The 144,179-nt window shown below is 44.8% G+C and overlaps 2 protein-coding genes across 2 annotated transcripts in view; one reads left to right on the forward strand and one right to left on the reverse strand.

Annotated features, from left to right (window-relative positions):
* The first annotated feature begins 10,386 nt into the window (after positions 1-10,386).
* On the forward strand, positions 10,387-79,961 carry TMEM92 (transmembrane protein 92). The gene is made up of 5 exons (XM_068264573.1): positions 10,387-10,797; positions 25,599-25,618; positions 26,336-26,407; positions 73,762-73,915; positions 78,671-79,961. The coding sequence occupies exons 1-5, from the start codon at positions 10,723-10,725 to the stop codon at positions 78,776-78,778; spliced, it is 429 nt and encodes a 142-aa protein (XP_068120674.1). The 5' UTR covers positions 10,387-10,722; the 3' UTR covers positions 78,779-79,961.
* Positions 79,962-97,092: 17,131 nt separating this feature from the next.
* LOC137542549 (all-trans-retinol 13,14-reductase-like) overlaps positions 97,093-144,179 on the reverse strand; it is a 56,945-nt gene continuing 9,858 nt past the window's right edge. The window contains exons 3-11 of the mRNA XM_068264557.1: positions 141,081-141,310; positions 137,300-137,495; positions 127,024-127,218; positions 120,997-121,116; positions 113,910-114,048; positions 111,834-111,940; positions 102,192-102,358; positions 98,233-98,392; positions 97,093-97,374 (exon numbers count right to left, since the gene is read on the reverse strand). Coding sequence (XP_068120658.1) covers positions 97,229-97,374; positions 98,233-98,392; positions 102,192-102,358; positions 111,834-111,940; positions 113,910-114,048; positions 120,997-121,116; positions 127,024-127,218; positions 137,300-137,495; positions 141,081-141,310 — 1,460 coding nt within the window. The 3' untranslated portion in view covers positions 97,093-97,228. The remainder of the gene's footprint in view (positions 97,375-98,232; positions 98,393-102,191; positions 102,359-111,833; positions 111,941-113,909; positions 114,049-120,996; positions 121,117-127,023; positions 127,219-137,299; positions 137,496-141,080; positions 141,311-144,179) is intronic.

The raw sequence follows: 144,179 nt of genomic DNA on the forward strand, positions 1-144,179 counted from the left end.
ATGGTAGCGCCGGCCCTGAGCCTCCGCATCCTATTGAGGCTTCCCCGTCCTCCTCGGTCCCACGGCGGTGGCGATAAAGCTCCCCGAACAGCGGGGATGTAAATATTTACCTTTCCGACTCCGGCGCAGGCGCAGTATCGGCTCTCCGCTCGGAGATAGGCTATTTTCGCCTATCTCCATGCTGAGTGCCTCAACAGCGCCCCCGCTGGAGCCAGGGAAGGTAAATAAATCAGCGTTTATCAGCACTTGTCAGGCTTGTCGAGGGAGGATTGCGGGACACTTCGGAGGAGCCAGCGCTGGATTGCCTGCAGCTACTGGGATGGGGGAAGCCTCATTGGGACCCTGAGGCTTCCCTCTCCCAAGGTGAGTCCTTTTTTTGTTACAGGTTCTGTTTAAAGGTAAACTAAAACTTTTTGTCACTGATGCCATAAATTAGAGAGCAAAGAAGGCTACAATGGATTGAAATTCTGATAGTGACAACTGAAACCCAGATAAGCAGTGAGGCCTTTTATGGCCTATTCATTGCAGAATGTTGGTGGCGGTTGGGGCAGAGGCATGGTGCTTCCAGGTGTTCAAGGTCTGACCTATAATGGCTGAACCTGCTGCAATAGCTCTCTCTGACACTGCTGTGGCGGCCTTGTTTCTCTATTTGAAACGATGTTGTTCCTCAGATGTGAGATTGCTACCTTTTTTTAAAGATAATAGGCTGACAATAGGGGTAAAAGTCAACACACAGCAGACAATAAGCAATAAGGTACATGATGCCAGATTATACACTGGAGTAATAGTCTCAGTAATTCAGGTTCAGGGGAAGGCCCTGTCAAAGGCCTGAAAGGAGGGAGTGTTAACATGATAGGAGGAGCCTGAGTGGAAATTACCTTGGTGTGATGTCAGATTATGTAGAATTGCTGGTTAATTCTGGTAAATTTAATTAGATTGTGTCACCCTTATAACCACCGGCGTAACTACCGGGGATGCGACCCCCTCAGCCGCAGGGGGGCCATGTGCGGGGAGAGCGATGCCGCCGCCCGTTTCTGGACCCCCCAGCCAGGTGTTCAACTGGCCACGGCGTCTAATAGATGCCGCGCCAGTTCATTCCCGGCAGCCCGCAGTCTCCCGGGAGGCAGAGCAGGGCTACGGAAAGATGGTTGCCGAAGCCCTGCACTGGAGACTATTTGTGTCTCCAGTACAGGGCTTCAGGCGCCATCTTGCCATAGCCCTGCTCTTTGCCTGTCAGAGCGGGAGATGTGCTGCAGGAGGATCGTCGGGGGATCTGCGCACAAGAGGCCGGGAGAGGAGACTTCTGCCAGGTGAGTGAATTTTTTTTTTTTTTTTTTTTTTTTTACAGGTGCATTTTTTTTCTGGTGACTGCTGCCCACATTACGATTTTTTGGTGATTGTTGCCCAGATAACGATATTCTGGTGAACGTTGCCCACATTTCGATTTTCTGGTGAACGCTGCCCACATTACGATTTTTTGGTGATTGTTGCCCACATAACGATATTCTGGTGAACGCTGCCCATATTACGATTTTCTGGTGAACGTTGCCAACATTACGATTTTCTGGTGAACGCTGTCCACATTACATTTTCTGGTGACTGCTGCCCAAATTACGTTTTTTTGGTGATTGTTGCCCACATTACGATTTTCTTGTGAACGCTGCCCACATTATGATTTTCTGGTGAACGCTGCCCACGTTACGATTTTCTGATGACTGCTGCCCACGTTACAATTTTCTGGTGACTGCTGCCCACATTACAATTTTCTTGTAAATGCTGGCCACGTTACGATTTTCTGGTGACTGCTGCCCACGTTACGATTTTCTGGTGAACGCTGCCCAAGTTACGATTTTCTGGTGAACGCTGCCCACATTACGATTTTCTGGTGACTGCTGCCCACAATACGATTTTTTGGTGATTGTTGCCCACATTACGATTTTCTGGTGAATGCTGCCCACGCTACGATTTTTTGGTGTACGCTGCCCACATTACATTTTCTGGTGACTGCTGCCCACAATACGATTTTTTGGTGATTGTTTCCCACATTACGATTTTCTGGTGAATGCTGCCCACGTTACGATTTTCTGGTGAATGCTGCCCACGTTACGATTTTCTGGTGACTGCTGCCCACGTTACAATTTTCTGGTGACTGCTGCCCACGTTACCATTTTCGGGTGAATGCTGCCCACGTTACCATTTTCTGGTGAATGCTGCCCACGTTACCATTTTCTGGTGACTGCTGCCCACGTTACGATTTTCTGGTGAACGCTGCCCCCATTACGATATTCTGGTGAACTCTGCCCACATTACATTTTCTGGTGAACTCTGCCCACGCTACGATTTTCTGGCCCACATTACGATTTTCTGGTGAATGCTGCCCACCCTACGATTTTCTGGTGACTGCTACCCAGATAACGATATTCTGGTGAACGTTGCCCACATTTCGATTTTCAGGTGAACGCTGCCCACACTACGATTTTTTGGTGATTGTTGCCCACATAACGATATTCTGGTGAACGCTGCCCATATTACGATTTTCTGGTGAACGCTGCCCACATTACGATTTTCTGGTGACTGCTGCCCACAATACGATTTTTTGGTGATTGTTGCCCACATTACGATTTTCTGGTGAATGCTACCCAGGTTACGATTTTCTGGTGAATGCTACCCAGGTTACGATTTTCTGGTGAATGCTGCCCACGTTACGATTTTCTGGTGAATGCTGCCCACGTTATGATTTTCTGGTCACTGCTGCCCATGTTACGATCTTCTGGTGACTGTTACGATTTTCTGGTGAATGCTGCCCACGTTACGATTTTCTGGTGACTACTGCCCATATTATAATTTTCTGGTAACTGTTGCCCAGGTTACGATTTTCTGGTGACTGCTGCCCACGTTACGATTTTCTGGTGAATACTGCCCACATTAGGATTTTCTGATGAAATGCTGCCTACTTTACGATTAATTTACAGTGAAACGCTGCGTCATTACGATTATTTGGCACCTATGGGGGGGGGGGGGGGGCATCCAAATATTCGCAGAAGGGCCCAGTTATTTCTAGTTATGCCCCTGCTTATAACGCTATCCTTTGAACGCAAACTGACGTCAACCGTGAACTGACTAGAGGTCTTGCATGTATAGACAGCCTGAGCTAATGTAATCATGATGGCCTGCTCTGAGTGAATTAGCATATCATAGGGTGACATAGGGTGACCAGGCATCCTCTTTTGCCCGGACAGGTCCACTTTTTCCGACCGGTCCGGGGCTTCCTGGCGGGTTTTTGAAATGTCCGGGTAGTGAAGAGCCGTTTGGGAGCTGAACACGAGCCGGCTCTTTAAAAGGAACCGAGTGGCCAAGCCAGAAGAGCCGATGCTTTTTAAAGAGCTGGAATTCCCATCACTAGACTGCGACTCAGTCTAGTGATGGGAATTCCGGCTCTGTAAGCATCGGCTCTTCTGGCTCGGCTGCTCAGCTCCCAAAGAGCCGGCTCGTTCGGCTCCCAAAGCTTCTGTGTTACCTGACAACACCACTCGCATCCCCCTATTGATTGTCCCGGAGCCCTGCGTGCGTGCCGCTGGGGCTGATGGGAGAGGAGAGGATGTATGTGTGTAGCTGGAGCTGCTATGCGGTGAGTGACACACACCGAGCAGACATGAGTGGGAGCAACTGTGCTGAGGGCAGCAGGAAGAGTATTTTGTGGGGAAATGTGCTGCCAATCTCATTGCATTCGTCGGGAATATGCTGCCAATCTCATTGCATTTGTGGGGAAATCTGCTGCCAATAAGATTCCATTTGTGAGGAAATCTGCTGCCAATAAGATTGCATTTGTGGGGAAATGTGCTGCCAATCTCATAGCATTTGTGGAGAAATGTGCTGCCAATCTCATTGCATTTGTGGGGAAATCTACTGCCAATCTCATTGCATTTGTAGGGAAATCTACTGCCAATCTCATTGCATTTGTGGGGAAATCTACTGCCAATCTCATTGCATTTGTGGGGAAATCTGCTGCCAATCTCATTGCATTTGTGGGGAAATGTGCTGCCAATCTCATTGCATTCATCAGGAATATGCTGCCAATCTCATTGCATTTGTGGGGAAATCTGCTGCCAATAAGATTCCATTTGTGAGGAAATCTGCTGCCAATAAGATTGCATTTGTGGGGAAATGTGCTGCCAATCTCATAGCATTTGTGGGGAAATGTGCTGCCAATCTCATTGCATTTGTGGGGAAATCTACTGCCAATCTCATTGCATTTGTAGGGAAATCTACTGCTAATCTCATTGCATTTGTAGGGAAATCTACTGCCAATCTCATTGCATTTGTGGGGAAATCTGCTGCCAATCTCATTGCATTTGTGGGGAAATGTGCTGCCAATCTCATTGCTTTCATCGGGAATATGCTGCCAATCTCATTACATTTGTGGGGAAATCTGCTGCCAATAAGATTACATTTGTGAGGAAATCTGCTGCCAATAAGATTGCATTTGTGGGGAAATGTGCTGCCAATCTCATAGCATTTGTGGGGAAATGTGCTGCCAATCTCATTGCATTTGTGGGGAAATCTACTGCCAATCTCATTGCATTTGTAGGGAAATCTACTGCCAATCTCATTGCATTTGTAGGGAAATCTACTGCCAATCTCATTGCATTTGTGGGGAAATCTGCTGCCAATCTCATTGCATTTGTGGGGAAATGTGGTGCCAATCTCATTGCATTCGTCGGGAATATGCTGCCAATCTCATTGCATTTGTGGGAAAATCTGCTGCCAATAAGATTCCATTTGTGAGGAAATCTGCTGCCAATAAGATTGCATTTGTGGGGAAATCTGCTGCCAATCTCATAGCATTTGTGGGGAAATCTGCTGCCAATCTCATTGCATTTGTAGGGAAATCTGCTGCCAATCGCATTGCATTTGTGGGGAAATCTGCTGCCAATCTCATTGCATTTGTAGGGAAATCTGCTGCCAATCTCATTGCATTTGTAGGGAAATCTGCTGCCAATCGCATTGCATTTGTGGGGAAATCTGCTGCTAATCTCATTGCATTTGTAGGGTAATCTGCTGCCAATCTCATTGCATTTGTGGGAAAATCTGTTGCCAATCTCATTGCATTTTGGTGGGAAATCTTATGCAAATCTGATTGCATTTTGTGGTCAGCCGGCCCTCCACCGTGTGGTCTGGAAAAAAAACGGCCCTCCATGCCCGCGAAGTTGGACAGCACACTGCTAAGGTCTTGTATATTTGGCCCCACCCATGACCACGCCCACATGCTGTTGTGATCGTCCTCTTTTTTGGAAATCAAAATATGGTCACCCTAGCATATCAGCAGTGGGAGCTAGTCTGTACAAGGATCATGCATATCATGCATATTATAACAAGTATACTGGTGTAACACCAGGTAGGGTACATTCGGATATAATAGAACTTCGGTAAGGCGAGTCGCTAGGGCCTTTGAGCTGGGGCATCAGCCGGGAACCTGTGCCCCGGATCTATTGACTGGCAGGAGGGGGCACTGGGCGGAGTGACGGGGGGGGGGGGAAGCGGGCAGTTAAAAACTCACCTGTCTTCAGATCGCTGCAGGCACAGCTTCCATGTGCTTCCGGCTTCCTCCCCGCGGCATCCGTAGTCTTGGTTACAGCACCCCCTGTGATGACATCACAGGGGGCGCTGTTACCAATGCGAGGGACGCCACAGGGAGGAAGTCGGAAGCACATGGAAGCTGTGCCTGTGGTGATCTGAAGACAGGTGAGTTTTTAACTGCCCCCCCGCCACTCCGCCCAGTGCTCCCTCCTGCACTAGGGGAAGCTACCTATCTAATCTACGCTGGGGGAACCTACCTATCTAATCTATACTGAGGGAAGCTGCCTATCTAACCTATACTGGGGGAAGCTGCCTATCTAACCTACACTGGGGGAAGCTGCCTATCTAACTTATACTGGCAGAAGCTGCCTATCTAACCTACACTGGGGGAACCTACCTATCTAACCTATACTGGCGGAAGCTGCCTATCTAACCTACACTGGGGGAAGCTGCCTATCTAATCTACGCTGGGGGAACCTACCTATCTAACCTATACTGGTGGAAGCTGCCTATCTAACCTACACTGGGGGAAGCAGCCTATCTAATCTACGCTGGGGGAACCTACCTATCTAACCTATACTGGGGGAAGCTACCTATCTAACCTACACTGGGGGAAGCTGCCTATCTAATCTACGCTGGGGGAACCTACCTATCTAACCTATACTGGCGGAAGCTGCCTATCTAACTTATACTGGCAGAAGCTGCCTATCTAACCTACACTGGGGGAACCTACCTATCTAACCTATACTGGCGAAAGCTGCCTATCTAACTTATACTGGCGAAAGCTGCCTATCTAACCTATACTGGCGAAAGCTGCCTATCTAACTTATACTGGCGAAAGCTGCCTATCTAACCTATACTGGCGAAAGCTGCCTATCTAACTTATACTGGCGAAAGCTGCCTATCTAACCTATACTGGCGAAAGCTGCCTATCTAACTTATTCTGGCGAAAGCTGCCTATCTAACCTACACTGGGGGAAGCTGCCTATCTAACCTACACTGGGGGAAGCTGCCTATCTAACCTACACTGGGGGAAGCTGCCTATCTAACTTATACTGGCAGAAGCTGCCTATCTAACCTACACTGGGGGAACCTACCTATCTAACCTATACTGGCGGAAGCTGCCTATCTAACCTACACTGGGGGAAGCTACCTATCTAACCTATACTGGCGGAAGCTGCTTATCTAACCTACACTGGGGGAAGCTACCTATCTAATCTACGCTGGGGGAACCTACCTATCTAACCTATACTGGGGGAAGCTGCCTATCTATCCTACACTGGGGGAAGCTACCTATCTAATCTACGCTGGGGGAACCTACCTATCTAACCTATACTGGCGGAAGCTGCCTATCTAACCTACACTGGGGGAAGCTGCCTATCTAACCTATACTGGCGGAAGCTGCCTATCTAACCTACACTGGGGGAAGCTGCCTATCTAACCTATACTGGCGGAAGCTGCCTATCTAACCTATACTGGCGGAAGCTGCCTATTTAACCTATACTGGTGGAAGCTGCCTATCTAACCTATACTGGCGGAAGCTGCCTATCTAACCTATGCTGGGGGAAGCTACCTATCTACAGCCAAGCAAAGCCCCAGGGCCCCAGCCCAGCAAAGCAGACCCCTTTAGCAAAGTAAACCCCCATCCTAGCAAAGCCTCTTGGTCCCAGCCCAGCAAAGTATACAGCCAAGCAAAGCCTAGTAAAGCCCCCAGCCCAGCAAAGCCCCCCAAAATGCCCCCAGCAAATTGCCCAGCAAAGCCCCAGCAAGTCACCTAGCAAAGCCAGGCCGGCTCAACATCACCGTCAGCCAGGACGGCACAGCATCATCACCAGCCAGGCCAGCACAGCATCACCACCAGCCGAGTACAGCGCACAGGTCAGCCAGCCGAAGGCAAGATAGAAGCCAGGTGAGGGGCTTATATATGTGAAATACTGCCTATTGAATATATTAAAGTTACGCCATTGCTATGTTCAAGTGCATTTGGCCCCACCTATGACCACACCCACTTTACATGGCATGGTCACGCCCATTTTTCGATATGCGCGCCACATACTCACTCCCTCTTGGTGCCCAGGGGTGTCCCAGATCTCCCAGGAACCTAGAAACGCCCCTGACTTCGGTTATAGTGAACATGGTTTTTTTGGCCCCTTCGGTACTCTGTATTTGGCTATAGTGGAAGCTGGGAGGGTACATGCCTCTTGCATCCTTGGAAGACCCACAATCCACTGGGATCATGCGCGTTAGTGAGGGGAAAAATGGAGATCGCTGCAGTCTCAAAAATACATAGCATGAAACTTGAGGAAAAGCGGCTAATCTGCCTGATTGAAGGCAAAGCAAAAACACAAGCTGACATTGTGTAGTCCGGGATTAATAAGGCGACTGACAGCTGCAGCTCTGCCTCCATTCGTGCCAATCTGCCCATGAAAATTATAACATAATAATTTTTGATTTTTTTTTATCATGTTAAAAATTAGAACATTATATATTTTGACATTTTTAGTGTTTTGTACGGTATTTACAAATTATTCATTTTTGAAAATTATTTTTTGAAGAGTATATGGATAGGAAGGGGGTTTTAGGGCTAGGTCCTAGGTGTCAGGAAGGGGGGTTTAGGGTTAAGCCTCAGTAAGGAGGGTTTTAGGGTCAGACCTCAGGTAGGGTTAGGCATCAGGAAGGGGGGGGGGATCTAGGGTTTGGCCTCAGTACGGGGGGGTTTAGGGTTGGGCGTCAGGAAGGGGGGTTTTAGGGTTAGGTGTCAGGAAGGAGGGTTTTAGGATTAGACATCAGGAAGGGGGAGGGGGGTTAGGGTGAGGCCTCAGGAAGGGGGGTTTTAGGGTTAGGCCTCAGGAAGGGAGGCTTTAGGGTTAGGTGTCAGGAAGGGGGGGTTTAGGGTTAGGCATTAGGAAGGGGGTTTTAGGGTTAGGTTTCAGGAGGGGGGTTTAGGGTTAGGCGCCAGGGGCGGGGGGTTTAGGGTTAGGCGTCAGGAAGAGGGGTTTAGGGTTAGGTGTCAGGAGGGGGTTTTTAGGGTTAGGCGTCAGGAAGGGGGGTTTTAAGGTTAGGCATCAGGAAGGGAGGTTTTAGGGTTAGGTGTCAGGAAGAGGGGGGTTTAGGGTTAGGCATTAGGAAGGGGGGGTTTAGGGTTAGGCATTAGGAAGGGGGTTTTAGGGTTAGGTTTCAGGAGGGGGGGGGTTAGGGTTAGGCGTCAGGGGCGGGGGGTTTAGGGTTAGGCGTCAGGAAGGGGGGTTTTAAGGTTAGACATCAGGGGCGGGGGATTTAGGGTTAGATGTCAGGTGTGTTTGAAAAAGGGGTGCGAGGAAAAAAAGAGCACAGGGTTTCATTAATAAAAATATTGTTAATATCCATTTTGTTATTAAAAATGTTAACATATACTGATACCGAAAGTGTAGATGGTACTTATTACTGTAATAATATTGCGGAATGAAAATTGTTAATAACAATAATAAAACAGTAGAAAATCTTACCGATATTTTTACTACAGCTTAAGCTAACCCCATTCTCACACAGAACCCTCCTCTACCAATGCCTAATCCTAACATCCCCCCCCCCCGGTGGTGCCTAAACCTAAGACCCCTCTCAAGTGGTGCCTTACCCTAAGACCGCCTCAGTGGTGCCTAACCCTAAGACCCGCCCTGGTGCTGCCTTACTCTAAAGGCTCCCCTGGTGGTGCCTAACCCTAAGACCCGCCCTGGTGGTGCCTTACTCTAAAGCCTCCCCTGGTGGTGCCTAACCCTAAGACCCCCCCTGGTGGTGCCTTACTCTAAAGCCTCCCCTGGTGGTGCCTAACCCTAACGCCCCCTCCAATGGTGACTAACCCTAAGATCCCCTATGGTGGTGCCTCCTAACCCCCCCCCCCCAGTGGTGCCACTGCCTAACCATAACCCCCCCCCCCCCCCCCCTCCCCGCACAAACACCCTTCCTGACACCTACCCCTAATCATTTCCCTTCCACAAACACCTTTACAAATGTAAAATTTGTACATACAAACAATAAAATATTTTATAACGTAAAACTTATACATACAAACAAAATATTATAAGTTTTAAAACGATAACATATTTCAAAAACTTTATAATGTTCTAATGTTGAAAACAATATTTATTGGCCACCCAAATTCATGCTTTGGGCCCCACATTAACGATATTCGCATTAGCGTCTATGGGGTGGAGTGCCCAAATCATCCATTAGCCATGGGCGTCCAAACTTCCTGCTACCGGCGTCAGGAAGGGGGTTTTAGGGTTAGGCATCGAAAGGGGGTTGGTGGTTAATATATACCGATATTTGTATTACAACACTTTACAGATATTCTTCATTCTTAAAGCGTAAATAGTGTAGATAGTAACGATAATTTTACTAACGAAAACAGGTGCCCATTTTTCCTCGCGCCCCTATTCCATGCATGCCTTTATTGGAGTTGGGGCTCCCTTACAGTTCTGGGTCTCCCTGGGGTCGCAGAGGCTGCTCTCCTGTAGCTATCCCTCTGAAAGGGATTCTACTGTACCTTCCATTCTCCATAGACTGAGCCTGCAATCTTATTTTTAGTCAGAAATGCGGAGGTTCCCCTTAAATCGTACATAAGGGATCCACGCTGCTGGGCAGTTGACTCCCTGTCAAGTGACAGACTCTTTGTGCTGCAGCATATGTGTGAATGGGATGCTCTGGGTGTGAACAGAGGTCTCCCAGGAAACTCTGTGCTGAGGACAAAGACAAGAGAGAGCAGGAGGTGGAGTAACTGGGGATAAAGGCCATATAGGTAGAGCAAGAGAAGTAGAATGACAAAGAAGAGGGAGGGAAGGAGGTGTAGCAGGAGACTGGGAGGTAAGGCAGAGCTGGGGAAGAGAACACAGGTGTAGGTGTGAACCAGGAAAAGAAACAGACAAGGGCGAAGGGGGGCAGAATGAGGACGTGACTGAGAATAAGAAGTTCAGTGAGAGAAGAAGAACCAAAAGCAGAGGGTGGAGTTCAGAGAGGAAGAGAGGCAGACGAAACATACAAATAACAGAGGATGTGAGCAAGACAGGTCAGAAGTGACAGAGCAGGGACTACATTACTCTGACAAGAGCAGAGAAGTGACCAGAGGAGTGTGTACCACCAGCCCTGGCAGCGGACTGCTCACTGTCACACATGGCACTGCGTAACTTCCAGCGGGGAACCTATGCCAAGCTGCTAGCCAGCTGCCTGCTACCAGTCACTGCCACGGTAAGACTTACAGCCCTGACACAAGATCACTATGTCACACATCACAAAGGGAGCAATAACCATGGCAACAGAAGCACCAGAAGCTAGAGAAGTGCTGTCGTATTTACCCATAGCGACAGCTTCCATAGCAACAGCTTCCTTTTAAAGTGGTATAAAACCCTGACATAATATTCAATAAAAACATGTTTTCCTACTTTTTATATGCCATACGGTTATCATATTTGCTTTTGTGCATAAGTATTATTATTCATTTAGAAATTATACGATCCCAAAGTACACTTTTTTTTTGCTCTGAGAGCTGACTTTGCATTTTATTTATAACTGCTTTATACATCTTCTAACTTAAGCAGAAATACTTTATGACTGTCTGTCTTTGGTCAACTGAGTCTGCAGTGTCAGAGAAGTGTTTATTTACATTCCTCACTTGATACAATTAAATACAAGATAGCATTATCTGCACTTTCGAATGCGTCCAGCTTTGCTGGCAGGGAACTTCGAAGTCCTGTGTGTAACCCTTTGAATGCTGTTCTAGTAAAAAAAATGCTGGTTGTATATGATATGCTGTAAATAATCTATTAGAGCAAAGAATAAATGCTGGGTTTCCTTTCGCTTTAATGCCTTAGGGATGAAATTGTATTGGGTGTGAGTAGAGTCAAATTCGAGGATGATTGTGAGAATTTGATTATCCAGGAAGCAATACCCATGGCAACTGAAGCACTAGAAGCTAGAGAACAGCTGTTGTGTTTACCCATAGCAACAGCTTCCATAGCAACAGCTTCCTGTTAATATCTGAGGGATGAAATTGGATTGGGTGTGAGTACAGTCAAATTCGAGGATGATTGTGAGAATTTGATTATCCAGGAAGCAATACCCATGGCAACTGAAGCACTAGAAGCTAGAGAACAGCTGTTGTGTTTACCCATAGCAACAGCTTCCATAGCAACAGCTTCCTGTTAATATCTGAGGGATGAAATTGGATTGGGTGTGAGTACAGTCAAATTCTAGGATGATTGTGAGAATTTGATTACGCAGGTAAGGAGAGGAGTAGCTGTTCCCTATATTGATAAGGAGGATAAACAGAAGTCTTAAAGTGGACCCAAATTAAAAATACAAGATTTCAGAAATAAAATCTATTTTCTAAATTATAATGATAAATAGCAGCCTTTTTTCAGCTGCATGACGACAAATATAAAATATTTTACATTTATTGGAGGAACCCCGCCCTTCCTTTCATATTCCCGGGATTTTTCCGGCAAACTGGTGGAGGAGATAAAAAACAAAAACAAAGCACAGTCTGCTACTAATGATGTCACAGGGGAGGTGATCTCAGCTTGTGTGAGATTTCACATAGACGACGCCCCTGTGAGGGAGGGTAGCTGATGACAAACACACCCATGATCTAAAACCTCCTACTAAGCTCAGAAGTAATGGCTGCCACCTGTATAACCCTAGTTATGGAAAGAGAAGGGTGAAAAGCATGCACTGAAATGCTCATAGGCTTGAAGGAATCAGGAATTAGGAATAGTTTATTTCGCCAAGCATGCCCGGAATTGGGTTTGGCACAGTACATTTGGCACAGAAGAGACGGCTCAATCGATAGCATAGAGCAACAGGAGCAGAAATTTACAATTACACATGTCAGTAGCAGACGGTTACATTTGCATTTCAATTGAAGGAGTGTTTATTGATCTTTGTATGTGTCAGAGTGGTGCAACTAAATATTTTGAATAAAAAAAATGTTTGGTTTGGGTCCGCTTTAAGTGATGCTGTCATACAGCCACCTTGCTCAACAACAACTCCCTGAACTCACTGAATCAGGCTATACACATTCTAAACAATCGTTTTTAAGTTGTTGTTGTTTGTTTGTTTTTGCAGTTTTGACTGGCCTGATCTCTGGGAGATACAAACACTTGGCTTTGTCAGGACAATAGAACCTCAAACTGAAGTTCCACTGTGACATTATTGGTCACAGGCAAGATTTGGTCAACTTTGTCATCCATCTTGGCCATCTTATACCCAAGTGACTGTCCAGCTGTCAACACACCTTCAAACCCGATTGTACAATTTTCATGCCACCATACCTATGAGTCTCCCAGAACAATGTGTTTAATCAGTCTTTTCAAAATTCTACTCATCATAACACAGTCTTTGGTAAAGCCTGGTATACATATCTGATTTTGATTGGCCAATTTATCCACGCCCATGTCATATGAGAGCTTACCCACACATCTGTTCATAGTATTCAAGATATGTTGGCCCTCATATTATATGCTGATGGTAAAATTGGGCAATTAAAATTGGTTGGGTATACCAGGATTAAAGGTGGCCAAATACGTTCCTTTTTTAAATTTTTGTTTTGATTCGACCAATCGAATGCAATTTTTTGGTTAAGTGGAAATTTTGACATTGCCGCAATTTCGGGGGAAAAAGATCACAAACGGTAAAAAAGTTGGTTAGATTAAAAAAAACATTTCCTTCAATACTCAACTTTGACCTTTTTGCTTTTTTTTTTATAGGATTACCTTTTCCACTGTTACACCTTTGTATTTCAAATCAATCTCTCATGCCATCTTCATTCTCTGTTTAGCATTAAATTAACACTTAACACCACATTGCTCCTTAAAACTTAATTCAACACACTTTTTTTGTTACTGAAAACACCCATTGATTTATGTTTATTAACTAAATAAATGAACCAAGTACAATATAGTTATATATTTTATTATAGTCCTATCTACCACTCCATATATATTATTTTCACATTACACACCATACTATTTCTTTCCAAAAAAGAAAAATGTATGTACAGGTAGTCCCCGAGTTACGAACGCCCGACTTACGAACGACCCGCCGAAACAGACGGCATGGATTCTGTGTTTCCATGGGAACAAGTAAAAAAAAAATTCAAATTGGCCTTATAGTTTAAAAACTATATTAAAAAAATAATCAAAGAAAAAATGGCTTTTAAACTTGTATAAACAGGTACAAAGGGCAGAGGGGAAACAGAGGGGGACACTGGAGGCACAGGGGCGCACAGAGGTGACACAGAGGGCAGAGATGGCACAATGTTCCGACTTAAGAACAGATTCAGGTTAAGAACGAACCTACAGTCCCTATCTTGTTCGTTAACCGGGGACTACCTGTACTGTATAATTATATACAATTTATTCTGGTTGAATACAATTTGACAATCCATCACACACACCATTACATTTTTTGGTAAGGCTGGTCTGAATGTTTCCAACATGTCCAATCTCAATAAATTGATTAATGGGAAAAGCTTTCAATTTTTCCTTACAACCGATCGTTTTCATCAAATTGTGGTAAAATTAAATAGAAAAATTGTAACGTGTTTAGCCACCTTAGGACTGTGAGATTGAGGCCTGGAACCCACTACGAAACGCTATCGCTAATCGCAATCATTATCGTTTTGTATGAGAAGTTTGTAAGTGATTTTATGAACATTTTAGGGAGCGATTTTAAAAAGTGTAATCAATTTGCTAGCGGTTGTGTAGCGATTAGCAATTAGCGTTTTAAAGTCTGATTGATCCTTTCAATTAATTTTAATTTTGTTACAGTGTGCAGTAACTTTAAAACGCTAGCAAAATCGCTCCGTGCAGGTTTTGATAAGCGATTACGCCAGCGATTATATACTTTACATTGAAGCGCAAATGCTAACAAAATGCTGCATGTCCTGCATTTGCAATTTTGCTAATCGCAATCGCTTCTGTTTAATAAGCACCATCCAGTTACATTTGTAGAGCGTTTAGGGAAATCGCTAGAGATTTCTCACGCTCCCTAAATGCTCAAAAACATCTCTCTAGTGGGTTCCAGCCCTGACAGTTATGTGGTGAGGTTTCTGGTGCTCATAGTCAAGTTGTCTAACCAATCGGTGTTCAGCCAGATCAGGTGACTGGGGTGATGGCTGTGGATTACCAGGCATGTTACCTTAGAAGTGTGATGTTCTCCTGATGTGCAGTTGAAGGAATCCATTCCAGCTGTTCATGAACTTGGCTGAGAAACCTCCTTCTAAAAATTGGCCAATCAAAATTGAATGTGTGTACATGCTCTTACACGATATATAGATTATACAGTGATTTATAATCACAACTCAAAACATAAACCTGGGCCTCAAGTGAAGACTCCACTGTGGGTATCATTCACAAAATACCCGAGGTGACATGTGACATGATGAGATAGACATGTTTATGTACAGTGCCTAGCACACAAATAACTAGGCTGTGTTCCTTTTTTTTTCTTTTTCTGCCTGAAAGAGTTAAATATCAGGTATGTAAGTGGCTGACTCAGTCCTGACTCAGACAGGAAGTGACTACAGTGTGACCCTCACTGATAAGAAATTCCTCTTTGTATCTCTTTCTTACTCTCAGAAGCCATTTTATGCTAGGAAAGTGTTTTATAGTTGGAATGTGTTATCAGTGAGGGTCACACTGTAGTCACTTCCTGTCTGAGTCAGGACTGAGTCAGCCACTTACATACTTGATATTTAACTCTTTCAGGCAGAGAAAGAAAAAAAAAGGAACACAGCCTAGTTATTTGTGTGCTTGACACTGTACATAAACATGTCTATCTCATCATGTCACACGTCACCTCGGGTATCCTTTAATATAGAGTAGAAAATCATGACTGTGAGATGAGACTCTCTAGTAGTTTATTATAACAGTTTTATGGGGGAAGATTCTGTCCATTTTGTTTTTATAAAGATTAACCACTTCCCAACTGAGGGGTTTTACCCCTTCAGCATCCGAGCAATTTTCTCCTTTCAGCGCTCCTTACATTCATTCGCCTATAACTTTAGCATTACTTATCGCAGTGAAATGAACTATAACTTGTTTTTTTTTCGCCATCAATTAGGCTTTCTTTAGGTGGGACATTATGCCAAGAATAATTTTATTCTAAATGTGTTTTAATGGGAAAATAGGAAAACATTTGGAAAAAAAAACATTATTTTTCAGTTTTCCGCCATTATAGTTTTTAAATAATGCATGCTACTGTAATTAAAATTCATGAAATGTATTTGCCCATTTGGACCGGTTATAAAACCATTTAAATTATGTCCCTATCACAATGTTTGGCGACAATATTTTATTTGGAAATAAAGGTGCATTTTTTTCAGTTTTGCGTCCATCACTATTTACAAGCCCATAGTTTATAAAGTAACAGTGTTGTACCCTCCTAACATAAATATTTAAAAAGTCCAGTCCCTAAGGTAACTATTTATGTATTTTTTTTTATTGTACATTTTTTTATTTTTTTTTAATTACAAAAAAAAAAAATTGGGGAGTGTGGGAGGTAATGAGTTAATTTTTTGTGTAAAAGTAGTCTATTTGTATGTGAAAAATGCTTTAGGGTGTAGTTTTACTATTTGGCCACAAGATGGCAACAGTAACTTTTTGTTTAATGCGACCTCCAATCGTCCTTCCGGACGCTTGGAGGAAGTACTAGGAGGCTGAAAGAGTTTTCTTTTTTTCACAATGATCGCGCTGCTTAGAGGAAAAGCAGCGGATCATTGCGGGGCTTAGATCAACGAACAGGAATGGATTTTCCCGTTCATTGATCTCCGGGTGAGCGGCCAGCAGCGTGATTACGAGCGGGAGTGCGAGCGGGATCGCGGACAGCGGCGGCAGCGGCGGGGGGTGCGTATATCTACGCTCTGGGCGGGGAACTGAAGTCCAAAGGAGTGTAGATATACTGTACCCGGGCGGCGAAGTGGTTAAAGATTATTTTTACATTTCAGTGTTGGACTCCTGCCTTGTAAAAGAGTAACATTTTTTTTTATAAATAGTGATCTGATCTATGCTGACAGCTGTGACTGAATAAAAGGGAACCTGAGATGGGGATTTAAACATAAAAACAAAAAACGGTAGCCACAATCCCTGCCGCTCTCTGCCGCACCTGTGGCCAGCAATGGCTTACTTTTGATTCTGTGACCTCTGGGGTCACGAACGCTGGAAGAGCTGCTCTGTGTGTCTCACACACAAAGCAGCATGCAAGGAGGCGGGGGAGAGGTAGGAGGAGTGGCCTGGGAGAGGCAGAGCTGCCCAATGGCAGCTGGGGCAGTCCTACAGGAACGCTCCCAGTGGGCGTTTAAGGAGGCAATACCTCTCCTTTGTCCCCCCTTGAGATTGTTGACAAACTGCGTGTCACCAAATTCGAGGGCGATAGCGTGGTGGTGGTGGTGGGGGGCAGAGATCAGCGCGGGGGGACACAGACACACGGCATAGAGCAGGGAGCATGCCTCTGTGTGCTATCTGCACCCCTCCCGATCCGCTTCGAGTACACTTTAAGTTCGGCATAGATATTAAACTCCACTGCCAAACCTATTGGTCGTCGGCTATCAGTCTGCTGTCTGTGGCCAAAAAAATAGCTGTGTTGGAATTGTTCCACTGATTTCCCCCGTAGGACAGTGTGTACCATGCATGTGCTGTCCAATCAATTTTCCAATCACTTCTGCAGGAAATCAATTGGAAAATCGATCGAAAATCTGATTGGACCTGTTGGAACTTATCGATTCAACCTGTCGCTCTGATGGGGATCCTTTGGACATGTGCTCTTCTTTGCAGTAGTTCTGCTTACACTGATTCTTATAACTCTGCTCCACCATTTCAACAGCTGTCAGCAGAATTTGTAAAACTGACTAAAAGCGCCCACACACTACTCAATGTTTCTCATTGATTTCCGGCAGAGTCTATTACTCAAATCTGCTAGAAATCGATGCACCAATGTGCTGGCCTGATCGATAATTTGATCGATGACAGTCGATTGAATCCGCCAACCCGACAGAAAGGTCTCAATCGGGGGTGCCTGAGAAAAGCCGGTAGACTGACAGTGCATAGCGTTGCAGTGCATCGAGCAGTGCAGTGCTTTGATAGATACTCAATAGATTTCATGCTGAAATCGATTGGATATGTTCCCGGGAGTGTGTGGAGGGAATTGATCCATCTCTGATCAGACAGGGATCTTTTGGGAAAGTCGGATAGGCATCTGCCAGTGTATGGCCTCCTTAAAGCAGGCCTCAACTCAGAACTTCCTTTTTGCTCTAAAAAGATAAGCAACAGCATAATAACATTTAAAATAAAACATTTGTTTGTTACAGCTTACAGAACTTTTGCAATAAATCTGCAGTGTGTCTACTTCCTGCTTTCATGGAAGCAGACATAGGGCTTCATTCACTAAATAGTGATAACTCAAATATCACACCTTATGAAAAGATATCACACCTTATGAAAAGATATCACACCTTATCAAAGTTATCACACCTTATCAAAGCTATCACACCTTATCAGAGCCGGGACAAGGTCCTACAGCACCCAAGGCTGAGACACCAAAGTGCGCCCCTCCATTCCTCCACCCCAGCCGTCACACACTGATTGCTCTTAGACTAAGAGGCACCCCAGGGCCCTCAACACCTTAATTTCTAATTATCTGGCTTGCAGTCACTGCCATGTATCTCCTTTTCTTATTTCTTTCTGCTTCAAACACAATTAGGAATGACAGCTGAATTAATTGTGCGCCCCCTCCTACAATGCGCCCTGAGGCTGGAGCCTCTCCAGCCTATGCCTCGGCCCAGTCCTGCACCTTATCAAAGTTAACACGCCTTATCAGAGTAGCATAGTGAGCGCTACGAACCCGCAGGGGCTAAGGGCAGGACGAGTGCCATTGCAAATTAGCAGGCATAAGTTCGTAGCGCTCGCTATGCTACTCTGATAAGGCATGTTAACTTTAATAAGGTGTGATATCTTTTCATAAGGTGTGATCTTTGATAAGGTGTGATATTTGAGTTATCTAGGTTAAGTGGATCAAACCCATAGGGTTAACATCCTGTGTTTACATATTAGCTGTATCTGCCAAGGACTGCTGAATTTCTGGGCTGACACAGCTGAGAGATCAAATTACACTTGCAATTACTTCAGGTCCACGCTATTGTAACTAGTGCCAACCTGCTGTAGACTTCTGGGTCATTGTCAAGGTTTGCACTGTGCTCGATAGAATGAAACAAAGGAACAAAAGAGCCTTCAGAACTGCTGTCAACATTAGGAGGCTATGGTAAACATGAGAAAGATATAGTAAACACTGCAAAGTTATAGTAAACATTAGCTCAGATTAATCTTTGACACACAGTCTGCCTCAGTGGAACACTTCAGCCCTTGGCAGAGCATATGTTACATTGCCATACTACACAAAGCATTAAACGTATTACTTATGATGTGTAAACATGCTATACTAAACTCGGCAGAGGTGACCGGATGGGGCTGGCTCTGCTGAGAATCTGTTGCGTCTGTAGCTGTCCCCATCCAGAGCACTGGAACATGCTGCTGGCACAACAATTGGGGAATTGGGGAAATTCGAAGTCTCCGGCAATCCAGGCTCGACAAGCTACATTTATTTACCTTCCCTGGCTCCAGCGGGGGGCGCTGTTGCGGCTCTCAGCACGGAGATAGGCGAACATAGCCGATCTCAGTGGGGTCCGCTCTACTACGCAGGCACAGGAGACTTGCAGGAGACTTGTGCCTGCGCAGTAGAGCGGACCGGCAGCGATCGGCTATTTCCGCCTATCTCCGAGCGTAGAGCCGATACTGCGCCTGCACAATATTTACATCCCCGCTGTTCGGAGGGCCAGAGCGAGACCCCCGTGGGACACAGGAGGACGGGGGAAGTCTCGATAGGATCCGAAGGCTTCCCCCACCCGAGGTGAGTAACCCCCCCCCCATGGGAGCTTTTTCTCGTTACAGGTTTTCTTTAAACAGAAACTATAACTGAATAAATAATTATAAAACTCAGATAACAATATAAAATAAACAATAAACATATTTTTCCTCCCAGTTCAAGCTGAATGCTATGCTATTAGTGATACTATCAGGTTAATGTGTAGGTGGAAGGTTATCATTTGTAATTAGATCACTATTGAGGTAAGCTAGTATTGACAGTAATAACAGTAATTATGGTATTTATAATTCAAGGCATGACATAGTAAGTAAACATAGGCTTCTGAAATTAGCTTTTTGCTGTGCTTAGATGCACTGCCCACATCCAAGCATTCTTCTCCTGCCTAGATACAGGGACTTGTAGATTAGAAGTCAGCAGGGACTTTTTAGCCAAAGGCATTGCAGGCCATTGCCTGGAGTGCCATTGGTCCTCGAGGCGCCATTCTCTTGGATTAAGCTCCATGCCCAAACGAAGCCGTGACCCTGGACACAGCCCTAAAACCCTGACATAATATTCAACAAAAACATGTTTTCCTACAGTACTTTTTAAATGCCATACGGTTATCATATTTGCTTTTGTGCATATGTATTATTATTCATTTAGAAATTACAAGTTCCCAAAGTACATTTTTTTTTGCTCTGAGAGCTGACTTTGCATTTTATACATAACTGTTTTTATTCATCTTGTATTGAAGGCAGAAATGCTTTCTGAGTGTCTGTCTGTGACCAGGAGCTTCTGCACAGTCAGAGAATGTGTCACCTTCCTCACTTGATACAATTAAAGCGGAACTGTAAAGTGTTTTTAAACACATTGTTTCACTTACCTGGGGCTTCCCCAAACCCCCAGCAGCCGTCCTGTCCCACGCCGGTCCTGCCCGAGCCTCCGTTCTCCTGCCATCGTGCCGTCGACTTCTAAGTCGACGCCAGCGCAGCCCTGCCAAGCGTATCTTTTCATCGCGTTCCCCTCTGCAATAGCAGGGGACGCATAGAAAGGATACACGTGGCCCGGCTGCGAAACTGTAAGTAGATGGCGGTGGGAGAACGGTGGCTCGGGCAGGACCGGCGCGGGACAGGACGGCTGCTGGGGGCTTGGGGAAGCCCCAGGTAAGTAAAACAATGTGTTTAAAAACACTTTACAGTTCCGCTTTAAGTAAACACAAGATAACATTATCTCCAGTTCAGATGCATCCAGCTTTCTCTGCAGGGAACGTATAACTCCTGTGTTTAACTAATTGAATGCTGTTTTAGTAAAAAAAAAAAATGGTAGTAGTATATAATATGCTGTAAATAATATTTTAGAGCAAAGAAGAAATGCTGGGTTTCATTCCACTTTAAAAGAATATACTGTGTATATACAGTATATTTTATATACACACATATACTGTATATTACGCGGCTATAATCCTGTTTTATCTGCTCCCGTACAAGACATACGTTGCCAATAAACTGTAAAATATACATGAGCTTCATTGCTTATTCAAGGTACACATTGTTATCTTTACTGTAAGCAATTTATCTTGAAAACTCGCCAGGCATGCGGCATAGGCAAGCTTTCCATATAGGCTGCGGATTACAACACATTCTCTGCGGCCAGCAGTGCTAGTTACCTATTAATAGAAGGAGAGATTGCTATATGCAAACTAAGAGCTTAACCATTATTGCTCAGTATTGTATGTATGGTGTAACATGCTCCTGTCCCATAACTCCAAATCCTTATATACCTTTTAAAGTGGATCTGAGATAAACTTTTACTCATTGCATAGTTGGGTTCCTTTCATATAGTTTATAGGGCATTCCTCAAGCCAAATACTATTTTTTTAATACTCGAATTCCCTATAAACTAAACAAGCCTCGCCCACAGCTCCTTTTGTGCCTTGGCACTCTTAGAGCCAAGTAGCAAGGGCTTATGGGAGCTCAGTCTGGGCTGGAGGAGGAGGTGTTACTAGCCAGAGATTTCAGAGGCAAAGGGGAGGAGGAAGTGTAATGTGACAAAAGGAACATGGCTGCCCTCATTGTATCACAGGAATAAATAATCATAAACTGTTGAAGCTGTTTGCAGCTAGATTTGCTGTGAAAACTATCAAGATTTTAGATAAAATATATAGACAAGTCACTTGTTATAGTTAGTTTTTCATCTCGGATCCGCTTTAAAAGGGAGTCTGAAACAAGGGAGTCTGAACCCCCCCCCCCCCCCCCCAAAAGAGAAAAAAAAGGAAAAAACTATACTAACCTAAGGAAAGGGAAGGCTCTGGGTCCTATAGAGTCTTCAGGATCTCCTCATGGTCTCACCCCCCCCCCCCTCCGTAGGCCGCAGACTCCCCCATGGGTCGTAAACTGTTCTCTTTTGCTTCTGGGGTGCTTCGGCAGTCTTCAGAAGCACTCGGGCTTCCAAAGACAGGCTCCTCCATACTGCGAGGACACTGTGAGGAGAACAAGAAGGCCCTATAGGACCCAGAGCCTTCTCTCTCCTTAGGTATCTATTTTTTTTTTTATTTCCCTTCAGACTCACTTTAAAGCGGAATAAAACCCAGCATTTCATCTTTGCCCTAAAACATTATTTACAGGATATTTAATGCAACCAGCATTTTTTTTTTACTAGACCAGCATTGGAAGGGTTACACACAGAACTTGAAAGTTCAGTGCAGTGAAATGTGGACGCATCTGAACTTGTAGATAATGTTATCTTGTATTTACTTAAATGTATCAAGTGAGGAATGTGACACATTCTCTGACTGTGTAGAAGCAGCTCAACACAGATAGAGAGTCAAAGCATGTCTGCCTTCACTACATAATGAATAAAACCAGTTATTAATACAATGCAAAGTCAGCTCACAAAGCAAAAAACTGTACTTTTGGGAAGCTATAATATCTAAATGAATAATAATACGTATGCACATTGCACAAATGCAAATATGATAACCGTATGGCATAGAAAAAGTAGGAAAACATGTTTTTATTGAATATTATGTCAGGGTTTTAAACCGCTTTAAAGGGACACTATCGATTGTCATGTTGTTGTTTTTATTTCAATTGAGATAGGAAATGTTTGGGAAGTGCTGCTAAGTGTTTGTGTATACATTTGAATCCTTATCTCTCTGTTTACTGTTATCTAATCCCTTTCACACTTTTCTGAGGGCAGTTTGCTGAAATTCTGATGGCAGACTCAGCCATGAGGGGGAGGGGGATTCTCTTCACAGTGCATCTGTTAACTCTGTGTGTGCAGAGAGCTCAGTAAGAGACAGGCAGAGCTTTCTCTCACAGAGAGCAGTGGAAATGTATCCTAATAAGATTTTAAGTGGAAAAGAATCCTTACTACCTTTTCTAAAGCGTGGTACACACTTTCAATTACGATTGGCCAATCACTGGCCAATTTTACCACCTTCATTATGGTGAGCTATGAAAAAATGGCATAATTTCCAGCTTGGCCATGTTATTATCCCAGGGGATTTATGTAACAGTGACGGTCACTTTTGTAATTATATAACATTATGAATATTTTATATGTAGCACCTGCTAGCATATCCATTATTAGCTATAACCTCTGCTAACCTTCGTGACATTGTTGCATTAGTTATATTTCTGGAAGGTCTTGCTTCATATCACAACACATCATTTCAAAGGAATTAAAGTCAGAACTTAAAGAGACTCCGTAACAAAAATTGCATCCTGTTTTTTTATCATCCTACAAGTTCCAAAAGCTATTCTAATGTGTTCTGGCTTACTGCAGCACTTTCTACTATCACCATCTCTGTAATAAATCAACTTATCTCTCTCTTGTCAGACTTGTCAGCCTGTGTCTGGAAGGCTGCCAAGTTCTTCAGTGTTGTGGTTCTGTGATGCATCTCCCCCCTCCTGGCCCCTCTATGCACACTGCCTGTGTATAATGATCTCTTGAGATACAAAAGGAAGGATGTATACAGCCTGCTTGTGTATGAATGTATTTTCTATGTGTGGACATACTGTACATCAACCTACTTCCTGTTTTGGTGGCCATTTTGTTTGTTTATAAACAAACTTTTTAAAACTGTTTTTCACCACTTTTAATGCGGCGAGGAGCGGCGAAATTGTGACAGAGGGTAATAGGAGATGTCCCCTAACGCACTGGTATGTTTACTTTTGTGCGATTTTAACAATACAGATTCTCTTTAAGAAATGTAATTTTCTTTTATAGCCCTTTTGCACTGACAGCGCCCTGGCCTTAAAATCGTATCAGATGCAATTTCTGATGTTAAAGGAATACTGTAGGGGGGTAGGGGTAAAAGGAGTTGAACTTACCCAGGGCTTCTAATGGTCCCCCGCAGACATCCTGTGCCCGCACAGCTGCTCACCGATGCTCCAGGCCCCGCCTCCAGTTCACTTCTGGAATTTCCGACTTTAAAGTCGAAAAACCACTGTGCCTGCATGCTCGTTCCTTGCTCCCGCTGACATCACCAGAAGTGTACTGCGCAGGTGCAGACTGTACTAGGCCTGCGCAATACACTCTAGGTGACGTCAATGGTGGCGAGAACGCGGCCGTGCAGACACAGTGGTTTTCCGTGTTTAAAGTTGGAAATTCCAGAAGTGATCTGGAGGCGGGACTGGAGCATCGGTGAGTGGCTACGCAGGCACAGGATGTCTGTGGGGGGCGGAGCATCAGTGAGCGGCTGTGCGGGCACAGGATGTCTGCGGGGGGGCGGAGCATCGGTGAGTGGCTGCGCGGGCACAGGATGTCTGCAGGGGACCATTAGAGGCCCCGGGTAAGTTCAACTCTTTTTCCCCCAACCCCCCTACAGTATTTCTTTAAGAAAATTGCTGGGCCACCATGATTAATGATGTAATTGTGGTTCTCCGCACCCATTGCTGGGTTCGGACTTGATGCATTTAGGTTGTAGCCTATGGGAGTGCGCAAGCGCAGTGCTATGCAATTAGTGTGTCGCATTCATTGAATTTCTCGATAGAGACAGTCTGCCAGATGTAAAGAATTCCGGCTTGCATGCGCATCATGTGCAGCTTGGAATTCGGCCAATCGAATTCAACAGGAAGTGAATCTGATTGACCCATTTCAAAGCTGCCTAAAATTTGCATGCGAGCTGGAACTATTTGCATCTCATTGACGGTCTCTATATACCTTGAACATCATGGTTGCACAACAGTCACTTTCTTCCATATTCCCACTGCATGTAACAAAAGGGTGAGTGTCTACACTGACTGTGAACGAGCAGGCAGCAGTCAGTTTCTGATGGTCTACGAACTGGTAATATCCTTTGCATGCTCACTGCCCTTCCCTCTCCTCCTCAACTGCAACAGTGACATTTCCCAGACGCCCAACTTCGTATCTGGTCAATGGCATCATCAGGGTACCCACTGCCATCCAAAGCCTTCCTCCTTGGGGACATGGAAGTCTCTCAGCATTGAGGGAAGTGATAATTGGGAGGGTTCCCATGGCAATAGGAATGTGGTCTTGTATAATATGAGGAGGAAACCATCACTGCCTTCCTTTTTCTGGTGGCCCAGGTTGTATTTTTGGACAGTTGGAGTATTATTTTTACCCTTATTTTTATAATGTGTAGTGTAGTTTTAATTTATAATAATTATCTGACTCTGCGATACATTATATGGTAAGTGGCAGGGCCGGGCCGAGGCAGAGGCTGGAGAGGCTCCAGCCTCAGGGCGCAGTGTAGGAGGGGGCGCACAATTCATTCAGCTGTCATTCCCAATTGTGTTTGAAGCAGAAAGTAATAAGAAAAGGGGATACATGACAGTGACTGCAAGTCAGATAACTAGATATTAAGGTGTTGGGGAGGTTGGGGGCCTTGGGGCACCTATTAGTCTAATAGCAATCAGTGTGTGACAGTTGAGGTGAGAGGGATGGAGGGGCACACTTTGGTGTCTCAGCCTTGGGTGCTGGAGGGCCTTGTCCCGCCTCTGGTAAGTGGTGAAGTCACATGGAAATAGTTTTTCTTTAATTTTTTTAAACTAAACCACTGATTTTTGTTCAATGATAACTTTTTGGAGGCTTGTAAAAGTGCTTCTTATAAACTGTTTAATTTTTAACTCAAAAAGTTACCTTGAATTTAACACGTTGTCTCTTCTTTGCAGATGCCGTGTCGCGTCACTGAGTAAGTTTCATTTTATACCGCTTTTATCTTGTATTTTATAGATTGGCAGTGTTGTCAACTCATCCCTTTAACTTCCTAATGACCGCGTCACGCCGATGGGCGCGAACGTGGTGGTTCCTAAAAGGACCGCCTAACGCCGATTGGCGTCAGGTCCTGGGGGAGTGTTTTGCCGGAGATCGTCACTAGGAGACTGTTAGAAGGCAAAACCGCAGTCTATTTACATGGTAGAGCACTGCGATCTATGGCAGCGATGTACTGGGGACAGCCGTGTGACATGGCTGTCCCCCTGGCAGGCTTAGGAGTGATCCGCTGTCATAGGCTGAAGCCTATGACAGCCGATCACTGTCATTGGCTAGTGCGGGGAGGGAAGGCGGGGTTAATAGGGGTCGAATCCTGACTCCTGCGGGCAACTTTGTGTGTATGAGATGTAGGTTGGCTAGACTGTTAACTAAGAAAGGTGGATAAGTTGTACATAAAACTGTCTGGGTATCTCCTTCACTTATTTTTTTTTAGAACTGAATATGTTCTTCAAGGGTGATTAAACATCCTCCACTTACAGCTGCCTTGTTTTTTTTCTCCTGTGGCTTTTAATAGAACATTAGAAATGATATAAGCACTTGATTGTGCAACAGCGCACACAGCTGAATCATGATATGACAATCGGGTAGTTTGTTATGTGATTGTCGGTGTTAATGATCACCTCTGTGTCCTGTGTAGGTGTCTGGATGGCTCCTCCTGCTGTGAGTCGCAGAGCGATCACAAGGTCTACCTGGACTACAGCTGGTATGGGTAAGTCTCCTCCAGAGCTCGGACTTCCTGTGTACTCTGGCCTAAGTGGTAATCAAGTGCTGAATCACAGATGACAGCAGTGCAGTCGTCACCCAGGCATGGGGTATCTGGTAATATTAGCCTGCCATTGATAAAGGCAAATTATTCACCATGAACCTGGCACAGGACGAACGCTAAGAACACCACAGACATGTTTAAAAATAGCCCTAACAGCACTTATCTAATAACAGGGGTGTAACTAGAAATCACTGGGCCACTTTGCGAAACTTTGGATGGGGACCCCTCCCTAGTCCCTACCCTACTTCTCCAGCACCACTACAGTACACTACAGTACACAGCACTTGGGGAGGGAAACAGTAAATTCGGGCGCCTGAGGCTAGTGGACAAATCGGGCGCCGCCATTCACTCCTATAATAAATATCGTTTAATGGGCGCCCGATAGGAAAAAAGGGCGCCGGAGAAAACTAACGTTTTAAAAGCGGCGCCCGGAGACTTAATGTTTTATTACTGTTTCTCATGATTACACATTATTTAATGATTTATACATTTTTAAATATTATTTTTAAACGAAAAACAGTACTTTTTTTTTTTTTTTTACATCATTTTTAAACGAAAAAACCAACAGAGGGGTCTTAGGTTTAGGCACCAACAGGGGGGTCTTAGGTTTAGGCACCAACAGGGGGTTTTAGGTTTAGCCACCAACAGGGGGGTCTTAGGTTTAGGCACCAACAGGGGGGTCTTAGGTTTAGGCACCAACAGGGGGGTCTTAGGTTTAGGCACTAACAGGGGGGTCTTAAGGCTCATACACACATCAGACCATGGTCTTTGGAAAATGAAAGATCACAGACCAGTTTTACCCCCTTCCATGTAGTATGAGAGCCATACCTACACAGTCTATTCTATGGAGCTGAACTCCCCATCAGAAAAAAAACTTTGCAAGATGCTGCACACACAGATGCTGTACAGACACAAAAGATCAGTAGCTGCAAAAGATCTGTTCCTGCCAAAAATCCAACCCTGCAAATTGCAATGATAGTCTGTGAGATCTGCAGATCATCATACACACATGATTTAACTGACAGATCTGCAGATCTGAAAATCCAACCTGGTGGATCTAATCTGCAGATGAATGTCAGTTAAATCATGTGTGTACGATGATCTGCAGTTCTCATAGACTATCATTGCAATTTGCAGGGTTGGATTTTTGGCAGGAACAGATCTTTTGCAGCTACAGATCTTTTGTGTCTGTACAGCATCTGTGTGTGCAGCATCTTGCAAAGTTTTTTTTCTGATGGGGAGTTCAGCTCCATAGAATAGACTGTGTAGAGTATGGCTCTCATACTACATGGAAGGGGGTAAAACAGATCTGTGATCTTTCATTTTCAAAAGACTATGGTCTGATGTGTGTATGAGCCTTTAGGTTTAGGCACCAACAGGGGGGTCTTAGGCCCCATACACACATCAGACCATAGTCTTTTGAAAATGAAAGATCACAGACCAATCTTACCACCCTTCATGTAATATGAGAGCCATACTCTACACAGTCTATTCTATGGAGCTGCACTCCCCATCAGAAAAAATCTTTGCAAGATGCTGCACACAAACATGCTGTACAGACACAAAAGATCAGTAGCTGCAAAAGATCTGTTCCTGCTAAAAATCCATTCCTGCAAATTGCAATGATAGTCTATGAGGTCTGCAGATCATCATACACACATGATTTAACTGACATTCATCTGCAGATCAGATCCACCAGGATGGATTTTCAGATCTGCGGATCTGCAGATGAATGTCAGTTAAATCATGTGTGTATGATGATCTGCAGATCTCATAGACTATCATTGCAATTTGCAGGAATGTTTTTTTGGCAGGAACAGATCTTTTGCAGATACTGATCTTTTGTGTCTGTACTGCATCTGTGAGTGCAGCATCTTGCAAAGATTTTTTTCTGATGTGGAGTTCAGCTCCATAGAAAAGACTGTGTAGAGTATGGCTCTCATACTACATGAAGGGTGGTAAGATTGGTCTGTGATCTTTCATTTTCCAAAGACTATAGTCTGATGTGTGTATGAGCCTCTAGGTTTAGGCACTAACAGGGGGGTCTAGGGGTTAGGGGTAGGTACAGGGAGGGTTACTTAGTAAAACATTTTTTAAACGTTATTATACGTTTCACTATTTAAACGAAAGATTAACGTTTTTACAATTGCCGATTTAATGCACATTATTTAATGATTTATAACTTTAAAAAACATTAATTTTAAACGAAATACAGTACAATACAATTTTAAACGTTATCCATGCTTATCGTTAAAAACCCGGCGCCCTTTTTTCCCAGCGCCCCTTTTTAACGTACGCCTTGGGGAGGGGTAGAGAAGTTGGGGGCAGGGCACTGTACATAAGATCCTGCTGCACACTGAATAGGTACCGTCTACAAATCTTTGTCTGCAAAACTTTGTATGATTCCTTCTCAGTGGCTGAGCAGATGCAGTCATTAGAACAATTGTGCAGAGAGCAGAACTTTTTTTTTTTGCTCTCCCTGCCATTAGTTGTCAATCCCTCAGGACAGGGAAAAGAAACTCCCCCCTCCCCAACAGGGCCCCCTGTGGCTTCCGTGGCCCCCTGCAGCTGCATCCCTTGCAGGGTCTATTGTTACGCCCCTGTCTAATAACAAAGAGAGCTATATAATACTTATCCATGTTTGTGTTGGTCATTACTGCTGCTTTATTACTATTGCCTGAAATAAGGAACCACGTAGGGAGGGATTTCATGCTGAAATCGATCGGGGATCGTCCCGTGGTGTATGGCCAGGCAGCAGATCTCTCTCTCCGATCAGATTAGATCAGAGAGAGATCTGTCTCTTGGTTGATCTGCCCATACATCGTCCTCACAATAAACCCCATTGGTCAGTATAAATAATGCATACCAGCTTGAATAACAATAATCCTATTGCCGCATATGGCCTCGATTCATAAAGCAAAATTACCGAGCAGTGAGGTAAATTATCGACTTCAGCGGTGAACTCCTCCAGCACATTTCAGGAAATGTCTTTTCATAAAAGATTAGAGCAGGCGGTATTGACACTGAGAATACTGCCTGCTGTGAGGAGGTGATAACACTGATAAGGCGGTATTGACACTGAGAATACTGCCTGCTGTGAGGAGGTGATAACACTGATAACATTGTGATAAGAGAGCAGGACTGGGTAAAAAGCCAGCAGCAGAGCATCTGAACAAACAAGGCTTAACTGAATACCCCAGACTGTGTTTTTAACCTCTTGGGTACCTGTTTTCAACCTCTTGGGTACCTGTTTTCATATGTTTTTTTACATCAGAAAGCCTGCATGTGTGAAGTTTCTTGAAGTTCTTCTAAGCTGTGGCAATTAAATAGATTGTTTAGAAAGACTAATAGACAGATACAGAGCAGATTCAGAGCAAGCAGTGGCAGTATAACCAAACATGCACATCTAAAGGGAAGTTGGGGATGCCCCTTTTATTGTAATGCTGTCTCTGCACAGAGAACAGGAATGTAACAAATCTGCCAGCTACTCATTAATGTAACAACTCAGCCAGCTTACATTCCTCATACCGACAGCTCAGTTCGGAAAATCCCCGCATTTTTACCGCAAAGCCTTTTATGAATCGAGGCCATAGTCACCCCCCTAACGGGTAGTTAACTTTATGTCCGTCAGTGTGGTTACAAATCATAGCAATGTGGCCAATCATTCAAAATAGTGTATATACATACAGGTGCATGGCCAATTACAAGTCAGTAACGATGTGTAATTGGTAATTACTGACGTGTAATTGGCCTTGCGCTTGTATGTTATATGAGCAGTTCCCCATCAGGTCCTCTAATTTACATGCATGATCCGATTGGTTGATTTGTTGTACTGTATTTACACCTGTGTGTGTGCTGTGAATTTAATTTAAAACTGTGCAACTTGATAAAGGGCAGGAGCCCGAAACAGTGTTTGTCGCCGCCCTGTAATACTTTTTATGTATTTTTAAATTAATTAACCACTTGACCACTGAGGGTTTTTCCCCTTTTAGGACCAGAGCAATTTTCACCTGTCAGCGCTCCTCCCATTCTTTCGGCAATAACTTAATCACTACTAATCACAACGACATGATCTATATATTGTTTTTGTTTTTTTTTACTACCAATTAGGCTTTATTTGGGAGTTACATTATGCTAAGAATTATTTTATTCTAAACACATTTTTATTGGAATAATAAGAAAAAAAATGTAAAAAATTAATTATTTCTTAGTTTTCGGCCATTATAGTGTTAAAAGGAAACGTTCTACTGTGGATAAAACCCGCACATTTTATTTGCCCATTTGTCCTGGTCATTGCAACGTTTAAAAATTTTCCCCAGTACAATGTATGGCACCAATATTTTATTTGGAAATAAAGGTGCAGTTTTTTCAGTTTTGCGTCCATCACTATTTATAAGCCTGCAAATTACAAAATAACAGTTGTATACCCCCTTGACATAGATATAATAAAAAAGTTATTTATATATAGTTATATATATATATATATATATAATGTTTGGGTACTATGGTGGAGTGTGGGAGGGAAAAAGTTAATTTTGAAATGTAAGTGTAGGTGTTTTTATTAAATAAAATGTGTTGTGATGTAGTTTTACTATTTGGCCACAAGATGCCCTCAGTAATTTTTTCCGATTCGCGTCCGTAAGGATGTGAATTGGAAATAATGCGTGGCAGTGTAACAGCCGGAAGATACAATGACGCAGGCATCTAATAGATCGGGGACTAAGATTTATGAATGGGAACTGCGTTGCCATTCATTCATGTCCCCGCTAACTGGCGGTAATGGCTGCATGGGCGGCGGCCGCCCATTCCCATTGACTAACTTTCACGGCCCTGGGACCTCAAATGAAGTTTCCCAGGGTGTGATTATACTGCACCTGGGGCAGTAAGTGGTTAAAAAAAGTAAGATATTTCATTATAAGGTGGTGCGGACTCTTATGATTGCTGAGCTTGAATGTTTCGGTGATACCCAGGAAGTGAGCCCTGCAGACCTAACCACATGGTGGGGTGGCCAGGAGATGGCGTTTCTGCTTTTAAAGTGTCCTTGTTTCTTGACTCAAAAAGTTGGAAGGAGTGCCATAGGCTTCAGTGCTACAGCACCTGTGGCGGAAGCTCTCCAGTAACAAGTGCCTAGGTGCATGTGGTGATGGTGGCAATGCCGGGTGTCTGGTATGCTCAGGCCTCTCCCTGGTGCTTGTAGTGCTGATGCTGGGTGTCAGGATGCTCAGGCCTCTCTCTGGTGCATGTGGTGGCCATAGTGCCGGGTGTGAGGATGCTCAGGCCTCTCCCTGGTGCATGTGGTGGCCATAGTGCCGGGTGTGAGGATGCTCAGGCCTCTCTGGTGCATGTGGTGGCAGTAGTGCTGGGTGGCAGGGTGCTCAGGCCTCTCTGGTGCATGTGGTGGCAGTAGTGCTGGGTGGCAGGGTGCTCAGGCCTCTCTGGTGCATGTGGTGGCAGTAGTGCTGGGTGTGAGGATGCTCAGGCCTCTCCCTGGTGCATGTGGTGGCGGTAGTGCCGGGTGTGAGGATGCTCAGGCCTCTCTGGTGCATGTGGTGGCGGTAGTGCTGGGTGTGAGGATGCTTAGACCTCTCTGGTGCATGTGGTGGTGGTAGTGCTGGGTGTGAGGATGCTCAGGCCTCTCTCTGGTGCATGTGGTGGCGGTAGTGCCGGGTGTGAGGATGCTCAGGCCTCTCTGGTGCATGTGGTGGCGGTAGTGCTGGGTGGTAGGGTGCTCAGGCCTCTCTCTGGTGCATGTGGTGGCGGTAGTGCTGGGTGTGAGGATGCTTAGACCTCTCTGGTGCATGTGGTGGTGGTAGTGCTGGGTGTGAGGATGCTCAGGCCTCTCTCTGGTGCATGTGGTGGCGGTAGTGCCGGGTGTGAGGATGCTCAGGCCTCTCTGGTGCATGTGGTGGCGGTAGTGCTGGGTGGTAGGGTGCTCAGGCCTCTCTCTGGTGCATGTGGTGGCAGGATGCTCAGGCCTCTCTGATGTGTGTAGTTGTGGTAGTGCCGGTTTACAGGATGTGCCATAGTAGCATAGTAGATGTGTAGATGGCACACAGGCCATGGTCTTATGGCCCATACTCACGGGCTACAATTGTCGCTGCAACCACGTGGCACACGCGTGTTGTGGTGACAGGTCGCCCGTGAGTATGGCGCGCGCGCCCCGAACCGTCGCTCGTTGCTGCTGTCGCCAGGCGATTGTCGCGGTCAATCGCCTGCCGACAGTTGCCGCCGCAACTTCGCCACAACTGTCTCTAGTCCGCGTGTGTATGCGGACTAGCGACAGCAACCAATAAGCACTGCATGGAGCTTCTGGCGGGGGGGAGGAAGGTCAGCGACAGCTTCCGTCGCACCACTAATCCCTCTTCCGCAGTGAATATGCGGAGGGACCCGGCGACAAGCCTTTGCCGATCTGTCGCGCACACGCTCCCGTGTGCTAGCGACAAGCTACATTTGTAGCTCATGAGTGTGGGCCATTAGTCATCAGAGGACAAGCGAGTGCTCAGTTTCATAATAATGACAAAGACTTAATGGAAAAATATACAAAAATAACCTATCACTGATGACTTCACAGACTGACTGGAATGACATCTGTGGCATTATTGTCGTTTTGATTATATGTTTTGTATGCAGCACCTTCCTGAGTCACCGTCACTGAGCTGTATCAGCTGAACAGGTTTTACAGAAATACCAACAGGCTAGCGGTTAATTAATACTCAGGAGACTTTCACTAAGTGTCAGGTGGTTACCCAGCCTTGTGTTCTCTGAGCATGACAGTCACATCTGCTGGTGAGACTATAATCACTGCTATTCTGGGAAATACGACTTTCTATTAGGCTGGAGACAGCGGTTTCAGGTGAGATCACAGGAGGTCTTTTGAGGGTGCAGTTTTCTTAAAGGACACCCGAAGTGAAAATAAACTTCTGAAATGAAGGATTGTATCTATCTTTCTTCTCCTAAAAATGACTTTTTAAGAGATTGCACAGTTTTATTTTATGCTTAAATCTACTTTTTAAGTTTTAACTGTTTTATTGTTTTTGCTCAATGACACGTTCATTGACGTATGCCAGAGCTAAAATGTAAGAACTATTGAACCTTTTTATCTCTTTCCTGCTCTCAGAAGCCATTTTCTGCTAGGAAAGTGTTTTATAGTTGGAATTTCTTATCAGCGAGGGTCGCACTGTAGTCACTTCCTGTCCGAGTCAGGATTGAGTCACTTACATACCTGATATTTAACTCTTTCAGGCAGAGAAAGAAAAAAAGGAACACAGCATAGTTATTAGTGTGCTTGGCACTGTACATACCTATGTCTATCTCATTATGTCACACGTCACTTCGGGTATCATTTAACCACTTTAGGATCCTTGCTACGCATATCCACGCCCAGGGCCGGCCCGCCCATGAGGCGGGGTGAAACTTTTGCCTCAGGCGGCACTTCTGGGGGGGCGGCACCCGCCCGTCCATGTGTGTGGGGGGCCGCCCGAGCTGGAGGGGATAGCGGGCAGGAAGGGGGTATTGGGCCTAGCGGCGGGGAGGGGGGTCGGACCCCCCCCTCCCTCGCCTGGGTCCCCCGTCCTCCGCTCCCCTCCAGCTTTAAAAGTGAAGTCGCTGGCTGCAGCTATGTGTAAGAGGCAACGGGCGGGGATTACTCATCTCTTCCTCGTTCCAGGTCAGCGTGCGCTCCACTGACGTCACTTCCTGCTACGCCGCAGGAAGTGACGTCAGTGGAGCGCACGCTGACCTGGAACGAGTAAAAGGTGAGTAGTCCCCGCCCGTTGCCTCTTACACATAGCTGCAGCCACTAGCCAGCGACTTCACTTTTAAAGCTGGAGGGGAGCGGAGGACGGGGGACCCCGCCGCTAGGCCCAATACCCCCTTCCTGCCCGCTATCCCCTCCAGCTCGGGCGGCGCCCCACACCCACGGCTTGGGGGGGGGGGGGGGGGCGGCGGCGGCGATTTCTTTGAAAATTGCCTCAGGCGGCAAAAAGTCTAGGGCCGGGCCTGTCCACGCCCCTTTAAAGTACACATGGGGATCAGGACGGTAGATATGCGTACTGCTGCCTTACCATCACGTTCACGATCCCTGCGCTGTTTACCGTCGATCCACCATCGCAGTCCCCTCTTTCTGTAATCAGGATGTGAGAATCTTTTGATTCTCAATCCCGATCACCGTTCCGTGTCTTCGGAGAGCTTGTAAATGTCATACAAGCTTTCAGACCCGACACTTCCGTGTTCGGCTGTGTTCTATTAATATAAACACGGTCTCAGTAGCACCATCTTGTGGCCAAAAAGTAAAATACACCTATTTATGCCACTATACTGTTTTACGTACAAAGTTTATTTTTTCTTTTTTATTTTATTACTTTTAACCCCTTTCAACCCTGCCCCACAGTTATAGAAATAAAACACTTGTTAAAAAAAAAAATAAAAAAAAATTACATCATTTTTTTTTTTTTTACATAAATAGTTACCTTAGGGACTTTTCTAATACGGATGTCATGAGAGTATATCACTGTTAATTTTGCAAAAAAAAGTTCTTGTAATAAGTGAAAAAGTATTAAAAATCCCTAAATGGAAAAATGCTCCTTCATTTCCAGTTAAAATATTATCACCATACATTGTACTAGGGACACAATTTAAACGTTGTAATAAACCAGACAAATGGGCAAATAAGATGTGTGGGTTTTATGTACCAAAGCACATTTTATTTTACAACTATAATGGCTGAAAACTAAGAATCATTTTTTTCTTTTTTTCCTTATTATTCCTTTTACAATGCATATAAAATAAAATAATTCATAGCAAAAACTACCACCCAAAGAAAGCCTAATTTGTGGCGAAAAAAAACCTATATATTATTATTATTATTATTTATTTATTTATAAAGCGCCAACATATTCCGTGGCGCTGTACAATGTAAGAAAACAAACAAGGGATACATAATGATACAGACAATGATATACATGGAAATATGAACACTGATACAAGATACAGCACTGCTGATTACAATTTGATTTAACAGGATGACTAAAATGTATAAATTTCTAACAGTGTGCAAGCAATTGAATTAATAACATTCCATGACACAAAAGGGTGAGAGCCCTGCCCTTGCGAGCTTACAATCTAAAGGAATGGGGTGGAAACAAGAGGTGGGGGAAGTATACAGTATATGTACAGGCAGTGCGTAATTAGGTTATTTAGTGGGTGCATGGCCTAAGCTAGAGAATATGCTTGTCGGAAAAGGTGGGTTTTGAGGGAGCGTTTAAAGATTTCAAAGGTGGGAGAGTGGCGGATGTGTTGTGGAAGGGCATTCCAGAGGAGGGGTGAGGCACGTGAGAAGTCTTGTACACGTGAATGTGAGGAGGTGATTGTAGAAGAGGATAGAAGAAGCTCATGTGCAGATCTGAGATTGCGGTTGGGTTGGTATCTGGAGACTAGTGAGGAGATGTACAGGGGAGAGAGATTGTGGAGAGCTTTGTAGGTTATGGTTAAGAGTTTGAACTGAATCCTCTCATTAATTGGTAGCCAGTGAAGAGCTTGACAGAGAGGGTCAGCAGAGGAAGAGCGAGAGGAGAGATGAATGAGTCGAGCAGCAGAGTTCAGTACAGAATTGAGCGGTGATAGTCGGTTAGTTGGAAGTCCACCAAGCAATATATTGCAATAGTCCAATCGAGATATAATAAGAGCATGTACTAACATTTTGGTTGTGTCATGGGAGAGAAAAGGTCGGATACGTGCTATGTTTTTCAGTTGGAAATGGCAGGAGCTGGTTAGGGAGTTAATGTGAGGAGTAAATGAGAGAGAAGAATCAAATATTACCCCCAGGCACCGTGCTTTGGGAACTGATGTTATAGACGTGTTGTTAACATTTATTGTAATATCAGGCAAAGGGGTGGACAGGGATGGTGGAAAGAGTATTAGTTCAGTTTTATTCATATTGAGTTTTAAGAAGCGAGAGGACATGAAAGAGGAGATAGCGGACAGGCAGTCGGGAACCCGTGTGAGGAGGGAGTTAAGGTCTGGGGCCGAGAGGTACAGTTGTGTATCGTCTGCATATAGGTGGTATTGGAAACCGAATGAGCTGATTAAGTTACCAAGACCGTGCATGTAGATGGAGAAGAGGAGGGGACCGAGGACAGAGCCTTGAGGTGCCCCTACAGACAGAGGATGTGAAGAGGAGGCCTGATCTGAATAGGAAACAGTGAAAGACCTTCCAGACAGGTAGGAAGATATCCAGGAGAGAGAGAGGTCCTTTATTCCTATAGATGAAAGGATCTGTAGGAGTAGAGTGTGGTCGACAGTGTCGAATGCTGATGACAGATCTAGAAGGATGAGTATGGAATAATAGCCTTTGGATTTAGCTGTGAGGAGATCATTAGCTACTTTGGTGAGTGCTGTTTCTGTGGAGTGGTTTGGCCGGAAGCCAGATTGGAACTGATCGAGCAAGGAATTTGCAGATAAATACTGACTTAGTTCAGCATGGATGTGGCGTTCAAGTAATTTAGATGCAAATGGAAGAAGTGACACTGGGCGGTAGTTAGCAAGTTCGGTGGGGTCTAGAGATGGTTTTTTAAGTAGTGGTGTTACAACAGCCCTCTTGAGTGAGGATGGAAAAATTCCGGAGGAGAGGGATAGGTTAAACAGCGATGTTAGGGCAGGGATGAGGGATGTGGATAGCTGTGGAATGAGATGTGATGGGATAGGATCCAAAGAACAGGTGGTTAGATGGGATTTGGAGATAAGGGAAGAGAGCGAATGTTCAGAGAGTGGAGAGAAACTGGAAAGAGAGCAGTCAACAAGAGGAGTGGAGATGGAGTTTGATGTCTGCGTGGAAAACACACTACGGATTTTTGCAATTTTATCTGTAAAGTATGTTGCAAATTTTTCAGCTGATAAGCATGAAGAAGGAGGAGGAGGGGGTGGACGGAGAAGGGAGTTGAAAGTACTGAACAGGCGCTTTGGATTGTGCAAGTGGGAGGATATGAGGGAGGAGAAGTATGATTGTTTTGCAGAAGAGAGAGCGGTTTTAAACTTGTTCAACTCTTTTTTGTAAGTAATGAAATCCTCATTAGTATTAGTTTTTCTCCAACGGCGTTCAGCTACCCTAGAGCACCCCTTTAGCTGGTTAGTAGCTTTGGTCAGCCAGGGTTGGCGACTGACACGGTGCGGGCGGACATTGGTGAGGGGTGCGATTTCATCCATGACGTGCGTGATTGAGCAATGATAGTGTGCAGCTGCTGAGTCAGGGTCAGTGAATGGTTGTGTGAGGAGAGGTGCCAAGGCATCAGAGACAGATTGCATGTCTATGTTGCGGTAGTTCCTGCGTGTATATGAGCGTGCTTGAGGCAGGGTGGTAGGAAGAGAGGAGGAGAGAGAGAAGTTTAGTAGGTTATGATCAGAGAGCGGGAGAGGAGAATTAGTGAAATCAGTGATAGAACAGAGACGAGTGAATATGAGGTCAAGTGTATGACCATTAGAGTGAGTTGGAGCAGTGGACCACTGAGATAGGCCGTAGGAGGAAGTAAGTGACAGAAGTTTAGTGGCGGCAGAATTGTTGGTGTCAACATGAATGTTAAAGTCGCCCATAATGATGGTAGGGATATCGGAGGACAGGAACTGGAGGAGCCATGCAGAGAAGTGATCTAGGAAGAAGGAAGGAGGGCCAGGAGGGCGGTAGATTATTGCGATCTGGAGGTTAGAGGGAGAGTATAGACGGACTGCATGGACTTCAAAGGAAGGTAGAGAAAGAGAAGGAATGGGGGTGAGTGGCTTGAAGGAGCATCTATCAGAGAAAAGAATGCCCACACCACCGCCATGTTTATTCCCACTTCTAGGCGTGTGACTAAAGTGGAATCCCCCATAAGAGAGGGCGGCAGGTGAGACCGTGTCAGAAGGCGTCAGCCATGTTTCTGTGACCCCAAAGAAGGTGAAGGCGTTGGAATTGAAAAGGTCATGGATGAAAGGAAGTTTGTTGCAGACTGAGCGGGCATTCCAGAGAGCAGCAGAGATAGGTGGGGGAGGAGGGGGGAGAAGAGGAATATTAATAAGGTTGTGGCAGTTTCGGTGTGCATGTGGTTGGCTGTTAGCAGTGCGATTAGTGTGCAAGAGTGAGGAGCGAACCGGCAGAGAGGGTCCGGGGTTTGGTGAAATGTCACCTGCAGCAAGGAGTAATAGGAGGCAGAGAGAGCGAAGGATAGGGTGGGATTTAGATTTATGGGTAGTTGGAGTATGAAATGTATAGCGCGGTTGTATAAATAAGAAAGTTTCGTGGGAAGCAACCTGTGGAGATGATAAAAGAGAGGGAGAAATGTAGAGCGTGTTGCTGACAGCAGGAGGATGCAGTGAGTGTACAGATTTGAGAATAGCAGGGTAAAGCAGGCTAATCATGAAGAGCAGAGACAACATTATTGCACTAACCGTGAATCAGATTGCTAAAGTCTTGTGTCTGTTCCTTCTGGTCTCTTCTGGCTTAATTCTGGTGTAATTCGGTCGTTCTCTTTGTACTTAGAAACCGGTGTACTTTGAAATACCGGTGCATAAATCGACCAAGGTCTAATCGACTGAGAGTTGCATTTATATAGTAAGCCTGATAAGCCTATGCTTAGCAGGCCTGATTGTAGCCTGACTGATGCAGGTGAGGGAATGAGAGCTCAGCCTGTAGCAGATCACAGTAACTCAGGTAATTAAGCAGGAAGCTGCTTGATTGTCTATAGGTGTTGGGGCCAAATTAGCATGCAGCCAGAGGAGAGCAGACTAATTCATGGAATATACAAAGCCAGTCACTTAGCTATAGTAAAATGCAAAGTATTACAGAACTTCAGAATATTCACAGATTGCAGTAAAATCGATAGTTCAAATAAGCGCAGATCATACCATAAGAGTTAGATTGCGTTCACAGAAGGATTGCAGTAAAATCGATAGTTCAAATAAGCGCAGATCATACCATAAGAGTTAGATTGCGTTCACAGAAGGATTGCAGTAAAATCGATAGTTCAAATAAGCGCAGATCATACCATAAGAGTTAGATTGCGTTCACAGAAGGATTGCAGTAAAATCGATAGTTCAAATAAGCGCAGATCATACCATAAGAGTTAGATTGCGTTCACAGAAGGATTGCAGTAAAATCGATAGTTCAAATAAGCGCAGATCATACCTGTAACACAAAAACATGATGTCAGTCCAGAGAAGTAGATTGAGGGTAGAGGTGCATGGTGAATGTCTTAATTCTGGTGTAATTCGGTCGTTCTCTTTGTACTTAGAAACCGGTGTACTTTGAAATACCGGTGCATAAATCGACCAAGGTCTAATCGACTGAGAGTTGCATTTATATAGTAAGCCTGATAAGCCTATGCTTAGCAGGCCTGATTGTAGCCTGACTGATGCAGGTGAGGGAATGAGAGCTCAGCCTGTAGCAGATCACAGTAACTCAGGTAATTAAGCAGGAAGCTGCTTGATTGTCTATAGGTGTTGGGGCCAAATTAGCATGCAGCCAGAGGAGAGCAGACTAATTCATGGAATATACAAAGCCAGTCACTTAGCTATAGTAAAATGCAAAGTATTACAGAACTTCAGAATATTCACAGATTGCAGTAAAATCGATAGTTCAAATAAGCGCAGATCATACCATAAGAGTTAGATTGCGTTCACAGAAGGATTGCAGTAAAATCGATAGTTCAAATAAGCGCAGATCATACCATAAGAGTTAGATTGCGTTCACAGAAGGATTGCAGTAAAATCGATAGTTCAAATAAGCGCAGATCATACCATAAGAGTTAGATTGCGTTCACAGAAGGATTGCAGTAAAATCGATAGTTCAAATAAGCGCAGATCATACCATAAGAGTTAGATTGCGTTCACAGAAGGATTGCAGTAAAATCGATAGTTCAAATAAGCGCAGATCATACCTGTAACACAAAAACATGATGTCAGTCCAGAGAAGTAGATTGAGGGTAGAGGTGCATGGTGAATGTCTTAATTCTGGTGTAATTCGGTCGTTCTCTTTGTACTTAGAAACCGGTGTACTTTGAAATACCGGTGCATAAATCGACCAAGGTCTAATCGACTGAGAGTTGCATTTATATAGTAAGCCTGATAAGCCTATGCTTAGCAGGCCTGATTGTAGCCTGACTGATGCAGGTGAGGGAATGAGAGCTCAGCCTGTAGCAGATCACAGTAACTCAGGTAATTAAGCAGGAAGCTGCTTGATTGTCTATAGGTGTTGGGGCCAAATTAGCATGCAGCCAGAGGAGAGCAGACTAATTCATGGAATATACAAAGCCAGTCACTTAGCTATAGTAAAATGCAAAGTATTACAGAACTTCAGAATATTCACAGATTGCAGTAAAATCGATAGTTCAAATAAGCGCAGATCATACCATAAGAGTTAGATTGCGTTCACAGAAGGATTGCAGTAAAATCGATAGTTCAAATAAGCGCAGATCATACCATAAGAGTTAGATTGCGTTCACAGAAGGATTGCAGTAAAATCGATAGTTCAAATAAGCGCAGATCATACCATAAGAGTTAGATTGCGTTCACAGAAGGATTGCAGTAAAATCGATAGTTCAAATAAGCGCAGATCATACCATAAGAGTTAGATTGCGTTCACAGAAGGATTGCAGTAAAATCGATAGTTCAAATAAGCGCAGATCATACCTGTAACACAAAAACATGATGTCAGTCCAGAGAAGTAGATTGAGGGTAGAGGTGCATGGTGAATGTCTTAATTCTGGTGTAATTCGGTCGTTCTCTTTGTACTTAGAAACCGGTGTACTTTGAAATACCGGTGCATAAATCGACCAAGGTCTAATCGACTGAGAGTTGCATTTATATAGTAAGCCTGATAAGCCTATGCTTAGCAGGCCTGATTGTAGCCTGACTGATGCAGGTGAGGGAATGAGAGCTCAGCCTGTAGCAGATCACAGTAACTCAGGTAATTAAGCAGGAAGCTGCTTGATTGTCTATAGGTGTTGGGGCCAAATTAGCATGCAGCCAGAGGAGAGCAGACTAATTCATGGAATATACAAAGCCAGTCACTTAGCTATAGTAAAATGCAAAGTATTACAGAACTTCAGAATATTCACAGATTGCAGTAAAATCGATAGTTCAAATAAGCGCAGATCATACCATAAGAGTTAGATTGCGTTCACAGAAGGATTGCAGTAAAATCGATAGTTCAAATAAGCGCAGATCATACCATAAGAGTTAGATTGCGTTCACAGAAGGATTGCAGTAAAATCGATAGTTCAAATAAGCGCAGATCATACCATAAGAGTTAGATTGCGTTCACAGAAGGATTGCAGTAAAATCGATAGTTCAAATAAGCGCAGATCATACCATAAGAGTTAGATTGCGTTCACAGAAGGATTGCAGTAAAATCGATAGTTCAAATAAGCGCAGATCATACCTGTAACACAAAAACATGATGTCAGTCCAGAGAAGTAGATTGAGGGTAGAGGTGCATGGTGAATGTCTTAATTCTGGTGTAATTCGGTCGTTCTCTTTGTACTTAGAAACCGGTGTACTTTGAAATACCGGTGCATAAATCGACCAAGGTCTAATCGACTGAGAGTTGCATTTATATAGTAAGCCTGATAAGCCTATGCTTAGCAGGCCTGATTGTAGCCTGACTGATGCAGGTGAGGGAATGAGAGCTCAGCCTGTAGCAGATCACAGTAACTCAGGTAATTAAGCAGGAAGCTGCTTGATTGTCTATAGGTGTTGGGGCCAAATTAGCATGCAGCCAGAGGAGAGCAGACTAATTCATGGAATATACAAAGCCAGTCACTTAGCTATAGTAAAATGCAAAGTATTACAGAACTTCAGAATATTCACAGATTGCAGTAAAATCGATAGTTCAAATAAGCGCAGATCATACCATAAGAGTTAGATTGCGTTCACAGAAGGATTGCAGTAAAATCGATAGTTCAAATAAGCGCAGATCATACCATAAGAGTTAGATTGCGTTCACAGAAGGATTGCAGTAAAATCGATAGTTCAAATAAGCGCAGATCATACCATAAGAGTTAGATTGCGTTCACAGAAGGATTGCAGTAAAATCGATAGTTCAAATAAGCGCAGATCATACCATAAGAGTTAGATTGCGTTCACAGAAGGATTGCAGTAAAATCGATAGTTCAAATAAGCGCAGATCATACCTGTAACACAAAAACATGATGTCAGTCCAGAGAAGTAGATTGAGGGTAGAGGTGCATGGTGAATGTCTTAATTCTGGTGTAATTCGGTCGTTCTCTTTGTACTTAGAAACCGGTGTACTTTGAAATACCGGTGCATAAATCGACCAAGGTCTAATCGACTGAGAGTTGCATTTATATAGTAAGCCTGATAAGCCTATGCTTAGCAGGCCTGATTGTAGCCTGACTGATGCAGGTGAGGGAATGAGAGCTCAGCCTGTAGCAGATCACAGTAACTCAGGTAATTAAGCAGGAAGCTGCTTGATTGTCTATAGGTGTTGGGGCCAAATTAGCATGCAGCCAGAGGAGAGCAGACTAATTCATGGAATATACAAAGCCAGTCACTTAGCTATAGTAAAATGCAAAGTATTACAGAACTTCAGAATATTCACAGATTGCAGTAAAATCGATAGTTCAAATAAGCGCAGATCATACCATAAGAGTTAGATTGCGTTCACAGAAGGATTGCAGTAAAATCGATAGTTCAAATAAGCGCAGATCATACCATAAGAGTTAGATTGCGTTCACAGAAGGATTGCAGTAAAATCGATAGTTCAAATAAGCGCAGATCATACCATAAGAGTTAGATTGCGTTCACAGAAGGATTGCAGTAAAATCGATAGTTCAAATAAGCGCAGATCATACCATAAGAGTTAGATTGCGTTCACAGAAGGATTGCAGTAAAATCGATAGTTCAAATAAGCGCAGATCATACCTGTAACACAAAAACATGATGTCAGTCCAGAGAAGTAGATTGAGGGTAGAGGTGCATGGTGAATGTCTTAATTCTGGTGTAATTCGGTCGTTCTCTTTGTACTTAGAAACCGGTGTACTTTGAAATACCGGTGCATAAATCGACCAAGGTCTAATCGACTGAGAGTTGCATTTATATAGTAAGCCTGATAAGCCTATGCTTAGCAGGCCTGATTGTAGCCTGACTGATGCAGGTGAGGGAATGAGAGCTCAGCCTGTAGCAGATCACAGTAACTCAGGTAATTAAGCAGGAAGCTGCTTGATTGTCTATAGGTGTTGGGGCCAAATTAGCATGCAGCCAGAGGAGAGCAGACTAATTCATGGAATATACAAAGCCAGTCACTTAGCTATAGTAAAATGCAAAGTATTACAGAACTTCAGAATATTCACAGATTGCAGTAAAATCGATAGTTCAAATAAGCGCAGATCATACCATAAGAGTTAGATTGCGTTCACAGAAGGATTGCAGTAAAATCGATAGTTCAAATAAGCGCAGATCATACCATAAGAGTTAGATTGCGTTCACAGAAGGATTGCAGTAAAATCGATAGTTCAAATAAGCGCAGATCATACCATAAGAGTTAGATTGCGTTCACAGAAGGATTGCAGTAAAATCGATAGTTCAAATAAGCGCAGATCATACCATAAGAGTTAGATTGCGTTCACAGAAGGATTGCAGTAAAATCGATAGTTCAAATAAGCGCAGATCATACCATAAGAGTTAGATTGCGTTCACAGAAGGATTGCAGTAAAATCGATAGTTCAAATAAGCGCAGATCATACCTGTAACACAAAAACATGATGTCAGTCCAGAGAAGTAGATTGAGGGTAGAGGTGCATGGTGAATGTCTTAATTCTGGTGTAATTCGGTCGTTCTCTTTGTACTTAGAAACCGGTGTACTTTGAAATACCGGTGCATAAATCGACCAAGGTCTAATCGACTGAGAGTTGCATTTATATAGTAAGCCTGATAAGCCTATGCTTAGCAGGCCTGATTGTAGCCTGACTGATGCAGGTGAGGGAATGAGAGCTCAGCCTGTAGCAGATCACAGTAACTCAGGTAATTAAGCAGGAAGCTGCTTGATTGTCTATAGGTGTTGGGGCCAAATTAGCATGCAGCCAGAGGAGAGCAGACTAATTCATGGAATATACAAAGCCAGTCACTTAGCTATAGTAAAATGCAAAGTATTACAGAACTTCAGAATATTCACAGATTGCAGTAAAATCGATAGTTCAAATAAGCGCAGATCATACCATAAGAGTTAGATTGCGTTCACAGAAGGATTGCAGTAAAATCGATAGTTCAAATAAGCGCAGATCATACCATAAGAGTTAGATTGCGTTCACAGAAGGATTGCAGTAAAATCGATAGTTCAAATAAGCGCAGATCATACCATAAGAGTTAGATTGCGTTCACAGAAGGATTGCAGTAAAATCGATAGTTCAAATAAGCGCAGATCATACCATAAGAGTTAGATTGCGTTCACAGAAGGATTGCAGTAAAATCGATAGTTCAAATAAGCGCAGATCATACCATAAGAGTTAGATTGCGTTCACAGAAGGATTGCAGTAAAATCGATAGTTCAAATAAGCGCAGATCATACCATAAGAGTTAGATTGCGTTCACAGAAGGATTGCAGTAAAATCGATAGTTCAAATAAGCGCAGATCATACCATAAGAGTTAGATTGCGTTCACAGAAGGATTGCAGTAAAATCGATAGTTCAAATAAGCGCAGATCATACCTGTAACACAAAAACATGATGTCAGTCCAGAGAAGTAGATTGAGGGTAGAGGTGCATGGTGAATGTCTTAATTCTGGTGTAATTCGGTCGTTCTCTTTGTACTTAGAAACCGGTGTACTTTGAAATACCGGTGCATAAATCGACCAAGGTCTAATCGACTGAGAGTTGCATTTATATAGTAAGCCTGATAAGCCTATGCTTAGCAGGCCTGATTGTAGCCTGACTGATGCAGGTGAGGGAATGAGAGCTCAGCCTGTAGCAGATCACAGTAACTCAGGTAATTAAGCAGGAAGCTGCTTGATTGTCTATAGGTGTTGGGGCCAAATTAGCATGCAGCCAGAGGAGAGCAGACTAATTCATGGAATATACAAAGCCAGTCACTTAGCTATAGTAAAATGCAAAGTATTACAGAACTTCAGAATATTCACAGATTGCAGTAAAATCGATAGTTCAAATAAGCGCAGATCATACCATAAGAGTTAGATTGCGTTCACAGAAGGATTGCAGTAAAATCGATAGTTCAAATAAGCGCAGATCATACCATAAGAGTTAGATTGCGTTCACAGAAGGATTGCAGTAAAATCGATAGTTCAAATAAGCGCAGATCATACCATAAGAGTTAGATTGCGTTCACAGAAGGATTGCAGTAAAATCGATAGTTCAAATAAGCGCAGATCATACCATAAGAGTTAGATTGCGTTCACAGAAGGATTGCAGTAAAATCGATAGTTCAAATAAGCGCAGATCATACCATAAGAGTTAGATTGCGTTCACAGAAGGATTGCAGTAAAATCGATAGTTCAAATAAGCGCCGATCATACCATAAGAGTTAGATTGCGTTCACAGAAGGATTGCAGTAAAATCGATAGTTCAAATAAGCGCAGATCATACCATAAGAGTTAGATTGCGTTCACAGAAGGATTGCAGTAAAATCGATAGTTCAAATAAGCGCAGATCATACCTGTAACACAAAAACATGATGTCAGTCCAGAGAAGTAGATTGAGGGTAGAGGTGCATGGTGAATGTCTTAATTCTGGTGTAATTCGGTCGTTCTCTTTGTACTTAGAAACCGGTGTACTTTGAAATACCGGTGCATAAATCGACCAAGGTCTAATCGACTGAGAGTTGCATTTATATAGTAAGCCTGATAAGCCGATGCTTAGCAGGCCTGATTGTAGCCTGACTGATGCAGGTGAGGGAATGAGAGCTCAGCCTGTAGCAGATCACAGTAACTCAGGTAATTAAGCAGGAAGCTGCTTGATTGTCTATAGGTGTTGGGGCCAAATTAGCATGCAGCCAGAGGAGAGCAGACTAATTCATGGAATATACAAAGCCAGTCACTTAGCTATAGTAAAATGCAAAGTATTACAGAACTTCAGAATATTCACAGATTGCAGTAAAATCGATAGTTCAAATAAGCGCAGATCATACCATAAGAGTTAGATTGCGTTCACAGAAGGATTGCAGTAAAATCGATAGTTCAAATAAGCGCAGATCATACCATAAGAGTTAGATTGCGTTCACAGAAGGATTGCAGTAAAATCGATAGTTCAAATAAGCGCAGATCATACCATAAGAGTTAGATTGCGTTCACAGAAGGATTGCAGTAAAATCGATAGTTCAAATAAGCGCAGATCATACCATAAGAGTTAGATTGCGTTCACAGAAGGATTGCAGTAAAATCGATAGTTCAAATAAGCGCAGATCATACCTGTAACACAAAAACATGATGTCAGTCCAGAGAAGTAGATTGAGGGTAGAGGTGCATGGTGAATGTCTTAATTCTGGTGTAATTCGGTCGTTCTCTTTGTACTTAGAAACCGGTGTACTTTGAAATACCGGTGCATAAATCGACCAAGGTCTAATCGACTGAGAGTTGCATTTATATAGTAAGCCTGATAAGCCTATGCTTAGCAGGCCTGATTGTAGCCTGACTGATGCAGGTGAGGGAATGAGAGCTCAGCCTGTAGCAGATCACAGTAACTCAGGTAATTAAGCAGGAAGCTGCTTGATTGTCTATAGGTGTTGGGGCCAAATTAGCATGCAGCCAGAGGAGAGCAGACTAATTCATGGAATATACAAAGCCAGTCACTTAGCTATAGTAAAATGCAAAGTATTACAGAACTTCAGAATATTCACAGATTGCAGTAAAATCGATAGTTCAAATAAGCGCAGATCATACCATAAGAGTTAGATTGCGTTCACAGAAGGATTGCAGTAAAATCGATAGTTCAAATAAGCGCAGATCATACCATAAGAGTTAGATTGCGTTCACAGAAGGATTGCAGTAAAGTCGATAGTTCAAATAAGCGCAGATCATACCATAAGAGTTAGATTACGTTCACAGAAGGATTGCAGTAAAATCGATAGTTCAAATAAGCGCAGATCATACCTGTAACACAAAAACATGATGTCAGTCCAGAGAAGTAGATTGAGGGTAGAGGTGCATGGTGAATGTCTTAATTCTGGTGTAATTCGGTCGTTCTCTTTGTACTTAGAAACCGGTGTACTTTGAAATACCGGTGCATAAATCGACCAAGGTCTAATCGACTGAGAGTTGCATTTATATAGTAAGCCTGATAAGCCTATGCTTAGCAGGCCTGATTGTAGCCTGACTGATGCAGGTGAGGGAATGAGAGCTCAGCCTGTAGCAGATCACAGTAACTCAGGTAATTAAGCAGGAAGCTGCTTGATTGTCTATAGGTGTTGGGGCCAAATTAGCATGCAGCCAGAGGAGAGCAGACTAATTCATGGAATATACAAAGCCAGTCACTTAGCTATAGTAAAATGCAAAGTATTACAGAACTTCAGAATATTCACAGATTGCAGTAAAATCGATAGTTCAAATAAGCGCAGATCATACCATAAGAGTTAGATTGCGTTCACAGAAGGATTGCAGTAAAATCGATAGTTCAAATAAGCGCAGATCATACCATAAGAGTTAGATTGCGTTCACAGAAGGATTGCAGTAAAATCGATAGTTCAAATAAGCGCAGATCATACCATAAGAGTTAGATTGCGTTCACAGAAGGATTGCAGTAAAATCGATAGTTCAAATAAGCGCAGATCATACCATAAGAGTTAGATTGCGTTCACAGAAGGATTGCAGTAAAATCGATAGTTCAAATAAGCGCAGATCATACCATAAGAGTTAGATTGCGTTCACAGAAGGATTGCAGTAAAATCGATAGTTCAAATAAGCGCAGATCATACCATAAGAGTTAGATTGCGTTCACAGAAGGATTGCAGTAAAATCGATAGTTCAAATAAGCGCAGATCATACCATAAGAGTTAGATTGCGTTCACAGAAGGATTGCAGTAAAATCGATAGTTCAAATAAGCGCAGATCATACCATAAGAGTTAGATTGCGTTCACAGAAGGATTGCAGTAAAATCGATAGTTCAAATAAGCGCAGATCATACCTGTAACACAAAAACATGATGTCAGTCCAGAGAAGTAGATTGAGGGTAGAGGTGCATGGTGAATGTCTTAATTCTGGTGTAATTCGGTCGTTCTCTTTGTACTTAGAAACCGGTGTACTTTGAAATACCGGTGCATAAATCGACCAAGGTCTAATCGACTGAGAGTTGCATTTATATAGTAAGCCTGATAAGCCTATGCTTAGCAGGCCTGATTGTAGCCTGACTGATGCAGGTGAGGGAATGAGAGCTCAGCCTGTAGCAGATCACAGTAACTCAGGTAATTAAGCAGGAAGCTGCTTGATTGTCTATAGGTGTTGGGGCCAAATTAGCATGCAGCCAGAGGAGAGCAGACTAATTCATGGAATATACAAAGCCAGTCACTTAGCTATAGTAAAATGCAAAGTATTACAGAACTTCAGAATATTCACAGATTGCAGTAAAATCGATAGTTCAAATAAGCGCAGATCATACCATAAGAGTTAGATTGCGTTCACAGAAGGATTGCAGTAAAATCGATAGTTCAAATAAGCGCAGATCATACCATAAGAGTTAGATTGCGTTCACAGAAGGATTGCAGTAAAATCGATAGTTCAAATAAGCGCAGATCATACCATAAGAGTTAGATTGCGTTCACAGAAGGATTGCAGTAAAATCGATAGTTCAAATAAGCGCAGATCATACCATAAGAGTTAGATTGCGTTCACAGAAGGATTGCAGTAAAATCGATAGTTCAAATAAGCGCAGATCATACCATAAGAGTTAGATTGCGTTCACAGAAGGATTGCAGTAAAATCGATAGTTCAAATAAGCGCAGATCATACCATAAGAGTTAGATTGCGTTCACAGAAGGATTGCAGTAAAATCGATAGTTCAAATAAGCGCAGATCATACCATAAGAGTTAGATTGCGTTCACAGAAGGATTGCAGTAAAATCGATAGTTCAAATAAGCGCAGATCATACCTGTAACACAAAAACATGATGTCAGTCCAGAGAAGTAGATTGAGGGTAGAGGTGCATGGTGAATGTCTTAATTCTGGTGTAATTCGGTCGTTCTCTTTGTACTTAGAAACCGGTGTACTTTGAAATACCGGTGCATAAATCGACCAAGGTCTAATCGACTGAGAGTTGCATTTATATAGTAAGCCTGATAAGCCTATGCTTAGCAGGCCTGATTGTAGCCTGACTGATGCAGGTGAGGGAATGAGAGCTCAGCCTGTAGCAGATCACAGTAACTCAGGTAATTAAGCAGGAAGCTGCTTGATTGTCTATAGGTGTTGGGGCCAAATTAGCATGCAGCCAGAGGAGAGCAGACTAATTCATGGAATATACAAAGCCAGTCACTTAGCTATAGTAAAATGCAAAGTATTACAGAACTTCAGAATATTCACAGATTGCAGTAAAATCGATAGTTCAAATAAGCGCAGATCATACCATAAGAGTTAGATTGCGTTCACAGAAGGATTGCAGTAAAATCGATAGTTCAAATAAGCGCAGATCATACCATAAGAGTTAGATTGCGTTCACAGAAGGATTGCAGTAAAATCGATAGTTCAAATAAGCGCAGATCATACCATAAGAGTTAGATTGCGTTCACAGAAGGATTGCAGTAAAATCGATAGTTCAAATAAGCGCAGATCATACCTGTAACACAAAAACATGATGTCAGTCCAGAGAAGTAGATTGAGGGTAGAGGTGCATGGTGAATGTCTTAATTCTGGTGTAATTCGGTCGTTCTCTTTGTACTTAGAAACCGGTGTACTTTGAAATACCGGTGCATAAATCGACCAAGGTCTAATCGACTGAGAGTTGCATTTATATAGTAAGCCTGATAAGCCTATGCTTAGCAGGCCTGATTGTAGCCTGACTGATGCAGGTGAGGGAATGAGAGCTCAGCCTGTAGCAGATCACAGTAACTCAGGTAATTAAGCAGGAAGCTGCTTGATTGTCTATAGGTGTTGGGGCCAAATTAGCATGCAGCCAGAGGAGAGCAGACTAATTCATGGAATATACAAAGCCAGTCACTTAGCTATAGTAAAATGCAAAGTATTACAGAACTTCAGAATATTCACAGATTGCAGTAAAATCGATAGTTCAAATAAGCGCAGATCATACCATAAGAGTTAGATTGCGTTCACAGAAGGATTGCAGTAAAATCGATAGTTCAAATAAGCGCAGATCATACCATAAGAGTTAGATTGCGTTCACAGAAGGATTGCAGTAAAATCGATAGTTCAAATAAGCGCAGATCATACCATAAGAGTTAGATTGCGTTCACAGAAGGATTGCAGTAAAATCGATAGTTCAAATAAGCGCAGATCATACCATAAGAGTTAGATTGCGTTCACAGAAGGATTGCAGTAAAATCGATAGTTCAAATAAGCGCAGATCATACCATAAGAGTTAGATTGCGTTCACAGAAGGATTGCAGTAAAATCGATAGTTCAAATAAGCGCAGATCATACCATAAGAGTTAGATTGCGTTCACAGAAGGATTGCAGTAAAATCGATAGTTCAAATAAGCGCAGATCATACCATAAGAGTTAGATTGCGTTCACAGAAGGATTGCAGTAAAATCGATAGTTCAAATAAGCGCAGATCATACCTGTAACACAAAAACATGATGTCAGTCCAGAGAAGTAGATTGAGGGTAGAGGTGCATGGTGAATGTCTTAATTCTGGTGTAATTCGGTCGTTCTCTTTGTACTTAGAAACCGGTGTACTTTGAAATACCGGTGCATAAATCGACCAAGGTCTAATCGACTGAGAGTTGCATTTATATAGTAAGCCTGATAAGCCGATGCTTAGCAGGCCTGATTGTAGCCTGACTGATGCAGGTGAGGGAATGAGAGCTCAGCCTGTAGCAGATCACAGTAACTCAGGTAATTAAGCAGGAAGCTGCTTGATTGTCTATAGGTGTTGGGGCCAAATTAGCATGCAGCCAGAGGAGAGCAGACTAATTCATGGAATATACAAAGCCAGTCACTTAGCTATAGTAAAATGCAAAGTATTACAGAACTTCAGAATATTCACAGATTGCAGTAAAATCGATAGTTCAAATAAGCGCAGATCATACCATAAGAGTTAGATTGCGTTCACAGAAGGATTGCAGTAAAATCGATAGTTCAAATAAGCGCAGATCATACCATAAGAGTTAGATTGCGTTCACAGAAGGATTGCAGTAAAGTCGATAGTTCAAATAAGCGCAGATCATACCATAAGAGTTAGATTACGTTCACAGAAGGATTGCAGTAAAATCGATAGTTCAAATAAGCGCAGATCATACCTGTAACACAAAAACATGATGTCAGTCCAGAGAAGTAGATTGAGGGTAGAGGTGCATGGTGAATGTCTTAATTCTGGTGTAATTCGGTCGTTCTCTTTGTACTTAGAAACCGGTGTACTTTGAAATACCGGTGCATAAATCGACCAAGGTCTAATCGACTGAGAGTTGCATTTATATAGTAAGCCTGATAAGCCTATGCTTAGCAGGCCTGATTGTAGCCTGACTGATGCAGGTGAGGGAATGAGAGCTCAGCCTGTAGCAGATCACAGTAACTCAGGTAATTAAGCAGGAAGCTGCTTGATTGTCTATAGGTGTTAGGGCCTAATTAGCATGCAGCCAGAGGAGAGCAGACTAATTCATGGAATATACAAAGCCAGTCACTTAGCTATAGTAAAATGCAAAGTATTACAGAACTTCAGAATATTCACAGATTGCAGTAAAATCGATAGTTCAAATAAGCGCAGATCATACCATAAGAGTTAGATTGCGTTCACAGAAGGATTGCAGTAAAATCGATAGTTCAAATAAGCGCAGATCATACCATAAGAGTTAGATTGCGTTCACAGAAGGATTGCAGTAAAATCGATAGTTCAAATAAGCGCAGATCATACCATAAGAGTTAGATTGCGTTCACAGAAGGATTGCAGTAAAATCGATAGTTCAAATAAGCGCAGATCATACCATAAGAGTTAGATTGCGTTCACAGAAGGATTGCAGTAAAATCGATAGTTCAAATAAGCGCAGATCATACCATAAGAGTTAGATTGCGTTCACAGAAGGATTGCAGTAAAATCGATAGTTCAAATAAGCGCAGATCATACCATAAGAGTTAGATTGCGTTCACAGAAGGATTGCAGTAAAATCGATAGTTCAAATAAGCGCAGATCATACCATAAGAGTTAGATTGCGTTCACAGAAGGATTGCAGTAAAATCGATAGTTCAAATAAGCGCAGATCATACCTGTAACACAAAAACATGATGTCAGTCCAGAGAAGTAGATTGAGGGTAGAGGTGCATGGTGAATGTCTTAATTCTGGTGTAATTCGGTCGTTCTCTTTGTACTTAGAAACCGGTGTACTTTGAAATACTGGTGCATAAATCGACCAAGGTCTAATCGACTGAGAGTTGCATTTATATAGTAAGCCTGATAAGCCTATGCTTAGCAGGCCTGATTGTAGCCTGACTGATGCAGGTGAGGGAATGAGAGCTCAGCCTGTAGCAGATCACAGTAACTCAGGTAATTAAGCAGGAAGCTGCTTGATTGTCTATAGGTGTTGGGGCCAAATTAGCATGGAGCCAGAGGAGAGCAGACTAATTCATGGAATATACAAAGCCAGTCACTTAGCTATAGTAAAATGCAAAGTATTACAGAACTTCAGAATATTCACAGATTGCAGTAAAATCGATAGTTCAAATAAGCGCAGATCATACCATAAGAGTTAGATTGCGTTCACAGAAGGATTGCAGTAAAATCGATAGTTCAAATAAGCGCAGATCATACCATAAGAGTTAGATTGCGTTCACAGAAGGATTGCAGTAAAATCGATAGTTCAAATAAGCGCAGATCATACCATAAGAGTTAGATTGCGTTCACAGAAGGATTGCAGTAAAATCGATAGTTCAAATAAGCGCAGATCATACCATAAGAGTTAGATTGCGTTCACAGAAGGATTGCAGTAAAATCGATAGTTCAAATAAGCGCAGATCATACCATAAGAGTTAGATTGCGTTCACAGAAGGATTGCAGTAAAATCGATAGTTCAAATAAGCGCAGATCATACCATAAGAGTTAGATTGCGTTCACAGAAGGATTGCAGTAAAATCGATAGTTCAAATAAGCGCAGATCATACCATAAGAGTTAGATTGCGTTCACAGAAGGATTGCAGTAAAATCGATAGTTCAAATAAGCGCAGATCATACCATAAGAGTTAGATTGCGTTCACAGAAGGATTGCAGTAAAATCGATAGTTCAAATAAGCGCAGATCATACCATAAGAGTTAGATTGCGTTCACAGAAGGATTGCAGTAAAATCGATAGTTCAAATAAGCGCAGATCATACCATAAGAGTTAGATTGCGTTCACAGAAGGATTGCAGTAAAATCGATAGTTCAAATAAGCGCAGATCATACCATAAGAGTTAGATTGCGTTCACAGAAGGATTGCAGTAAAATCGATAGTTCAAATAAGCGCAGATCATACCATAAGAGTTAGGCCTCTTGCACACTGCATGCATTTCAGATTCCGATTCCGCTTTTTAATCTGTTTTTACATCCGATTCCGATTCAGATTTTTAATCTTAACTGCATGCTGCGTTTTTTGATCCGTTTTTCTGTTGAATGTATTCAAGGAAAATCGGAAACGGAATCGGAATCGGAAACGGAATCGGAATCGGAATCGGAAAACGGATTTGCAGTGTGCAGGGAGCCTAAGATTGCGTTCACAGAAGGATTGCAGTAAAATCGATAGTTCAAATAAGCGCAGATCATACCATAAGAGTTAGATTGCGTTCACAGAAGGATTGCAGTAAAATCGATAGTTCAAATAAGCGCAGATCATACCATAAGAGTTAGATTGCGTTCACAGAAGGATTGCAGTAAAATCGATAGTTCAAATAAGCGCAGATCATACCATAAGAGTTAGATTGCGTTCACAGAAGGATTGCAGTAAAATCGATAGTTCAAATAAGCGCAGATCATACCATAAGAGTTAGATTGCGTTCACAGAAGGATTGCAGTAAAATCGATAGTTCAAATAAGCGCAGATCATACCATAAGAGTTAGATTGCGTTCACAGAAGGATTGCAGTAAAATCGATAGTTCAAATAAGCGCAGATCATACCATAAGAGTTAGATTGCGTTCACAGAAGGATTGCAGTAAAATCGATAGTTCAAATAAGCGCAGATCATACCATAAGAGTTAGATTGCGTTCACAGAAGGATTGCAGTAAAATCGATAGTTCAAATAAGCGCAGATCATACCATAAGAGTTAGATTGCGTTCACAGAAGGATTGCAGTAAAATCGATAGTTCAAATAAGCGCAGATCATACCATAAGAGTTAGATTGCGTTCACAGAAGGATTGCAGTAAAATCGATAGTTCAAATAAGCGCAGATCATACCATAAGAGTTAGATTGCGTTCACAGAAGGATTGCAGTAAAATCGATAGTTCAAATAAGCGCAGATCATACCATAAGAGTTAGATTGCGTTCACAGAAGGATTGCAGTAAAATCGATAGTTCAAATAAGCGCAGATCATACCATAAGAGTTAGATTGCGTTCACAGAAGGATTGCAGTAAAATCGATAGTTCAAATAAGCGCAGATCATACCTGTAACACAAAAACATGATGTCAGTCCAGAGAAGTAGATTGAGGGTAGAGGTGCATGGTGAATGTCTTAATTCTGGTGTAATTCGGTCGTTCTCTTTGTACTTAGAAACCGGTGTACTTTGAAATACCGGTGCATAAATCGACCAAGGTCTAATCGACTTAGAGTTGCATTTATATAGTAAGCCTGATAAGCCTATGCTTAGCAGGCCTGATTGTAGCCTGACTGATGCAGGTGAGGGAATGGATCATTTCAGTGTGATAAGTAACAATAAAGTTATCGCTGAATGAAAGGGAGGAGCGCTGAAATGTGAAAGTTGTTTTGGTTTTTAAGGGAAAAAACCTGTGATCCTGAAGTGGTTAAGGAAACTTTCATCATTCTTGGTTGACAAATACAGCTTACTGTAAAGCTTTCAAGAGGACCAGTAATGAAAGGGCTTATGCCACCATTTCAGTGCATTTTACAGCTCTTTGACTGCAAAGAGCCTCCAAACTTGGCTATTGTGTTATGAGGCAGCTCCCTGCCACCGATTCTGGTTGCTTGAGACTTCCGGTTAGCTGAACTCCAGATAACAGGGACTTTGCTGCACTTACTAAAATGTACCCACCAGGTAGAAACAGGACAGCTTGGGATGAAAGATGGACCAGGGAATTTGGGCCCAGAACAGTGGAATGTTTTTGTCTGTTTGTTGTTTGTATAAATGTGACAGCCTAATGTGTATTATGGTTTTTATTATTATGGCTCCATGGTTTGCAAAACAGTGCAAAACGAGTCGATACCTGAAGTGGTTTGTGCCTGTGACAGGCAGGGCCGGCGCTACCATTAAGGCAAAAGAGGCAGCTGCCCCAGGGTCCCAGAGCTTGTAGGGGCCCCCAGTGGCTACAAGAGGAAAAAAATTTTTTTTCAAATCGGCCTTATAGTTTTTGAGAAAATCGATTTTAAAGTTTCAAAGGGAAAAAAAAATAAACATTTAAAAACCTGCCGACTTTAATGGTTAACAGCAAATCCACCTTAAATGCTAGAAACCCTAAATGTGCAGGATGTGTTAAGGAGATCATTAGGAATAAGAAGAAAAAACAATTTTTCAAAAAGACCTTATAGTTTTTGAGAAAATCGTTTTTAAAGTTTAGAAGGAAAAAAGTATACTGCGGTAAATGTCACTTTTAGTAGCAAACCTAACGGTAGTGTAATTTTACATGCATCAAACGAAAGCGCAATATATTTCCTGACGGGGTTTCCAGGGGGTCCATACGCAGCCGCAGTGCTTTGGCCAGGGATCGCTATACAGCCGCAATATGGCTGTATGAAGATCCCTGGCATTTTTTCCTATTTTCCCAATTTTTTTTATGTTTAGAGTGTGAGAATTTAAAAGAAAAAAAAATTATGTGGGGTCCTCCCTCCTGAAACTTTTTAACCCCTTGTCCCCCATGCAGGCTGGGATAGCCAGAATGTGGAGCTCCGACCGATTGGGGCCTCACACCCTGACTATACCAGCTGCAAAAAAGGTCCCCTAATGCCGAATTTTGTTCCGGGGTATATGTTGGGGGGGCCCCCCAGGTTTATTTTGCCCTGGGGCCCCATTGTTGCTTAAACCGGCCCTGGTGACAGGTTCACTTGCAGCACTGTCTGTATTTACTAACACTCAGTGACATAACTGGAGTCTCCCAGGACCATGATTCTCTCTGTCACACAGGCACGCTGTTGTAACATGAGACAAGGCGGTGACATTGCTGTTTCCTGTAAATTCCAGTCCATGATAGCTGTGTAGATGGTGATTACACAGAACTAGCACAGTCCAGATTGGGAAACAGAATGCCAATATAAAAGCACAAATAATGGTTGCAGCAACTTGCAGGGAGCACACTAGATTTAAAGGGGAACTGAAGTAAGAGGTATACGGAGGCTGCCATATTTATTTCCTTTTAATCAATACCAGTTGCCTGGCAGCCCTGCTGGTCTATTTCTCTGCAGTAGTATCTGAATAACACCAGAAACAAGCATGCAGCTAGTCTCGTCAGAGCTGACATTAAAGTCTGAAACACCTGATCTGCTGCATGCTTGTTCAGGGGCTATGGATAATAGTATTAGAGGCAGAGGATCAGCAGGCAGGGTCGGACTGGGACACTGGGGGCCCACCAAAGAAATTTCAACCTGGGGCCCACACATTCCATGATTGCGGTGAAAAAAGGGCGTGACCATGCACCGGAAGGTGGGTGTGGTCATGATGTATTATGGACAGGGCCAAATGTACATGATCTTAGCAGCATTGTAATTCAGAGACACTGTTGCCCAGCAAAACTTTGCATAGAGTCCCCTCCTTCAATATAAAGTAATGTCCTACTTTGCAGAGGTTGCGACCGCATCGGGGCCCTTGGGACAAACGGGCCCCGAAGGGCCCTCCCTCAACTACAGTATTACCTTTCTATTGGTCCTGTGCTCATAATAGTCACTTCTATAGATACTTTGAACAGTGGTGATCATTAACAAGCTATTTCCCATCCCCTTCTTGCATCTCTAACACTGTAGTTGCCATTGGCAGGTTTTGGTGCGTCGTATCAATTGTTATGTATAGAGTGCTTGGGGGGGCCACATTGTAAAATTTGTATCGAGGCCTACAGCTCCTTAGCTACGCCACTGCTCTCAGCATGAATGATTACAGCATTGAGAAGAGAATTTTTGTGCTGCAGGCAGCAATTGGAGCTCTGTCAGACAAGGAGGGGGGCCCACCAGAGACCTGGCGGGGCCCACCGAGGGAAAAAACTGTACTACTGTGGCCCAGTCCGACCCTGTCAGCAGGGCTGCCAGGCAGTGGCGTACCTAGGGCATTTGACACCCGGTGCTGGGTATTATAAGACACCCCCCCCCCCCCCCAAAAAAAAGGTGAAGGGGCAAAAAATGGGTGGCGCTATAACATCGCGCGCCGCGGCAAAAAAATGGGCGTAGACATGATCGGATGAGGGCGGAGCTAACTGTAATTTGACGTGAACCCGGGTGAAAATACACGTAATGTGTGCAGATTTGCCCAGAGAATACGTTCAATCATGTCTGCAGATTTGCCCAGAGAATACGTTCAATCATGTCTGCAGATTTGCCCAGAGAATACGTTCAATCATGTCGGCAGATTTGCCCAGAAAATACATGCAATCATGTCGGCAGATTTGCCCAGAAAATACATGCAATCATGTCGGCAGATTTGCCCAGAGAATACGTTCAATCATGTCGGCAGATTTGCCCAGAGAATACGTTCAATCATGTCTGCAGATTTGCCCAGAAAATACATGCAATCATGTCTGCAGATTTGCCCAGAAAATACATGCAATCATGTCGGCAGATTTGCCCAGAAAATGCATGCAATCATGTCGGCAGATTTGCCCAGAGAATACGTTCAATCATGTCGGCAGATTTGCCCAGAGAATACGTTCAATCATGTCGGCAGATTTGCCCAGAGAATACGTTCAATCATGTCGGCAGATTTTCCCAGAGAATACGTTCAATCATGTCGGCAGATTTTCCCAGAGAATACGTTCAATCATGTCTGCAGATTTGCCCAGAAAATACATGCAATTATGTCTGCAGATTTGCCCAGAAAATACATGCAATCATGTCGGCAGATTTGCCCAGAAAATGCATGCAATCATGTCGGCAGATTTGCCCAGAGAATACGTTCAATCATGTCGGCAGATTTGCCCAGAGAATACGTTCAATCATGTCGGCAGATTTGCCCAGAGAATACGTTCAATCATGTCGGCAGATTTGCCCAGAGAATACGTTCAATCATGTCGGCAGATTTGCCCAGAGAATACGTTCAATCATGTCGGCAGATTTGCCCAGAGAATACGTTCAATCATGTCGGCAGATTTGCCCAGAGAATACGTTCAATCATGTCGGCAGATTTGCCCAGAAAATACATGCAATCATGTCGGCAGATTTGCCCAGAAAATACATGCAATCATGTCGGCAGATTTGCCCAGAGAATACGTTCAATCATGTCGGCAGATTTGCCCAGAGAATACGTTCAATCATGCCGGCAGATTTGCCCAGAGAATACGTTCAATCATGTCGGCAGATTTTCCCAGAGAATACGTTCAATCATGTCGGCAGATTTTCCCAGAGAATACGTTCAATCATGTCGGCAGATTTTCCCAGAGAATACGTTCAATCATGTCTGCAGATTTGCCCAGAAAATACATGCAATCATGTCGGCAGATTTGCCCAGAAAATACATGCAATCATGTCGGCAGATTTGCCCAGAGAATACGTTCAATCATGTCGGCAGATTTGCCCAGAAAATACATGCAATCGTGTGGCAGACCTGTCCAGAAAACACTTCAATCGTGTAGCAGACCTGGCCAGAACATAAATGCTACCCCTGGCTGCTAATATAAATTAAAAAGAAAAAAAAAACATTTACTCACCTGCAGCAGAGCTCCTGTTCCGGCCTCCGTCCAGTGCGCAGCTCCCACGATCCTCTGCAGCCAGCAACTCCCAAAGTCTCCAGAGCAGGGCTTCGGACATTTTACTATAGCCCTGCTCTGCCGCTGCGGTGAACTGATACGGCGTCTATTAGATGCCGAAAGTCAGTTCACGCTGGGGGGTGCTTGGAGAATTTTAAGGGGTGCTTCAGCACCCAAAGCACACACACCCCCCACCCCCCCCCCCGTGCCGCCACTGCCCCCAGTATAGGTAGCTAGCAGTTGCCCCCAGTATAGGTAGCTAGTTGCCCCCAGTGAAGGTAGTATAGTTGCCCCAATATAGCTAGTATAGTTGCCCCCAGGATAGGCAGCATAGCTGCTGCCCCCAATGTAGGTAGTGTTGCTGCCCCCAGTGTAGTTTGTATAGTGGCCCCCGTAGAGCTTCCCTCCAGTATAGCTAGTATAGTGGCCCCCATAGTTGCCCCAGTATAGCTAGTATAGTGGCCCACAGTTTAGATAGTATAGTTGCCTCCATTGTAGCTGGTATGGTGCCCCCCCCCCAGTATAGGTAATATAGTGGCCCCCATAGATGCCCTCAGTGTAGCTAGTATAGTGCCCTGTGCCCCCCCCCCCGTTTAGCTGCCTCCAGTATAGTGGCCCCCAGCTGCCAGCTAGTATAGTGGCCCCCAGTTTAGGTAGTAAACCCCCCCCCCCCCCCCCGTGTAGCTAGAAGGAGGGGTGACAGCAGGGATAGCGGCGGGGAGGGGGAAATATCCCCCCCTCCCTCACCTGGGTCCCCTCCTTCTGCCTCTCTTCTTCCCCAAAAATGCGGGCAGCGGGCCGGTGGCAGTGGGCAGCGAGCAGGCGAGCGCGGAGTATACTCACGTTACTTCCGCGTATCAGCCTGGACTGCTGCGTCGCCGTCACGTGCCTCTACTGCGCCTCCAATGATTGGAGGCGCAGAAGAGGCACGTGACGGTGACGCAGCGTTCCAGGCTGATACGCGGAAGTAACGTGAGTATACTCCGCGCTCGCCTGCTCGCTGCCCACTGCCACCGGCCCGCTGCCCGCATTTTTGGGGGGAGAAGAGAGGCAGAAGGAGGGGACCCAGGTGAGGGAGGGGGGGATATTTCCCCCTCCCCGCCGCTATCCCTGCTGTCACCCCTCCTCCTAGCGCTGCTCTTCCCCTCCTTAGTCAGGTGTAGGGGGGTCGTGGCGACACCCCCCTGGCTGACTGGTACCCGGTGCGCCCCGCCCCCCTGCGCCCTTAGGTAGGAACGCCACTGCTGCCAGGCAACTGGTATTGATTAAAAGGAAATAAATATGGCAGCCTCCGTATACCTCTTACTGCAGTTCCTCTTTAAAGAGTACCTGAAGCAAAAGGGATATGGAGGCTGCCATATTTATTTCCCTTTAAAGGGGCACTATGGCGAAAAATTGTAAAATCTAAAATATATGCAAATAAAAACAAATAAGAAGTATGTTTTTTCCAGAGTAAAATGAGCCATAAATTACCTTTCTCCTATATTGCTGTCACTTACAGTAGGTAGTAGAAATCTGACAGAAGCGACAGGTTTTGGACTAGTCCATCTCTGGGGGATTCTCAGGGATTTATTCATTTTCAAAAGCACTTAGGGCTGGTGCACACCGAGCGGCTTTTTGGGCGTTTTCAGATCCGCTTGCGGCTGCGGATCTGCTTGGTCAATGTATCTCAATGGGGTGGTGCACACCAGAGCGGGGGGCGTTTTGCAGAAACGAAAAATGCCTGGGTGAGGCATTTTTTGGATTGCGGGTGCGTTTCTGCCTCAATGTTAAGTATAGGAAAAACGCAAACCGCTCTGAAAAACGGCACTTCAGAGCGGTTTTGCAGGCGTTTTTGTTACAGAAGCTGTTCAGTAACAGCTTTACTGTAACAATATATGAAATCTACTATACTGAAAACCGCAGCAGCAATCCGCAAAACGCTAGCAAAACGCCTCATAAAAATAAAAAAAAGCGTTTAAAAATCTGCTAGCATTTTGCGGATCTGCTAGCGGGTTTTGGTGTGCACCAGCCCTTAGTGAATGGCAGTTGCTCTGCCCATCTGCCAAAAAACTGTGTAGCGAGCAGGGAAGGCGGCCAGCATCACTGTATAAATCCTTTTTAGGGAATATCTTTATAAAGAATAAAAGCCTTCCTGAGAATCCCCCTATGAAGACATGGACTAGTCCAAAACCTGTCACTTCTGTCAGATTTCTACTACCTACTGTAAGTGACAGCAACATAGGAGAAAAGTAATTTATGGCTCATTTTACTCTGATAAAAACATATTTCTTATTTGTTTATGTTTGCACATTTTAAATTTTACAATTTTTTGAATTGGTATCCCTTTAAACAATCCCAGTTGACTGACAGCCCTGCTGCTCTATTTCCCTTAAAGGGGAACTGAAGTAAGAGGTATACGGAGGCTGCCATATTTATTTCCTTTTAATCAATACCAGTTGCCTGGCAGCCCTGCTGGTCTATTTCTCTGCAGTAGTATCTGAATAACACCAGAAACAAGCATGCAGCTAGTCTTGTCAGATCTGACATTAAAGTCTGAAACACCTGATCTGCTGCATGCTTGTTCAGGGGCTATGGCTAATAATATTAGAGGCAGAGGATCAGCAGGGCTGCCAGGCAACTGGTATTGCTTAGGGCCCTTTTCCACTAGCAATCGCTAGCGTTCACGCTGAACGCTAGCGATTGCTGAATCGCAATTACCGCCGATTCCCCGACGTTCGCGACCGCGATTTTGCTATGCTATGCACTGCATAGCAAAATCGCGGCAAAAGTCGCTCCGTGGCACGATCGCGATCAAGTAAAAAACGAATCGCGGTAGTGGAAATTACCTACCGCGATTCCTATGTTAAAAAGCAAACCGTAGCGATTGTAAAATCGCTAGCGGTTTGAGTTTTTGCGATTCAGCCAGCGCAAACGCGCTGGTGGAAAAGGGCCCTTAAAGGAAATAAACATGGCAGCCTCCATATACCTCTCTCTTCAGTTGGTTGTCCTTTAAGGTGACCACTAACGATTCAATTTCTAGCGAAAAATCGGTCGAGCGATCAGATAATTCTGATTGGAAGAAAAATTGTTCACTACACCATCAACATACTAATCTTTGCTTCCTATCTATCACAACTAACAAGAAAATCCAAATTTTGGTTTGATGAAAATCCAATTGGACGATTTTTATAATCGTTCTTAATCAATCGTGCCCATCAACTGAGATTATTTACAATCAATCCGATCAAAATTTCTGATCACTCCAACGATTGATCGCTAGAAATTGGACCACTAGTGGTGTTGCTATTTGCTGCTGAGCTATTTATTTTGTGTTTGAATAAAACCAGAAACAAGCATGCAGCTAGTCTTGTCAGATCTGATAATAATGTCAGAAACACCTGATCTGCTGCATGCTTGTTCAGTGGATATGGCTAATGTATTAGAGTCAGAGGATCAGCATGATACATGGCAACTTATATTCAGGCCCGGCCCTAGACTTTTTGCCGCCTGAGGCAATTTTGAAAGAAGTCGCCGCCGCCCCCCCCCCAAGCCGTTGTTGTGGGGGGCCACCCGAGCTGGAGGGGATAGCGGGCAGGAAGGTGGTATTGGGCCTAGCGGCGGGGAGGGGGGTCGGACCCCCCCCTCCCTCGCCTGGGTCCCCCGTCCTCCGCTCCCCTCCAGCTTTAAAAAGGTCCGTGCTGTGGCTGCAGCTATTCGTAAGAGGCAACGGGCGGGGATTACTCACCTCTTCCTCGTTCCAGGCCAGCGTGCGCTCCACTGACGTCACTTCCTGCGGTGTAGCAGGAAGTGACGTCAGTGGAGCGCACGCTGGCCTGGAACGAGAAAGAGGTGAGTAATCCCCGCCCGTTGCCTCTTACGAATAGCTGCAGCCACAGCACGGACCTTTTTAAAGCTGGAGGGGAGCGGAGGACGGGGGACCCAGGCGAGGGAGGGGGGGGTCCGACCCCCCTCCCCGCCGCTAGGCCCAATACCCCCTTCCTGCCCGCTATCCCCTCCAGCTCGGGCGGCCCCCCACACACATGGACGGGCGGGTGCCGCCCCCCCAGAAATGCCGCCTGAGGCAAAAGTTTCACCCCGCCTCATGTGCGGGCCGGCCCTGCTTGTATTGCTTAAAAGGAAATAAATATGGCAGCCGCCATATGCCTCTCACTTCAGTTGTCCTTTAACCTCCTTGCCGGTTATCCCGAGCTCAGCTCGGGGTAACCTGCGCAGGAGGATATCTCAGGCCCCGCTGGGCCGATTTGCATAATTTTTTTTTTGTTACAAGCAGCTAGCACTTTGCTAGCTGCTTGTAACTTCCGATCGCCGCCGCTCGCCGCCGATCCGCCGCAATCCGCCGCGCCGAGTCGCTCCCCCCGCCCCAGAGCCCTGCGCTGCCTGGCCAATCAGTGCCAGGCAGCGTTGAGGGGCGGATCGGGATTCCCTATGACGTCCCGATGTACATGACGTCGGTGACGTCATCCCGCCCCGTCGCCATGGCGACTGGGGAAGCCCTGCAGGAAATCCCGTTCTCAACGGGATTCCCTGCATACTCTGATCGCCGAAGGCGATCGGAGTGGGTGGGGGGATGCCGCCGCTTAGCGGCTATCATGTAGCGAGCCCTTGGCTCGCTACATGATTTAAAAATTTTTTTTTAAAAATGTGCGGCGCTGCCTCCTTGCCGGATTTTTTAGACCGGCAAGGAGGTTAAAGAGAACCTGAAGCAAGAGGTACATGGAGGCTGCCATATTTATTTCCTTGTAGACAATACCAATTGGCTGGCATCCTGCTGATCTTTCATGCACCAGTAGTGTCTGAATCACACACCTGGAGCAAGCATGTGGTTTAGGCGTACGTACAAAAAGGGCGCCTGGACAAAAAGGGCGCGGGGTGTAAACTCTAAATAATAATTAATCATTAATAGGGTTTATAAATATAGTGTGCTATATTTCGTTTACAAATAATGTTTAACAAAATTATAAATCATTAAATAATGTCTATGAAATCGGAAATTGTGAAAACGTTAATCTTCCCTGTTTCAAAAGTTAAACTTATAATTACGTTTATAAAAAACCCAATAATATATGTTTAATTGTTATAATTGTATATTATTGTGAATAACCGTCATTTATGGTTTGTTCTTATAATAAAATCTGAAAATATTGTTTATAAAGATGATATAAATATAACTACGTTCGTAATAAGTGTTGTAATACATTAGTAATTATTACTAAAATTTTACTAAAACTATACCTAAGCCTACTCTTACACAGAACCCTACCTGTACCTATCCCTAACCCCTAGACTCCCCTGTTGGTGCCTAAACCTAAGACCCCCCTGTTGGTGCCTAAACCTAAGACCCCCCTGTTGGTGCCTAAACCTAAGACCCCCCTGTTGGTGCCTAAACCTAAGACCCCCCCTGTTGGTGCCTAAACCTAAGACCCCCCTGTTGGTGCCTAAGTAACCCTCCCTGTACCTACCCCTAACCCCTAGACCCCCCTCTTGGTGCCTAAACCTAAGACCCCCCTGTTGGTGCCTAAACCTAAGACCCCCCTGTTGGTGCCTAAACCTAAGACCCCCCTGTTGGTGCCTAAACCTAAGACCCCCCTGTTAATGCCTAAACCTAAGACCCCCCTGTTAATGCCTAAACCTAAGACCCCCCTGTTGGTGCCTAAACCTAAGACCCCCCTGTTAATGCCTAAACCTAAGACCCCCCTGTTAATGCCTAAACCTAAGACCCCCCTGTTGGTGCCTAAACCTAAGACCCCCCTGTTGGTGCCTAAACCTAAGACCCCCCTTTATTATGTGGATAATTATGTTTTACTAATTGTGGATTAAAAAAATATTTTGCAATTTACGTTACGTACTGATCGCTTTATTTTGTGAATAATAATGTTTTACAAACAGTAAGGGATAAAACTTTAAATAATGTTTTAATTATTTAAATAAGATAAATATGTTTAGTATTTTCATAAACGTTATTCGGCACGGGTGCATTTTATAAACGTAAATCACCACAAGTTCAGTTATAAATCATTAAACAGCTCCGGGCGCCGTTTGTAAACTTTATTTAGCTCCTGGCGCCGTTTATAAACTTTATTTAGCTCCGGCGCCCTTTTTTCCTACCCGGCGCCCATTAAACGCTATTTATTATGGGAGTGAATGGCGGCGCCCTTTTTGTCCACTAGCGGCATGCGCCCTTTTTTCCCAGCTCCGTGGTTTAGGCCTCTTTTCCACGAACTGTTTCTAGGCAGTGAAATGCTCTCACTCTCACAACTGCTTGCTGCTGCCTGGTAACTGCTTGCTGCTGCCTGGTAACTGCTTGCTGCTGCCTGGTAACTGCTTGCTGCTGCCTGGTAACTGCTTGCTGCTGCCTGGTAACTGCTTGCTGAGCGCACAGCTCAACAGTCAGTGGAAAAGAGGCCTAAACCATTCAGACTTCATTCAGAAACATCTGATCTGCATGCTTGTGCAATGTTCACGCTGCAGGCCATCAACGTGGGCAGGAGAACGGCTCCTGCACGCGTTGCCTAATGTGAAAGATCCCTTAGAGGCAGAGGATCAGCAGGGCAGCCAAGAAACTGGTATTGTTTAAAAGGTACTAAATATGCAGCCTCAATATCCTTCTCACTTTAGGTTACTTTAAGGTAGCCACATATAATACAAATTTTGAAATTCTTTTTCATTTCAAGAATTATAATTAATTTTTCTGATTAATTGTTACATTTCACAGATCTGGCCAATGTATCGCACACGTTTAGTGATTGAAAACTGTCAATATCTGTCCTACAGCATCATTGTCATAGAAATTAATCAGAGAAATTTGCCACTCACAAACTCCATAAAAGAGAAACTTTAACTAAAGATTGAACTTCATCCCAATCAGTAGCTGATACCCCCTTTTATATGAGAAATCTATTCCTTTTCTCAATTAACTCAATTAAATCATCGGGGGGGGGGGGGGGGGGGGGGGGGATCTGTATGGCTGATATTGTGGTGAAACCCCTCCCATAGTGTGATGTCATGACCCTTGGCCTGACAGTTTGCTGTCTGTGAACCTTGTTGCACTGCGGGAATTAAGGCCTCTTTTCCATGGACTGTTGAGCTGTGTGCTCAGCAAGCAGTTACCAGACAGCAGTGAGCAGTTACCAGGCACCAACCAGCAGTTATCAGTCAGCAGTGAGCAGTTGTGAGATTTTTGAGAGGCATTTCACTGCCTATCAACAGTCCGTGGAAAGGAGGCCTAACTGCAGTTTCCAGCCGCCAAGCAAGCAATATCTGTGCATTGAACTCTCAGTAATGAAAATTCTGTGGAGATCACCTGGCAGCACTACAGATGTTGCCGCCTGTAATAAATTTTAGACTAAATCGGGGAGAGGAGAGATTTTATAATGGGCAAACACTGAGGGCCCGTTCTCACTTGAGCGAGAATCGCGCTGACGTTTTTTTTAAAACCGCTGCAGCATGTAACACATGGCAGTGTTCTCACTGCCGCCTTTGCGGTCAGCGTTTTAACCGCAAACATGTTACATGCAGCGTTTTGCCGGTGATTAGCGTTTAGCGATCACGATTAGCATGCATAGCACCGCTAATCGCGATCGCTCCAAAACCGCCACAGTGTCCAGTGATTTTTCCGCGTTAAGCGCGGGAAAATCACTCCCGATGTGAACGAGCCCTGACTCAGGCCCAGTGCACACCAAAACCTCTAGCAGATCTGCAAAACGCGAGCGGTTTATGAAGCAGATTTCAGAGCGATTCTAGGCATGTGCAGAGAGGTTTTCTAAACATGCCGAGCGGTTTTTGAGCGTGTTTGTGTAGCAGATGTCATATATTGTTACAGTAAAGCTGTTACTGAACAGCTTCTGTAACAAAAACGCCTGGAAAGCCGCTCTGATCTGCCGTTTTTCAGAGCGGTTTTCCACTTTCCTATACTTTACATTGAGGCAGAAACGCTTCTGCAAACCGCAAAAGTGCAGCAGGAGGCACGTTTGCTGTTTGCTAAAAACCTCACACCGCCGGTGGGCACCATCCCATAGAGATACATTAGCCAAGCGTTTTCACAGGTGGAAACTGTTTGCGGAACGCTTCAAAAACCGCTCAGTGTGCACCAGGCCTAAAGGTGGCCATTAACGGTCCAATTTCTAGCGAAACATCATCGAGCAATCAGAAATTCTGATCGGATTGGTTGAAAATAATCTCCGTTGATGGGCACAATCGATTATGAACGATTATAAAAATATCCGATTGGATTTTTGTCAAACCAAAATTTGGATTTTCTTGTTGGTTGTGATAGATAGGAAGCAAAGATTGGTTAGTTGATGGTGTAGTGAACGATTTTTCTTCCGATCAGAATTTCTGATCGCTCGAACGATTCTTCGCTAGAAATTGGACCGTTAGTGGCCACCTTTAGTAATCATTTAAAAATAGTACAATTTATTAATGAATATACGGTAGTAATAAAATATGCAATTTTAGGCCTGGTGCACACCAGAGGAGTTTTTCTGAGCGTTTTGAGTTTTTAAATCTGCTGCTAATGTTATCCTATGTGTCTGTGCACACTGGAGCAATGAGGTTTTGTAAAAAACCCCATAGCATTACATTGGGAAGAGCTTTTAGAGACCTGGCTATGAAATAACTGCTGTGCTTTCCACTACCTGCTCTGCTTGGCTGTACATTTCTGACTGTGTGTAGGGCTGCTTGCCTGGGACTGATCTCTGTACTGACATGTGCACCTCTAAGCTGCCTCTTGCCTCCTGTCTGTTCGAACTGGGGGAGGGTGCTGCACACACTCAGCGGAACTATCCTTTAGCTCCAGTATGCCATGCTCCATCACCCCACGCTGGCATCCGTCCACTTCCCACACCTGCGACCGGGGCTTGCCCACGTCACCCCCCTCCACACGTACGACCTTCACCAGAGAGCAACTACTAGAGTGGGTGCCGCATGGCCCCTCGCCCCCTGAAGACATGCTCCTATCCAACCAGGTCTGGGACCACATCCGGCAAGTCCTGGATCCAGCTCTGAGACCACACGCAGGCCGGCGGCGGAGAGGATGCCGCGCAGGGGCCCGCACGAGGCTGAGAAAGAAGGGAATGCGTTCAGCCATCCCCTCAGTCCTCCTAGGCAATGTCCAATCCCTCCCCAACAAACTGGATGAACTGCGCCTACTCTGCGACAGAAAGGACCTCAGCAGAAGCACTCCAGCCCTCTGCTTCACAGAAACATGGCTACATGAGGACATCCCCGAGAGTGCCCTCCTTCTCCCGGATTACAGCCTCATCCGAGCAGACCGAGACCCTGTCCTCTCCAGGAAGAAAAGAGGGGGGGGGGGCATCTGCTTCTACATCAGCTCCTCATCTTGCCCCACCTCGTCAGTACTCGACAAGAAGTGCTCCCCTGACCTGGAACTCCTACTAATTAATTGTAGGCCGCCATACTCGCTGCGCGAGTTTTCCTCGTATGTCCTTGCTGGTGTATACATCCCTCCTGATGCCGACGTCAAATCTGCCCTGCTGGCCCTCAATGAGACTTTCTCGCAGTGGGAGACATCCCTCCCGGACTCACTGTTCATCATCGTGGGGGACTTCAACAGGGCCAACCTCCGACAGGAGATGCCACGCTACTACCAACATGTTGCCTGCCCCACAAGAGGCCAGAAAACTCTAGACCACTGTTACACAGCCCTGAAGGATGCCTATAAGGCGGTCCCATGGGCAGCCCTCGGCTCCTCGGACCACTGCCTCGTCCACCTTATTCCCACCTACAAGAGGCGCCTGCAATCAGCTAATCCGACAATCAAGTCCGCCAAAGTGTGGTCTGAGGAGGCCAAGCTGAAACTGCAAGCCTGCTTCGATTGCACGGACTGGAAGTCCTTAGAAGCGCCAGACCTGGATGAATGGGCAGATAACGTCGCTTCATACATCAGTTTCTGCGAGGACTCCTGCATACCAACAAAATCCTTCAAGGTGTTCCCGAACAACAAGCCATGGTTCACAAACAAGCTGCGTCGACTGCGGAGAAGCAAGGAAGCCGCTCACAAGTCCGGCAACCGGGAGGACTACAGGAGAGCGAGAAATGACCTAAATCGTGAGCTGAGGGCAGCCAAAAAGGAGTACTCTGCAAAGATGGAACAACACCTGCGATCTATGGACACCAGGGCTGTATGGAAAGGGCTGAAGGCCATCACTAACTACAAGCCCCTACCCAAACATGCAGCACCCAGCCTACAACTCGCTGAAGAACTTAGCAGATTTTATTGTAGGTTCGAGAACCAGGCACGGGAGGGGCGTCTGGTATCGATCACCCCCGCTCCAGGCCCTGCGAGCAACATCCCGAATCCGTTGGCGGTGAGTGAGGCTGATGTCCGGCGCCCCCTATCAACGCTAAGCCCCAGGAAAGCCTCCGGCCCCGACGGCGTATCTCCTGCCTGCCTGAAAACCTGCTGCCATCAACTTGCTCCCATCCTCTGCGACATCTTCACCAAGTCACTGCAGGAAGGCAAGGTTCCCACTTGCTTTAAGATGTCAACCATCATCCCTGTTCCAAAGAAGCAGGGGGTTGTGGACCTTAACAACTTCAGGCCTGTGGCCCTGACATCTGTAATTATGAAAACCCTGGAGCACGTGGTCCTAGCCTACCTCAAGCTCTCCACCTCGCCCCTACTTGACCCCTACCAGTTCGCCTACAGAGCAAACAGGTCTACCGATGATGCAATTAATATCTGCATGGAGCACATCAATGACCACCTCGACAGGCCGAACACTTATGTCAGAATACTTCTCCTTGACTTTAGCTCGGCTTTTAACACCATCTGTCCGCACATACTTCATGAGGACCTAGCTGCACTAGGCGTTCACTCAAGCCTACGCCTATGGATCACGGACTTTCTCACCAACAGGTCCCAAGTCGTCAGGCTGGGCAACATCCGCTCCCAAGCAGTGACAACGAATACAGGGGCCCCTCAAGACTGTGTGCTGTCCCCGATGCTGTTCTCCCTCTACACGAACAATTGCAGATCGGAGGCAGACTCAGTTAAGGTCATCAAGTTCGCCGATGACACCACTATCGTTGGCCTTGTCACTAAGGATAATATCCACGAGTACTGTCAGCACGTGGAGAGAATCTGCAACTGGAGCAAGGAGAACAGGCTGGTGCTTAACACAGCAAAGACTGTCGAGCTAATCATGGACTTCAGGAGGTCTGCTCCCACCCCACCTCCAATCCGTATTGATGGCATCGAGGTGGCCAGAGTGCCCTGCGCCCGCCTTCTTGGGCACTACTATCTCCTGCGATCTCAGCTGGAAGTCCAATATCACTGTCATCCAACGGAAGGCCCAGCAGAGACTCTTCTTCCTACGGCAACTGAGGAAGGCCGGCATGACCCAAGAAATTCTGGTCAGCTTCTACTCCGCCACCATTGAGTCAATCCTCTGCTCTTCCATGTTAGTCTGGTATGCCGGCGCCACTGCCAGCGACAAGCTCAAACTACAGAGGGTCATCAGGTCGGCGGAGAGGGTCACCGGCTGCCCCCTCCCCTCACTTGCTCTATTGCACAACAAGAGACTGAAATCCAGAGCATTGAGGATTGCAAATGATCCCTCGCACCCAGGTCACCGTTACTTCAGTTTGCTCCCTCTGGGCCGGAGTCTTCGTGCCATCCCTGCAAAGACTACTAGACATAGAAACTCCTTCTTTCCATGCCAGCCACTTGAACTCCCTCCACATACTTCCATCAGTACAAGCCCAAACAGGCGGATGGGCGGGTTGCGCCACTCCCGGTCAGGCAACTGTACTAAGCACCCCACAAGGCAAACAGGACTAACCGCTGGTCACCTCTAGGCCTCTAAAATGAACTGTGAAGCATGTATATGTAAACCTTATGCGCTATGTAAATGTAACTTATCTCTGACCCTATGTACTCCTTCTCTGTCTTTCTCTGTCTTCTCTACCCGAGCTATATGTATGTGCCAAAAATAATTCCGGGCATGATCGCTCATGCTTGGCGAAATAAACTTTTCTGATTTCTGATTTCAGATTTAAAAACTCAAAACGCTCAGAAAAACTCCTCTGGTGTGCACCAGGCCTTAGGCCTAGTGCACACCAAGCGGTTTTTGGAGCGATCCGCCAGCCGCATCCACCTGGAAAAACGCTTGGCTAATGTATTGCAATGGGATGGTGCACACCGGCGGTTTGAGGTTTTTGCCAAGCCGCAAACGCGCCTCCTGCTGCACGTTTGTGGTTTTCGGAAGCGTTTCGTCCTCAATGTAAAGTATAGGAAAACGCAAGCCGCTCTGAAAAACGCTACTTCAGAGCGGTTTGCCAGGCATTTTTGTTACAGAAGCTGTTCAGTAACAGCTTTACTGTAACAATATGTGTAATCTGCTACACAAAAACGCACCCAAAACCGCTAGGTATGTTTAGATAACCTCTCTAAACATACCTAGAATCGCTCTGAAATCAGCTCCCAAAACCGCTAGCGTATTGCGGATCTGCTAGCGGTTTTGGTGTGCACTGGGCCTAAATCTTATTTTCATTTCAGTTCCTCTTTAAAGGGAAGGTTCAGGGACTATGAAAAAAAAAATCCTCATCCACTTACCTGGGGCTTTCCTCCAGCCCGTGGCAGGCAGGAGGTGCCCTCGGCGCAGCTCCGCAGGCTCCCGGTGGCCGACCCGACCTGGCCAGGCCGGCTGCCAGGTCAGGCTTCTTCTGCGCTCCTTTTTGCGTTTCACAGCGGCGCGCTGACGTCATCGGACGTCCTCCGGGCTGTACTGCACAGTAGTAGCAGTAGTTCTGAGCCTGCGCAGTACAGCCCGGAGGACATCCGATGATGTCAGCGCGACGACGTGAAACGCACAATGGAGCGCAGAAGAAGCCCGGCCTGGCCAGGTCGGGTCGGCCACCGGAGACCACCGGGAGCCTGCGGAGCTGTGCCGAGGGCACCTCCTGCCTGCCACGGGCTGGAGGAAGCCCCAGGTAAGTGGATGAGGATTTTTTTTTTTTCATAGTCCATGAACCTTCTCTTTAAATTATATACAATGCTTTGTAGCATAGTAAAAGTGGAATTTCTTAGCAGACTATGGACCACTAGATGGAGCTATTGGTAAGGAAATCGGTGAATGTGGTGAAAGTGTCTCCTGCTCTTGATGTAGTGCACACCACTGGCCATACACTTTTCAGCTGCCATTCGATTTTGTTCTTGATTGATATAACGATCGATTATTGTATGACCAACACTGCAGATCAGTCCTTAGATCGATTTAGCCCTTAAAGGGGCACTATGGGCAAAAAAATTTAAAATTTAAAATATATGCAAACAAACAAATAAAATGTACATTTTTTTTCCAGAGTAAAATGAGCCATAAATTACTCTTCTCCTATGTTGCTGTCACTTACAGTAGGTAGTAGAAATCTGACAGAAGCGACAGGTTTTGGACTAGTCCATCTCTTCATGGGAGATTCTCTGGGATTTATTTATTTTCAAAAGCACTTAGTGAATGACAGTTGCTCGGTCCAACTGCCAAAATACTGTGTAGTGAGCAGGGAAGCTGTCCAGCATCATTGTTTAAATCATTTTTAGGGAATATCTTTATAAGGAATAAAAGCCTTGCTGAGAATCTCCTATGAGGAGATGGACTAGTCCAAAACCTGTCGCTTCTGTCAGATTCCTACTACCTACTGTAAGTGACAGCAACATAGGAGAAGAGTAATTTATGGCTCATTTTACAATGAAAAAAAAACGTACTTCTTATTTGTCTATGTTTGCACATATTTTAAGTTTTATAATTTGTCTCCAAAGTGCCCCTTTAATATTGATTGATTGCAAATCCACTTCAATTCACAATTGATTAGATGTTTTGTCTAATGGAAGGTCTCATTGGGCAACAACATTGTACAATGCTGGGCCCATGCTAACAAGAAATATCTGTCTGATAGCAGTCATGTACCCCAGGCCAGTCTGTGCTGGGCTATCTGGTATCTTCCCAAGGTGTTTCATTGAAGCTCGATTTTCTCCCTTGGTGCGATTGCAACCGCTTCAGCTCCTAATGCTATGCCACTGTTTCCACGGTTACACTATATATACATACATTTAGTCAAATGTTTTCATTATATTGATCTCACATACAATTTCTTATTGCAGGCCCTTGTTTATCTGCATGCTGATTGTCTTCTCGGTGCTGTGCCTTTGTGGGATCTGCAATAACGTCTGCCGATTCCGCTCTCGAACGGAGGCACCTTTGTCACCGCGAGAGACCCCACTCATAGACATGGGAGCCCCGCCCCCATATAGCGAGGTACGTAAAACATCTGTAGCTTTTCAGCTTGGCTGTTATTAATATCATTATCATCATAATTAAAGGATAACTTGTGTTGAATGATTTTTTTTTACCGTCTCTGCTGCAAAAAGTATTTGGGACACTTCCTCCAACCCCCTCCCGATTGCTTCAAACTGTGGGGAAAAGTGTCCCCTGGGTTGCGGTCCTTGCAAGGTCAGGTTATGGCGTCTAAGGTCTTATCCCTACTGTTACATAGCCGCATAGTTATTTTGGTTAAAAAAAGACATACGTCCATCGAGTTTAATCAGAGAACAAAGTACAACACCAGCCTGCTCCCTCACATATCCCTGCTGATCCAGAGGAAGGCACAACACCAGCCTGCTCCCTCACATATCCCTGCTGATCCAGAGGAAGGCACAACACCAGCCTGCACCCTCACATATCCCTGCTGATCCAGAGGAAGGCACAACACCAGCCTGCTCCCTCACATATCCCTGCTGATCCAGAGGAAGGCACAACACCAGCCTGCTCCCTCACATATCCCTGCTGATCCAGAGGAAGGCACAACACCAGCCTGCTCCCTCACATATCCCTGCTGATCCAGAGGAAAGCACAACACCAGCCTGCTCCCTCACATATCCCTGCTGATCCAGAGGAAGGCACAACACCAGCCTGCTCCCTCACATATCCCTGCTGATCCAGAGGAAGGCACAACACCAGCCTGCTCCCTCACATATCCCTGCTGATCCAGAGGAAGGCACAACACCAGCCTGCTCCCTCACATATCCCTGCTGATCCAGAGGAAGGCACAACACCAGCCTGCTCCCTCACATATCCCTGTTGATCCAGAGGAAGGCAAAAAAACCCTTACAAGGCATGGTCCAATTAGCCCCAAAAGGGAAAAAAAATCCTTCCCGACTCCAGATGGCAATCAGATAAAATCCCTGGATCAACATCACTGGGCATTACCTAGTAATTGTAGCCATGGATGTCTTTCAACGCAAGGAAAGCATCTAAGCCCCCTTTAAATGCAGGTATCGAGTTTACCATAACTACTTCCTGTGGCAATGCATTCCACATCTTATGTTAGGCCTGGTGCACACCAAAAAACGCTAGCAGATCTGCAAAATGCTAGCATATTTTGAAACGCTTTTTCTTCTTTTTCTGTAGCGTTTCAGCTAGCATTTTGCGGTTTTGGGAAGCGTTTTTGGTGTAGTAGATTTAATGTATTGTTACAGTAAAGCTGTTACTGATCAGCTACTGTAACAAAAAACGCCTGGCAAACCGCTCTGAAGTGCCGTTTTTCAGAGCGGTTTGCGTTTTTTCCTATACTTAACATTGAGGCAGAAACGCCTCCGCAATCCAAAATCTGCAGCAGCCCGGGAGTATGCGTTTCTGCAAAACGCCTCCCGCTCTGGTGTGCACCAGCCCATTGAAATACATTACCCTAGCGGATCCGCACCCGCAAGTGGATCGCAAACCGCAGCAGACCGCTCTGGTGTGCACTAGGCCTTAATACATAATTCGAAAACTCAATCCTCGCATCTAATCCTAGAAATAGGGTGGCGATTTACTGACCCCCCCTTTGTTGCAATCCCCCCTTCTTCACCACCAAGGGTGGCAATTTACTGACCCCCAATTTGTGGCAATCCCCCCTTTTAACCACCTCCGACGGTGAAAATTTACTGAACTCCCCCATGTGGTGACCACCCCCCCCCCCCTGCAGCCATCCCTTGCTCGGTGTAACTATACTTACCGAGCAATCCTGCGGATGTCACCCAAGCTCTGCAGCTCCTTCTTCTCTGTCGGGACACAGACATGCGGCTTAGTGACGTCTGTGTCCTCGGCAGGGAAGATGGAGCTGCAGCGCAGAGCTTGTGTGACATCCAGCCGCAGGATCGAAGGCTCGATATGTATAGTTACACCGAACAGGGGATGTCTGCGGGGGGTTGCCACACGGGGGGTTTAGTAAATCGCCAGGGGGAATGCCGCAGAGCAGCGAGAGATCTCCCTGCTGGTAATGACTAGTCTCACTAAGCCAAATGCACCAACACGTCACGCTCCCGCGCCCGCCTATCAATGCTGCCTACTGCCCATCCAAATTTCGCCGCCTTTTTAAGAATTCAACAAACTGCTCCTGGGGCAAGAGACCTGCCTGCGCACCCCCCCCCCCCCCCCCCCCGATCCGTCCCTGCCTCAGAAGTAGTAGTCCACAATAGCCACCGTGCCTGCACAGTTTGCATGGCTGTGCATGTGTCTGTTCAATTTGGAAGCCCTCTGCCACCTTTTATACACACATGTTGTTCTGAAGATTGCCGGAAGCGTGGACTCATTGGTACAGGACTTTTAAGCTGCGCAGACATGCGAACTGTTATGCGAACTAGACAAGACAAATAACATTTATATCGCGCTTTTCTCCTGGCGGACTCAAAGCGCCAGAGCTGCAGCCACTAGGGCGCGCTCTATAGGCAGTAGCAGTGTTAGGGAGACTTGCCTTAGGTCTCCTACTGAATAGGTGCTGGCTTACTGACCAGGCAGAGCCGAGATTCGAACCCTGGTCTCTCCTGCGTTAGAGGCAGAGCCCTTAACCATTACACCACTCAGCCACTGCTTCTGGGGAAAGGATGGTGACCATGGGGGGGGGGGGGGGGGGGGGTTTGGCCCAGTCTGGACACTTTTTGCCAGAGTTGGAAACAATTGGGGAAGGTAGGGGGGGTAGGAGCAGTCTGTGTCCCAGATACTTTTTGCAGCAAATAAAACTTTTATTCAACACCGAAGCCTCAGTTATCCTTTAAGGCTTCTTGCACACCAAGACGTTGCATTAGGTGGCACATTAAGGTCGCATAACATGCACCTAACACAACGCATGGTGCTGCAAGAGCCGACGGTAGAGTGAGCCGCGTTAGGCGGCTCGAGTCCTATAATGTCTCCCAGAGTGGCGCTGATTGGCCGGCGGGACCACGTGATGCGGAGCGAGACACTCCGCATCACGTGGTCCCGCCGGCCAATCAGCGCCCGCCAGTGCAGTGAATATTAAGTAGCCATGTGTGCGGCTACTGTAGCTGGCTCTCCCCGCCTCCTCTCCGCCCCCCACTGCGCATGTGCAAACAGTCTAACGCGGCTATAGCCGCTCCAACGCCGTAGCATGCTGCACTTTGCACAGAACGTGCAGCGTTACATGTAACGCAACGTGGGCTGTGTGAACAGCCCACTTGTGTTACATTGCTGTGCATTGGGGGAGCGTTACAGGCGCACTAACGTGCGCCTGTAACGTCTTGGTGTGTAAGCAGCCTCATCGTACACAGTGGAATGCAAAAGTTTGGGCAGCCTTGTTAATCGTCATGATTTTCCTTTATAAATCGTTAGTTGTTACGATAAAAAAATGTCAGTTAAATATATCATATAGGAGACACACACAGTGATATTTGAGAAGTGAAATGAAGTTTATTGGATTTACAGAAAGTGTGCAATAATTGTTTAAACAAAATTAGGCAGGCGCATAAATGTGGGCACTTTCGTCATTTTATTGATTCCCAAAACCCTTAAGGTGCGTACACACATGCGACTATAGTCGTTTGTAACGATCGTTCCCCGATCTTTACCAACGACGATCGTTACAAAAAACGAACCACCGACTATTAAGGCAAACGACGAACGAGCCAAATCGCTACAAAAGAAAGTTCTGTCTCGGCGGATTTTAACCAACGACGATCGTTTGCAAAAGTAGTACATCGTTGGAAACGATCGTTCGTACTAGGCTTGACATGCGCATTTCACTATTTCTCCATGGAACTTCTCATTTTTATGCGCAGGCGCAATAGTTGCTTTCTGTGATGTAACGTTCGTTCTAACGATCAGATCGTTACACACATTTTAAAACTATCTTTACTTAGGTCGTTCTTTCATCAATTAAAAGTTCGTTCGTCGTTCTTAACGAACGATCGTTGTCGCATGTGTGTACGTAGCATTAGAACCAATTATTGGAACTCACATTGGCTTGGTAAGCTCAGTGACCCCTGACCTACATACACAGGTGAATCCAATAATGAGAAAGAGTATTTAAGGGGGTCAATTGTAAGTTTCCATCCTCTTTTAATTTTCTCTGAAGAATAGCAACATGGGGGTCTTAAAACAACTCATCTGTAAACTGTAAAATCTGTAACTCAGCAGTAAACTATTTCAGCTAAAATGAAATAAAACCTGCGATAGAAATCTTATTTTATTATTGACAGTACAATCAAATAATGTTTATCTGTTAAAGGATACCCGAGGTGACATGTGACATGATGAGATAGACATGGGTATGTACAGTGCCTAGCACACAAATAACTATGCTGTGTTCCTTTTTTTCTTTCTCTGCCTGAAAGAGTTAAATATTAGGTATGTAAGTGGCTGACCCCTTCCTGACTCAGACAGGAAGTGACTAGAGCGTGACCCTCACTGATAAGAAATTCCCCCTTTTACCTCTTTCTTGCTCTCAGAAGCCATTTTCTGTGAGGAAAGTGTTTTACAGTTGGAATTTCTTATCAGTGAGGGTCACATTGTAGCCACTTCCTGTCTGAGTCAGGACTGAGTCAGCCATTTGCATACCTGATACTTAACTCTTTCAGGCAGAGAAAGAAAAAAAGTAACACAGCATAGTCATTTGTGTGCTAGGCACTGTACATACCCATGTCTATCTCATCATGTCACATGTCACTTCGGGTATCCTTTAATGGTGTGTGGATGCCGAGTGGCTTATCTAACTGGACTCCATGTTGTTCCATTCTACAGGTGGCTGCCAAGCCTTATCTCTACCCTCCCAGTGAAGCCAGCCCTCCTTCCTACAGCAGCGTGGTACAGGCCAGCCCACCACCTCCAGTCTGGGGGCATCAGAGTTGATGATGAACGCATCAGATGAAAATTCAGCTACTGATTGGTCCCTTACAGACATCACGCAGAGCAACAAGAGGAATGTGTGGAGCGGCTATAGGACGCAGTACAAGGCGCTATAGAGAAATGTTCTATGAAGTAATGGGAGGAGCTGTAGGGTAACGGGAGGAGCTATAGTGAAGCATTCCCTTGAGAGATGGGAGGAGCTACATAGGGCTGCTTGGAGTAATGGCAGGATCTATAGAGGACATATACAGAGGGTAGACTGCAGGAAGCAGAAAAAAAGCAAGCGGAACCACGGCAGACCTAAACCAGGGAGAGGCCAATCATTGTAATTTGTATGCAAAAAAGAGGACTAAGAACATTCATAGTTACAAAATCAAGAAGATGTACTTAGGGGGTATTTTCAAGGCCTACCAACACTTTCCCTAAGAAAAAACAATCCTAATCAGGTCATTTCTATATATTTACTGTATCCTCAGAAGCTGCATTATATTGACATACCTATGATTGCCCTGAGGTTCACCTGATAGCCATCTGACCCTCACCATATGTTTCACTGGCAGAGCTGCCTTCCGTGGCTGTCAGCTGTTACTGAGTTGGGAGTGATTACGTGTAATATGCCAACATTCCCACAGATGTGAGCAAAGTTGTAACGGTGTGAAGAGAGCAATACATTTTACTCTGTTTCATGTAGCTTTGTGAACCAATGAGACAAATGGAGGATAATTCTGGCTAGTGAAAAAAAGGTTCTGCCAAATAAAAAAAGATAAATCCGATTTGGAGGGACACAAAAGGATTTAGCTATCCCCGTTAACGTTCCCCGACATTTAGGAATTCTAGTATGAGTTTTTATACCCTAAATTTGACCTCTGAGCCTAAAAAGACTAATGTAGTCTTACCTAGACAAGGGACTACATGCTTCTAATCTAGGCTGGATTCTCTATGTAGTCCTCTTATGGAGCCAGTAGGGGGGAGAATGCAAATTACCTAGTTTAATTTCTGCTGAAATCAAACAGTAGCTTGTAGTACTGTGAGCCCCAAATGCTAAAAAAAAGCTAATCTCAAGTGACCCTGTTGACCGTTCACTACAGGATCCATACATTCATCTAGTGTTATATAGTGTTGGGCGAACAGTGTTCGCCACTGTTCGGGTTCTGCAGAACATCACCCTGTTCGGGTGATGTTCGAGTTCGGCCGAACACCTAATGGTGTTCGGCCAAACTGTTCGGGCTCGCCCGAACTGCTCAATGGCCGGCCGAACAGGGCCCTGTTTGGCCGAATACGGCCCCCCTATGGGGTCGCAGGCATAAGGGGGGAGCATGCCCAGATCGTGGGGGGGGGGCGGAAATTCCCCCCACCCCTCCGCTAGCGCTCCCCCCTCTGCCCGCTTCCCCATAAAAAAAGTTTAATGCAAGTTAAATAGTACCGGTGGCTGGCAGTGGAGTGAGGAGGAGGAGTCCGAGTAGGAGAGTGACGTGTTGAGGCCGGGCAGCGGGCGGTTCAGCGGTAGTACCCTTGTGGCACTTCCGCCCTTTCTCTGACCTCACGTTCTCTACGTGATGACGCGTACCCTCTTATGCAGAGGACGTGAGGTCAGAGAAAGGGCGGAAGTACCACAAGGGTACTACCGCTGAACCGCCCACTGCCCGGCCTCAACGCGTCACTCTCCTACTCGGACTCCTCCTCCTCACTCCACTGCCAGCCACCGGTACTATTTAACTTGCATTAAACTTTTTTTATGGGGAAGCGGGCAGAGGGGGGAGCGCTAGCGGAGGGGGTGGGGGGAATTTCCGACCCCCCCCCCCCCCCCGCGATCGGGGCATGCTCCCCCCTTATGCCTGCAACCCCATAGGGCCCCCAAAATGGGCATGTTCGGGGGTCCCATTGACTTCCATTGAGTTCGGGGTCCGGGCTGAACATGCCGAACATCTGGCCCATGTTCGGCCTGTTCGGCCCGAACCCGAACATCCAGGTGTTCGCCCAACACTAGTGTTATATCCTGAAGTAGAAGTATTTAATAGCACCACCACCACATGCTGTTTCTTAAAGGATACCTTAGTCCATGAAAAAATGAAAAACGCTGAGAGCAGGCATGTGTGGTGGGCTCTCCTCATGTCCACCGCTCCCCCTATACTTCTCTGTCACCCACCATTTTCAAGCACCAACCCTCTGAAGCTACTTCCTGGTCAGGGGGGGTCAGTGAAGACTGCACAGGCACTGCCCGGCAATGCGCATCCTTGATCGCACACACATGGCCAGGAGTGCTCTGTGCATGCGCACTATGTCACAACTACGTTGTGCGCATGCACAGAGTGTTTGCAGCCGTGGGTGTGCGATCAAGGACTTGCGTCACCGGACAGAGCCTGCGCAGACTTCACCGATCCTCCTGACCAGGAAGTAGCTTCAGAGAGTTGGTACATGAAAACAGAGGGTGGCGGAGGAGACCAGGGGAGCGGTGGGCATGAGGAGAGCCCACCACAGGTGACGCAGGGACGGAGCCCGGAGCCAGCAGTGGATATGTACGGGTAAAGTATAGGACGCCGCGGGGGGGGGGGGGGGATGGGTTATATTTGACATTAGGGGGACAGCACCTGGGGTTTTGTCATGTTTGTCGCTTGTCCCGATATCACTCGTCGTTACTGCCAAGCACCCGATCGACCATGACGGCCTGACAATTTGCAGCATGTTCGATGGATATGCTCGCCCCAAAATTGATTGCATCGTCAATCGGGCATGCACTTGGTGGCACCAATTTTCATCCAATTTGATGATAATTATCGAATTGGATGGTTGATCAGCCGCCAAGCCCGTAGATGTATGGCCACCTTCAGTGTCACAGATGAACTTACTGGCACCCATCTTGTCCTTATCCTCTCTGTTCTGATGACTCAGATGGGCCCGTATGCAATTCACTTTCTCTCCAGAGTTTTCACCTAGGTTATATTTTTACAACTTGTCATAAAATGCCTTTCAGCCACCAACAAGCAAGAAAATACTCAAAATACATTCGATAGTACTTTTTCAACAACTTTTGGGTACTTTTTCAATTTTAAAATGCTGAAAAGTTATTTGAAAGAGAAGATGAAAAGTGTCTCCTAGGAGATAATTTCAGTCTAGATAAAAGAGAAGGTGTGTTTAGGATGAGAAAGTATTTTTTACTAAATACTTGTGTTTCAGGATATAACAGCGGTGGGTTCGTATGCATTGGATTCTTTACTGCCTCACTAAAGGTGACCACTAACGGTCCATATTCTAATGATAAATCGTTCGCGCGATGCGAGATTCTGATCGGATTGGTTGAAAATAATCTCAGTTGATCGGCACAATCGATTGGATTTTTGTCAAACCAAAATTTGTATTTTCTTGATTGGTTGTGATAGATAGGAAGCAAAGATTGGTTCGTTGATGGTCTAGTGAACACGTTTTCTTCCGATCAGATTTTATGAAAGCGCAAACAATTTTTTTTCGCTAGAAATTGGACCATTAGTGGCCACCTTTAGGCTGGGTGCATACATGGCTGTGCGGGAAAAGTTGAGTTTTAGGTCGTCTGGGTTTTTTTTGTGTGTGTGCATTTTTAGTGCGTTTCCTTTTTTTTTCCCCGCATATGCATTTTTCAAGCATTTTGCATGCGTTTTTATGCGTTTGCGGTTCGCATATACAAAACACATTCGTTTTGTATGCTTTTCCATGCGTTTTTCAATTGCGTTTTATGCACATCACTAGGAAGACAACAGGAAGCGGAAATACATCACAAACAAACAAAAAAATTGCATGTAAAAAAACGCATACAAAACGTAATACATTGCGTAACCATTGACTTGCATTATGTGCGGTTTTGAAAAGTATGCAACAAAACCAGCGTTTTTAAAAACGCATTGTTTCGAAACGGAGACAAAATGCATATGCAGGCAAAAACGCGGTGTTTTCCGCAACGCTAGCGTTTCTGCTAAGTGTGCTTCCAGCCTCAAACTCTCGAACACGGCAGTATCTATACAGAACTGAACTGTTAACTTGAAGTTAGCTTTATTGCTTTTCAGTTGTGTTTTATTTTAAGTTTTATTGTGTTTAAACAAAATAAAATGTCAGCTTGCTTATAAAAAAAAGTGAATTGTTTGTGTCATTTAAAAAATGAACGAGGTATCTGTACATAGGAATGTCTATAATAGCTGTTGTTAAAGGAAACTTGAAGGGAGTTTAAAAAACACTTCACAACTGAGGGGTTTTACCCCTTCAGCATCCAAGTAATTTTCATCTTTCAGTGCTCCTTCCATTCATTTGCCAATAACTTTATCTCTACTTATCACAATGAAATGAACTACATCTTGTTTTTTTGATCACCAAGTAGGCTTTCTTTGGGTGGTACAATATGCCAAGAATTATTTTATTCTAAATGTTTTCTTAATGGGAAAATAAGAAACAAATTGGAAAAAAATCCTTATTTTTCAGTTTTCGGCCATTATAATTTTTAAATAATGCATGCTACCGTAATTAAAATCCACATAATGTATTTGCCCATTTGTACCGGTTATTACACCATTTAAATGATGTCCCTATCACAATGTCTGGTGCCAATATTTTATTAGGAGATAAAGATGCATTTTTTTTCAGTTTTGCATCCATCACTAATAAAAAGCCCATAATTTATAAAGTAACAGTATTATACTCTCTTGACATACATACGTTAAAAAACAAAATACGTTAAAAAACAAATAAAAAGAAACATGTGAGGTGGCTTACCTCAGAGAAAAAAAATTCTTATGACAAAGAATTTTTAATAACAACAAAGCACAAGCCCATTGAAGGGATATTAGCATTAGCTATGGTGTTTTTACATGAGCCTAGTGCTTCTTTTTATCAAGGAGAGAGACCAGCCGAGGTCCTGACGGACCACCCCGAGTGGAGTCGGGTTCATTGTTGTCTCCACCTGCTGCCAGTAGACGGTTGCCCCTAGCAACCCACCTTTGTGAGTAGACCTTTTGCTTAATTCTTTCCACATATTGTGTTACTTTGACATACTGCACCATTGGGCTCCCGTTTTCTCTCTTGTATCTTTTGCTTCAGGGTTCTCACACACCCCATCCACTTTGTGTCTCCCAGTACTCACTCTGTCCCTTCCTTCCAGTACTGTCCCCCGAAGACGTTCCTTGACCCGCTAGGTCGAATTCCTCTTCAGCTCTCCTCTGGTAGCCTGTAGAAGTACTTGTCTACCCGAGAACTTCCGAAGTCCTGGCTTCCGCTGCGCAGTAAGGATGCACCGTCTTCTCAAGCACTGGGGGATGTGAGTACTTCTGAAGGCTGCTCTAGGCGGGCCAAAGAGGTATTCAATCGCAGAACTTTACCGGAGCATGGCGCTGGAACGATGGGATGGAGCAGAGACCAGGAAGGCTCTACGGCTTCCAGAGCTTTCCCTCTACGTAGGGATGTATCTAGCTTGAAGCAAGTTTCCAGGCTTCAGGTTCCCTTTAAAGGCATATAAAAATGTGTACATTTCTAAACTTTCATAAAAACAATACAACTGAATCATATAGTTTTATTTATTTTTTTGCTAACTTTTGGACAACAAACATTTAAAATTAGAATGGAGGACAGAACATTTTGATCAGAGTTGACAGATCAGTGATCCTTTTTTTTTTTTGCCATTCAGAAACATCTAAAGGTGGCCACAAACCATACAATTTTTTAAAATATCTGTTCAATTTAAGAATTGCAATACATTTTTCTCACTGATTGTAACATTTCAAAAATATGACCAATGTACCACACAGGTATGTTCAATTTTTCCCCTCTCCTCCTTCATCTGAAATCTCTGGCTAGTACCTCCTCCTCCTGCCCAGACTGAGCTCCCATAAGCCCTTGCTACAGTGCCAAGGCATTGTGAAAAGCTGTGGGCGAGGCTTGTTTAATTTATAGGGAATTAGAGTATTAAAACCAAACAAAAAAAGTATAGGGCATTCCTCAAGCCAAACAAACTATATGAAAGGAACACATTTATGCAATGAGTAAAAATTTATCTCAGATCCACTTCTACCCGAACACGTAAACCTTTGGAAACAAACGTTATTAGTGTGAAGACAAATGTGCACTCTCATATAACAGACAAAGAAGGATGGATCTCACCAATCTGGCCACACCTGGTAACGGACCCTCATGGTGGGCTCAGGCAAAGTGCATGGGAAAGAGGAGGCACTAGGGTGATGGTGAATTCAGCATAGCATACAAAGAGTAGTGGAGTTAGAAAGGGTGGGTGTCTGGTGATGATCTGAGGACACGCTATTCTGAAGTTCACCATCATCGCAGTATAAGTCGTATCAGGGCCCCTGGATGAGAGGAGCCTTCCTTCCACTGCTGTATTAGCTATTCCTTGGTTCTATGCTTCTAAATGTGTTGGGAATAATAATTATTAACAAGCTGTTTCGCTCCTCTGCTTGCATCTCTCTGACACTGCAGCTGTCCTTGGTAAGCTTGGTACTCCATATTACTTGTTAGGTATAGACTGCTTGAGGGACCCAATGTAAAACTCACACTGGGGACTACATCTTTTGTGGGTATTGTATGGAGCATAAGAAAGTGTAGAAGTCGGCACTGCCGGTGACTGTATTTATTTTTAAAGGATAGTGGCACATCCAAAAACATATGGAGTAATAAATACACATACCGTGGTGATGGAGGCTGTGAGCTGCTGGTGGGTGCTGGGCACAGATTAGCCTTATGGCCGTTTTGCGCTGTAAATGCGCTTCTACGGAGGCTGACAGCTTTGCCGACTTCTACTTTTTCTTATTCCTCTCCTATCACCTGTACTAACTAATCCAGAGCACGCTGGCTGTGTCAAAGGACAAGAAGGCTGTGTATCCTGCCTATATCCCCCTGTTACACGCAGAGTTAACTGTAGTGCCGACCCCTCTCCTCTCTCTCACTTCACCAATTGTATGGAGTATAGTGCAGGATTAATTAGGCCTATATTTAATAGTAACTCTCAGGCAACCAGAAACTACATTTATCCGGCATATGGTGGCTGGATAGTGTTAAGGGCTCTGCCTTCCCACGCATTTCTCATTCCCATGCACGCTTACAAGACTTTTCAAGCGCTGCCCCCCCACCCTATGGAACTCTCTTTCTTCCCCCTCAGACTTGCTCCTTTCTTCAACACCTTCAAGCAAACCTTCAAAACACATTTCTTCAAAATGGCCTACACCACATCTCACACTCTAACTCTCTCAGTCAACCACCTTTTCCACAGTCCTACCTTATGTGTCCCTCCCCCACCCTTTAGAATGTAAGCCCCCCCCCCCCCCCTTAGTGTGTCCTTCTTAATTTTACTACCCCGGCAATGACACCCTTCTCACGGACTAACTCGGACTTGTTTTGCCGGGTCTCTGTAAAGCGCATTTTATACCCTGATTGCATGTATAACCGTGTGCTGCTATGTTGTATAACGTTTGCTACCTCTCTGTCTGTCACCCCTTGTTGCAATGTATGTATCCCTATTTATTGTCCAGCGCTGCATAATATGTTGGTGCTTTATAAATACAATTAATAATAATAATAGGAGACCTGGGTTCGAGCCTCGGCTCTTCCTATTCAGTAAGCCAGCACCTGTTCAGTATGGAGTTCTTGGGCGAGACTCCCTAACACTGCTACGGCCTACTAAGTGCGCTCTAATGGTTGCCTCGCAAGCGCTTAGAGTCCGACAGGAGAAAAGCGCTATACAAAAAAAGGATTTATTATAATCTATCAATCCTTGTAGATGCAGATAACTGAGATTCTAATGTATTGCAACAGAATACTTACCCAGCCATGCAGGAAGATGGATCACAGCAATGTCCCCCTACAACGAGCATTCTCTGATTCTTATTTCTGCCGGTGGGAGCACGTGACATCATACGACGAGCGCGAATTAGAGGTCAAGCGATCATGGTACGTTGCACAGAAGTCATTGGGGATCTTAAAGATTCAATCCACTGTGATGGACGTTATTGCTGTTCAACGCCAAACATCATACCTACCAACTTTTTGAGATGAGAAAGAGGGACATTTAAGCCACGCCCCTGCCACACCCCTGACCATGCCCATGTTACACCCCTAGCCACGCATACCATAAAGATTTCCTAAGAAAAATATGTTGTTTTATATTTCAAACCACACTGGTCCTTTCCAGGGATGAGCAGAAACTACGCCAGTGTGAATTTACGCATTGTAGTTCGTATCTACACATCGTAGTGCATAAACTACGCTTACGATTTCACGCGTAGCAAAGTGCCGTTACGCGTAGTATACGCCCCTACGCGTAGTTTACATGTGTATTGCAACGTAAACTACGAATACTTTATTCACGTCTATTTTTCCGCGTACGATTGTATGCTTACAAAATTACGCATAGAAGAGTTGCTGGTACACGCATTTCCAGAGGAATTAATGCGTACATTTTTCCGCATAATGGCATTAGTGTCCGCATACACTACGCTTCGCACTATGCGTAATTGCGTATTTTAACGCGTAGACTGCAAAATGCATACGAAGCGAATATTTGATTTCGAAGCCGTAGTTTGGCGAAGCGTAATTGCGTAAAACTGCGCATAGTTCCAGCGTAGCGAAGTTGGCTGACTACGACCATCCCTGGTTCTTTCTATCCTGGTTCATTTTCCTTCATAGTAACATTTTAAAATGAGTAATATATCAATTTAAAGGATGGGAATAAAGTTTAGAGTCAATCAAACACATGTTTTAGTAGAGAAATATATATATTTACATAGAAAGAGGGACAAAGTCCTGAAAGAGGGACAAATGAGGAGGAAAGAGGGACAGTTGGGAGCTATGCCAAACATCGTTCGCTTAATCGATCATTTAATGTAATCACCTGTACCCGCGCCCAAAGATCACTTATCACTCAAAAAACGGGCTTTTAGTGTGACACGAGTAGTTGTCTTTTTATTTCCTGCAGCATTTGGATAGTGGAGGGAATCTCACCGAATCTAACTGCTGGATGTTGCAAAAGTTATACGATTTAATCATAGGTATAACGAAAGCAAAAAGATTCCGGTCACCAGCCAAATCCAAAAGGAAAGTCACCTTTATTTCATCTCCAGCAGAACAGATACAAGTTGCATAATGTATAGCTTGACAGGCTGTTTCGCAGGTTGCCCTGCTTCTTCAGAGGCACAAATTGTTTTGGATTTGTTTCTGGTGCCCGGAATCTTTTTGCTTTTGTTATACAAGTAATGCTGGACTGTCTGTAGGCACAGCCACAGCACCGCTAAACCTTCCGCGGTCTGCTCAGTCTTCTATTGCCGATCCAATTTCTTCACAAAATAAGATTTAACCTATTTTGGTTCCTGGACGTAGTTTCTACGTCCAGGAACCATGCGCGCTACCGCGTGCTCCCGCGGCCGATCGTGCGCGTGCACGCACACTCCCGGCCGCAGATTCGGTAGCCAAGGAATCAATGTATCGGGCTATGGAGCCCGATCATTGATTCCTCTCCCCCGCTTAAAAAGCGACAGCTTCTCTCGGAAGCTGCGCCTTTTCTGGCCGTTCCCTTCCCGATGTGTCACTCTAAGCGCGTGCTACGCTTAGAGTGACGTCATGTAAGCAAACTCATGGCCGCCATCTTGTGGCCAAAAAGTAATACTACACCTGGAAAAAAAAAAAAAAAGAATTAACACACATTTACATTATAAATCTATTGTTTACCTCCCACCCTCCCAAAAGTACCCAAATAAAATGTTTACTATAAAAAAAAATCCATTACAATAAAAAAACAAAAAAAAAACCATGTAAATATTTACCTAAGGGTCTAAACTTTTTAAATATCAATGTAAAGATGAAATATTTCTATATTTTTTTTTTATTTTAAACGTGTAAATAGTGATAGATGCAAAATGGAAAAAATGCACCTTTATTTCCAAATAAAATATTGTCGCCATACATTGTGATAGGGACATAATTTTAACGGTTTAATAACCGGGACATATGGGCAAATACAATACGTGAGTTTTAATTATGGAGGCATGTATTATTTTAAAACTATAATGGCTGAAAACTGAGAAATAATGAATTTTTCCATTTTTTTCTTATTCTTCCTGTTTAAATGCGTTTACAGTAAAGTGGCTCTTAGCAAAATGTACCCCCCAAAGAAAGCCTAATTGGTGGCGGAAAAAACAAGATATAGATCAGTTCATTGTGATAAGTGGTGATAAAGTTATAGGCTAATGAATGGGAGGTGAACATTTCTCACGTGAAAACGACGGAACCTGAATGGGTTAATCATATGACTTTATTTTTTGGCAGCTACTGTATGCAAAATTGAAACATCAGTTTTGGCTAAAATTAACCTGTAAAGAGAAATTCTACTTCTTTTGCGTAAAGCTCTGTATTTTCACTTTGGGTCTGTACACTGTAAACATTAAACATTGTGTCATCTTGCTTTACCTTGCTTATATGTGCATACAAAACACAACCGCCCCACAGTGTCTTACATATTGGAGTGGCAGTGACCAGGTAAGTTTAGGAGTCAAAAAAATGTGCGACAAAGGCTCCTGCTCTGTACAATTAATTATTCTGGCAACAAGGCGGGAGTTTTTGTTCCGTCTCCTGGCAACAGTACTGTAAACAGAGTACTGTTGCCATGTTTGCAAAGAAAAACAATTTGAGCTTCCTATCAGGAAATGGTAAGATATATTTCAATGATTACTGTTCATAGTAATTTTTTAAATCAAACCTTTGAAAAATATTGGGGGGAAAAAAATCTGATACTTACTTCCATAGAGTGAAGCCTCTGGATTCCATGTCCTCCTTCCAACCATCAATCCAGTGATGGGACCCTCGGAGGCTTGCGGTCGCCATCCCATACAAGAACGAGCGTGGCCGGACTGAGCCATAGTGTGGACCCGCTCTGGCTTTTGGCGGAAAGAGCCAAATCCAATGGCATCCGTGCTACTATGCGAGCCGTCGACTAAAGATTGTTGACATTTTTCGGGAGGTCCTAGCACTGAATCGGCCAGGGGGAGGAGGACAGGGAAGACTCTATTGAAGGGAGTACCCATTCAAAGCATTTTTATTGCAACAGGTAGATCTTAAAGGGGCACTATGGGTGAAAAATTGTAAAATTTAAAATATGTGCAAACAGACAAATAAGAAGTACGTTTTTTTTTTCCATAGTAAAATGAGCCATAAATTACTTTTCTCCTATGTTGCTGTCACTTACAGTAAGTAGTAGAAATCTGACAGAAGCGACAGGTTTTGGGCTAGTCCATCTCTTCATAGGGGATTCTCAACAAGGCTTTTATTCTTTATAAAGATTAAATTCAATTCAATTCAATTCACTTTGTCATTGTGTAACACAACGAAATTACTTTTCATGACAACCCCACGGTGCATATAGGGAACATAGTGATAGTAACAAGGAAGAGAAGAAATTATACAAGTATGCCATGTATTACAGATGTTTAAACAATTTGTACACAGTGTTAATTATTTCAGAGAGGATTCAGAGTTCATCAAGTTTATGGCAGATGGGAAAAAGCTGTCTCTCAGTCTGTTTGGCCTGGTGCACACCAAAAAACGCTAGCAGATCCGCAAAATGCTAGCAGATTTTGAAACGCTTTTTCTTATTTTTCTGTAGCATTTCAGCTAGCATTTTGCGGTTTTGGGAAGCGTTTTTGGTGTAGTAGATTTCATATATTTTTACAGTAAGGCCCGGTTCACACTTGCGGTGGCCCTCCGGAATCGCCGTGCCGGAGCCGCACCGCCTGCAGAACGGACGGAACGGACGCACGGCATAGCAATTAAAGCCTATGCGTCCGTTCACATGGGTCCGTTCTGCAGAACCGGAGCCGGACCGGATCCGGGCCGGATCCGGACTCCGGCCTCCGTTCCAACATGCGCTATTTTTTCATCCGGCCCCTCCGGCAGCCGTATCCGGGGCGGAGCCGGACTGCACCATCCGGCCAATACAAACAAATGGGAACCGGAGGCCGCACAACACACTGGCTGAGAAATCCGGATGTTCTACCCCACTTCCTATGCGGATTGTTGCGGCGATATTGGATGGGGACACATGGGCAAGCATTTCGGAGTGGAGCAGCACGAGCTGGAGATGTTGGCAGGATGTTGGCAGCATGTCGGAGGTGGAGGTGAGTGCTAAACAGCAGAGGGCCTGATTCCACAGGTCCCCCTTCTGCTGACCTCCCAGACCCCAACATTTTTTTTTTTTTTTTACGTTACTTTGCCAAACGGATCCGGATCGCATCCTGATGGACACCTGATGCAACCTGACCGGATCCGGATCGGATCCGGATCAGAACCGTACGGTTCCGATCCGGATCCGGTCCGGATCCGGTCAGGTCATCCGGTCCGTTTGGCAAACAACCGCTAATGTGAACCGGGCCTAAAGCTGTTACTGAACAGCTACTGTAACAAAAAATGCCTGCAAAACCGCTCTGAAGTGCCGTTTTTCAGAGCGGTTTGCGTTTTTCCTACCGCAGCCGAACCGCTCTGGTGTGCACTAGGCCTTTGTGTGTGTGTGGATTGATCTAAAACGTTTACCTGATGGAAGGAGCTCAAACAAGGCATTTCCAGGGTGAATGTTGTCCTTGATAATGTTTTTGGCCCTTCTCACGCTGCGAGTATTATACAAAAGTTCCAGTGATGGTAGTTCAGTGCCAATAATGGCTTCTGCTGTTTTAACAACTCGCTGCAGGGCTTCTCTAGTAGCCTTCGTGCAGCTGTTGTACCAGGCCGTCATGCAATTGGTCAGAACGCTTTCTATAGTGCATCTGTAGAAATTAACCAGCAGCTTCTGAGGGAGGTTAGCGCTCCTTAGTTTTCTCAGAAAGTAGAGGCGTTGTTGTGCTTTGCCAGTTAGAGCTAAAGCATTGTCAGCCCAGGACAGGTTCTCTGCGATGGTGACTCCCAAAAATTTGAAGCTGGAAACTCTCTCCACAGCAGGGGAGGACTGGGACCTTTTGGCCTGGGGGGAAAACACAACCTAGAGGCCCTTTCACGGCAGCCCCAGCCCAAATCCATATCTTTTTTGTTAACAAATGTATATAGTGTAACGCAGCATTACATGCAATTACATAGATTACCCCTCCTAGCAACCAAAGCTTGGGGTAAAAAAAAATAATTTATTAGCAGTAATCAAAAGCCTGGGTCAGGGTGACTGCCAAGCAGGTTATGGCACAAAGCACAGCGGGCTCCTGCAGGATACTTCCAGTAGGATAATGCACCACGTCACATAGCTTACACAATTTCAAACTGATTTCTTGTATATGATAATGGTTTAGTGTTCTATGGCCTCCACAGTCAGCAGATCTTAACCAATAGAGTGCCTTTAGGATGCAGTGGAACAAAATTGAGGATGCAGCTGACAAATCTACAGCATCTGCATGATGCTATCCTGTCAATAGGCCCCACAAAGCTTGTCCCCTCTTCCCAGATTGTCCTCCATCTGTACTCTTTCTCCCCATGAAGGAAGAAATTAAATTATATAGGCTGGGGGGATAGTGAGGTTAACAAACTATAAATGAGTAAATAGGGTAACCTTTCTGTTATTAGCACTCCGTAGTACCGCTGAAAGAATCTGCGTTCTTATGAACACAATGTCCCGCTGCTGCAGAAACCTCTTCCCAAGAAACAGGGCCGTGTCTAGCCTTCTTGTCATCCTATGCAGGAAATGTGTGCTACCCCAATTCCATTTAAAAAAAAAAAAAACACACACACACTATAGAATACATCTCATATGATATAAACCACTTGCCATGCAGAACATGCTGCCACCATGCGCCTCAAATAAAAACAGCAGATGTATAATGTTGCCCACAAAACAAGTTCCAGCATCATGTCCCAACAGAACAATTTTATGTATCATATCCTTCACACTGCAGGATCAGATTATCAAGCAATTCCTGACTCTTCATTGCAAAGTACATTTTCGCAAACATTATGGGAATGCAAATATGTGACCGCCTATTAGGATAGATGTGGACTGAAATGAGTATATTCATGACATCGAAGGGCTGACATAGTGAGTTGGTACAATAGTTTGGCGATTCATAACCCATTCTGGACATAAGCACAGTGGCCTGGTGCACACCAAAACCCGCTAGCAGATCCGCAAAATGCTAGCAGATTTTGAAACGCTTTTTCTTATTTTTCTGCAGCGTTTCAGCTAGCGTTTTGTGGTTTTGTGTAGCGGTTTTGTTGTAGTAGATTTCATGTATTGTTACAGTAAAGCTGTTACTGAACAGCTACTGTAACAAAAACCGCCTGGCAAACCGCTCTGAAGTGCCGTTTTCAGAGCGGTTTGCGGTTTTCCTATACTTAACATTGAGGCAGAAACGCATCCGCAATCCAAAATCTGCAGCAGCCCGGGAGTATGCGTTTCTGCAAAACGCCTCCCGCTCTGGTGTGCACCAGCCCATTGAGATACATTGACCAAGCAGATCCGCAGCCGCAAGCGGATCTGAAAACGCTGCTGAACCGCTCTGGTGTGCACTAGGCCAGTGTGTTGGAATTGAGACAAGATAAGAGAAGTAGAATGGAGGGAGGAGGGGTGGTCGGGGGTCAGAATTGATGACATGGATGAGCAGATAGATACAGTATGAGCTGGGCAGAGGCATAGTGGATAACACTTTTGTATTATGGTGTCCTAGCTTTGAATTTTGGTCAGGACAAAATCTCTTTCCACAAGCCTTAGCTAGAGACTTTAGATTCCATGGCATCCCAGAAATACACTAGTAAGTTAGTTGGTTTCCCTTAAAGGGAAGCAGAGAGGTAAGCCTGAAAGATAAATCGAATTTAAACCGAAATCGTGATCACCAAGATCACAATTTCGGAATCGTGAAAGCTGCAATTATCGTGATCACGTCATTTCCACATGGGGGAAGTTTGAAGAAGCTGCTTCAAACTTCCCCCAAAGTCCTGACGTGTGTGGCCCGCAACGTTGGATATACCTGCTGCACAATTCGAAACGCTGTCCGTCCTCTATAGCCGTCTGCCGGCTCTTGTGCTTGGCAAAATTCTGGGTTCCTGTATGTCACATGACATACAGGAAGTATTCCGTGCATTAGAGCCTGCAGGAGGCAAAGTGGATAGACGGGAATCGCTGGACTCGTGCTGGAAGCCATGTCCAGAACGAATGCAGTTTGGGGACAGAGGAAGCACAGAGAGACACAGAGTGGGCACAGAGGCAGACACAGGAGGCACAGAGAGAGAAACAGAGCGGGCACAAAGACACAAAGGGGGCAAGAGAGAGACAGGGGGACAGAGGGAGAACAAACAGGCAAAGAGGGGGAACAAAGCTTGATTTGAAGGAAATCGTGAATCGAATCGAAATTGCAATTTCGGGCAGAAATCGCTGAATTCAATTTTTTCCTAAAATCGTTCAGGCCTACAGAGAGGAATGGTTTCTTAAAATAGAAAAAGATTTCATACATACCTGGGGCTTCTTCCAGCCCCATAAGCCTGGATCGCTCCCACGCCGCCATCCTCCGCTTTCTGGAACCGCCGGTACCGGGCCTGTCACTTCCGGCGGACGTGGCCAATTGTCCGCATCACAGGGGCTCCCTCCATTCCCGTACGCATGCGGCTGCGCAGTAGGCAGCCTCATGCGTACGTCTATGGAGGGAGCTCCTTGTAATGCGGAGAATCGGCCGCGTCTGCCGGCCGACTGGCCGACTCGCAGCAATGACGGGACCCGGTACCGGCGGATCCAGGCAGCAGAGGACGGCGGCGTGGGAGCGATCCGTGCGTATGGGGCTGGAGGAAGCCCCAGGTATGTATAAAACCTTTTCTTGATCCTCTCTGGTTCCCTTTAAAACAGGCCTATAGTAAAAAAAGACTAACTATGGTAGCATTAGATTGTGAGCTCCTCTGAGGACAGTCAGTGACATGACTATGTACTCTGTAATGTGCTGCAGGAGATGTCAGTGCTATAAAAAAACATAATAATAATATGAGAGGACATTAGACTATGACTATGGTAGGATTAGAGTGTGAGCTCCTCTGAGGACTGTGAGTGACATGACTATGTACTCTGTAAAGTGCTGCAGAAGATGTCAGTGCTATATAAATACATAATAATAATAATAATAATAATAATAATATGGTAGGACATTAGACTATGGTAGCATTAGATTGTGAGCTCCTCTGAGGACAGTCAGTGACATGACTATGTACTCGGTAATGTGCTGCAGGAGATGTCAGTGCTATAAAAAAACATAATAATAATATGAGAGGACATTAGACTATGACTATGGTAGGATTAGATTGTGAGCTCCTCTGAGGACAGTCAGTGACACGACGATGTACTCTGTAAAGTGCTGCAGAAGATGTCAGTGCTATATAAATACATAATAATATGGTAGGCCATTAGACTATGGTAGGTTTGGATTGTGAGCTGCTCTGAGGACAGTCAGTGACATGACTATGACATGACTCTGTAAAAGTACTGTAGAAGATGTCAGTGCTATATAAATACATAATAATAATAATATGGTAGGACATTAGACTATGGTAGTATTAGAGTGTGAGTTACTCTGAGGACAGTCAGTGACATGACTGTGCTCTGTAATGTGCTGCAAAAGATGTCAGTGCTATATTAATGCATAATACTAATAAGGTAGGACATTAGACTATGACTATGGCAGGATTAGACTGTGAGCTCCTCTGAGGACAGTCAGTGACATGACTATGTACTCTGTAAAGTGCTGTAGAAGAAGTCAGTGCTATATAAATACATAATAATATGGTAGGACATTAGACTATGGCAGGATTACACTGTTAGCCCTTCTGAGGACAGTCAGTGATATGACTATGTACTCCGTAAAGTGCTGTAGAAGATGCCAGTGCTATATAAATACATAATAATAATCCTATACAATAAAAGATAACTGTCCCTACGTCATCCACTTTCCCTGTCTGTCCGTTAGTGGCTTTTAGTACTGTTGGGACGTTAGGTTGGCCCAGGGAGCAGGGCGGGCGGGTGCGCACGCATGCGCCGGCACTGACTGGTGGCGGTAATTTGACTACCTAGAGCCTGTTTTTAAACGGGCTTAGGCAGACTAGTAATAATAATATTATAGGACATTAGAGTATGGCTATGGTAGGATTAGAGTGTGAGCTCCTCTGAGGACAATCAGTGACATGACTGTGTACTAATCTCTGCAACATGCTGCAGAAGAAGCCAGAAGTCAGGGAGAGAATGACCAAAGAGTAGGAATTTTGTGGGAGAGACAGATGCATAAAAAGGAGACAAGAGGGATATGAGAAGGAGAAACTGAGAACATAAAAAAGAAGGGGAGACATGAGGGGGGGAGGGGGATTAAGGTAGAAGCACAAACCATGGGGAGAGGAGAAACAGCAGAGAGATCCCACCAGGACTGCTGGCTAGCTCTGTCCCATTTAGCAGGGATGAAAGAAGCCATTGCATTTGGGAGAGGAGGGAGTGGGGGAGGAGGGGGCCTGGGAAGAAATGGACACGCTGGAAGAACAAGAGATAAGAGAGCACAAAGCAATCAGGCTAATCTCCATATCTCACAGTCATATCATAGTGAAAGCAGTGTGCACGTCCTTCCTCACCCTTCTCTGTGTCCCAGGGAAAGCTCCCAGGCTGTGCAGCAGTTCTTTCTCTGCTCACGCTGGCTGGATGAGAGTCCAGTCCACACTCAGTCATGCTGGTGCAGCGCAGACTGTCTCTTGACTTTGAAATTACCATGGTCAACCCACAGGGGGCGGAGCCCAACCTCCGTGCAGGAAGCAGAGCATTGCTGTGTGCACAGCCGTCTCTGTCCCCAGGTGTGCATTGCCTGGCTGCATACATACAGTATTTGTCAAGGTAGCTTCTCAGGCTGATCCTCTGCCACACGGTACTGGTGAGACCGACCAGCGCAGCCAGCCACACTGTACCTAGAGGGACACAGGAGGAAGGAAAGAAGTCGGCCCCCTTCCTCTTTTGCCGAGCATGCAGCGGCCCAAAATACAGAGGCAGGAGGCGGCCCGGGGGGAGAATGCCTCCCATCCCCCCAGGCCAGTCCGCCCCTGCTCCACAGCCTCTGCATTGATCATTAGCGGATATTCCCTAAAAAGGATTTAAACAATGATGCTGGCCAGCTTCCCAGCTCGCTACACAGTTTTTTGGCAGTTGTACAGAGCAACTGCCATTCACTAAGTGCTTTTGAAAATAAATAAATCCCTGAGAATCCCCTATGAAGAGATGGACTCGTTTAAAACCTGCCGCTTCTGTCAGATTTTTACTACCTACTGTAAGGGACAGGAACTTAGGAGAAAAGTAATTTATGGCTCATTTTACTCTGAAAAAAACTTACTTCTTATTTGTATATGTTTGCATGTATTTGACATTTTAAAATTTTTCGCCATAGTGCCCCTTTAATGGCAGCTGAATTTCACTTGTAATCATGCTAATAATTGATGCAATCTACGGTGTGGCTTCTGCGTCAGTCTTTATGAAAGCCTCTGTCGCATGCGACGTTTTATCCGCTTCTTCAGCATCAGTAAGTCCATGTGCAAGATGCTGTTCAGCACCGCAGAAGCGCAAAGCAATCCTCCATGTACAGCACCCGCCACTCCGCTGCTAAACACGTCTTGCCCTGTAAGGAAATAATGATGAACATGAACACATTTGGATAGATTTCTCTGCAGTTGATATGACCTCACTGTAGCCATAATGTACTGGCAGAAGCTCTATGGTGTCAATTCATAAAGCATTCCCGCATGCAGTAATGCTCAAAACAGCTGACTTTACCGAGCACTTGTGTCCATTCATAAGAGCTGTTACCGCATGTAAAGCTGAAATTCCTGAGCAGTGAGGTAAATTACCGCCTTGTGCAGTGATTATCTCAACACATGCCACTAAATGTCAATTCATAAAGATTAGATCAGGTGGTATTGGGACGGAGAATACCGCCTGCTTTGAAGAGGCGATAAGGGTGCGGATAACATGAATTTAATGGAGACACATCTCCCAGGCGCAGCGGTGAGAGTAGAATAAAAAAGGCTTCCCAGAATACCCCAGGCTGTGTTTTTTAATCTCTTGGGTACCTCTTTTCATACGTTTTTTTACATCAGAAAGCCTGCATGAGTAATTTCTTGAAGTTCTTCTAAGCTGTGGCAATTAAATAGATTGCTTAGAAAGACTAATAGACAGATTCAGCGCAGATTCAGGGCAAGGAGAGGCAGTTTTTAAAAAAAATACACATCTAAAGGGAAGTTGGGGATGCCTCTTTTATTGTAACACTGTCTCGGCACAGAGAAAATGTATCAACTCGGCAGCTTCTCATGTTACAGACAGCATTAGTTCGGGAAATCCCGACCTTCTATCACAACTGTAAACATTTTTGTGAATTAGCACACAAAAGTCTAAAATACCGAATGGGGTATTTTCCCGACAAGATTTTCTCCCCGCACAGCCTTTTATGAATTGACCCCAATGTGTGTGGGTTACTCACCTGTTAGATAGAGTCCAGGCACTGCCATCTGCACCCTCGTCTTGCTGATAATCTCACACTGGTATCTACTACTATTCTGTTCTGCTCCATACATTGACCCCTGAGGTGCCCGGAGATAATACTCGTTACTCACTGGTGTTGCAGCTTCTACATAAGCAATCTGGGTACAAGACAGACACATGCTATTATTGGTTAGGAGATTGCTCAAAGTAAAAATGAATCGTCATGCTCGTAGAAGTCACTGAATACATCAGATTAGCAAAAGAGCTGACTGTGCTTTTGGCTGTATTCACACTAGAGCATAGTGGTGCATTGGACAATAACACAACATGTCATTATATTGTAACTGTACATCCAGGTGTTAGCAATGCGGTGCAACAGAATCCATTGGTCTGATAGGTGCATGCTGTGCTGTACTAGATAATCAGGGCGTAAGTAGAGGGGAGCAGCCACTGTGATGACAAGAGGGCCTCAAGCTGTAGGGGGCCCAAACTACTAACCTTCCCTTGCTTCAATACAGGATAGACTATACTTTAACCACTTAATGACAAGCTGACTTTTAAAAATGTCCTGCTAGAGCGGCCTCTTAATGGCTCCAGGGCATTTTTATAAGTCAGACAGTGCTGCCGCCGCTGTGCACAAGCACATGCGTTCCCGTGCGCGTTTGCACATGAGATCAGTGAGAAAAAAAACACCATAGACAAAATACACCTTTATTTCCAAATACTATATTGTCACCATACGTTGTAGTAGGGACATAATTAAAATCTTGTGATAACCAGGACAAATAGGCAGATAAAATGTGTGGGTTTTATGTACACCGAAGTTATGTACATAGAAGTTTTTATTTTTTTGTCACAAGTTAGCGGAAATTGATTTTAATTGTTTTTTTTTTCACAAAGTGTCATTTTCCGCTAACTTGTGACAAAAAATAAAATCTTCTATGAACTCACCATACTCCTAACGGAATACCTTGGGGTCTCTTCTTTCTAGAATGGGGTCATTTGTGGGGTTTCTATACTGCCCTGGCATTTTAGGGGCCCTAAACCGTGAGGAGTTGTCTTGAAACCAAATGTCGCAAAATGACCTGTGAAATCCTAAAGGGACTCATTGGACTTTGGGCCCCTTAGCGTACTTAGTGTGTAAAAAAGTGCCACACATGTGGTACCGCCGTACTCAGGAGAAGTAGTATAATGTGTTTTGGGGTGTATTTTTACACATACCCATGCTGGGTGGGAGAAATATCTCTGTAAATGACAATTGTTTGATTTTTTTTACACACAATTGTCCATTTACAGAGATATTTCTATAACCCAGCATGGGTATGTGTATAAATACACCCCAAAACACATTATACTACTTCTCCTGAGTACGGCGATACCACATGTGTGACACTTTTTTGCAGCCTAGGTGCGCTAAGGGGTCCAACGTCCTATTCACAGGTCATTTTGAGGCATTTGTTTTCTAGACTACTCCTCACGGTTTAGGGCCCCTAAAATGCCAGGGCAGTATAGGAACCCCACAAGTGACCCCATTTTAGAAAGAAGACACCCCAAGGTATTCCGTTAGGTGTATGGCGAGTTCATAGAAGATTTTATTTTTTGTCACAAGTTAGTGAAAAATGACACTTTGTGAAAAAAAACCAATAAAAATCAATTTCCGCTAACTTTTGACAAAAAATAAAATCTTCTATGAACTCGTTATACACCTAACAGAATACATTGGGGTGTCTTTTTTCTAAAATGGAGTCACTTGTGGGGTTCCTATACCGCCCTGGCATTTTACGGGCCCAAAACCGTGAGTAGTCTGGAAACCAAATGTCTCAAAATGACTGTTCAGGGGTATAAGCATCTGCAAATTTTGATGACAGGTGGTGTATGAGGGGGCGAATTTTGTGGAACCGGTCATAAGCAGGGTGGCCTTTTAGATGACAGGTTGTATTGGGCCTGATCTGATGGATAGGAGTGCTAGGGGGGTGACAGGAGGTGATTGATGGCTGTCTCAGGGGGTGGTTAGAGGGGAAAATAGATGCAATCAATGCACTGGGGAGGTGATCGGAAGGGGGTCTGAGGGGGATCTGAGGGTTTGGCCGAGTGATCAGGAGCCCACATGGGGCAAATTAGGGCCTGATCTGATGGGTAGGTGTGCTAGGGGGTGACAGGAGGTGATTGATGGGTGTCTCAAGGTGTGATTAGAGGGGGGAATAGATGCAAGCAATGCACTGGCGAGGTGATCAGGGCTGGGGTCTGAGGGCGTTCTGAGGGTGTGGGCGGGTGATTGAGTGCCCTAGGGGCAAATAGGGGTCTAATCTGATGGATAGCAGTGACAGGGGGTGATTGATGGGTAATTAGTGGGTGTTTGGAGGAGAGAACAGATGTAAACAATGCACTTGGGAGGTGATCTGACGTCGGATCTGGGGGCGATCTATTGGTGTGGGTGGGTGATCAGATTGCCCGCAAGGGGCAGGTTAGGGACTGATTAATGGGTGGCAGTGACAGGGGGTGATTGATGGGTGGCAGTGCCAGGGGGTGATTGATGGGTGGCAGTGACAGGGGGTGATTGATGGGTGATTGACAGGTGATTGACAGGTGATCAGTGGGTTATTACAGGGAAGAACAGATGTAACTAATGCACTGGCGAATTGATAAAGGGGGGTCTGAGGGCAATCTGAGCGTGTAGGTGGGTGATTGGGTGCCCGCAAAGGGGCAGATTAGGGTCTGATCTGATGGGTAACAGTGACAGGTGGTGATAGGGGGTGATTGATGGGTAATTAGTGGGTGTTTAGAGGAGAGAAGAGATGTAAACACTGCACTTGGGAGGTGATCTGATGTCGGACCTGCGGGCGATCTATTGGTGTGGGTGGGTGATCATATTGCCCGCAAGGGGCAGGTTAGGGGCTGATTGATGGGTGGCAGTGCCAGGGGGTGATTGATGGGTGGCAGTGACAGGGGGTGATTGATGGGTGATTGACAGGTGATCAGTGGGTTATTACAGGGAAGAACAGATGTAACTAATGCACTGGCGAATTGATAAGGGGGGGTCTGAGGGCAATCTGAGCGTGTAGGCGGGTGATTGGGTGCCCGCAAGAGGCAGATTAGGGTCTGATCTGATGGGTAACAGTGACAGGCGGTGATAGGGGGTGATTGATGGGTAATTAGTGGGTGTTTAGGGAAGAGAACAGATGTAAAGACTGCACTTGGGAGGTGATCTGACGACGGATCTGCGGGCGATCTATTGGTGTGGGTGGGTGATCAGATTGCCCGCAAGGGGCAGGTTAGGGGCTGATTGATGGGTGGCAGTGACAGGGGGTGATTGACAGGTGATCAGGGGGATAGATGCATACAGTACACACGGGGGGAGGGGGTGTCTGGGGGGGGGGGTCTGGGGAGAATCTGAGGGGTGGGAGGTGATCAGGAGGGGGCAGGGGGGGGGGATAAAAAAAAATAGTGTTGACAGATAGTGACAGGGAGTGATTGATGGGTGATTGGGTGCAAACAGGGGTCTGGGGGGGGGGTCTGAGGGGTGCTGTGGGCGATCTGGGGCAGGGGGGGGGTAAAATCAGTGTGCTTGGGTGCGACATAGGGTGGCTGCAGCCTGCCCTGGTGGTCCCTTGGACATTGGGACAACCAGGGCAGGAGGCAGCCTGTATAATACACTTTGTAAACATTACAAAGTATATTATACACTTTGTATGCGGCGATCCGGTGTTTAGTAACCCGCCAGCGCTTCCGAACGGCCGGCGGGTTACAGGCAGCGCGAGGTGGGCGGAGCCAGTCCCCGGCGGCCGAATGACGCGATAGCGCCGCCCATGCCCATTTGTCAATACGGCGGTCCTTGCGGGGTCCACTTCCCGGCCGCCAATTGTCTATACGGCGGTCGGGAAGTATAATAACAGTCGATCTGCTTATTTTGCTTTTTGAATAGCAAATTACACAGAAACATGACAGCTAGGATCTCACCTTACTTTCCAGGTGTGGGAATTCCTGGATGGCTCTGTCAAGCATATACTGTGCCAGCTTCATCTTCTTGCTGTGATACTCCTCACTGCGTTGCCGTGGCGTCTGCCCACTCCACTCTGAAAACCACCTATAGGGCGCCATGGTCAGCAGAGTCATACAGGAGTGACCTACAGCACACATAGTACATGGGTATAAAATGTGGGATAAAGTAGTAAAAACATAATACATAAGGATGAATAAAATGCTGGTACAGCCATCATTTTTACACAGAAACCACACTTGTCTTTCATGTAGCAGGAACAAAACTCACTGCACTGAGTTTAGGGTGAACCTGAACTTCTAAGGCCCGGTTCACATTAGCGTTTTTTTCCGGACCATATACTGTACAAACGTAATGGATTTTAATGTTATCCTATGAATCCATTCACATGCGTCCGTTAGTACGGATACGTTCCGCATGTTCTGGTCCCCGGAACTAAAAATTGCTGCAGGCCCTAATTTTCCAGACCATTCTGCCCAGCGGAACGGATCCGGACAAAAAATGCTGCAGGATTGGGGCAATGGGAAACGGAATGTTTCTTCACACTAGTGTAGAAACGGACCGTTCCGCGGGGGATGGGGGCATGTGCCGACGCGAACCTGAGCGACGGGAGGGTGAGGGGAGGGTGCAGCAGCCGGGCGGGTGGGTAAGGGAGGGTTTATGCATACCTAATCTTCTGTAGCAGCCGGCGGTAGAGGCTTCCGTCTTCTTCCGCGTCATGTGACTACATGACTCATCATGTGACTAGTCACATGACGCATGGTGTAGTCACAGCGGAAGAAGAGGAAGCCTCAACCGCTGGCTGCTACGGAACATTAGGTATGTATTGCTGAGTGAAAACGGATACAATCAATCATTGATCAGATCTGTTTTCACTATGTGAACCGGGCCGCGGTCAGAGCCATCCGGATCCGGTGAAGCGGAGACCGGATCCGCTCACCGGATCCTTTTGGCTCCAAACGCTAATGTGAACTGGGCCTTATTGTAAAGTGCACAGACCCATCCAGTAGAGATATAGAAATGTCCAGTGTAAGCTGTGACAAAAACTCACCCTCTCTACTCCTGATAACTCACCTCACTGACCCCCAACCATGCACTTCTATCCCAATCTGGCACTGCTTGGGTGCAGATATGGGACACTTGGCAGGGTATTTTTAGCATTGCTCACAAAGCAAGAAACTGTGGAGGTCCATGGAGTGGTGGTACCAATTTCCACATGGATGCTGAGTCAGTTTCTGAAACGGATGCAGCACGCACGCTGATGCAAATTTGCATCCGAATTGCTATAGCAGTGTAATGCATGGCTATGGGGGTTCGGATGTACTCTGCAGAAATATGCAGCATGCACCTTTTTTCTGCATGCAGCTAACCAGATGCATACGTATCCGGCATCAGGCAATCCCCGCCAGTGCTGGATACAGGGGACTTTGTTGTATAGGAATAGGTTGCAAATATGTTAACTGAATTATTCTCCATTAGTACAAAAAGATGAATGACGAATTTTCAAAAGTGGCCTTGCAGGTAACCTGACCAGAGCATAAAGTTGCAGCATAAAGTTTCCAAACATAACATGTCTTTGTGGCTGGATAGTGCCAGCAGCTATTCAGTAAGGAGACCTTGTGCAAGATCCCCTAACACTGCTACGGCCTACCAGGGGCGTCGCTAGCCCCAAAGATCAGTGGCCCGTGCCCCGGATCTATTCTGGGATGCCCCGGATGTCCCCCAGGCAGAGTCCGCTGTGGTTCCTCAATGGTGGGCATGCTGGGTGCTGTGGTGCATCAATCAGGATTATGCTGGTTGCAGTGGTGCCTCTATGTGGGCATACTGGGTGCTGTAGTGCTGTGCTAGGCACTGTGATGCCTTTATGAGGGCATGCAGGGAGCTGTGGTTTTCCTATGGGGGCATGCTGGGAGTTGTGGTGCCTCAGCAGTTGGCTGATGGTGTAATGGTTAAGGGCTCTGCCTCTGACACAGGAGACCAGGGTTTGAATCTCGGCTCTGCCTGTTCAGTAAGCCAGCACTAATTCAGTAGGAGACCTTTGGCAAGTCTCCCTTACACTGCTACTGCCAATAGAGCGCGCCCTAGTGGCTGCTGCTCTGCTCTGGCGCTTTGAGTCCGCAAGGAGAAAAGCGCAATATAAATGTTATTTGTCTTGTCTTGTCAATGGAAGGCCCATGGTAGTATGGGAGGGGGTCCACTAGAAAGTCAGGGAATGCTTTCGGGAACTGCCAGATAACCTGGTGGAAGGCCAGACCAGCCTACACAGAAGCTAGGTAACTCTGCCTAGTTATGTTTAAAGAGAACCTGTACTGAGTAAAATTATTTAAAATAAACACATGAGATAACTTCAAATGAACATTACATTGTTACCTTGCCATCAGTTCCTCTCAGAAGCTCACCATTTTCTTCTTACAGTGATCCCTTCCAGTTCTGACAACATTTTGTCAGAATTGAAATATATCAGTTGCTGTCAGTTACAGCTAGAGATGAGCCGAAATTTTCGAAATTTCGAACTGCTTTTATTACGAATGCGAAATTTAACATTACGACCCAAATTCGTAATTAATTTTCAAATCGTAATTTACAATTTCGTAATCGAAATTTCACTCCCGTAATGACGAATTTCGTGTCTCAAACCGAAATTTTACTTTTTCAGGTTTGTAAGGGTTTCTATCCCTCTAGATGCTTAAAATGAATAGCATAGCACAGCCAGCCAGCCAGCCAGCCAGCCAGCCAGGCCTCCTCCTTCTCTCTCTCTCTCTCTCTCTCTCTCTCTCTCTCTCTCTCTCTCTCTCTCCAGAGATCTGTAGTATTTCAAAACCATACTCACATTCATGACATGTCCAGGGATCAAACCCAGGCCAACCACATGGAAGACAGCTATGCTCACCACCATACCACCAAACACACACTAAATAGACTGCTAACCTAAATCTTACTTGTAGACAGTCATATGAGACACATGCTGGGTGCAGGGCTTTGTGATTGGACCATGGACCATGCGATAGAGTGAGGTGCAAAAATGAAATCATGCCTAGCAGAGGATGGTTTCACAATGCTAAATGCTAGGCTGGCTGTGGTGCAATTGGTTAGTGTGTCTGGCTGGTAACAGCAAGGTTACAGGTTCGATTCCATCCAGGCATGTCTTTTCCTTTTGAGTTCAACAGTTGTCCAAACACCGAGCACAAAGTTTTGCATGCGTAAAGTTTTACGCACGCAAAATACCCCATGGGGTTCAATGGCGCAACGCGCGCACGCAAAAGGAAAAGACATGCCTGGATGGAATCAAACCTGTAACCTTGCTGTTACCAGCCAGACACACTAACCAATTGCACCACAGCCAGGCTAGCTGTGACCTAACTCTACATGGCTATCTGGGGCTCTGTTGGCTCTGTTTGGACAACTGTTGAACGCAAAAGGAAAAGACATGCCTGGATGGAATTGAACCTGTAACCTTGCTGTTACCAGCCAGACACACTAACCAATTGCACCACAGCCAGGCTAGCTGTGACCTAACTCTACATGGCTATCTGGGGCTCTGTTGGCTCTGTTTGGACAACTGTTGAACGCAAAAGGAAAAGACATGCCTGGATGGAATTGAACCTGTAACCTTGCTGTTACCAGCCAGACACACTAACCAATTGCACCACAGCCAGGCTAGCTGTGACCTAACTCTACATGGCTATCTGGGGCTCTGTTGGCTCTGTTTGGACAACTGTTGAACGCAAAAGGAAAAGACATGCCTGGATGGAATCGAACCTGTAACCTTGCTGTTACCAGCCAGACACACTAACCAATTGCACCACAGCCAGGCTAGCTGTGACCTAACTCTACATGGCTATCTGGGGCTCTGTTGGCTCTGTTTGGACAACTGTTGAACGCAAAAGGAAAAGACATGCCTGGATGGAATCGAACCTGTAACCTTGCTGTTACCAGCCAGACACACTAACCAATTGCACCACAGCCAGGCTAGCTGTGACCTAACTCTACATGGCTATCTGGGGCTCTGTTGGCTCTGTTTGGACAACTGTTGAACGCAAAAGGAAAAGACATGCCTGGATGGAATTGAACCTGTAACCTTGCTGTTACCAGCCAGACACACTAACCAATTGCACCACAGCCAGCCTAGCATTTAGCACTGTGAAACCATCCTCTGCTAGGCATGATTTCATTTTTGCACCTCACTCTATCGCATGGTCCAATCACAAAGCCCTGCACCCAGCATGTGTCTCATATGACTGTCTACAAGTAAGATTTAGGTTAGCAGTTTATTTAGTGTGTGTTTGGTGGTATGGTGGTGAGCATAGCTGTCTTCCATGTGCTTGGCCTGGGTTTGATCCCTGGACATGTCATGAATGTGAGTATGGTTTTGAAATACTACAAATCTCGAGAGAGAGAGAGAGAGGGAGGAGGAGGAGGAGGAGGAGGAGGTTATTCATTTTAGGCATCTAGAGGGATAGAAACCTTTGCAAACTTTAAAATACTAAATATCGTAATTACGAAAATTTGCGTAATTTGCGAAAATTACGAAATTTCGATTACTGCTAAAATCGTAATTGTAGTAATTTCGCGAAATTTCGGAAATTCGTAATTAGGTCATTACGCTCAGCTGAGAGGAGAACTGATGTGTCCATGTTTCCCTATGGCTCAAGTGGGCGATGTTACAGTTTAACAGTGTTCTGACCAGGAAGCTGTTATGGGTAATGGCCATTTTCAAAATGGAGGACGGAGAATTCCATTGATCACAGTGGACAAACAGGACGCAGGAGAGGAAAAATAGATTGAGGAGTAGACTACACAGGAGGGAAGTATGACTTGTGTATGTTAATTTTGACTTTTAATGTTCAGTTCAGGTTTTCTTTAAGTGGCACTGTCTATTTACATGATATGCTGTATTTTTTTTTTTTTTTTTACTGGAGATGAGGCTTCATCCAAGATTTTGCTGGGCAGGCCTACTTAGACCGATGTTAAAGTGGACCCAAATTAAAAATACAAGATTTCAGAAATAAAATCTATTTTCTAAATTATAATAATAAATAGCAGCCTTTTTCAGCTGCATGATGACAAATCTAAAATATTTTACATTTATTGGAGGAACCCCTCCCTTCCTTTCAAATTGCTGGGACAAAATCCGGCAAACTGGTGGAGTAGTTGTTGTCCGGCAATGGAGGAATTGCTAATAGCTGCCCCCAGTATAACCCTAGTTATGAAAAGAGAAAGGGGAAAAGCATGCACTGAAATGCTCATAGGTTTGAAGAAGAGTTTATTTATCTTTGCATGTGTCAGAGTGGTGCAACTAAATATTTTTAATTAAAAAAATGTTTGGTTTGGGTCCGCTTTAAGTTCATGTAAATTTGGCCCCACCCATGACCACACCTACATTCTGGTGTGTGGCCACACCCATTTTTCAGCTGGAGTGCCCAAAGGTGCCCCGGATCCTAGCAACCTCTTAGGATCCCAGCCACGCCCCTGTGGCCTACAGAGCGCACCCTAGTGGCTGCAGCTCTGGTGCTTTGAGTCTGCCAGGAGAAAGGCGCAATATAAATGTTCGGTGTGTGTCTTGGTTGTATGATTCCCACGGAAGCTGAATGTAGTCTACTGGCAGTTAGGGATGATCGGAAAGAGCAAATTCCGTTCTGCCGGGAATTCGCGGATTCCGCCAGCGCTGAATTCCGTCGCTATCAAAATTCTGCCGGATTTTTGCAAAATTCCGCAGAATTCCGGATTCCGTCGGAAGAATTAAAATAATTGCAAATAAAACCTGGTTTATGCTATATGGTAGCCCATAGACCCTATTGACTGTTCCCCTAATCCTTTTTGTCCTCCCTTCCTCCCGGAGGGACTTGTCTTCCAGGGAATTGTAGGATTTCAAAAGCCAGCTTACACCTTACAGTGTGTGGAGGGAGGAAGGGAGTCTGTTCAGTAGAAATTCTTCTTAGTAGGTAGAAATCAGTTTGGTGGGGAAAAAATTTGAATTCCGTAAAATTCCGCAGAAATTACGCCATAGTGATATAGCAATTCCGTTCCGTTTCCTATCAGTAAGGGTCACAATGTAGTCACTTCCTCTCTGAGTCAGGACTGAGTCAGCCACTTACATACCTGATATTTAACTCTTTCAGACAGAGAAAGAAAAAAAGGAACACAGCCTAGTTATTTGTGTGCTTGGCACTGTACATACCCATGTCTATCTCATCATGTCACACGTCTGGGTATCCTTTAAAAACTGCTTTACTCATTTACTGGCAAGATACTGTTGTATGCCTTTTAGTAACTCTGAGAATTCATTTCCCCACCCCCCGTTGGATAGTCTGGTTGAGTCAGGCAAAAATGGTGCAGGAAAATTGGGCATACCATGTGCTGCCATAGGTCATTTATGGCTATAGCGGCGCTCAGTCAGTAATTTGGGCGTCATTAAAAGACAGAGCCCAAATGACTGTAAAAACAGCGTAATTTGGCCGCCAGCAACAGATGGCAGCGGAATTACGTCTTACCCCAGAGTCCATGGTGGCCTGGAGGGGAAATAGTAATAGGAGCAGGGGGAGCCATTTTTTTGCTTCATCCTGCACCCAAATTACCCAGCGCCTTAATTTCATGTACACAGTCTGGCTCTCTTCTAGTGCTTTTACCCCCACCTTCTGCAGCAACGTGTAGGTGGTGGAGCGACTGCATGGTGTGGGCCTAGGGGAAGTCAGAGGAGCAGGAAAAGAAGAGTGATGGCGGATAGTTCTACATAGATGGACAGGCACTTATGCAGCAGTAGAGAAAAAGAAACACCCAGTTACTGATATCCTTAAAGGGACTCCGAGCTCACCCAAAAAAAGAAAGTTGTACTCACCAGGGGCTTTCTCCAGCCCAGTGCTGGTCGGGAGGTCCCACGATGGCGTCCTGGCTCTTCTCCTTCTCCCCGCTCCGGAATGGCTGACAGGCCGCAGCCCGGGCGACACTCAGTAGAGTGTCGGGCTGCTCCTTCCGCATATGACGCGGATTACGTCACACGCCGGCCGCCTCGCGTCATCACGGCGGCCGGCGTGAAAGTACTGCGCATGCGCGATTAAAGCGCGCATGCGCCGTACTGCCACGCCGGCTGCCGTGATGACGCGAGGCGGCCGGCGTGTGACGTAATCCGCGTCATACGCCGAAGGAGCAGCCCGACACTCGGGCGAGTGTCGCCCGGGCTGCGGCCTGTCAGCCATTCCGGAGCGGGGAGAAGAGCCAGGACGCCGTCGTGGGACCTCCCGACCAGCACTGGGCTGGAGAAAGCCCCTGGTGAGTACAACTTTCTTTTTTTTATGAGCTCGGAGTCACTTTAAAGGGAACCTAAAGTGAGAAGGATATGGATTTTTCCTTTTAAAATAATACCAGTTGCCTGGCTCTCCTGCTGATCCTGTGTCTCCAATACGTTTAGCCACAGCCCCTGAACAAGCATGCAGATCAGGTGATTTGACTGACATCAGACTGGATTAGCTGCATGCTTGTTCCAGGTGCGTGATTCAGCCACTCCTGCGGCCAAAGAGATTAGCAGGACTGCCAGGCAACTGGTATTATTTAAATGGAAACATCCATATCTCTCTCAGTTAAGGTTTCCTTTAATGATTTTTGATCGGTCACTATGAGGACAGTTCAGGGAATGATTGCTGTACAGACCAAGTTGTAAAGTGCTGTACAGACATGCTGTTCGGTAATAGCTGAGCAGCAAAGGGGAGGTAGGACTGGTGGGGAATGAGTGGAAGGAGTCTAGTGGCGCAATGAATGTACTTGTTTGTCATTTACTGATCTGCTATGCTGCATCACTGTTGTGAGGCAGACCCAGTATGCCCGAGATGCTCTGAAAATGATTATTTTGGACGATTATCGAGCATGTGTATGAGGGTTACAGTGAACCAGAGAGGACGCACCCTCATGTATTTTACCATATATATCAGTGGGGACATTAGAGAAAATGCCTACCTTGCTCTCTGTTTCATCCTTCACTGCTCAGCCTGCTTGTTATCAGCCCTGATAAAATCCCCGACTGAGCATTCAGTCTGGCTTTGCTCAGGAAACATTATTGCTGAGTCATTATAGCAGAGCCAGAAGGAAGCAGGCTTGGGCTTGAAAATATATCAGAGAAGACAGACTCAGCTATAATGATTCCTGAGCAAAGCCAGACTGAATGCTCAGTCGGGGATTTTATCAGGGCTGAAAACAAGCAGGCTGAGCAGTGAAGAATGAAACAGAAAGCAGGGTAGGTGTTTTCTATAATGTTCCCACTGATGCATCCATCTGAAAATGGCGCCTGCGAATAATGACGCAGGGTGTTGCCGCTAATCCGTTTGTCGCTTATCGCTATTTAACGTTATAGCCTTATCGTTATTTGACTCTGTTTATTTTATTGAAAATTAGTGATAACACACATAACCCTCTCTGTGCCTTTCCCTAATCCCTAGACCCCCCTGGTGGTGCCTAATCCTAACCCCTTCCCTGGTGGTGACTAACCCTAAGACCCCCCTGGTGGTGCCTAACTCTAACCCCTTCCCTGGTGGTGCCTAACCCTAAGACCCCTTTGGTGGTGCCTAACCCTAACCACCCCCCTGGTGGTGCCAAACCCTAACCATCCCCCTGGTGGTGACTAACCCTAAGACCCCCCCTGGTGGTGCCTAATCCTAACCCCTTCCCTGGTGGTGACTAACCCTAAGACCCCCCTGGTGGTGCCTAACTCTAACCCCTTCCCTGGTGGTGCCTAACCCTAAGACCCCTTTGGTGGTGCCTAACCCTAACCACCCCCCTGGTGGTGCCAAACCCTAACCACCCCCCTGGTGCTGCCTAACCCTAACCATCCCCCTGGTGGTGCCGAACCCTAAGACCCCCCCGGTGGTGCCTAACCTTAACCACTCCCCTGGTGGTGACTAACCCTAAGACCCCCCTGGTGGTTCCTAACCCTAACCCCTTCCCTGGTGGTGCCTAACCCTAAGACCCCCCTGGTGGTGCCTAACCCTAAGACCCCCCTGGTGGTGCCGAACCCTAAGACCCCCCCCGGTGGTGCCTAACCTTAACCACTCCCCTGGAGGTGCCTACCCTAAGCACCCCCCTGGTGGTGCCTAACCCTAAATCTCCCCTGGTGGGGCCTAACCCTAAATCTCCCCTGGTGGGGCCTAACCCTAACCTTGACAGTGTTACATTAAATTCATTCACCGTTTTGCAGTCAAATAACGTCTGCAGTTTGGCTTATGTAGGTTAGCTATTGATAAGTAATGTTACTGTGCGCAATATCGTCTGCCTTTTTGTCATATGAACAGCGCTATTCATAAATAACGTTACTGTGTGCCGTTTTTTTCTTTTTTTCCCTTTGACGCCATTATTATGCAGTACTAACGATAAATAGTGATATGTTTTTAATGCAGCGCCATTTTTATGCATAGGCGCTGTGCGCCATTATTCACTGATCCGCCCACGGATATATTTGGTCAAATACATGAGGGTGCCTCGTCTCTGGTTCACTTTAAGCCTTATCCTCAGCTGCTTAGTCATTCTTCATCATTCATAGATAACAAACAATGCAGTAGGACGTCTCAATGGGGGCACAGAAGGATTATTGGGGCTCATGTTTCAGGGGTGTCTCTCACCTGGGTGGCGCTGTTGGTAAGTTGGATCCTTGGCAGATGGGAAGGTAATAAACATCAAAGGCAGATTCTCACATATTTGCTCTAGCTCCAAATCGTATTTTCCCAACCTGAGTATGAGGGAATAAGCCTTGTAAATAAAAGGACCGATACTAACACAGAACAAATCAAGGAAAACCAGAATTGCTTTTATTACTGACTGTGGGGAACCTGTATGCAAGTCAAACGTTTCTTGAAGATTTCAAATACTCATGTATAGAATTGGCTTCTAAAACAGAGGATATTGTCAGGTTATCACTTGGCAAAACCCATCATGCTTTATCTACAGGCAGTGGGCAAAGCCATATAGAAGAACACTTAAAGGGACTCCGAGCAGTGCAGAAACTATGGAAAGATGCATAAAGCTCTCTTTCTCCTCTTTCCAATGATATATAAACCGCCGCCCTACGCCTTTTAGTTTTCGCTATTTTCGCGAATGAAATTGCCACTGCCGCGATTTCAATCGCGAAAATAGAGGAAACTAAAAGGCGTAGGGCGACTATTTAGGTGTCGTCAGAAAGAGGAGAAAGAGAGCTTTAAAATTATATCCATCTTTCCATAGTTTCTTGTATTACACAGGGCGACTTTTTCCGTGTCTGCTGACACTGGGGAAAGTGTCGTCCTGTGTAATACAAGTAACTATGGAAAGATGGATATCATTTTAAAGCTCTCTTTCTCCTCTTTCTGACGACACCTAAATCGTCGCCCTACGCCTTTTAGTTTTCTCTAAATTCTGAAAACCACTGCGCCTGGGTTGCCATGTCCTCACTCACGCTGATGTCACCAGGAGTGTACTGCGCAGTTCCAGTACGGTCTGCGCCTGTGCAGTACGCTCCTAGCGACGTCAGCGAGGACACGGCAACGCAGGCGTAGTGGTTTTCAGAATTGAAAGTCTGAAATTCCAGAAGTGAACCAGAGGCGGGGCCGGAGCAACGGTGAGTGGCTGCGCGGGCACAGGATGTCTGCGGGGGACCATTAGAAGCCCCGGGTAAGTTCAACTCATTTTCCCCCAACCCCCCCCCCCCCCCCCTCCCTAGAGTATTCCTTTAAGAGGTGGTGGAACACACAAGATACAGCAGGTATGAAAGCTACCATTTTCTGTAGGAAAAAGGAGCTAGAGAGTAGTTCAGGGAGTACAGAAAAATAGGAGTATCAAATTATGAAATCTCTATAAACCAATTTGTTTTAATGTATTGTTTAAACTTAATAAAAGTTGCGTGTGCAGATAGAAGAGGAGGAATGGGAGGACTGCCTACAAACTGTAAAACGTATATCTCCTTGTCTCAGAGACAGATTGACCCAAGTCTATACTCGCCACCAAACTTATGTAATCCCATCTCAATTACTTAATTTTTCCACTACTGCATCCCCCCTGTTGTCCCAAATGTGCCCTTCCTAATCCGACCTTCATGCACTTACTATGGCAATGCCCCTCGGTGGGGGGGCCTTCTGGAGACAAGTGGTTGCCTTTCTGCGTGACACAACCCGTGGTTCTGGATATCAAGATGTGTATCCTAAACCTCACAGAAGAGAGCCTGTCAAACTTTGACAAGGCTTACTGATCCAAACTCTATTTTCAGCCAAACAGTGCATTGCTTTCAGATGACTGTCTTATGTTCCTCTCTGGGCGACTGGAAAACTAAAGTAAAAGGTCTCAACCATGTAGAAAGCTAGTTTTTAATCACAGAAACTGTTCCACTAAATTCTCCCATATCTGGAATAGATGGCTCTCTAGTCCTCACGTGTAGTTTAATATGTGGATCACCTACTGATCTTGTATTTATCTTTTGTTCACAGTTTGAACACTCTTGTATCTGATGCTTTACTGCTCTTGTATTTTACATTGACTTGATTACCTACTGTACCATGTACACTGCTTTTATTTTGTCTCAATAAACAGCCGTTGGTTAAAAAAAAAAGTAGGGGAGTCTTACATTACTAGGAAGATAATTTCACTGATTTGGGACCACTTGAGAAAAGTTTTGTAGTTGTGAGCAGGAGGTAGCCATTGATCAAATACATTATGTGTCCAAGACTCACGCAATGTTGAGGTCACTCTCTTGGTAGATCCAGAGATTGGTGGATTTCAGCCCAAGTTCTTCACTTGTCCCTCGAAGACCAACAAAGACTAAAAAGCACCCCAACCCATATTCCAGCCTAGAAAGTAGTGATGCCACTTCTAGATCGGAAAGAAAGAGCTTTGTCAGGTTACTGTCAGAATATTAAACATTAAAGTATAGTAAAGAAAGGTCGCATGTGTGTGCAATGCATAAAGATGCATAAAGACTAGATATTTATCGGGCCTCCATTAGCAACTGATCCAGGCAAGATGAGAGGTTAAGAGGCACTGCAGTCCCTCACTCCCACTTGCTATCTCTCTTAATTAACCAGTGCAAGCACTCCCACTGTCCACCCAATTCAAACAATCCTTACGCATCCATCTGAAAATGGCGCCTGTGAATAATGGCGCACAGTGTTGCCGCTAATCCGTTTGCTGCTTACCTTATCGCTATTTAACGTTAAAGCCTTATTGTTATTTAGCGTTAAAGCCTTATTGTTATAGAGCATTAAAGCCTTATTGTTATTTAGCGTTAAAGCCTTATTGTTATTTAGCGTTAACACACAGAACCCTCTCTGTACCTATCCCTAACCCCTAAACCCCCCCTAGTGGTTCCTAACCCTAACCACCCCCCTGGTGGTGCCTAACCCTAACCACCCCCCTGGTGGTGCTAACCCTAAGACCCACCCCCAGTGGTGCCTAACCCTAACCACCCCCCTGGTGGTGCCTAACCCTAACCACCCCCCTGGTGGTGCCTAACCCTAAGACCCCCCCCCCCCCCAGTGGTGCCTAACCCTAACCTTGACAGTGTTACATTAAATCCATTCATCGTTTTGCAGTTAAATAACTTCTGCAGTTTGGCTTATGTAGGGCACTATTGATAAATAACGTTAGTGTGTGCCACTATTGATAAATAACGTTACTGTGTGCCACTATTGATAAATAACGTTAGTGTGTGCCGTTTTTGTTCTTTTTTCCCTGTGCGCCATTATTATGCAGTACTAACGATAAATAGCGATAAGCGTATCTTTTTAATGCGGCGGCATTTTTATGCATAGGCGCTGTGCGCCATTATTCACTGATCCCATTCTTACAGTTTTTATATCAGTTTTAATAATTGCAAGTAGTGTTATTTTCCTAAATCTTTTATATTCCCATGATGAAATCTTTGTGGCTGTCTTCCCAAGTCCTAAAACCCCCTTAATAGACAGATGAAGTGAAAGGGATATGGAATCTGACATATTTATTTCCTTTTAAACAATGAACATTGCCTGACTGTCCTGCTGATACTCTGTCTCTATCAAATGTATGTACAGAAAGGGGCTTTCATGACTCTAGCTCTGATGCAAGTCAGAGCAAGGGGAGCAATCTGGATAAAGCTGTGGTGTGAGTTATGACAGGTCAATTTGAATGATAGCCGGTGCTGCTCTATGTGGTCCACTCTTGGTGGCGCTAAAATCTGCAAAGGACAAGGAGTAGGTAAGAGAGCGCACTCAGACAGCTAGAAATAGGAACCGGACCAGCTGGCTGTGAAATGATCTCACCGGGGGCCATATGCAATTCATTTTTTCACCTGAGTTTTCGCCTAGTAGATCATTCTTCATCTTCAATTTAGAATATCTTGTTAGCACATTGCAATGGAAAAAGCACTAAAAGTAGGTGAAAAGTTATTTTGAGTATTTGTTTTGCTCTCGGGTGGTTTAAAGGGCATTTTATTGACAAGTTTGATAATAACACCTATGAGAAAACTCAGGAGTAACAAGTGAATTGCACATGGGCCCTGATGTCTTGGCTGACAAGGGTTTTGACAGCGTGCAGGCTTGTGTCCCTCTCTGAGCGGGGACCGGGTCAATATGCAGGTATTTCTTAAAGGCTGTGGGTTCCAAAGAATTTATAGCTCCCAGGAGCCACTGCTGCAGAAGTTGTAATTTAACCACTTCAGCACGTAGGTGTTTTCACCTTCAGGACGAAGGCAATTTTCTCCTGTCAGCGTTCCTTCCATTCATTTGCCAATCATTTTATCACTACTTATCACACCCTATATGTTCTATATCTTGTTTTTTTGCCACCTATTGGGCTTTCTTTAGGTGGTACATTTTGCTAAGAATTATTTTATTCAAAATGCATTTTAACTGGAATAATAAGGAAAAAAAAAGGGAAAAAAAAGGTAACGATTTATGCATTTTTTTTTAAACTGTAATTTTTTACTTTTATTTTAAACATGTGTTTTTATTTTCTTAGTTAATGGGCAGGGTGAGGAGTCAATCAGTTTTTATTTAGTGTGTATCTTTTTTTCCCCATTTTTAATTTAATTTAAACTTTTTGGCCACTAGGTGGCACTCTCCTGTGAAATAACAGGGAGTGCAAGATCTTTTTTTTTTTTTAAATCTCGGTTCATGAATCAAGATGCCTTGATTCATTCACAGGGAATCGTTTGCCTCAGGGGAACACTGGTTCCTCTTCAGCAATCAATCCCCTGTAATAGCAGCGGGGAACGAGCCGGGGAATGAGCCACCTGCATGCGAATACACATAAACAAGGGCAGCAACAGTGCTGGACGGATATATTCGTCCAGATTGCCTTTGAGTGGCGATTTTTGGACAAATACATCTGTCCAGATTGGCTTAAAGAGACACTGAAGCGAAAACAAAATGATATTATGATTGTATGTGTAGTACAGCTAAGAAATAAAACATTAAGATCAGATACATCAGTGTAATTGTTTCCAGTACAGGAAGAGTTAAGAAACTCCAGTTGTTATCTCTATACAAAAAAGCCATTAAGCTCTACGACTTTCAAAGTCGTGGAGAGGGCTGTTATCTGACTTTTATTATCTCAACTGTTTACTTTTCCTCTGCTAGAGGAGAGGTCATTAGTTCACAGACTGCTCTGAAAGAATCATTTTGAATGCTGAGTGTTGTGTAATCTGCACATATTATAGAATGATGCAATGTTAGAAAACACTATATACCTGAAAATAAAAATATGAGAATATTTTCTTTGCTGCTAATCTTCTAGTAATTATTCATAGTACACAACCAATTCATTATATCATATTTTTTTTTTCGCTTCGGTGTCTCTTTAAGTGGTTAATGTAGCCGTTTATGTAACAGTTCAGACTGGACCGTCATAACTTCATTCACATGTGGGCTGAACGAAGGACTCGATCCAGGGGGGAGAATCCTGCTGCCGTGCTGTCCAGCTGTTATCACAGCAGAGGTGGTTGGGCGGTATGGTGGTGGTATCAGTAATGCAATAAAAAGTGCATGCGGTAAGAAGCCCAGGAGCTTCCCTCAATAGAGTACCTCATCCCACTGTTTTTCAGCGGTTTTGGCTTCTATTTGCTCTTTAGAAACCCTGACTGACATCCACAAGCAATGGATACATTTTTTTGCATAGATAACACAAGTTTTTTTACTGCTTGCTGTACTGGAAAACAGAAAGGTACTTCAGATAATTCCCTAGTAGGGCTAGTGCTATATGTGTATAATTATCTCATCATGTAACTTGTCACTTCAGGTACACTTGAACAGTTTTAATACTACAATTTGTGAGAATTAGTGAGCTCTTGCCCCATATTTCCTCTTCCTCAGGTCTCGTTTCCACTAGTGCGGCGTGCGTCTCGTAGACGCACGCCGGCACTAAGCGGGTGGGCGGGATCGCAGGCGGATCCCATGAGCCGTGCCATGCACGGCTATGGGATTCGCAGCCACCGCCGCAAATTCTGCAGGGGGTTCCGGCCGAATCACTCCCGCAAGCGATTCAGCCGCGGCGCCGGTATCTCCTATGGCAGAGTTTCCCCGTGCGATTCATGTGCGGGGAAACTCTGCGGAATCGCGGCGGAAACCGCGACAGTGGAAACGGGCCCTAAGACTGTGCTCTCAGTGGGTGTAACTATAACACGGCACCCCAGGCTCAGGTCCCAAATGTGTAACCTAATCTCCTGAGTCTTCAGCCGCCTCAATCAAGCAGATTTTTTTTTCTATAGCATTTAATTCAGACATCATCATTCCTTTTATTTTTTTTCCTTACCATCTTAGAAAATTGCTTAGTTTCTAGTCTTTGACACTAGTACCGTGTTTCCTCTAAAGTAAGACATCCCCTGAGCATAAGCCCTAGCAGGAATTCCTGGCATGGTTAAAATATAAGACATCCCCTAAATGTAAGCCCTAGCAGCAGCCCACATGACACCAGCAAGTCACGCTCAATACAAACCCTGGATATAGGAGAGTAATGTGAGTTCTACAGTCCTGTATATGTGTCAGGCAATTTGTGTATTTATTGGAGCCAGTCCTCCTGATCTGTCCTGATAAGCATCAGCAGCACTTCACCTCTTCTCAGGACACACACACAGCTTATCCTATCATAGCTCTGGGGAGCCTAACAGAGTTATCTGCCTGCAAGAAATACATTTTGTATAGGAATACTAGCAGCGTTTCCCCCCAAAATAAGACAGCCTCTGAAAATTAGTATAAGACAGTGTCTTATTTTCGAGGAAACATGGTAGATCTTCTACTTTATATCAGCCAAAGGTCAGTGATAGCTTTAATGAGGATCTGAACTCCGAACTTCCTCTTTGCTCCAAAACATAAGCAACAGCATATTAACCTTTAAATAAAAACATTTATTTGTTACAGCTGATGCAAATCCTGCAATTCATCCACAGTGTGTCTACTTCCTGCTTTAATAGAGGCACACATAGGGTTTACATCCCGTGTTTACAAATTAGCTGCTCTGCCAAAGCATCCAGCTGACACAGCTGAGAGATCAAATCACACTTGTGATTATTCACAGATAAGGAGGAATTAGACAGGCTAAACACTCTATATACATACCCGGTTCATTTTATCACTGTTTTTGTTCTGTTCTGTGCAAGAGTTTAGGTCCCTATGTCTGCTTCCATGAAAGCAGGAAGTCGACACAATTCAGGTTTTTTTTGTGTGCAAGATTTGTATCAGCTGTAACAAAGAAATGTTTTTTCTTTAAGGCCTCTTTCACAGTGGGACGTTAAAGTCGTACGTTAGAAAATGTTTTAACGTGGACACTAACACACAGCTATACTAAGTCTGTGCGACAGTCACAGTGCACACGTTGCGTTTGTGTGTTACGTGTAGCGATATTAGACAGTACTGCATGCTGTGCGTTATACACGTTATTAGCTGCAGTGGACTGTTTGCACATGCTCAGTACTGACCTGGAAGCATACTTCTCATTGCCTGTATGCCTACTGTATGAGAGGATAACAGGGCATAGCGTTGCATTGTGACATTTTTGGGACGTTGCGTTGTTAGTTTGCGTTGCGACTTTAATGTAGTCAAAACTATGCATCAAAACGCAATGTCCCACTGTGAAAGTAGCCTCAAGGTTATTATGCTGTTCAGGGGCGAAGCAATAGCCATAGCAGCAGCTATGGGGCCCTGGAGCATAGAGGGCCCCTGTGGTAGGTGGTAATGTTTTCACCATTAACTTTCTTGTGTTTCTCCAACCTCTGACTTTGTCTCAGTGAACTATGTACAGTGTTTGTTGCATGAGAATGTAAATTGCCCAATTAGCCTACATCCATAGGGTAGGGGCAGGTGGCACTGCATCTTAGGGCCCCATAATCTCTAGCTACGCCACTGATGCTGTTGCTTTTATTTTAGAGCAGAGAGGAAGTTGTGAGTTCAGGTCCGCATTAAAGAGAACCTGTAACAAAAAACAAAAAGTTCCCCTAGGGGGTACTCACCTTGGTAGGGAGAAGCCTCAGGGTCCCAATGAGGCTTCCCCCTCTGCTGTAGCTGCAGGCAGTGCAGGGCTGCCCCCCCCCCCCCCCCCCGAAGTCTTCTGCAACCCTGGCTCGACAAGCTACATTTATGTACCTCTCCTGGCTCCAGCAGGTGGCGCTGTTGCGGCTCCCAGCACGGAGATAGGCGGAAACAGCCGATCTTTGTCGGGTCCGCTCTACTACACAGGAGCAGGAGACTTGCAGGAGACTTGTGCCTGCGCAGTAGAGCGACCCAACAGCGATTGGCTATTTCCACCCATCCCCGAGCGGAGAGCCGATACTGCGCCTGCACTGGAGCCGGGAAGGTAAATATTTACATCCCCGCTGTTCAGAGGGGCACAGCGAGACCGCCGTGGGACACAGGAGGATGGGGGAAGCCTCAATAGGATCCGGAGGCTTCCCCCACCCAAGGTGAGTTTCTTTAACCTATTTTGGTTCCTGGACGTAGAAACTACCGCGGCCGATCGCGCGCGTGCATGTATCGGGCTATGGTGCCCGATCACTGATTCCTCTCCCCCGCTGAAAAAGCGACAGCTTCTCTCGGAAGCTGCGCCTTTTCTGGCCGTTCCCTGCCCGATGCGTCACTCTAAGCGTGTGTTACGCTTAGAGTGACGTCATGTAAACAAACTCATGGCCGCCATCTTGTGGCCAAAAAAGTAATACTACACCTGGAAAAAAAAAAAAAAAGAATTAACACACATTTACATTACAAACCTATTGTTTACCTCCCACCCTCCCAAAACTACCCAAATAAAATGTTTACTATAAAAAAAAAACATTACAATAAAAAAAAAAACATGTAAATATTTACCTAAGGGTCTAAACTTTTAAAATATCAATGTAAAGATGAAATATTTCTATATTTTTTTTATTTTAAACTTGTTAATAGTGATAGATGCAAAATGGAAAAAATGCACCTTTATTTCCAAATAAAATATTGTCGCCATACATTGTGATAGGGACATAATTTTAACGGTGTAATAACCGGGACATATGGGCAAATACAATACATGAGTTTTAATTATGGAGGCATGTATTATTTTAAAACTATAATGGCTGAAAACTGAGAAATAATGAATTTTTCCATTTTTTTCTTATTCTTCCTGTTAAAATGCGTTTACAGTAAAGTGGCTCTTAGCAAAATGTACCCCCCAAAGAAAGCCTAATTGGTGGCGGAAAAAACAAGATATAGATCAGTTCATTGTGATAAGTAGTGATAAAGTTATAGGCTAATAAATGGGAGGTGAACATTTCTCATGTGAAAACCACGGAACCTGAATGGGTTAAAGATTAAGTCCACTTACCTTGAGCAGCTTTGATCTCTGGGGGAAGAAGTCGCTCATAGGTGTTGAAGAGGCCGGCATCAGATATGATGATGGGAGCATGGATAAGTACTTCTTCCTCTTTTCTCTGTACCGCTACTCCTAATGAGGAAGCAGAATTGAATTGTTTATGACGTCTTTATTGGAGGTTGTGTAGTACATATAAGGCCGGAAGGCTCAAATTCGATTTTGTTGTTGCTTTTTATTAATCTGAAAGAAAAGCCAGCTGATCGCCTAAAAAGGAGGGTTGTCTTCTTGGAGTACCAGAAGCATGCAGCCCCTACACTGTACACTCCAGGGGCATATATGAAGGGGGATACCCAAAACCAGCATTTTCTTACGCCTATCAGGTACTGAGCCATTGCCAGTGCAAAGAGAAACATGGCAGGTTTTATGTGTTGAGACTAAATAGTTGGATTTTGGCCTTATGTGACCATAACAACTTCCTTCATCAGCCCTCAGACTTCAAGGTGATTTTTGGCAAAGCTCAATCTAGTCTTAATGTAGCCTTTTCGGTGGAGTGACTTTTTTCTTCCAACCCTCACGTACAAGCCACATTTGTGAAGCACTTGTGATATCATCACATGTACACGATATGCAATTCAATATAGTAACATCTGTAAAGCACTTTTCTTCCATAGGACTCAGAGCACATAGATATGTGTCAGATCAATTCAGGGTTGCAGGCTGGACAGCGTTACAGAGGAAATAGTCAGGTGTTCAGAATGCCAGACTAAACATGGGGCTTTTCAGTTTGGAGTTAAATGCTTCCTGGGATGGAGGAGCTGTCCTTATTGGGTGTGGGAGGGAGTTGCAAAATGTATGATGCCGGTCTCCAAAAGTTTTGAGGTGAACTCTGAGAGTGACCAAGTTATCAGATCCTTTGATCTAAGATTGTGGGGGTGTGATGCAGTTGCAACAAGTCCTTCCGGTATCCAGGGCCCAGACTGTGCAAGGATTGGAATGTCAATAAGCCAATGTTAAATCTCTACCTTGAAGGACAAATATCGAGTAAAATACACTATAAATGACTTTTCTATCTTGCTATCACTAGAACGCTGTAAAAACACTTACCTGGGCTGTAATACGAATTACAGCAATAGTGAGTAATTTGGGCGCTGTCAAAATATGGAGTACAAATTACTATTAAAACATTGCATTCATCCACCAGCAATAGCTAGAAGCCGAATTACATTTTTCCTCCACTATCCACTGCGTCCTAGAGGGGGATTAGTAATTAGCGCCACAGCGACTTTTGCAGGAGCAAGGTGAACAGTTTTTCGGCTTTACCCTGCGCCCAAATCTCCCCGTGGCTTAATTGTATGTCCGCGCTATCACTTGCTGTAGGTAATAAAAAGCTGACAGATTTGACAGAGTTTGGGCTAGTTTATCAACGCATGGGGGATTCTCAGTATTGTAGTACCTTTGGGCCGGGTGCCCACATAACATAACAAGAAAAGCTGGGTTTAATGTCATGTTATATGTTAATGTTGTGTATGTTTTATGTTATCGTTGTGTGCGTTTTTGCTGCGTTTTTGTTGTGTTTGCATCAGCGTTTTTTTACTGCAGATGCGTCTTTCAAGCGTTTTGCGGTTCGCATATAAAAAAACGCATATGCGTTTTGTATGCGTTATTCATGCATTTTTCTTTTACGTTTTATGCAAATCACTAGGAACACAACAGGAAGAGGAAATACATCAGAAAACAATTTTTTTTAACCAAAAAAACATAAAAACACACGGAAAATGCATACCATTGCATTTCCATTGACTTTCATTATATGCGTTTTTGCTGCGTTTTCAAAGATTATGCAACAAAACTAGCGTTTTTGAAAACGTATGTATCAAAACCGCATATGCATTTTTGATATGTGTCTTTTCCAGCGGCCCATAGACTTCCATTAGTGGCAAAAACGCAGTGTTTTCCGCAACGCTAGCGTTTCTGCTATGTGTGCACCTAGTTTAATTCTTTTCAAAAGCAGTACCTGGGAAGAATCTATACAGATAATGCACTACACAATTATTATGAATCTATCTGCAGTTTAGCACCATCTGTTAGCTGCCGTATGGAGCAATAGCTCCAGTGACCGTCTAAGTTTGGTCTGACTCGGCACCAGTAGTTAAGTTTCCTCTTTCCCCACGTAAGCCTGTCATGAAGCGCAGATGCGACCAATTACATGATAGGCTGAATGGGAAGTGTAGGGGCGGCACCAGAGGGCAGAAGTCCGCCGTACGCCGAAGCAGGGGGTATATTTTCCCAGCCAGTGTATCCCCGCCATACAGCCTCCGTAGAATAGTGATGGGAATTCCGGCTCTTCTCAGAGAATCGGCTCTTCTGAATCGGCTCCCATTAAAGAGCCGGCTCTTACGGCTCTGAATCGGCTCCTAATTAAATATCACTAGACACCACTCAGAATCGGATTAAAAGCCCCGCCCCCGTCTCCATGCCAACTCCAGACTACTTCTCTGACTGAGGCAATCCCTCCTGCTACTGCTCTGCTCCGCCCCAAACACTCCAAGAAGTTGCAAGAGGAGGACTACATCTCCCAGAATGCCTCAGCGCCCTTTATTACAGAGCAAAGCAGAGCTAAAAGTGGCGGCTGAGGCATCGGCTCTTCTCAGAGTGAGCATCGGCTCCTCTGATTCACTTCAAAGAGCCAGCTCTTAGAGCCGGCTCGTTCGCGAACGACCCATCACTACCGTAGAAGCGCTCAGATAGCGCGAAACAGCCGTCAGGCTAAGCCTGCACCCAGCGCCCACCACCAGCTCACAACTTCAAGATTTTTACACGGTATGTGTAACCTTTTTTATATACTGTACACCATGTGATGAATCCACCATCTGAAAATAAATGCACATCATGCAGCAGTGCCGACTCTGCACTCTTCATTGTATCCTACTAGAATCTATACAAAGATGCCTGCTGCCTTCTCTACTCATTTGCACTCTACCTTGGCAGTGGGACTAAGCAATTGTCGTTCAGTAAGTCCTTTTGTAAATAAAGAAATACCTGAGAATCCCCTCTGGGAAGATAAACTAGTCCAAAATCTATCAAATCTGTCAGATCTGTGTCATCCATAGTTAGGCCTGGAACCCACTACAAAACGCGATCGCTAATCGCAATTGCTAGCGTTTTGTATCAGCGGTTTGTAAGCGATTTCATGAGTGTTTTTAGGAGCAATTTTAAAAAGTGTATTCTGTTTGTCAGCGGTTGTGTAGCGATTAGCATTTTAATTCTGATTGGTCCTTTCAATTAATTTTAATTTTGTTACAGTGTGCAGTAACTCCAAAACGCTAACAAAATCGCTCTGTGCAGGTTTTGATGAGCGATAACGCCAGAGTTTATATACTTTACATTGCAGAAACGCTAACTCTAATCGCTAATGCTACACACCAAAAATGCTGCATGTCCTGCGTTTTGCGATTTGATAATCGCAAGCGCTCCAGTGGAATTTGGCCCATCCATTAACATTAGCTGAGCGTTTAGGAAAATCGCTAGCGGTTTGAATCGCTCCCTAAACGCTCATAAAATCGCTCTAGTGGGTTCCAGCCCTATATAATTTTCTTTCAGTTGAACTACCAAGCATTGAATGCTCCATTCTTATGCTGGCCACTAACGGTCCAATTTCTAGCAAAAAATCGTTCGAGCGATCAGAAATTCTGATCGGACGAAAAATCGTTCACTACACCATCAACTAACCAATCATTGCTTCCTATCTATCACAAGCAACAAGAAAATCCAAATTTTCGTTCGACGAAAATTCATTCGGGCGACATTTTTTTCACTCGTTCATAATCGATTGTGTCCACCAATGGAGATTATTTACAACCAATCCGATCAGAATTTCTGATCGCTCGAACGATTTTTCGCTAGAAATTGGACCGTTAGTGGCCAGCTTTAGGCTGAAATCATCTAAATGATTACAGCTGATCACGGGTGGAGGCCAATTACTTTACCATGCAAAGAAAGTGACGAGTCGCACCTGAGTGAGTTCACAGGTACCGGATTTTTTTTTGGAAGGGGTGGGGATACTTTATGCATCTCTATGGTTCTGGGTTTTTTTTTTTAATTTTATTTCTCACTTGGCTGTTACGAGTTGTATTGAGTACATTGAGCAGGGCAATTACTTTGTGATATTTTGTGACTGCGAAGCAACAAAAATTTAATATTTTGAAATAGATGATTCTTTTTTTATACCAGGTAACATAGTAACATAGCTAGTTTGGTTTTAAAAAAAATATTGATTTGCAGTTTTTGAATTTGATTAGAACTTAAAGAGAGTCTGAAGCCTAATAAAATAATTATTTGTATCTGCTACATATGTAAAGCAATATTATCTGTGCTGAAATGCTGCACTCCTGCAGCACAACAAGGGCTTTTTACCCCCCAAACCCGAGGGCAAACATCCACCACTTCCAGAGTCGTGGATTGTGCTGCCCGGGGAGGCAGAGCTTAGTGCTGTAGCTCTGCCTCTACTGAAGTCAATCAATTAATTATGGAGGCATGTATTATTTTAAAACTATAATGGCCGAAAACTGAGAAATAATGAATTGTTTCCGTTTTTTTTCTTATTCTTACTGTTAAAATGCATTTACAGTAAGGTAGCTCTTAGCAAAATGTACCCCCTAAAGAAAGCCTTATTGGTGGCGGAAAAAACAAGATATAGTTAATTGTGATGAGTAGTGATAAAGTTATAGGCGAATGAATGGGAGGTGAACATTGCTCGGATGCATAAAGTGAAAACGACTGAGAGCTTAAGTGGTTAAAGAGAACCCGAGGCGGGGTTCTGAGAATAAAATCCCCATACAGAGACTGGGTCTGTCTATAGAGCCCAGCCTTTGTTGCTATCTAGATTGCCCCTAAGCCCGCGCTCTGCAATCCCCCCATAAAACACAGACGCGTTGCTGACACGCAGCTTGTCAGAGCGGGCTGTGTATACCTTTGTAATGTCAGTCTTCACTCTCACCCGCCTCCGGCATCGCTCCGGTCCCAGCCCGCGTCCCTTCCCTCCCCGCTGATTGGAGGGAAGGGACGTGGGCGGGGACCGGAGCGATGTAGGAGGTTGGGGAGAGCGGAGACTGACGTTACAAAGGTAAACACAGCCAGCACAGCGCAGCTGTGATTTATGGGGTCTCGCTGAGCACAGGGGGGATTTAGGGGGGATCTGATTAGCAACAGAGGCTGGGCTCTATAGGCAGACCCAGCCTCTGTATTGGGATTTCGTTGTGAGAACCCCACCTCGGGTTCTCTTTAAAGGAAACCTTAACTGAGAGAGATATGGATGTTTCCTTTTAAACAATACCAGTTGCCTGGCAGCCCTGCTGATCTCTTTGGTTCAGTAGTGGCTGAATCACACACCTGAAACAAGCATGCAGCTAATTCAGTCTGAGGCCCAGTGCACACCAAAACAGCTAGCAGATGCGCAATATGCTAGCGGTTTTGGGAGCTGATTTCAGAGCGATTCTAGGTAGGTTTAGAGAGGTTTTCTAAACATACCTAGCGGTTTTGGGTGTGTTTTTGTGTAGCAGATTACACATATTGTTACAGTAAAGCTGTTACTGAACAGCTTCTGTAACAAAAACGCCTGGCAAACCCCTCTGAAGTAGCGTTTTTCAGAGCGGTTTGTGTTTTTCCTGTACTTTATATTGAGGACGAAACGCTTTAGAAAACCACAAACGTGCAGCAGGAGGCACGTTTGCGGCTGGGCAAAAACCTCAAACCGCCGGTGTGCACCATCCCATTGCAATACATTAGCCAAGCGTTTTTACAGGCGGATGCGGCCGGCGGATTGCTCCAAAAACCGCTCGGTGTGCACTAGGCCTGACTTAAGTCAGAGCACCTGATCTGTATGCTTGTTGAGGGGCTGTGGCTAAAATTATTAGAGACACCGGATCAGCAGGAGAGTCAGGCAACTGGTATTATTTTAAAAGGAAAAATCCATATCCTTCTGAGTTTAGTTCCCTTTAAGAATCTCTTGTCATTTTTCCCATAATCCTTTCTGTTTTTTACCAGTAGCCTTGCCATTGGTCAGCAAGACCCGCGACACTGGGGCTCGCACGAGCACTCTCCCTCCAGCACGCTCGATGATGGGAATCATATGGAAGGCAATTTCACTGCTTCCTCCTCGCGGGTACCAGGCTCCTCTTTTGAAGTGATGCATAAGGACAGCATTGACCATAAAACTGGAATCATTTGGTGGAACACCTGTGAGAGAAAGAGATCATTATACAAAAGACACCAACGTGTACAGCAGCCTTATGGTGGCCATACATGGTACAATTTTTTAATCCAATCTTACCATTTCTATGTAGTATAAGAGTAAATTAAGTGAATATACTGAAAGGATAATTTAGGCAGCTCCCTTATATTACATAGAAATGGTAAGATTGGATGAAAAAATGTACCATGAATGGCCATCATAAGAGAATAGTCAAAGTGCATTTTCAGGAGCTAATGCAAAGTAAACCTTACTAGCCAATTTCCACTGCAGGCTGCATGATCCCACATCTGAACATTTAGCACTTATGAGTGGACATTCTTCCTTCAAGCGTCTTTCAAATGACAACCAAAGCAATAGAACCATATATCCGGCCAAAAATCGGAATGAGGTGTAAAGACAGCCTGGCAGCCATTGGGTCTCCCCACTTTGTCAGAGGCCAGTGTTTGTTTGTGTGGCCTCTGACGAAACAGGGAGACCTGTGATACGGTTTTCAGGCCATCTGATTCTGCACACCCCATTCTGTTTTCAACATTTTTTTTTGCTCAGGACGGAGTAAAAAAGGTGAAATTTCAGTTGAAGTTGGTCTGCAGCTTTATTGTTCCATTGGTTTGGATTATATTTTAAATCAACCAACAGGCACAGCCATTCATAGTGGCGTAGCTAAAGAGCTGTGGGCCCCGATGCAAGTTTTACAATGGGGCCCCCAAAGCACTCTATACATAGCTATTGATACGGCGCACCAAAACCTGCCAATGGTAACTACAGTGTCAGAGGTGCAAGAAGGGGATGGGGAACAGCTTGTTACTGATTACCCCCAAGCACTCTATACATAGCAATCCCTGCCAATGGCAACTACAGTGTCAGAGGTGCAAGAAGGGGATGGGGAACAGCTTGTTACTGATTACCCCCAAGCACTCTATACATAGCAATCCCTGCCAATGGCAACTACAGTGTCAGAGGTGCAAGAAGGGGATGGGGAACAGCTTGTTACTGATTACCCCCAAGCACTCTATACATAGCAATCCATGCCAATGGCAACTACAGTGTCAGAGGAGCAAGAAGGGGATGGGGAGCAGCTTGTTACTGATTACCCCCAAGCACTCTATACATAGCAATCCCTGCCAATGGCAACTACAATGTCAGAGGAGCAAGAAGGGGATGGGGAACAGCTTGTTACTGATTACCCCCAAGCACTCTATACATAGCAATCCCTGCCAATGGCAACTACAGTGTCAGAGGTGCAAGAAGGGGATGGGGAACAGTTTGTTAGTGATTACCCCCAAGCACTCTATACATAGCAATCCCTGCCAATGGCAACTACAGTGTCAGAGGTGCAAGAAGGGGATGGGGAACAGCTTGTTACTGATTACCCCCAAGCACTCTATACATAGCAATCCCTGCCAATGGCAACTACAGTGTCAGAGGTGCAAGAAGGGGATGGGGAGCAGCTTGTTACTGATTACCCCCCAAGCACTCTATACATAGCAATCCCTGCCAATGGCAACTACAGTGTCAGAGGTGCAAGAAGGGGGTGGGGAGCAGCTTGTTACTGATTACCCCCAAGCACTCTATACATAGCAATCCCTGCCAATGGCAACTACAGTGTCAGAGGAGCAAGAAGGGGATGGGGAGCAGCTTGTTACTGATTACTAGAGATGTAGCGAACTGTTCGCCAGCGAACTTTGGGGGTTCACGTTCGCCTGCACCAGACAAACTTTTGCGGAAGTTCGATTCGCCCCATAATGCTCTAATGAGCAAAACTTTGACTCTCTACATCACAGTCAGCAGTCACATTATTGCCAAACACATTGCTCTCACTGCTGAAGGCCCGCCCCCCCTCCCTCCCTCCCAGCAAGGTCCTTATGCCATTTCACTCACTTGTCTGCCTACACTAATTAGTTAAGGGAAAGCTGCTTCCTCCCACCTCCCCTTCTCCCTCCTCCCAGAGGGAGGAGGGTCTCATCTGCCAGGGAATTATACTATTTCAAAAACCAGTTTACATACCATAGCTGGGAGTTGAACCCAGGTCTAACTGTGTGGTGGGCAAGCACCCTAACCGCTGTACCACAACAGTACTAACTGAAGCTGGCCTAGCATTTACTATTTATGCTCAATGCAATAGAAACATTAGGTTGCTTAAAGGGAACCTAAACTGAGAGTGATATGGTTGTTTCCTGTAAACAATACCAGTTGCCTGGCAGTCCAGCTGATCTCTGTGACTGCAATAGTGGCTGAATCACACCCTGAAACAAGCATGCAGCTAATCCAGTCTGACTTCAGTCAGAGCACCTGATCTGCATGCTTGTTCAGGGGCTGTGGCTAAAAGTATTAGAGACACAGGATCAGCAGGCGATTCAGGCAACTGGTATTATTTTAAAAGGAAAAATCCATATCCTTCTCCATTTAGGTTCCCTTTAAGGATTTGTAGCATAAAAGCCAACTCACATTGGCTGGGATTTGAACCCGGGTCTCACTGTGTGGTGGGCAAGTACCCTAACTGCTGTACCACAACAGTACTAACTGAAGCTGGCCTAGCATTTACCATTTATGCTCAATACAAGAGAAAAAGTAGACAGTAAGCCAGCACCTATTCAGTAGGAGACCTTAGGCAAGTCTTCCTAACACTGCTACTGCCTATAGAGCATGCCCTAGTGGCTGCAGCTCTGGTGCTTTGAGTCCCCCCAGGAGAAAAGCGTGATATAAATGTTATTTGTCTTGTCTACACACAACACAAATGACAATGTGAAAAAAATTGACTTAAGGTTTTGGCAAATTTATAAAAAAAAAGCAAACAAAACAAAGTGAAAGTACATGTACATACTGTAAGTATTCACAGCCTTTGACATGACGCTCAAAATTGAGCTCAGGTGCATCCTGTTTCCCCTGATCGTCCTTGAAATGTTCCTGCAGATGTTCCTCCAGAAGGACAACCATCCCTGTAGCAATCCACCAATCAAGCCTGTATGGTAGAGTGGCCAGACGGAAACCACTCTTTAGTAAAAAGCAAATGGCAGCCCACCTGGAGTTTGCCAAAAAGGCATCTGAAAGACTCTCAGACTATGAAAAACCAAATTCTATTGTCTGATGAGAAAAAAGATTGAACTGTTTGATGTGAATGCCAGTCTTCAAGTTTGGAGGAAACCAAGGACAGCGGCGCTCATCACTAGGCCAATGCCATCCCTACAGTAAAGCATGGTTGTGGCAGCATCTTTCTGTGGGCATGTTTTTCAGCGGCGGGAACTGGGAGACTAGTCAGTTTAAAGGGAAAAAGGACTGCAGCAATGTAAAGAGACATCGTGGATGAAAACCTTCTCCAGAGCGCTCTTGAACTCAGATTGGGGCAACAGTTCATCTTTCAGCAGGACAACAACCCTAAGCACACAGCCAAGACATCAAAGGAGTGACTTCAGGACAACTCTGTCCTTGAGTGGCCAGCCAGAGCCCAGACTTGAATCTGATTGAAAATCTCTGAAGAGATATTAAAATAACTGTGCACAGGCGCTTCTCATCCAACCCGATGAAGCTTGAGAAGTGTAACAAAGAGGAATGGGAAAAAATGCTCGAAAATAGGTGTGCCAAGCTTGTGGCATCATATTCAAAAAGACTTGAAGCTGCAATTGCTGCCAAGCTGCATCCAAAAAGTATTGAGCAAAGGCTGTGAATACTTATGCACAGGTGATTTGGGAGGGTAATAGGAGGGAACATAGCAGCAAACCTGCCTAAAAATTGAACCAAAAGTCAAACTTTTCAAGGAGTGCTTAGTTACATAGTTACATAGTTATTTTGGTTGAAAAAAGACATACGTCCATCGAGTTCAACCAGTACAAAGTACAACTCCAGCCTGCTCCCTCACATATTCATGTTGATCCAGAGGAAGGCGAAAAAATCCTTACAAGGCATGGTCCAATTAGCCCCAAAAGGGAAAAATTCCTTCCCGACTCCAGATGGCAATCAGATAAAATCCCTGGATCAACATCATTAGGCATAACCTAGTAATTGTAGCCATGGGACTAAAGCGAACAATGCACAGAGGTATGTGGATCCAGCATGAACATACCTCTGTGCTTAACTTACAGAGAAACTCCAACCAAGAATTTAACTTTATCCCAATCAGTAGCTGATACCCACTTTTACATGAGAAATCTATTGCTTTTCACAAACAGACCATCAGGGGGCGCCGTATGACTGATATTGTGGTGAAACCCCTCCCACAAGAAGCTCTGAGGACCGCGGTACTTTTGACAGTTTGCCACAATGTAACACGGTTCACAGACAGGAAATAGCTGTTTCCAGCTGTCTCTAACAGCCAAAACAGCTAGCAGCAGCTACATAACCTGCCCACAGTAAAAATGTCACCATGTAATCAATGTCAGAATGTAAATCAGGGAGACTAAAGATTTTACAATCGGCAAACACTGACTAAATCATTTATACATAATTATTGTAAAAATGAAGCACTTTTTTATTACATTATTTTCACTGGAGTTCCTCTTTAAGTAGCTTTGCTTCAGGTCAGGTGTGCTTTAACAGTATGGACTGGAATATTGTGCTGGTTAAATGGTGTTTGGTTTCTCTCTATCTTTCCTTTATGCACAGGACTGCATATGCATACAAGTGGTGTACATCCAGGTCTTGATTTACCATAAGGCACTGTAGGCATGTGCCTACAGGCGCCTTATGTAGGAGAGGCGGCTCACTTATACAAATGTCCACATACCTTTTGGGGAAGCTATTTAATACCAGTCAGGAAAGGAGGGATGCCTACCTAATATGGGAGTGAGGCCTAAGTTGAGGGGCGGAGTTAAAGTGAACCAGAGACAAAACACCCTCATGTATTTTACCATATATATCAGTAGGAACATTAGAGAAAACACCTACCCTGCTCTCTGTTTCATTCTTAACTGCTCAGCCTGCTTGTTAGCAGCCCTGATAAAATCCCTGACTGAGCATTCAGTCTGGCTTTGCTCAGGAATCACTATAGCTGAGACTGTCTTCTCTGATGTCTTTTCAAGCCCAAGTCTGCCCCCTTCTGGCTCTGCTATAATGAATCAGCTATAATGATTCCTGAGCAAAGCCAGACTGAATGCTCAGTGGGGGAATTTTAACAGGGCTGATAACAAGCAGGCTGAGAAGAGAAGGATGAAACAGAGAGCAGCGTAGGTGTTTACTCTAATGTTCCCACTGATATATATAGTAAAATACATGAAGGTGCTTCGTCTCTGGTTCACTTTAAGGTCGCCAGAACGCATGTGCCTACAGGCTCCTGAGCTGTAAATCCGGCTCAGTGTACATCCATTCCTTTTCTATTTGTGACCTCTATCGCCCTATTTGTTTTTTACGATTCTACTTATTGCAGTAAACCATGAACTCTGTAATTGATTTATTGATGTTCTGATTAGTTGTCTGATAAACCAATTAGTGCTGACATTGGCCTGAGCTACCTTTATTCCAAAGTGCAGAGATCAGGCAAGTGGTGTCTGTGAGATCTATCACTGTTACTAAAGATAAGGATAACCTGGACAATAAATAGGGATACATGCAATGCAAACAAGGGGTGACAGACAGAGAGGTAGCACGCAGTTATACAACACAGCACAAGATTATTCATACAAACAGGGTATAAAGGTGGCCATACACTGGTCGATTTGCCATCAGATCGACCAACAGATAGATCCTTCTCTGATCGAATCTGATCAGAGAGGGATCGTATGGCTGCCTTTACTGCAAACAGATTGTGAACCGATTTCACTATGAAACCGATCACAATCTGTGGAGCTGCCGCCGCCACCCTTCCCCCCTCCCCCCCGCATACATTACCTGATCCGGCCAGCGTGAGTCCCCCGGTCTCCGCTGTCTCTTCTCCACTCTGGGCTCCGGCTTCACTGTACTTCCTGCCGGGGGAAGTTTAAACAGAGGAGGGCGCTCTACTGTTTAAACTTCCTGTCGGGACAGGAAGAAGTGAAGCCGGAGCCCAGAGCGGAGAAGGAACTGCAGTGACGGTGGGGATACGCATCGGCGGAGCAGGTAATGTAATGCCACTTAAGTGTATGGGCCCCATTTAGATGCATGATCATGCAATTTAACAGAGACCCGGCAATTAAAGCAGTAGGATTAGCCATATTATGCCAGGGAAAAAAACACATATATACTGTAAGTAGATAAATACAGTGGCTTGCAAAAGTATTCGGCCCCCTTGAAGCTTTCCACATTTTGTCACATTACTGCCACAAACATGAATCAATTTTATTGGAATTCCACGTGAAAGACCAACACAAAGTGGTGTACATGTGAGAAGTGGAACGAAAATCATACATGATTCCAAACATTTTTTACAATTAAATAACTGCAAAGTGGGGTGTGCATAATTATTCAGCCCCTTTGGTCTGAGTGCAGTCAGTTGCCCATAGACTTTGCCTGATGAGTGCTAATGACTAAATAGAGTGCACCTGTGTGAAATCTAATGTCAGTACAAATACATCTGCTCTGTGACGGCCTCAGAGGTTGTCTAAGAGAATATTGGGAGCAACAACACCATGAAGTCCAAAGAACACACAAGACAGGTCAGGGATAAAGTTACTGAGAAATTTAAAGCAGGCTTAGGCTACAAAAAGATTTCCAAAGCCTTGAACATCCCACGAAGCACTGTTCAAGCGATCATTCAGAAATGGAAGGAGTATGGCACAACTGTAAACCTACCAAGACAAGGCCATCCACCTAAACTCACAGGCCGAACAAGGAGAGCAGTAATCAGAAATGCAGTCAAGAGGCCTATGGTGACTCTGGACGAGCTGCAGAGATCTACAGCTCAGGTGGGAGACTCTGTCCATAGGACAACTATTAGTCATGCACTGTACAAAGTTGGCCTTTATGGAAGAGTGGCAAGAAGAAAGCCATTGTTAACAAAAAAGCATAAGAAGTCCCGTTTGCGGTTTGCCACAAGCCATGTGGGGGACACAGCAAACACGTGGAAGAAGGTGCTCTGGTCAGATGAGACCAAAATTTAACTTTTTGGCCAAAATGCAAAACGCTATGTGTGGCGGAAAACTAACACTGCACACCACTCAGAACACACCATCCCCACTGTCAACTATGGTGGTTGCAGCATCATGCTCGGGGGGTGCTTCTCTTCAGCAGGGACAGGGAAGCTGGCCAGAGTTGATGGGAAGATGGATGGAGCCAAATATAGGGCAATCTTGGAAGAAAACCTCTTGGAGTCTGCAAAAGACTTGAGACTGGGGCGGAGGTTCACCTTCCAGCAGGACAATGACCCTAAACATAAAGCCAGGGCAACAATGGAATGGTTTAAAACAAAACATATCCATGTGTTTGAATGGCCCAGTCAAAGTCCAGATCTAAATCCAATCAAGAATCTGTGGCAAGATCTGAAAACTGCTGTTCACAAACGCTGTCCATCTAATCTGACTGAGCTGGAGCTGTTTTGCAAAGCAGAATGGGCAAGGATTTCAGTCTCTAGATGTGCAAAGCTTGTAGAGACATACCCTAAAAGACTGGCAGCTGTAATTGCAGCAAAAGGTGATTCTACAAAGTATTGACTCAGGGGGCCGAATAATTACGCACACCCCACTTTGCAGTTATTTATTTGTAAAAGATGTTTGGAATCATGCATGATTTTCATTCCACTTCTCACGTGTACACCACTTTGTATTGGTCTTTCATGTGGAATTCCAATAAGATTGATTCATGTTTGTGACAGTAATATGATAAAATGTGGAAAACTTCAAGGGGGCCGAATACTTTTGCAAGCCACTGTACGTTGATCTACTTACATAACACATGTATTGTACTGTCCACATTTTGATTTCAGTGAATGTTATATAGTAAATGAAGAGAATTCTGTTCCTGGTGGGAACCATGTCTTTTGCCCACAGTTTAGGCTACATACTGATGTCATTTCTGCTCTTTATTTTTTTTTTTCTTTTCTCCTCCAATCGCTGAGTCACCTCATCCTTGCTTGTAAACACAAGTGAGCAGGGGATCGTGTTTCAGATAAGCAGCTAGACAGGAAAATAAATGGAAGAGGAGGAATATATTATAGATAAAAAAGAAATCCCAGCATTCAACTCTTTGGCACTGTTTGGCACTAGGGCCAGTGCTCCTTAAGTATGTGATAACTCCAAACCATAACAGCAGAAAAAGTTTTGCAAGTTTTAAATGCAGGATTAGCATCTCTATCACTTAATACACTCAGACCAGTTGCTGCTGAAATTTTATTTTTAAGGTGACAATCCCGCTTTAAAGTCCAAGTGTAGTCCATGGGAAGGGTGTCACAGTTGGGGTTGCAAGATCAAGAAAGACACACTAAGGTGGGAAGGAGGGGGGGAGAAGACCCTGCCAAATACTTACAATATAAAGGAGGGGGGTGAACACATAATGTAAGGCTGTGGAAAAGGCACTCAGCTGAGAGAGTTACAGAAGGGTGGTAGATGGGGAGTAGGCCATTTTAAAGAAGTGTGTTTTGAGGGCTTGCTTGAAGGTGTTGAAGGAAGGAGCGAGTCTGAGGGGTAGGCGGGGGAGTTAAAAGGGTGGGGGTGGCTTTTGAGAAGTCCTGTAGGCATGCACGGGAGTGAGAAATGCGTGGTGCAGTCAGGTGGAGATCATTGGAGGGCCGCTTTCATTTAAAGGGGCACTATGGCGAAATATTGAAAAATGTTAAATATGTGCATATGTACTTTTTTTTCCTGAGTAAAATGATCCCTAAATGACTTTTCTCCTATGTTGCTGTCACTTTCAGAAGGTAGTAGAAATCTGACAGAAGTGACAGGTTTTGGACTAGTCCATCTCTTCATAGGGGATTCTCAGCAAGGCTTTTATTCTTTAGGGCCTGTTCACACCAGAGCGGAAATCGCGCGATTCCCGTTCACGGCAAACCGCTGCAAGAACCGCTACACAATGTAGTAGGTTGCGGTTAGCGATAACCGCAACCGCGCTGCATGCAGCGGTTTGCCGGCGACGAGCGTTCCGCGATTTGCGATCGTGATTAGCGTGCATAGCACGCTAATCGCGATCACTCTAAAACCGCCGCAGTGTCCAGTGATTTTTCCGCGCTAATCGCGGGAAAATCACTCTGTTCTGCGATTTTAGGTGTGAACGGGCCCTAATAAAGATATTCCCAAAAAAGGATTAAACAATGATGCTGGCCAGCCTCCCTGCTCGCTACACAGTTTTTTGGCAGTTGGACGGAGCAACTGCCATTCACTAAGTGCTTTTGAAAATAAATAAATCCCAGAGAATCTCCCATTAAGAGATGACTAGTTCAAAACCTTTTGCTTCTTTAAGATTTCTACCACCTACTATAAGTGACAACAACATAGGAGAAAATTAATTTATGGCTCATTTTACTCTGGAAAAAAACGTACTTCTTATTTGTCTATGTTTGCACATATTTGAAATTTTACAATTTTTGGCCACAGTGCCCCTTTAAGCAGACATATTGTTAACAACCTGTGTTTACCAATTTGCTGATTTGCTGTGACAGCCAGCTGACATAGCTGAGGGATCAAATTACAACTTGTGATTAGTCACAGATAAGGGGGAATTAGACAGGCTAAACTCTCTAAATACATACAGGTTGCATTTCTCTATGTTTTCCTTCTGTCCTGTGCAATAATTTAGGTTCACTTGAAAGTGAAACTGATAAGTTAGCTAAACAAATACTAATAGCTAAATGTCCCTATACATAGCAATGGTCACAGCAGCTTTAGCAGCTGTAATGGGCCCCAAAGGTCGGGAAATGCATCATCATCGTGGTCCTTACTGGATGGCATGCCCTCACTGGCCTTTATAGAGGCACTCTCAGGGCCTGTTTCCACTGCAACCGTGGCAGCACTTGATTCATCAGCGTAACCGCACAGATTCGGATGGAAGAGCCGGCCGAATCGCTAGCGCAAGCGAGTCGACCGGCGGCTCCGTTACTCCCTATGGCAGAGTTTGCCTGCGTGATTTGCCTGCGGGGAAACTCAGCGGATTCGGCCCGATTTCCGCGCAAGTGGAAACGGGCCCTCAAGGTTGTTTGAGTTTCCACATGGACTAGTTCCCATCACTCACCATAAAAGAGATAGCTGAAGACAGTCTGTAGTTCTTTATTGCTGGTCAGGCTGTCCATCACCTGCTGATGACTGGTCTCTACCAGCCGGTATATTGGAGATACCCAATGGTGAACACCCAATCGCACCAGAAGCAAGGACAACCACTGAGGCATCATCTTCAGTATTGCCAGGAACGGCACATGACGAGCCACTGTCTGTCCATAGAAACATGATATAGAACGGTTAGCCAGTTGAATATCATTCTTTGTTGTCATAATAACCTCATGTAAGACATCATTTATCAACAATTTGTAATTTAAAAACATTTAAAAAAGTAATTTATTACCTTTACTAGATAACTGATCTGTTGCTATGGAGATAACAGATGTTTTTTTTATGTGAAACATCTCACTCTAAAAGTTACTTTACTTCTTTTGCCCTAATAAGTACAGATGATTCCAAGGCGTCCTGTAAGTACAGGCAATCCACCTATCTCAGCCAACAGTCTAGCTAATAATCCACCTACCTCAGCCAACAGTCTAGTTAATAATCCACCTACCTCAGCCAACAGTCTAGCTAATAATCCACCTACCTCAGCCAACAGTCTAGCTAATAATCCACCTACCTCAGCCAACAGTCTAGCTAATAATCCACCTACCTCAGCCAACAGTCTAGCTAATAATCCACCTACCTCAGCCAACAGTCTAGCTAATAATCCACCTACCTCAGCCAACAGTCTAGCTAATAATCCACCTACCACAGCCAATATTCTAGCTAATAATCCACCTACCTCAGCCAACAGTCTAGCTAATAATCCACCTACCTCAGCCAACAGTCTAGCTAATAATCCACTTACCTCAGCCAACAGTCTAGCTAATAATCCACCTACCTCAGCCAACAGTCTAGCTAATAATTCACCTACCTCAGCCAACAGTCTAGCTAATAATCCACCTACCTCAGCCAACAGTCTAGCTAATAATTCACCTACCTCAGCCAACAGTCTAGCTAATAATTCACCTACCTCAGCCAACAGTCTAGCTAATAATTCACCTACCTCAGCCAACAGTCTAGCTAATAATCCACCTACCTCAGCCAACAGTCTAGCTAATAATCCACCTACCTCAGCCAACAGTCTAGCTAATAATCCACCTACCTCAGCCAACAGTCTAGCTAATAATCCACCTACCTCAGCCAACAGTCTAGCTAATAAGCAACCTACCTCACCCAACAGTCTAGCTAATAATCCACCTACCTCAGCCAACAGTCTAGCTAATAATCCACCTACCTCAGCCAACAGTCTAGCTAATAAGCAACCTACCTCAGCCAACAGTCTAGCTAATAATCCACCTACCTCGGCCAACAGTCTAGCTAATAATCCACCTACCTCAGCCAACAGTCTAGCTAATAATCCACCTACCTCAGCCAACAGTCTAGCTAATAAGCCACCTACCTCAGCCAACAGTCTAGCTAATAATCCACCTACCTCGGCCAACAGTCTAGCTAATAATCCACCTCCCTCAGCCAACAGTCTAGCTAATAATCCACCTACCTCAGCCAACAGTCTAGCTATTAATCCACCTCCTTCAGACAACAGTCTAGCTAATAATCCACCTACAGTACAGACCAAAAGTTTGGACACACCTCATTCAAAGAGTTTTCTTTATTTTCATGACTATGAACATTGTAGATTCACACTGAAGGCATTCAAACTATGAATTAACACGTGTGGAAGTACAGTACATAACCAAAAAGTGTGAAACAACTGAAAATATGTCATATTCTAGGTTTTTCAAAGTAGCCACCTTCTGCTTTGATTACTGCTTTGCACACTCTTTGTATTCTCTTGATGAGCTTCAACAGGTAGTCACCTGAAATGGTCTCCCAACAGTCTTGAAGGAGTTCCTAGAGATGCTTAGCACTTGTTGGCCGCAGGATGTCTGCGGGGGACCATTAGAAGCCCCGGGTAAGTTCAAATCATTTTCCCCCGACCCCCCCTACACTATTCCTTATGGTGACGTGTGACATGATGAAATAGACATGTGTACAGTGCCAAGCGCATATGCAGTGTTGCTTTTCCTCTTTCTCTGCCTGAAAGTAGTAATATATAAGTAATATTCAGCTATGCAACTGACAGTTTTTCTCCAGTTGGGACCCAGTCTAACTATAGAGATTCTTCACTGATAAGAAATTCCAGCCATAAAATACTTTCCTGGCAGAGAACTGGGCTTCTGAGAGCAGGGGGGGGAAAGGGTGAATAGTTCATATATTTAATTGAGCTGAGACAAAACAGTAAACCTACTTTCTAAACATAACATAAAACAAGGGGATCTCTAAGTCATTTTTAGTGATAGGAGGATAGATACAATTGTTTATCTCATTAGATTTTTCACTTAAAAAATTGTAAAGCACAATTATTGATTTAGACAACGGCGACGTGTTTCTTGGGCTCACCCCACTTCATCAGGTCAAGTATTGGTGCAAAAACATATTACAGCCGAGCTTAGAGTGCCTCAGAGTTTTGCTGCATTATTGTCTTGGTGTAAAAGAGAGACACTTAAAGCTTGGCTGCATTATTGTTTTGCCATGAATACTAGGCCTGATGAAGTTGGTTGAGCCCATGAAATGCATCACCATTGTCTAAACAAATTATTGTGTTTTATACTTTTTTTTTTTAAGTGTCATCCTTGGAGGTAAGCCACTTCTTTTTTATTAGTTTTACTGGTTTTAACTTATGCATCTGGGCGTCTTTTTTCCTCCACTTGTATTGTTATACTACCAAAATGGATTTAGAATAAAATAATTCTTAGCAAAATGTACCACCCAAAGAAAGCCTAAATGGTGGCGGAAAAAACAAGATACAGATCATCTCAGTGTGATAAGTAGCGATAGAGTTAATGGCAAATGAATAGGAGGTGAAAGTTTCTCGGGTGCACAAGGTAATACAACACTGAAGGCTGAAGTGGTTAAAATAACTTTTCGACACTCTGCAATTCAAAAAGTACCAACAGGTAGGTGGAAAAGTACTGTCAAAATTATTCTGAGTATTTTCTTGCTTGCTGGAAGCTAAAAAGGAATTTCACCTAGGAGAAGGTGAATTGAATAAGGGCCACAGCATTCTTTTTTTTTTTTTTTTAAATCTGGGGATGACACAGAGTAATCTACAACAATAACGTGATAATTATGCACAGTTTGGTTGCACTTCAGAATGGAGAATACATTGACTGGTTCAGTGCGTATCTTCATTAAACACTGCTTAACCACCCTGGTGTTCTATTAAGATCGCCAGGGCGGCTGCGGGAGGGTTTTTTTAAAATAAAAAAAAAACTATTTCATGCAGCCAACTGAAAGTTGGCTGCATGAAAGCCCACTAGAGGGCGCTCCGGAGGCGTTCTTCTGATCGCCTCCGGCGGCCAAAAGTAACACGGAAGGCCGCAATGAGCGGCCTTCCGTGTTTTGCTTACTTCGTCGCCATGGCGACGAGCGGAGTGACGTCATGGACGTCAGCCGACGTCCTGACGTCAGCCGCCTCCGATCCAGCCCTTAGCGCTGGCCGGAACTATTTGTTCCGGCTGCGCAGGGCTCAGGCGGCTGGGGGGACCCTCTTTCGCCGCTGCTCGCGGCGGAGATCAGGCAGCACACGCGGCTGGCAAAGTGCCGGCTGCGTGTGCTGCACTTTATTTCATCAAAATCGGCCCAGCAGGGCCTGAGCGGCACCCTCTGGCGGTAATGGACGAGCTGAGCTCGTCCATACCGCTAAGGTGGTTAAATCTCTGCTTTTAAATTTGTCATCATTCAGTCACCTTCATCAGTGCTGTAAACTTCTCAATGGCTTCCTCTTCTCCTGGAAACTGCTTCTTTAAGGTGTCCAGAAATTCTCTTTTACCAGCGTGGAGATGGTACACCTTGTGGCCTATCTTAATGGACTCATATTGAGGTGCCAAGAGGTTCCACTGAAGTTGTCCTTCTGTTAACTGGTCCATGATAACCCGTAGCATGCCTCCTTCATGCATCTGCCCCACATAGTGTACACCTGACCAGTGGCAGACCATTACATCATTAGTAGAATCATTTCTCAGTACAATTTCTCTATACGATTTTAAAAGTCCTAAGAATTCAATATAACAGAAAGCATACTTCCACTATTTACATTACATCCAATACTATATTAATGATATTCTAGAGAACCAATTGACATTTTTTGCGTTGAAGAACGACATGTCATACAAGGTTAGATGGTACAGAAATATAAGACTGCACACCTTCTAATTTTGCTGGTTGCTTAACAGACAGATAATGTAATATTCCCCACATGACCAAGCGTCTTTGTGATGTGTGTTGTCCAACCTTTATCGCCACACTCGTCTCCTTTGCTTCACCACATTACAGCACAAGGCTTATGTTTGGCAGTACGTCCTTGGATCGAATATTGTACGATTTCACTATGGAGTGTTGCTAAAATAAAGCCAGTTGACCACAGATGGTGGCTGTCTGTCTCCTTTTAGATGGCTAATGGAATATTTTCTAGTCCAAATAATCAGTTCATAAATCAGCCATCACTCCAGAATTCCAGAACTAGTGCCTTTAATACCGCATGTTAAGCATGGTATTGCAGAAGCCAACAAATGTTTTAGGGCACATGTGTCAAACTCCAGGCCTGGAGGGCTAGATCCATGCCAGTGTTTAGGATGGACTGAGAAAGAGAGGAATGTGTTCTACCTGATGGACCCAGTGGCGTACCTAGGGCATTTGGCACCCGGTGCTGGGTATTAAAAGACACCCCCCCCCCTTAAAAAAATGGGCGTGGCCACAACCTGCGGCGTGCTTCGCGGGAAAATGGGCGTGGTCATGACCGGATGAGGGCGGAGCTAACTGTAATTTAAAGTATTAGCTAGTATAGTTGCCCCAGTATAGCTAGTAGTTTCCCCCAGTATAGCTGCCCCCAGTGAAGTTAGTTGCCCCCAATGAAGTTAGTATAGTTGCCCCCAGTATAGTTGCCCCAGTATAGTTGCCCCCAGTATAGCTAGTATAGTTGCCCCCAGTATAGCTGGTATAGTTGCCCCCAATATAGCTGCCCCCCAGTATAGCTAGTTTAGTTGCCCCAGTATAGCTAGTTTAGTTGCTCCCAGTATAGCTAGTATAGCTGCCCCCAGTATAGCTAGTTTAGTTGCCCCTAGTATAGCTAGTTTAGTTGCCCCCAGTATAGCTAGTATAGCTGCCCCCAGTATAGCTAGTATAGCTGTCCCCAGTATAGCTAGTTTAGCTGCCCCCAGTGTAGGTAGTTTAGTTGCCCCCAGTGTAGGTAGTTTAGTTGCCCCCAGTATAGCTAGTATAGTTGCCCCAGTATAGCTAGTTTAGTTGCCCCAGTATAGCTAGTATAGTTGCCCCCAGTATAGCTGGTATAGTTGCCCCCAGTATAGCTGCCCCCTAGTATAGCTAGTTTAGTTGCCCCAGTATAGCTAGTTTAGTTGCCCCTAGTATAGCTGCCCCAGCGTAGGTAGTATAGCTGCCCCCAGAGTAGGTAGTATAGCTGCCCCCAGCGTAGGTTGTTTAGTTGCCCCCAGTGTAGGTAGTTTAGTTGCCCCCAGTATAGCTAGTATAGTTGCCCCCAGTATAGTTCCCCCAGTATAGCTAGTTTAGTTGCCCCCAGTATAGATGTACCAGGAGGGGGGAAGCAGCGCTAGAAGGAGGGGCAATGGGGGCAGCGGTGGGGAGTGGGGAAATATCCCCCCCTCCCTCACCTTTGACCCCTCCTTCTGCCCCTCTCCCCCTCCATTTAGCGGTGGCAAGGGCAGTCTCGGCGGCGGGGAGACATGCGCAGAATTACTCACCACTTCTGCGTTCCAAGCGCTGGCAGCGTCATGTCGTCACAGATCTCCGTCTTCAATGCCGCCCACTGTGCTTTCGCTAATCAGGAAGCACAGTGGGTGGCTTTGAAGGCGGAGATCTGTGACGACATGATGCTGCCAGCGCTTGGAACGCGGAAATCAGGTGAGTAATTCTCCGCCTGTCTCCCCGCCGCCGAGCCCGCACTTGCCACCGCTAAATGGAAGGGGAGAGAGGCAGAAGGAGGGATCCCAGGTTAGGGAGGGGGGGATATTTCCCCCCTCCCCACCTCTGCCCCCACTGCTCCTCCTTCTAGCGCTGCTTCCCCCTCCTGCTCTGCTGCTGTGGGGGGTCGTGGTGACACCCCCCTTGACTGTCTGTCACCCGATGCGCCACGCCCCCCTGCACACTACAATAGGAACGCCACTGGATGGGCCACACCTTTCCTGATTCAGACCCATCAATTCATTTGAGCTGTGTCAAAAATGTGTGAGGACCTCGGCCTTCATAGGACCGGTTTGACATACCTGTTTTAGGGCTAGGCTGGGTCACCTTTGTCAAGGCAACCCCTGAAATAATTGTTGGCCTTTACTATACCGTGGTTATCATGTGAGATTAAATACATAATATTGGGGCAGATTTGTTTGAGCTCTGTGAATTCTCAGTAGATGATGATTTACAAATGCCAGTCTCTACTCTGTTAAATTCCAAATAGAAAGAATAAGAGTTTGACCATTATTTATTAATCCCAAACAGCTACTCACCATGTTCCCACTGGGTTTTAAACACAGTTACAGTAAGCCTGGTTTGAAGGTCTACTGGGTCATCATGTGAGAAGCAACCCTCTGTCTGAAGCAATGTATTGCCTGGTAGTATTGTCATTCGAATTCGGGACCTCATGATTTGGAACCCAAATACACTCATTCATCAAGGATCTGTTCGGTGCTGAATGTGGGTGTTTGTTTTCTGAGCCACGAGGTCTCGAATTCGAAAAACAATACTACTGCCTAGTAGTGTGCATCAGCCCTGGAATGTTGAATGCTGACATTGGATTGAGGTTACTTTTCATGTCTGAG

This window comes from Hyperolius riggenbachi, chromosome 12, assembly GCF_040937935.1.
Source record: "Hyperolius riggenbachi isolate aHypRig1 chromosome 12, aHypRig1.pri, whole genome shotgun sequence".
NCBI lineage: Eukaryota > Metazoa > Chordata > Amphibia > Anura > Hyperoliidae > Hyperolius > Hyperolius riggenbachi.

Excerpts from the sequence above, each read along its gene's own strand:
- TMEM92 (XM_068264573.1), top strand. The coding sequence starts at position 10,723 with ATGGCACTGCGTAACTTCCAGCGGGGAACCTATGCCAAGCTGCTAGCC. Across the intron at positions 25,619-26,335 it reads ATGCCGTGTCGCGTCACTGA|GTGTCTGGATGGCTCCTCCT; the intron begins GTAAGTTTCATT and ends TGTCCTGTGTAG. Across the intron at positions 73,916-78,670 it reads CCCCGCCCCCATATAGCGAG|GTGGCTGCCAAGCCTTATCT; the intron begins GTACGTAAAACA and ends TCCATTCTACAG.